We start from the raw sequence: 131493 nt of genomic DNA on the forward strand, positions 1-131493 counted from the left end.
ATAGATTTTATTAAGGCTGGAAGTCAGGATTCTAAATAGCACATTCAATGATAATAATGGCATTATTATTATTATTATTATTATTATTGTTGTTGTTGTTGTAATAATAATAATAATAATAATAATAATAATAATAATAATCATAACTAATCTCAATCTGCAATTCTAAGCCACTAAATGATCTCCATCTGTGTATCTGTGTTACAATCACTGCAGGCACATTCAATAGGATTATGGCAGAAAGGAAAAACCCAAAGAAATTACTCAAATCCTCACAGAAGGGTCTGTAGGAACAAGATTCCACATAATGATTTTATAGGCACCCTCATGTCCCTGTGCTGTGTCCTCGATTACTCTACTTCAATGTGATTACACAGCCAGCACATAGAGAGCATCCAGCTTGGTGACATCATCACTTTTTGTTGAAAGCGATGTATTGCTTCCATGAAGAGCAAACGAGCTGCAGAAAAGTCTCGTCTATGCCATGCCCACAATGGCAGAAGGTGACTGACAATTTGTCATGTTGCAAAGCCTTGGCCAATGCGGATTAAATTGATTCCATTCGTCTCGGTCTCCATTCACCGGAAACTAAATTGTCCTACCACTGTGACACTGCTATTTATATTTCCACTGCCCAGTTGGTAATCAAATGACATATGAGCTCCTTGCTTTGGCAGCCCTTTCATTTGCTGTGTGTTTTTCCATATCCGCTCACTTATCAGTGCATTTGATATCAGGTGGTCTGCTGAAAATGAAATATTCTCTATATAAATATGGAGCATTTGCAGTAAGTGGGATTAAGTGAAATAATTGTAGAAATTTCATCTAAGTGTTAGTAATGACACATGGGGCAAGAGTGTGCATTTTTTGTAATACTGAGCTTTTGTCCTTATTTGGCATGAAAGATTAGCAATGATATAACATAATTAGTTCCACCCACCGACATCTTTGGCCACACCCACTTACTTTTGTCACACCCTTCTTGGGCACAGCCCCCCCTCCACTGGCCACACCTACCTGCAATTTTGCCACGCCTTTTTTTATTGAAGCACCACACCTACACCTTTTTGTCACACCTTTTTTGGTCACTCCTATCCTCTTTTGGCCACATAGACGACCTTCTCTCGCCGGAGCTCCTCTTTGGCCACTTTCTTCCATTTTACCCTTTTGGTGACTATCCCTCCTTTGTTAGCCTCACCGAGTAGCTTACTTTAAAAAAAAATTGTACTTAAATGTGTTTTTTGACAGTTTTACCTAGATGTTAACTTTCCGTTGCTTTCCCTCTTTTTCATTCTTTATATGGCAATACTTCCTGGGATTCACTGACAGGTGTCTTGAAGAAACTTCCTATGTTTTGTTGTACAGTAGAAAACATTTTAATATCCATTGTGAATGTGTGCGTTTGTGTCTCTCCTAGTTGACAACCATGTCCATTCCAGTTGGCAAGTTTCTCAAAGTTCAGCATATAGATTTAGTGATTTAAACATTAATTTTAAGATGTAACAATAACAAATATAATACATACACATTTTAAAAGTAAACAACTGCTATGTATGAACCAGCAAGAGAGACAGACCGAAATTTCAAAGAGAGAAATTTCAAAAAGTAGTCCATACATTGTTATTCTTTACACGTTTACCAAGTGTGTTTTGGATAAATGAAGTAAAAAAAAACAGGATTGAGAAGGGGGGCAGATGAATAATCAGACTAATTCCTTCCTCTCGCTTTATAGCTCATTCCAAACCGAGCACTTAGTGTGCCTTAATGAATGAGCCATCAACGTGAATCGACAGCTGAAAGTGAAGAAAGACCACAATTTGCCGTCAGCTGAAGTTGTTTCAGGAAACAAATAAAAGGGGAAGAACGAATGGCAATCCACATCACAGAGAATTACCGTGATGAAGTAACAAATGCAAGGAAACTCTCCTGCCAACTGGATTTGAGCCCTGGATATGAGTCTCCACGTCTTAAAAAGCACATTCAGGGGTAAGCCACAGTGTGACATTAGAAATTATACAACAGTTTCAACTGAATAATCTGGACAAAAAGAATTCCATAAATGGTGATGATAGAGCATTACAGCACTGGGACGTTTAACTGTATGGATCAATCTATGTGTCCTAACAATTGCTAATTACACTAACTGTCAGTCGGTGAAAAATCATACAGTACTGGAAAGATGAGAAGAGCAGCTGCCTGACAAAACCTACAAGCCTGAAGCACTTTCAGCAAGAAAACACATCTGATAACCTTGTCATCTTAAACTTTACTTTGTTTTCTTAGTAATTGCTTCTTTTTTGTTGGAAGCATGGTGGTGCTTTTACTCATGGCTTCATGGCTAACACAATCTACAATGCTAACTAGTTTCTAACACAAGGCTGAATCCCATGTCCAAAAATGTTGGTCGGCAGCTCAGCCAGTCACGGTTAGTTAGTTCCACCTAAAAGACGGGTTTCTGTCGGCAGGGGAAAATAACTACGTAAACACACAAGTCATGCTCTGCCAATGATAAATAGAATTTGTGAAATTGTGTTATGAAAGCAATGTCACACTCAAGGTCGAGCTGTGGTATTGAACGTCAGCATGGCTGTGATGCACCCTCATGCCTACAGCCTGGTGGGTTCAATACAACAACTACATTCCCGTTCATGTAATATTGCTTAATTAGATATTAGATTTGATCTTATATCTTTTATCTAATATCAACCATCAGCCATCACTTCCTCCATACCTAACATGTTCCTTACCTAGGCAGTTCATTTTAAAGGCAGAACCCCAGATTATATAAATGACTGGACTGGAATAGTGCTTTAAGTACAATGTGAAAAAAAGAAAAATAGTAATATAATAATAACAACCCCACATTGCAAAATCTTTTTTGGCTATATAGCTCTACAACAACAAGGAAATATTTTCCAGTCTTGGGTTAATGAAAACCTTAAAGGTTTAAAACATTATCAGCATTTTTGTGAGGTCTATTTCATATCCCCTGTTCTGCGTGTTAAATCAAAAGACTTTTTGTCAGCCTCAGCATATGATGACTCTGGCACAAGTATTGACAGGCACCCTGGGTCTGTGACAAAATTTTTATTTTAACTCGGTAGCCTTGGGGAGGATAGAACGTACACACTGATGCTTAGACAGAAGTATACCAAACCCAGATGTCAGAGTGGTTTCAACAAGCTGTGTTCTCCTTTATTTTTAAGGGATTACCTTGATGCACATGTCCATAATGTCTTGCTAGTGTACATGAAATTTAATCAGTCACACCATTAACAAAGTTCATCAGCGTTGCCACTCATGTTTTTTTTTCTGGTTATTAATTCAGCTACTGGATTCCAGCATGTGCGTAAACAAAACAACCACAAAAACCTCACTGCTGCATCTAATGGAGACATCCACACAGCAGCAATATGACACTCCAGAGCTGGAAAACAATATTAAAACACTATAAACTATATTAAAACACCCACAGAGCATGTTGTGTTTGTGCAACAAAAAAAAAAAGCTAAAGCACTCAAGTTTCCACACTCTGCATGCTTACTATTTATAAATCTTACTCTGAAGGGTGGGAGAAACATGACTGGCCCTATATTACTATAGGGTCTTTGCTTCACCCCCTAATTGAATGGGTAAGTCTACTATTATTCTCGTAAGGATATAATTCAATACTGCATCTTTGGAGCTTGCATGCTTAGTGCTTTTTCCACAAAACTTCTTTGGTACTAGATTTCCAAATAGGACAGAGTCATGCTCCTGGCCCATAGCCATGTCCTAGGGGACGCTTTTAGGGGAAAATATGTCATTGCATGTACACTGAGTTGACCAAAACGTCATCCATTTCAGATTTCATTCAGTCATCTGTAGCTTTGAGTACAGCACACAATGTGGTGCCCAGTTTATGACCTGACCAACTGATGCATCCCCAAAGCATAACACTAACAGCTAAATAATTTGACTGTCCAGGGTGTACCCCGGATCATGCTGTAAGTCTCCTGGGATAAGCTCCAGGCCCCCTGCAACCCTGAATACACATAAAGCGGTATAGACGATGAGTGAGAGAGTGACTAAAAAATAAAATGTAATTTATAGGATGTTTTAAAGAGAAAAATATGATGCTGCCAATGTATTAATTATATAATTCCTGTAATTCAACATAAAAGATTTTTATTTTGCATGAAGGGGATCAGAGTAGACAAAATTAAACCATTTTAATAGTAGAAGCTATGGATTTAAAAGTGCATGAAGTGTAATGACAAATTATTTGACCTAAAATGATGTAGCCTGAGACCTCCAGTGGTCTTATGCTCTGTTTAGGGTAAGTACAGTGCCCCGATTGTCATTTCACTCTCTTCTTTCATTTAAATAATAACAAGAAGAGAGTTAGAGTGTAGAGTTGTGCAGGAACAAACCAACTGAAACTAAAAATGTACTTTCATTTATATTCAATTTTATTTCCTTGTCCCATAGACCACAACATTGATAAAGCATTTTTACTAATGCTACGTTTTATTCGAAAAAATTACATGGGAGCAGCCACATTGGTTGCTATTTAATATCCTTCCTTCCCCCGATTGCCACCCATTTTAGTCACTGGGTCTAACGTGGCCATTTAATCATTAAAGGTCTGGCTACAACTTTTCAAGTGTTTTGCATGGCTTTTGCTTACCCCTTATGACCGTATGACAATTTTGCAATATAAGAGCAGAAATCTTTGGAACGAATCATACAACATGTACAGAAAGTGATTGGCATTGACCTTTTTGTGCTTGTTCAAATAGATTTTATGAAGGCTCCTTTAAGCTGTCGATGTTGTTAGCGATCCTTGAGGCTACCTGGGCATTGGCATTTTCAGCTTGTTCTTGTCAGGCAACATAACCATGCTATTAAATGCTCAATGAGCCGCTTTAGCTGAAGTTCCTTTCCAACTGCCGAACACCTTAAAAATAACATCAGAGTTATGATGCGTGCTTGTATATTTTTAAACAGAGCTACCATTTTATTTCAGTGGCTTATCTTTCTAATGGCATGTACCTTTTTTCTTTGTGATTCTGGGATTATAAACTATTTCTTAATAAATATTTCTTTGTGTTGCATGAGGGTTTTTGACAAAAAAGATATAAATTCTTTTCATTCCAGCCCTTATTTAATCACAATTTATGTTATTTTATACATATTAGCCATCACTGCTTTATGCAAATCATTAATTTTTTGCATATACCCTGCCGTGGTCCTTGTTGAAAGCATGGTTGCACAGAAAAAATAAATTATTTTAATCTTTATAAGCCTTAAGAGTTTAATCAATCAATGGTCAGTGTATGATGCCATACAAATGTGTGTTGTGGTTAAGGCTTCTTTTTTTACTAATTAATCCACAGATGTTAATTAGTTCCTGGTCAAAAACAAAGGTGGCAGCTTTAACTGATTTATTGGAACTACAGTAGTAACAAACTACTCAGTATAACTTAAACATACGTGATATGTTTAGGCATCAACGTTATTTACTGTAAAATCACCTGCGATAACTGCCATCACATGTTACACTTTTATTTTTAGATAAAGCAAGTTATATTGCAAACTGATGAAAAATATTTTGTGCAAATGACACAATATTATGCCAAAATTAGCTTAATATTTTGGCATTTGTGTGATTTTTCTAAACCTCCTCTTACAGTGATAAATCAGCCTGCAGTTGGTTTGTTGTAATTTTAAAATCATTGTAATGTGTTGCAAATTAATGCTTTGAAGGATTGTGATTTTTGTAGTGAATAATCCTACTATTTAGTTTGCATGTCTTTAGTTTCACTTCGGAAGCTGATAACAGCAAGTTATTAAAGTACAGGTATGCTGTTTAGCATTCGCACATTCGTAAAGTTAAGCAAAGTACTGCTGGGGGACTGCAGTGGCAGTATAAGAGCGTAAAAATCTCCAACATTCTCCATTTAGTTTACTCATGTTAGCCATAGCTTTTCATTTTGCTAATCATGTGACAGAAAAAGCAATGCAAATGGCTAGTTGGGCCATGTCGACTTTTGATCAAAAGATATGTTTTCTCTAAAGCGGGAAAGTTCAAAGCTTCTAAAAGTAGGTTATGTAGTGATTTTCATATTAATAGAGAACACTGAGTGCAAGAGAAAAAAATGAGCAAAAAATTGTCCAAAACGGTTGTTTATTGGATTTTTTATTTTTTTTTATTGGGCTGTTGGATTGTTCATCTGTATCTGAAGTTAAGCCCAATTTTTTTACCCCTATTGCACAGTTTTTATTATCATCTAAACCTACACCAACTTAGTTGGTTTTGGTTACCAAAAAATACAAGTAGCTACCTAAATTAAATCACTGTGACACTGACCAGGTTACTAAGAGTGAAATAATTAAAGTTGTACAGTAAATGCATTGTATAATAATAATCTCTCTCTAATGAATAGAATCTCTTTTCATTGCATTGGATCTCATATACACCTCTAGTCTCAACCAAAACCAGATACTGTGTTCCTCTCATTTGTATCTGGACGCATGTCTGTTTGTGCTGAATAGTATTTTCAAATATGTTACATACTGTAGATTCAAAAGATTGAATAGATTACATTTCTTTAACACCACTGAACATATCCTGGTCTGCTACAGTGTTTACTGGATCCAGATTGTGATCCAGATTGATTTAAGATTTAAAATCCGCTTATAATGAGATCTTTTAAGTAGGACAATCAACCGATGCATTCCTTAAAAGCCCAACATGAACCAGATTACTTGTTTTAGACACAATTCATTACCAAAAAAAAAATTTCTAACCTTGGTAAGTTGTGTGCCCTTTAAAGTGGTTGATGACAACATGTTTTCCCTTTAACAATGTACGATAACTTTAACAAAACAAAGCAAGGAAACGAGTAGGCTTGAAAACAAACACATTGGTCATGATTGACGACAGTCTCACGCAAATCCTGCGGATTAGCTGTCAGTTTATATGTAACCCTGAGGCTTTTTTCCATTTCAAAATTACATTAGCACTAATGATAATGATACAACTGTGTACACTGTGCTTATTCGCTGCACTGCGATTTTTACAAAAAGCAACACCTAACCATTAGAAACACACTCCATTAGAAAAGCAAACAGATTTTTTAGTCGCTTTGCAGTGGTAAAGTGTGTAGTACCCTGTTTGTTTGATCAGTTCTTACAAGCATGTCCAGATGGATAAATGTAAAAGGGGAAATGAATTAATGCGATGACTTATATCAATCATTTTTAAAATGTTTTTCAAAGGTAAACAATATAATATAAGAAGTAATAATTTACATATATACATTATAATGCTTGAGAACTGTTGTCATATACACTGCCTGGGCAAAAAAATGACAGCATGCATTCACTGCGGCAAGGTTTTCTTTAGCTTATGTATTATCACAACACTTATTTCCATACAAAGCCGCATTAATTTCTCTCTAAGACCCTGTATTAATGATGTGAGAGTCGGGGCCCTGCGTAAAAAGACTTTTCCAGCACTTCTCAAAGATTCTCGGTGGGGTTAAGGTTTGGACTCTGTGGTGGCCAATCCATTAATAATGTCTCATGCTCTCTTGGAATATGTGTCATCAGGGAAAAAAGTAAATAAATGGAAAAACCTGGTCATTCAGTATATGTAGGTAGTCCATTGACCTCATTTTACAGGCACATAACATTGCTGAACCTGGACCTGACCAACTTAAGCAACCCCACATAATACCAATGTATTGTATTGTATGGTAGACACTAGGTATGATTTTCCACTGCTCCTCGGTCAATTCTTTAATCTCCCCAGCAAACCAATAATTAGACTCTTCCGAAACAGAGGAACATCCACAGCCACAGGATATGTCTTCTGACATGTTTGTTAATAAAAAAAAGAAGCTACTCACTGCATCAGTTAGGCTTAAATAACTTGTTTCCACTATATTACATCACTGCAGTAATTATCCCTATGTTATATTGTGGAAGACTCTTATCTGTTGGCTTAATTAATCTAGGTGGTGATTTTTCTTCTTTTCTTTTTCGAACAGTGTATTTTGGTTTATGGAAAGCTTTTAGTGATCCTAACCTTTAACACTGCATACTGTATATGCAGTATATACTATATAAAGTGTATATAAATATGATGACATTCATATATTAAATGACATCTATGTTTTGTTTTTCTAGGATGTGTGCCATTTTCTAAAATAACATACAGTGGATACTTCTGACTTTAGATACATGGCTCTGGAAGCAACAGTAATTCTACATCCATCTGATACCAAAAAGACCTCTTAACAGAGAGTTGTGAAACTGACAAAATGATCTTTGACAGATTAATAGTCTCCTGCCTTTGCATGCTGGTTTTGACTTAGTAGAAAATGAAAATAGCTTTAAATTTGACTTGTGAAGTGTTTCATAAAACATGGATCAGGTTGGTTTAGTTTATTACATGCAGGTAATACTTTACCAGGTGACACTATTGAGATTAGTAATTGGCTGCTGATATTTGCACTCCTTAATAGTACTTCAATTGTGAATGAGGACCTGATTAACCAAATGACCGAATTAACTTTTTTGTTAAAAATGTAAAAAATAAATAAATAAATAAATAAATAAATAAATGCCCTGTGCTAGTTAACATGAGTAGGTGGTTTTCATTCATATTTTTGCTTATAAAAAAAAAATTTGCTTCCCCAATGGATTTACTATTACTAATGATTTTTTTTTTTTTTTAAGAAAAACAATTTGCCAGGCTTTTGGTGCATTATGTCCCATGTGTATTGATACAGGTATTAAAATGAGAAAAGAGAGCCATGAAGGATGAGTAGCTGAAAATCTAATTTCCACTGATTCAAAACGCTGTTTGCTCCCCTAGGGGTCGATAATAAGAGAGCATGGTTCAATAATCTCCTTAGACCATTTCCTTAATCAAACAGACCTTCAATAAACTAAAGCCCCAAAGGTTTTCATTTCAGTCCAAAATAAGCAGTGTTAGTCACTGAATGAATGACGAAAACAGCCCGGACTTCTGATTTAAAATTGTTCTCTTCTACAAAAGGATATGTGCAAAGGTCAATCAATAAAAATGCTATTAAGCTTAACAAACCTGACTAATCCATCAATTGCATGCTGACTTTGTAAATAAATAATAGAATAACCCAAGCATAAGAAAGACTGTTTGCTTGTATACATGACTGTCATTGTATGCGCTTGTGTGTGTGTGTGTGTGTGTGTGTGTGTAGGTGTGTGTGTGTGTGTAAGTGTGTAAGTGAGTGTGTGTGTGTGTGTGTGTGTGTGTAAGTGAGTGTGTGTGTGTGTGTGTGTGTGTGTGTGTGCTAATAAATGTTACATTTCAGCTCTAAGATCAAATTTACAGTTCATAACCTTTTACCATGTAACTGAAGACGTGTTCATGGTGCTTTGCTAAGCTTTCAGACTAAATAGTTTGTTTTTTCTTCACGGATCACTATGACAGTAATACATCACTCGGCGACAGGTGTGTGAGCTTCATTCATCTTAAGGTGTGAAATTTACTCAATTTTTCCAGTGGGCCTTTTTGCTCTAATTACTTCTCTCCAAGCAAGCAACAAAAAAAAATTCATATTACCCCATGAAGACACAATTTCTTCCAAGTCGCTTACTTGCTTCACTTAACCTTCACTTATCTTGCTATGGGTAATTGGTTGTCATGACAAACATACATTCAGCAAAGTCTAAGTGAAACCGAAGAAGACACCGAGGCAAAAAAAGGGATATAGATGACAGCAATTGAGCAACCCCACACATATGGCGATCCTCATGCTATATATATGTTTTTCTACCATGACATGTGGTGTAGTTCCATGTTACCATGTACAGCAGCACTGAGCTTGGGTACTGATGGAAATGAAAATCATAGCGTGTCACAACTGTGAATAATGTAATGTTAATGTAATACAGGTTTGCACTGCAATATCGAGACATTATTACATTTCAAAACTTTAAAAATGCACTGCTTCAGGCAATACAATTAATAGCTGCCAGGTGTATATTTGATATCTTGATGTCATTTTAATGCTAAGTTGCCAATCAAAGAGCAATGGTTAATTGTAGGTTTGCGAAATTAAGCCCTTAACTCAAAAACAAATTGATCACAACCATCCTATCAATGTTAAGAACGTAAATAAAATGCTAAAAGTTTGTAAATTAGGGTGAATAGTGGTAAAGTGGGACAATGGGTAAAGTGGGACAGTTAAGCTTAATAATTTATATCTTTGCATGGATATGTTTTTATTACCAAAAATCAACAATGAGTCATCATTAGCAAGTATGTGATAAAAAAAAAAAAATCTGTGGCTATGACATCACTTCCGGGGTGTGGCACATCATATTTAACAACCATTTTCAGAAAGTGTCCCACTTTACCACTATTCACCCTATATGGTATCCTTTCAACATACTGCAGCTACCTATGCATACACAGTGGGACAAAAAAGTATTTAGTCAGCCATCAGTTGTGCAACTTCTCCCAACATACCTCAACTATGAGAGACAAAATAAGAACAAAAATCCAGAAAATCACATTGTAGGATTTTTTTATAATTTATTTGCAAATTATGGTGGAAAATAAGTATTTGGTCACCTACAAACAAGTAAGATTTCTGGCTCTCACAGACTGTAACTTCCTTCTTCAAGAGGCCTCCACTCGTTACCTGTATTAATGGCATCTGTTATCAGTATAAAAGACACCTGTCCACAACAGCTTGGCTCAAACAGTCACACTCTAAACTCCACTATGGCCAAGAGCTGTCAAAGGACACCTGGAAGGAAGACTGAATCTGCAATAGGTGAGCAGCTTGGTGTGAAGAAATCAACTGTGGGAGCAATTATTAGAAAATGGAAGACATACAAGACCACTGATAATCTCCCTCGATCTGGGGCTCCATGCAAGATGATGATCACAAAAATCCCAGAACCACATGGGGGAACTTGTAAATGACCTGCAGAGAGCTGGGACCAAAGTAACAAAGGCTACCATCAGTAACACACTGCGTCGCCAGAGACTCAAATCCTGCAGTGCCAGACGTGTCCTCCTGCTTAAGCCAGTACATGTCCAGGCCCGTAAAGAGCATTTGGATGATTCCATCAGCAAAGGCATTTGCAGGTCCTGGAGTGGCCTAGCCAGTCTCCAAATCTTGACCCCATAGAAAATTTTTGAAAGTCTGTGTTGCCCAGCGACAGCCCCAAAACATCACTGCTCTAGAGGAGATCTGCATGGAGGAATGGGCAAAAATACCAACAACAGTGTGTGAAAACCTCGTGAAGACTTCTGTCATTGCCAACAAAGGGTTTATAAACAAAGTATTGAGATGAAATTTTGTTATTGACCAAATACTTATTTTCCACCATAATTTGGAAATAAATACTTAAAAAATCCTACAATGTGATTTTCTGGTCAGGTATACCTATACTGTAAACCCTAATGCTCAAAGTAAATAAACATATTGAGTACTGTTGACTTAAATAATTACAATTAGTTTAAAGTAATAGACCTAGACGAGTATTCAGCTAACTTGAAAAGTGTCTTTTCCACAAACTCATAAATACCAAAAAGTTCTAAATACTCATCTTAAAATCTTTCAGACTAGTGACATCATCAGGGCAATAGGGCACTGGTGGCTCAGTGGTAGGTGTTTCACCTGCCATGTGAAAGGCCCGGGTTCGATTCCCGACAACTGGATAAAGTGCCTCTCCCCAGCCCAGATAAAATGGGAGGGTTGTGTCACTAAGGGTATCTGGCGTAAAACCTGTGCCAAGTTTGTGTGTGGACCGGATAGAGACCCATTGCTGGGAGCTGCTGAAAGACTAACAACAATTTATTTGATTTACACACATTATATCAGTTCATACATTATATATAGATATCTCTTCATTCTTGCAATGTTTACCTACTCTGTATTTACTCAGAAAAATTATAATACTTTTGAAGATTGCATTAGTAAAAACCAATAATTTTTTGCCCTGCTGATGAACCTTATTCTAATAAGCTAATATCACATGGAGCTTAATGTGATGACTCTTCAAGGTATTATATAAGCATTGACAGCTTGTGAGATATTCTCCTGTGTGCTGAAACGGGAGTCCACTTTGTGTTTGGTAATGTCCCTTGCATATCTCTTGTCTCATGTATCATTTTAAATTCATTAATATTTTTAACCCTAATATTTATAATTTAAACCCTGTAAAATGGAAAGTAGGGCAAGATAAAATTTTTTTTAAAAAAAGCGTGTTATTTCTGTGTAAATCCAAATAAGAGCTAACCATTTATTTACAGGTACATTTATGTGGTTTGCAGACACTGTTATCCAGAGCAACTTGCATTTACTTCACTATACACCTGAGCAATTGAAGGTTAAGGGCCTTGCATAAGAGCCCACTTAATGGCAGGGCTGGGGTTTGCACCAGTGACCTTCTGATCACTATTACAACATCTTAGCTACTGAGCTACCTGTTTATGATATTGTCGCACTGTTATTTGATCAGAAATATCAGTTGAGCTTTAAATTGTTTGAATATTGTTCTGTACAGCAATAAGTCTCAAAAAATATTGGAAAGATTTCCAGTCATAATATTTTAAGAATTGCGACAGGATCTGTGCATATAATCAAGAATTTGAGGATAATACGGTGTATCTAAAGGTATTTGTTCAGATAAATCTGGTGAATCGTCATCTTGGCTGAATTTTCACCTCTAACTCCAGTAAAGCATTTGAGATTATATATGTCTAACGCTCTCTAGTTAGCTGTGAAAATTTCCCATCTAATAATTTCTTCGCTGAAAATGATTTATCTGCAGCAATGGGCTAATTAAATAGCTAATCCTGAGCTAAAGGTTGACAGAAGAGACCTGAGCATCGAGACGTAGACCTTCTTTAACGGCCCATGTAGCCAGTCTGGCAGAAAGCACCCCGCTGTTGAACACTCTGGTGGAAAAGGCTGCGTGACCTTGCTCAACATGACCATGTCATCATTAGCGCAGCGGACAGCAGTTTTCAGAGCAGCCATTACCAAGCTAGAGTGCTGTTCAGAACCTCTACCGCTGCTCGACATCCTGCCGGAGCCGGAGGAGAGCTCGGCCTGAATCGTGAACTGCTGTAGACTCACTGATAGGATTCAGCTTCTATTTGTCCTATTTTCTAATATGACTTCAGCTGTTATTACATGAGAAATGAGTGGCTCACTTAAAAATGGACGTTTATGATGAGAGTTTTATGCGTACAATATAAAATCTTAGCTCCGAATGAGTACACTCAAATGAGTCACCAGCAACATCCATTAGTTTTAAGAGATATTAGGTCATACAATCTTAAAAGAAATAATAATATTTGAGTAAAAATACTTTTTTTGTTTTGTTCTGGTCTAATGCTTTGACATAAGGCTTATATAGGAATCAAACAAATGAATAACCAGGACAAGCAATACATAGATCGTTACAGATGTGGGGATTTTGTGTTTTTACTCTAACTTACAAATAAAATTAAATGCTCGTCATCACACATACATGATATAACTAAGTGTTATCATTCAATGTGGATGCGTAACCTTTTATTATAGTAATATAACTGCTATAGTAATAGCCCTTTGTAAAAAGCATTTTAAAGATTTCATAGATATCGCCTTAATCAAGTGCAGACACGTAATCATTGCTTTAGTCAGTCCCCTATTTGGTTCTCCCAATGACAAACATTAAACACAAGTTCAATTCTTTTTATAACTGAGGCTGCTACAGAAAATCAAGTGGGGAAAAAACAAGCACCTTAGAATTGAATTGAACAAAACCTCACTGGACTGGTGAGCCAAGTGCTTTGAAAGGTGTCGCCTTAATCGAATTGCAGTGGTGTAGCCGGTCACTGGTACACTGCCATGACTTACAAAATCCACACAGTTCCAACCTAAAATGTTGTTTCAACATTTAAAATGATTACCGTGTTCGGGGAAAGTAGCATGATGACAGAGAATATAACACTTCATCATGTCCAGAAAAAGGACCATGGCTTTGACGCATAATCCATGACATAAAGAGGGAGGGAGCAATATTGTTAAGTATAGAAGACAACACTGAATGACAAACAAAACACTGTGTTCCCTCAACTCTCGCAGCACCACACACACACACACACACACTCACACACACATACACTTCACACCTAAACACTTGCTACTGTATCTCTCCTTCTGGCTCCCTTTGATTTTCCTGCAGTATACTCCAAATCCACACAGGACGCAGATTCTGTGCACTGAACCTGGCAAAGTTTGCACCTAGAGGCGTTTGTGAAAACTAACAACCCTCCCTTGACAACAGCTGTGTTTCGTGGTCCTGCGTGTGTGGGTAGTGTGGGTCCTCCATTACCTGTTTCTGCCCCATTTCACTGAAGAGAGAAAAGCAAAGCATTTAGGTCATGATGCCCGGTTTCTGTTATGTGAAGGTAACAACAGTGATGACCATAATACAAAGAAGGAGATTAGCTTTTTTTTAAAAAAAAGATTGGAGTATATGGATAAATGTTTCCTCCTACAACACAGTACTATTAGTGGATGTTGCTAAATGAACTTAACATATGGTCAGGGTTATATATATATATATATATATATATATATATATATATATATATATATATATATATATACAGTTTTACTATTAAATCAATAATTCTCTCTTCTATAGCTTTTGCCGCAGTAGTAATAGGTTTGTGTGATTCACTTTTGGCAAAATGTTCGAAAATAAAGCAAACTCTGAATGTCTTTCTTTCCAAGACAGGCAGTAATATCAATTTTTAAACGAAAAAGACCCAAGGTCTGTTATATAATAATGCGCGAACAGCTTAATAAATAGAAAGTGAATAGCTGCATCCCCTTTTTAGTTTCTTTCAAGGTTTCATCCCTAAGCCATCTCAAGGAAGTTTACTTAACACTGTCTCTTTTAAAATGCTCAATAGCCGTCTAAACTTCTGTAAAGCTGCTTGAGAAATTGTATAAGGCTATTTATGGTTACTGTTGTTAAAAGCATTATAAAAATTGATTAGGACTGCATTGAATTGACATAATGCTGTATTGTTTAAATTCTAACCACAGTTTCATATTTCACTGTTTAGCATGCTAAACTATCAACCCTTGCTCCAGACTTTCTCTAAATATGCCTGAGAGCAAATGAATTTGTATTTAAAGCTTGGATGCCACTTGATTCTGTTTACTTAGGCAAGAAACGATGTAATGAAGCATAGAAAAGGTTGGGTAAGGAATCATATAATCAGTTCTTTTTTTGGTGTTTGAGAGGTACAGAATTTGTGTGTGTGTGTGTGTGTGTGCACGTGCATGTAGCTAAACAATAGGAAATCCAATATGTGGCAAGCCTCTATCTATTGATCTGTTGGCTGGAGTATTAGCGTGACCATGTTTGCTGTGGCCGCAGCTAGAATAAAGAACAGTGCCTTTTCTGACCACTGCGGTAGGACTCATCACACAGATTCCAGATAGTGATCACTGTTGTGAACAAGGTCTCCACAATAGGACCAGAGACACTATTCGCAGCGCTTCACTGAACTGGGCTTTATTTATTTATTTAGTTAGTTATTTATAACCTGAAATAATTGAGACGTTCCAAAGAAATCAATACGAGGCTATTTTTTCGTACAGTATTTATGTAATTATGGACAGCTATTTATATAACGTTTGTCCTTTAATAAATAAATAAATAAATTATTCCACCCTGGTTCATAAAAAATGTAAAATAAATTAGCCCGTAAATATATTTGCATGTATTTGTGTACATTTGCATATGTTTGCATATTTGGGCTGGATTGTAGGGTTCCTGTAAAAGCAGTTGCATGACTTGAATATGTCCAAGTAATGGCAGGAAATATAAATTAAAGAGCGAAGAAGATGGAAACACAGTAGATGCACTACTAGAGTTCTGCTTCTAATGCATGTAGGTCAATAGCCAATTTAGACTGGAAAATTGTAAACGCCATGCTCGTAGCCCCAAGTAGAAAGTAGTTGAGGCAATAACTGAGAAGCCGAGTCTATCTATAGTACTATAGGAATATATATGATACAAGATGATTGCCTTTAATATTTCTTGTCAGTCTTGAACTCCTAAATCAAACATGACGGTCAATGATGATCAGCTAAAAATCTGATGGATAGGTTCTCATTAGGCCAGAATTGATTTTATTTGTGTTCCTCTCAGTTGGGAACTCCAAAGGCCAGAGGGCCACAGCTGTGCTCGCTCTGTCTCTCCCTCTCTCTGTACACACACACACATTACAGAAGGACACACTGCAGTCTAGCCCTTTCCCTCAGTCACTCTGCTGCACACAACAGCCCCCTCAGTATCCATAGCAACGGTGAATAGCAATGCTGATGCTGTCTGTGTGGTGATCAACTTCGGGTCCAGGGAGCCGAAGCGTGCTGCGAACGGATATTGGAGAAATAAAGTATGAAACACACACACACACACACACACACAGACATCTAGTTCCAGCTCTTGTGTTGAAAGAAAGATTATTTAAAATGCATAGAGGAGAAAAAACCTAATTTGTGTGGCGATAAGAATTTCACTTTATGAAGGTTTATTGCTAACTGGTGGAGAGAAGTGACAAAACTGTATGCTTATGAAAATAATAGATGTGCAAGTCAATGACTTCATTACATAAAATGTCGGCTTTATGTCAGATCTCCAGTACAAAATTAACCCACTACCTCCCTCCAGAGGCCACTGCACATAAATCCTAACTGCTCCAAAATAAAGTAGGGTTGAATGAACTCTTATGCAACACTTCTGTATCGAAAAACCACCACACCCCAACAATCACCAAATAAAATGCATGTATTATATTACCACATTGTGTAACCTTTATGAATTTAAAAAAAAATTTTATCAAGACACTTAATGAGGGTTTACGGTTATCTGTGTTTTTTATTCTCTTATCAAGAGCCTACACTTCTATGCAGAATACTCTTATCCAGTAATATTTTAAATAATGCAGTAAAATGCAGTTGACAGTTGAGAACATCATAAAGTCTATTCTTAAGTCTATCAGCTTGACACGGGTGGACATTTTTCTAAATGTGTATTTTGATACAGCTGGTGGACTTGCTAGGTTTCAGCAAAACTTACAACCCAACTACTTCCCAACAATCACACAAAAGTCCTGAAAAAAGCCTGAAAAATGTATGCAGTGGAAAATGAAAATCGATTTTTGGTTTGTTTTATTTTCTTAGCCTAGGTGTGAGAAATAAGGTCGATGTTCTCCACTCCAACATCTTCATTTCTCTCTCCCAGCATTTTAAATATAGCTTACAACAAAATGACCCTTTACAATATAGATAACATGTTGCCTTCGTTTGCGGGAATTTTTTAGATTTAATTCCCGGGAGCCCAATTTTACAAACCTGTTATTAACTGGCTTGTTTTTCTCCTCTGAAAATGATAATAGAATGAGCATGGTGCAGTGTGATTCCTGTCCCAATAGATCCTCTATAATGCAGGTTTTATCCTCTAAGTTGCTGTTCATATTTTTGACCACTAGGAGGAATAATCCTCACAGCATTTACAGTAAATGGAAAAGTTCTTTTGCACTTTGAAAGCCAAAAAAATCAATAGAATGAAAACTTATCTCACTCACCCACTGTCTATACCACATTATCCTGTATTAATCTGCAAGTTTTTGGACTGTGCGAGAAAAACGAAGTACCAACCCCATGTTCTCCCTGTGCATTGAGAATACCATGCAAACCTCATGCACACAGACCCTATGGCAGGAATCGAACCCGCACCCTGAAGGCGCAAGGTGACAGTGCTAACCATTGAGACACCGAATGCTTGAAATATTTTTTAAGTGCTACCCACACAAATGGGAAAATGTTTATTTTAGTGTAATTTACATGTCTTTACTAAGCTCTTATCAAATTCAGATCTGACCTTCAGCAACATTTCTGAATATAGATAGATGATAGATAGATGGATGGATGGATGGATGGATGGATAGATAGATAGATAGATAGATAGATAGATAGATAGATAGATAGATAGATAGATAGATAGATAGATAGATAGATAGATAATAATATGATTTAGAAAAAATGTTTGAAGAATAATTTAAGACTGCATGTGTGTGTGTGTGTGTGTGTGTGTGTGTGTGTGTGTGTGTGTGTGAGAAGAGAGAGATCTGTCACGTAATAACAAAATAATATAAAGGTATGTTACTAGAGCTGACTGTAATATTGATCATTAAGTTCATTTAAATGTGTTTTAATGTTATCGGTGAATGCTTAACATAATTTAAAGCTAATTAAAATGATTATAAAATGTTATTTTGCAAAAAGAATTAAAGAAATGTTGATATATTTAAGTTTAACATTCATAGAGGAGCCATTTAAAAATGTGTGTGTGTGTGTGTGTGTGTGTTATTAGATTCGAGAGAAATAAAAAGCCTGATAAGGGAGAGTAATCCCATTTTTAATCAAATGTTTCATCAGGTTTGACTTATTGCCTGACTTCAGGATAAGGCACTTATTCCACTGGGATTTTTAAATGAAGTACAACCAGACTCTATCTTCCATGGCATATTTACACACTCTTTTTTTGCTCTTCATGCATCAAGATCAAAGAGACAGTCATGTTTAGAAACTGTTCCCTATTTTCTTACAGTATATGAATATTTGCAAAAATTTCAACTGTTATCTTGCAGCTCCAGGGATCAGGTTCAAATCTCGCCTCCAGTCCAGCATGTGATATGCAACCGTACTGACATATTGTCTAGATTGACTGGTGTTTTTTTGCCTGTAGTGTATGAGGACAGCTTGTGTCCAGCAAAGGTTGGCAGCTCATCATATGCCACTTTGGATAAGGATAAGTGACATAAATAATGGATGGATTTTACAACATGAACTTCAGAATTTTTGGGGGCTTGTTTATCGGAGGTACTTTATCAATACCTTTTCCATTAAAATAAACTTTTTTGTAGAGCAGCATGTTTCCCTGTGCAACAATTTCTAGCGTTACTAACACTCTCAAATGTCTTCTGTAACTTCACTGTTTGTGATCTCCATAAGTACTTAGTATTCCTTGAATCCAAGGTCAGTCCTAGGTGCCAGATGGTGCATTAACACACTTCTGACAGCTCTCCTCCCTCACTATATAGGACATGATCTCCTGCCAGACCTGCAGCTCCATTTAACCCCTCCCCTTCTCTCTCTCTCTCTCTCTCTCTCTCTCTCTCCTTTCAACCAACAGTTTCTCCAACAATAACTCCTCATTTCTGGAGTTATTGTCATTTTATAATCAATTTATGTCAGTCATCATGTAACGGCATATATTACAACCCATTTAAACACATTCTAAATTTAGATTGTATTTCAATTTAGATTGTGTTTAAATGGGTTCTAATGATTTTCATTGCTTCTGATTATAGTCTATTTCATTGTTTTGAAAGGGTAATTATAGCAGGCTTCAAGGTTATGATAGAACTGTACTGGTATACTAGGATCTCTCTAAGTCTCTTTAGCTATGTTTTCATAGACAATATTTCTACATTCCATCTGAAATAATTCTCACTAGAGATTCCAACTTAATTGTTAACCTGGCTGCTAAGATTTTACATCCATTTACATGATCAAAGCTTTTTTAACACCAAGTGGTTTTGCCTGCTGGGAAGCATTTAGTCTGCTTGGAATGTAACAGAAAAAGAAAAAGAAGGATTTTTTCCTTCAAATTTAATGTTATGTTAGGCTTCCCATGGCTTCTCTAAATAGATGGTTCTCTAAACATGAAATACGAAACAATCAGTGCTCTTCCTCTGTTAAATACCAGAAGCCAGTTAATAAAAGTCCAAAGCAAAGGCCGATAGAGAGAGTTTACTGATCATTAATGGAAGCAAAATGTCCTTTCTGGAAACTCATCACATCACTTAAAATGATCCCCACATGGGGCAAATGTGCTAAAAGAAAACATATTTATTCCAGTCCTAGTGAAACTATCAGATGAGTGTTTTCATGGCTACAGGTTTGCACCACACCTCTTATCACTACTAATATTTCATTCCAATTAGGTTAGATCATTGTTCCAATTGACGTGTTACATGATGCATTTTTACTCTGATTGGGCTATTATTACAATTACTAGTGTATTATTAGGGTCCATTTAAACACAGATTTTTATGCAGTATAAGCAGTAGGAATGCAACCAAATAGGAATAATGTATTGTGAACAGATAACTATTGTTCACAATACCTGATTCTAAATGGAAAAAAATACAGATGTGAATTGGAGATGCAACATATAGTCAACCAATTATTAGCTGAGGTTGTGGAACTGTCAGAGCCAGAATTTATACCCCACACTAAGAGTTTGCAATTGTTACCTGGGGCATAAGTGCCAGGTTCTTAAAATAAATAAATGAAAACAGATAAAAATAAAAGATATGTGGAGAACATGATTTAATAGGAGAACAATATTTTAATGATGTTAAGATCCACTGTACACTCTACACATATAAAATTACTTCTTTTATTCAACTGGGTCCAGGTCAATTTATAACCACTGAGTTTTTTGATCATTTTCTCTGCTCTGTAGCATCCACTCTGTGCTGCTGACATTTCATGTTCTCCAAATACAAAACGATTTCAAAATAAGGTCAGGCATTTCCCTGTGGTAATAACCAATTAATAGCTTGACACTAGGAAACAAAAGCTCCATTCATGAAGGAAAATTGAATTCAGTAATATTCACTAATAGTCCTGGAGAGAGAGAGAGAGAGAGAGAGAGAGAGAGAGAGAGAGAGAGTTTCAAGGTAATTCCTTCAATTCAGCTTCCCCACATCACTGAATAGTGTTGGACAGCAGCCCACTAGCCGTAGAAATAAATGTTAGCATGGCAGCTTCATAACCACAATCACCTTTACTTGACCATTTCAAAACCATATGGTCTAATCTCACTTTTAATTAAGACAGATAACAGATAACTTTTTTTCTTTCTTTTTTTTAAACTAAAATAGTGTACAGTATGTTGCAAAATTGTATTATGTTGTATTTGCAATAAGGTTGCTATAAGATTTCTATATTGCTTGATGATTGGTTGGAATGTTAAACCCTGTGCTGGGTTTTATAGCACATGGTCTCATTGTATACAGGCACAAAACTATTTCACACTCAATGAAAGAGACATAACCAACACCTTTTGTGCTTTCTAATTTTATAGTGTTGTTTAATGCAGAATAGACCTACTTATGGTAAAGATTTTGATTACAGAGTTTAATTAGCTTTCAATTACATTTTGAAGAGAAGAAAAGTATATAATTAAGATTTTTTTTAAATCAGTGAGTTAGTATGATTTATGCAGGAAATTAGAATGTTTAAAAAAAAAATCCGCATCCAGCATTTTATCACATGTAGTCTTTCCTTATTAATTGCAGAAGAAATCCATCGCCTATATGAACACATAGAATGAAAGGTCAATATAATACAAAGGTCATTATGACACAACCTAAATATACTTATGTTTTGCTATAGCACAGATACAGTATACTCACTTTTGTGGCCACTTCAATGGTTCTCTTTGTGAAAATCTGTGTCTCATTGACATGGTTACTGGGGAAGTAGCCAATGATACCCATCTGGTCAACATAGCGATCACCATAGACCTGCAAGACAGAATTGTTAGAATATATTAAAATGATGATAGAACTGTGAATGTGTTGTTTTTTTTGCTCATGGGTGTTAACCTATACATTATACTATATGAAACTTAACTCAAAATCAAATACCTGCAATAAGAGCACTTAGTGATCCACTGAGTGAAGCTACATAAATACACTCACCATCCATTTTATTACAGTATGAACATCTGTGCACCTGCACATTTGTCAGACAATCATGTGGCAGCTGTGAAATGCTGTGGCAATGTTGTTGGTGTCAGACAGTCTTGCAAGTAAGAAATGAAATACAGCAGTATACTGCAGAGAACTGTGGCAGTCTGGGTATATTGACTGTGTTTAGAATATGCATTACTCTTTACTGCTTTAAATATAGAATTTTTTTTTTAAGAACAAATGTTTAACTGTCTTATTGTTGTAGGCATCTTTTACTTTACAGCTTTTGCTTGCATGTGCCTTTTGCACAGTACTGCGCTTCTGCGGATGAAAGTGCCAGAGGATGTCAGGGAGAGCTGGCCATACTGGTTCAAGCTGACTGGAGGCTAAGGTCACTGTTTATAACAGGCATTTGCACATCTTGGACACTGGTCTCACTAAATGTCTTGGTCACATCTGAGAGTTTGTAAAACTATATAAAAACCATATAGTGACACTAGGTTTTTCCACATATGTGTCTATTGAGGTGTGACTTTCCCCATGCTGTTCCCTGCCCATGATTGATGGTACGCTAATGTGGTTATGTCTTTATCCTCTGCTTTATTCATTACTTGCCATGAGTACTACCACATGCTCCTACATTAATTTTTCTTTGTATCTTAAAGCTGTTTTGTGGTCTTTTATTATACCTGTTTTGTACATGCTTCTGTTAAAACTGTATTGTCTTACTATTATTACTATTATATGTATCTTAAAACATTGTATTACATTGTATCAAAGGCAATATAGTACAGACAGTATGCAGTGTTTTTCTGTACGTTTGTCATTTTAAATAAAACCAGTGCCAATATGTAGACAAAGGAAAATTAAAACTTATTTATCTTTCAGGGAAGAAGACACATTTATAGATATATCAAAACAGATAATAAAGTGGAGCCTGATACCAGGAATGAAATAAACCAGAATTGCCATCTAGGACAGATACAGTTCAGAGATACTCACACTCCCAGACCAGAAGACTCCGGCACCATCTGCTGGCTTCAGTTTAGAATAAACATATATCATCTGGCCTTTCTTCAGGTTGATGAATCGACAGTCAGAAGCAACGTAGTCCTCAAGAGCTTGGGCTGCTGAGATCGCATCTATATATACATAGCTAAGGTCAATTAAATCACATTTAGATGATATTTAAACATTTCTTTGCTTTTACCCCCATTGCATAAGACGTTACACTTACATATGCAGTTCTTATCTGCACATATTTTGCGGTCAGCCAGCTTTTCCATTAAGACAGCATTTGCAGAGTGAAACAGATATCCAAATGAAAGCATAAGCAAAATGAAGCAGTGTAATTTCTCCATTTTTAGGTCAGGTATGACTAGAAATGACTTCTCACTGCACCGAATTTCTTCTCATGAAGAGACCAGAACAAACTTCCTCAGATCAGAAAACAGGCTGGGAGATTTGGAATTTTTAGGAAGAGGGGGGTGGCAGTGCTCTGTTTGCTGAGCTAATATTTTTCTCATCTTTATGAAATGCTCTCTTGTTCTTAGTGAATTCTTATATGGATACCAGTTGTGTTTTTTTTTTTTTTTTTTACGCCAGCTTGACCTGTGTAAACTTTTACCTTATTGTGAATATGGGTCAAATTTTCCAAACAACTTAGTGATCTGTTTAGCATATATATTTTTACATAATCCTAAAGTTTAAAGATACAATGGACTCAGGGTGTATTGACACTACTTTATAAGGGTTGTTTAAAAAGTGGCAAATTTTTCAAAACTTTGAAATAATCATTGATAAAGAAACTTTTTTGGGAAACTACTTTTATCTTCATCTTTAGGTTCCCTTCGAATGCAAACTAACCAAACCAGACCAGATGTATAATTATTCTAAACTTTTTTTCTAAACCCAGTGTAATCTTGTTTTAGTACTTTATAAAGTGCGGTGGGAAACTGGCAAAGTTTTCCACAAACTTTTTAATGTATTGTTAACAGTTAGCAATGTCATATAATTCCACGTATATGAAAAATAAAGTGTAATGACTACTTAAAATGTGCATAGTCAAACACAACCTCAGAAGAACAACATATAATCAAGTATGCCAATGATTCAATAGCTTGTAAATTCACCTTAAGCAGTAATAACTTGTAGTAATTGTTTTCTGTATGACTATATAAGTCTCTCACATTGTTTTTGGTCCATTCTACTCTACAACATGTCTTTCGTTCATTTAGGTTTTTGGGCATACACTTACCCACAGTTCACAGCATACACTTACCCACAGTTCTGTTAAGATCCCTCCACAGTCTTTCAATAGGGTTAAGGTCTGAACTTTGACTAGGCCATTCCAAAATCTTTTATTTTCCTGACATTCTGATTTAGATTTACTGTCCTGTTGCATGACTAAATTTCAACCAAGTTTTAACTGTCAGCCAGATGGTCTCACATTTGACTCTAGACTATTCTGGCATACAGAGAAGCTCATGCTTAACTCACCAACTGCAAGGTGCCCAGGTCCTGGCTGCAAAAACAAGTACAAATCATCCATCGCTGTGCTTGACATGATGTGCTTCTTCTGAAATGCTGTTTGGCACTGGTTTGTTCAGATGCGATTTTTGCAAATGTCAGTTGTGCTCCCATGTATTTTTTGGGGCTCGGGGGTGGTCCCTTTCCAACAAACCGAACTTGTTCAGTCTTCCTTTAACTGTGCTGTCATGGATGTAACGTTTAACATGATCACTGAGGCCTGTAGGGTCTGAAGTGCACAGTTTTTTTTTCACAGTAGCTACATTTGCAATATCTCATTACAATGGTGGCTGGGGATGAGGGGGATATATTAGGCAGTAAGTGAACCTGCGTTTTTCCTGAATGTGTTGGAAGCAGAAAAATGGGAAAGCATAAGGATTTAAGTGACTTTGTTAAGTAGCCAAACTGTAATGGCTAGAAGTTTTGGGCCAGGACAACTTTAAAACTCCAGCTTTTGTGACATTCCTGGTCTGAAGTGGTCAGGACTAAACAAAAGTGATCCAAGGAAAGAAAAACCGGTGACCTGGCGACAGGGTCTTGGTGGCAAAGGCTTACTGATGCTGCACATTGAGTGATGGCTGGCCTGTGCAGTCTGATCCAATATATATGCTAGCAGTAATCAAATTGATGAAAAGGTTAATGCTAGTTGTAGTAGTAATATAACGGTGTCAGAACACACAGTGCATTACTGTTATGGCTGTGTGAGTGTGTGCGTTGTGTATATGCTTTAAAGGGAAAGAGAAAGGAAAAAGAGAAAAAGGATAAAGAGTGAGAGAGAGAGAGAGAGAGACACTACACATATTAACACTAATTCCACATCTTAATTGTAACCTGTTAAACTGGGAAACTCTACTGCATTCATTTTCATTAAAATAAATTATTTAAAAAATGTAAAACTCAACATATAAAAATGAAAGGTATGAAAGGTGACTCTACTATGTGCTTTCACTAGTGTACAAGTATGCCATGTATGCAGCGATAATTTGTTCTTTTGGAAAGGGTGGGGCTGTTACCTAGACACACAGGTGCAGTCCTATTGTGTATGTACTGTAGGTTCACGCTGATAATGATGGGCTGTACTTGGTAGTTATATAAATGCTGTGACCAGGAACAATAAATAAATATTACACAGAATAAAATAGAACAGAATTAACTTTTATAGACATGAGCGCTTTAACCCTCAGTGAGAAACCCGAAAGTGAGAGCAGCCACCAGTATCTTGGGAGAAACCAAGACTCGGTAGGGGGAGCTCATTCTCTTCAGACTTGATAACAGGTACTTTAGCTATGCCTACATGCAATTTAAGTTAATCATTAGCAAGTAGCATACCAGTAACGTAGTTATAAATGAAGTCCATCTGCTCTTCTTGTCTAAATCATTCTGTACTGGAGACAGGTTGATTAAAACTTGCAGTTAATCAATGGAGCAGAAGGCTTCTTTTCCTTGGGATCTTAGCAGGAGCTTGTGGGCATCAGGATAACAGCTGCCCCAATAGAAATGTAAACAAACTGACAAACCGACAGGCAGACAGACAATAAAAGGGTGGAACATGTGAAACTCTATAAAGTTAATAACTGATCTATTTCATACACAGTGGTGCAACTGTATTGATATATTATGTGGACTATATGGACAAACACATTGTCAGTGCTCAATGACTCATATATGAGCTTACATGTATATACAGTATACTGTACACTGCCTGACCAAAAATGTGGTAAACTCTAATATTTCATTGAACCACCGTTTGCTTTGACTATGGTCGTGGCATGATTTCAATAAGCTTATACAATGTCACAACATTTATGTTAAATTCAATTCTCTTAAAGACCTTGTATTTATGATGGGAGAGTAGGATCGCTGCATAAAGTCTTCTCCAGCACATCCCGAAGATTTTTAATGGGGTTAAGGTCTGGTGTTGGCCATGTCTCATGTGCCCTGAACCACCCTTTTAGAATTTCCTGGCATTGTCATCTTGCACATAACATTGCTGAACCCAGACTTAACAAGCAAAAGCTCCCACAGGCTTGTAAAGTAGGCACTAGGCATGATGGGTGCATCACTTCATCTGCCCCTCTCATTATCCTGACGATCGAATACTCTGCAACAGGGGATATCTGGACTCATCAGACCACATAAGCTTTTTTCAGCGCTCCACACTCCATTCTTTATGCTCTCAAGCATTTTGAAGCATTTTTTTTACAGATCAGTAAAAGATAAGTTGTTTTCCTAAGGGTACATAGCTATTCAGTCCCAATCCCTTAGCTATTCAGTCTTAATCCCTCGAGTTCTTGTTTATTACAATTTGATTTCACTAAGTATTTAAGTGATCTCTTTTTGGTGAGTTAATCCTTATCTTGTCACATATACCTTACTGCACAGTGAAATTCTTTCTTTGCATATCCCAGCATAACTGGGTCAGAACACAGGGTCAGCCATGATACAGCACCCCTGAAACAGAGGGGGTTAAGGGCCTTGCTCAAGAGCCCAACAATGGCAACTCGGTGGGCCCAGTGCTCAAACAACCGACCTTCAGATCAGTAACTGAGTGCCTTAGCCCTTTGAGCTATCACTGCCTCAAATCTTATCACACTCATTCAGGTTGTTTTCCCAACCATAATCCTTCCTTAAAAATGATGGTTCATCACTATCCTTCTAGGTTTTACAGTCCCAATTTAAAAAGCCAATTTCAGCAATCTCCTTAATTGTTTTCTTTGCTTGATGCAGGCGATTAATTTGACACTTCTGACACAGAGTAACATCTTTGCCACGACTACAGGATATGTCTTCTGACATGAATGTTCAAGAAATGAGACGCTACTCATTGCATCGATTAGTGTTAAATAATTTGGTGCCACTATATTACATCACTACAGTAAACATTCAGTAGAAGGCCCTTAAATATTTGTTTAGTTAAATCCAGGTGGTAATGTTTTGATTTGGCATTCTACGATTTTTACCAATTGGATTGTTATGTTTTTCCATTAACACGTTTTTTTACATATTTTGTGATGCAAATTACAGAACTCCAACTAGATGCGGAGTGGTACTAAGAGGAAATGTCGAGAGGGAATGTGTGGAAGCGCCAGATAAAGCAGACGAAGAGCTCAAGACACAGAACAAGTCAAGACAAGATCAGGAAAGGAAGCATTAGACGTTCTTAATGAAGCCTGGGAGGACGAGTAAGAATGAGACCTAGAGTTCCCGTAAACTACCTACTGGTTTTTAACCAACGTTAAACAACAAAGAAGAAGAAGACCCTGGAAACTTAGTGTTAACAACACAGTCTCCCCTCAACAACCCGCCCTTTTTTTTAGGTGTATTCCAGCCTTGTACCCAGTGTTCCTGGGATAGGCTTTGGCTTTACAGCAACCCTGATTTGTATAAAACAGTTAATGAAAACAAACAAACTGTATTTTATATTATATAGTATGTTTTAGATCTATAGATTTTGCTCTTGATAAGAAATTAGCTGATCTTGTTTTCCATCAGCAGAAATGAGCTGAGGTGAACTACTGTTAAAAAGGTATTTGTGAGTGAAATAAATGACGCAGTGTTTACGTCAAAAGCAAGATTGCAGGGCAGTTACAACATGCGAAACTCATGGATATTCAAAATGCTCGTTTGACCTCGTGTCCTTTTGCTCGTCCAATCACACACGCCGCATCATGAATATTAATTGTATGACGCAACAGCCTGCCGTAAACTTAGCCGTGTTGTTTTCGTTTTTGTTTTCCTGTCAGCTGTGTGTGTGTTTGTGTGTGCGTGTGTGTGTGTGTGTGTTGGGGGGGGGTTATGTCTCCGCCCGCTCGGCCGGTGCTCTTTATTATGCCTTTCTTCTTCTTTTCATTCGTTTATTTCTAGTTGCAGTAGGGAAAGTTTCAGGAATGTCGTTAAATTATTTCCGTTAATTAAGGTTGAACGCTAGCATAGCTCAGTAATTAGCTCTTGTTCGGGGTCCGAACAGAAATGGAGACGCGGGTATCGGACCTTTTCGGCGCAGGTTCCGCTTTTAAACCAGGAACCGGATCAGCTGCTGCCGCGCTCCCGAAAAAGGCGAGTTCAAAAAACGGCAAAAAGGCGAAGAGCCGGTCTGCACGCTATCCTAAATCTAACATCAGCCCGCCGTATCTACCTCCGGAGGTAAGTAAGAGTCTCCTCTTGTCCTTACATGATTATTACGCCGGGGTCAGCTAGCATAACAAAGCCTAATGATAGGCTATTAGCACTAGCTAGCTAAGTACTACACCACACACCCCTTCTGTCTGCTGGGAATAACTACAAGTAGGAAATGTTATTCGTGCTTTAAAAAGGAATTTGTTGAAAAATATAACTTAGAAGTGGAAAAAATCCAAATATGTTTTAAAAGCTGTGTATAGGTATTTGTGTGTGTGTGTGTGTGTGTGTGTGTGTAAGTAACTATGGACACGTAGACAATCTTCCATTGGTTTTCATTGTTATGAATGCAGTAGAGAAAGTGGGTTAAAAACACTGTAATGCCCTAAATATTACGAGTAGTAACTTGTATTTTAGGTACATAATTGTATTAATTATGTTGCTTACAGAGGTTTATACATCGATAAGCCATAACATTATGACCAATTTTGACCTGCCTAATTTTGAGGAGGTCTACCTTCGTCAGTTCATCAGTTTTCTTTCTTGGATCATTTCTTGGAATATCCCACAAGAGCTGCATTTTTGGAGTTGCTCCGATTCAGTTTTCTAGCAATCATAATGCGTCCCTTGTCAAGTCACTCAAATCCTTATTCTTGCTAATTTTTTCTGCTTCTGACACATCTAATTTGAGCAGCAAGCGAACCTTTGTTCGAGATCTATTCCATTGTAATGAGATATAGAAAATGTAGCTACTGTGAGAAGGGCCAAATTATGATGACTAGAATACTGGGTCAAAGAAACTCCAAAACAGCATGTCCTGTGAGATGTTCCCAGGATGAAGTGGTCAGGACATATTAAAAGTGATTTAAGTAGGCAAAAATTAGTGAACTGGCAACAGGGTAATTGGTGGCCAAGGCTCACTAATGCACATGTGGAGAGAAGCCTGGCCTGTGTAATCTGATCCAATAGAAGACCTACTGTAACTCACACTACATTACATTTAGGCATTTGGCAGACATTCTTATTTAGAGCACAAAATTTCTTAAGCTTAAGTTTACATTCATCTATGAACCTCTGTAGTCAAACTGGGGGCCATGTAGGCCAATTGTGACCATTGTATTTATTCTTATTTTGTACGACCATGGTAGGACCTTTGCGCAACATTCACACACTACAGGCAATTTGGGAATGCAAATGAGCCTAATCTGCATGTCTATGGAATGTGAGAGGAAACCGGAAAAAAAAAACACCAAGCATGGGGAGAACATGCAAACCCCATGCACAGACACAACGTGGGAATCAAACCCAAGACCTGGAGGTGCAAGGCGACAGCGCTAACCACTAAGCCACTGCGCCATTTTACACTAGGTTACTGGGTTTCTAACTAAGTACCATCAGCCAAACACTTTTGGAATTTTTTTTTTATTATGTGAGTGGTCATAATGATATTGCTGATCAGTGTAAATATCCCATGTCAGGGATACGTGTGCTCAGAGAAGGAAGAGGAAAAAGCAACTGCAAGGCAAAAATGTGTCTACGTGCATGTAAACCACTAGAAGAACCCTTTGCTAACTTTATGTAACAACTTTTTTTGAAAACAATCATTGGAGAAGCAAAAGATCACCTCCAAGGTAAACCGATACGACTAACCTCCAGCTATTTAAAAAACGCAGCCGTGGAGCTCATTGATTCGTCTTCAGCAAGCGTGTCATCACCCTTACCTTAACCTGTGGTGTGAGGCGGGAAAACAGGAATGAAATATCATCCGCAACCATGAGGCTATGTACAGAAGCTGTTGCTTCTACTGGCATGTTTTAGGACAGTCGGAGGAGAACACGGAAGAGCACCACACAGACATGGGGAGAACCACTGTGTCAAATTCGGGAATGAATCATGGAGCTGTGAATCACTGATACCAACTAGCGCTAACTGATTTAGGGTCACTTATATTGTATATCTTTATTATCTGCTTAATTTTTTAGCTAGATATAAATACAAGGGGTGTTCAAGTCAAACCAGGACTTGTGACCAGTTGACATTTCCAGGAGCACAGTGCGCAGATGAGACTCAGTAAAACATTTAAATTGTATTAAAGAAGGCCATAAGTCCATGTATGATGATCCCGACTGAGGTGGCGCCCACTGCCATCAGTCCTGTGAACAATCAGCGAGTGAGCACCTGATTTTTTAAAAAAATTGTTGGCTAGGAGTTAATGCTACATCTCCCATACAGTCTCAATCTCGCTCAAAGACATTTCCAAGGAGTTTCAGAAATGGAGCAGGCAGTCTGATCATAACTCCGGTGTACTGATAAAACCTCAAGCGAAACGCTGGGATAAGTGCATTAGTGTAGCAGGGGAATTTATAGGGACATAAAGAGAGTTTTTACTCTCTGTATTCTATTATTCTTCACAATCAACTGACTTGGATGTCATTAGTTATTATAGTTAATGTGTATATTTTTTACTGTAATCTATGTAAACTATAACCTATAACGCACTTTGCATAACCCAGATTAAACATTGCTCATACCTTACTGAACTGATTTACTAGCCAATTATTCGATTTTATGTCATTTAGTTTCTTAGAGCTCAGGGTAATGTGACCACTCGGGTGTTTCTCTTTAGATGTGAAATCCTTTGTGTCCTGTCCAATAGAATGCTGGTCGTAGGCAGGTCCGTGCTTTGTGACCTGGAAAACTGTACTGTACTGGGCATTGTTTCACTCGTATTCATTAAAGACTCTGGTCTTTTCTTTTGTTCCAGGCTGAAGAGGGAAATATAGAGTACAAGGTAAGCTTAAATGGTGATTTACTTCTTCTTTCATAATTCCCCATTAGTCATCTTGGGGGTGTGAAATCAGTTATTTGAAATGTAAAGCGATTTTTGATTAGCTGAGGGAGATTTTGGCAATTCTTTTAGAAAACAGATTTATGGAGCTGGAAAAGTATTTCTGATCTTTATAAGAACATAAAAACTTTATGATTAGGTTTTTATGGTGGTAAATTTAACTGACCTGTTCATTTAATCAAACAATCCAGGTGATATAAAGTTGTAACAGTTTATTGTTTTTCAAACCACGCAAGATTTATAATATAAACGTCACAGTTTATTACCTCAACTCACATAGTTGTATATTGTAAATCTATCAATTTGTCATTAAAGCACACAGACTCTGGAATCTTAACAACCAAATGTGTGCTGGTATAATAAATGTTGCATGTTTGAGAGTTTTCTAATGTCCAGCTTTTATGGCTCAGTTGAAGCTGGTGAACCCCACGCAGTATCGCTTCGAACACCTGGCCACACAGATGAAATGGAGGCTGCAGGAAGGCAGGGGAGAGGCCGTGTATCAAATCGGAGTGGAAGACAATGGCTTGTTGGTCGGATTATCCGAAGCAGATATGAGAGCCTCGCTCCGGACCCTTCACATGATGGCTGAGAAGTACGTCTTGATCACTGTTTACTCGTTGTCCCATGCTCTGCTGTTTCATATTTGAACTGTTGCACAGTTAGGAAAAGGTCATCTTGACAATGTGTATGTTAAGGTTGTTTTTAGACCACACACAGTACTGATAGATAACGATTGGGCAGTGTAGAGTACTGGAAAGTACCTTTAATAGGTTTGTGCCCATACAGTGCTACAAAGCACTACTATTAGCCCACAATGCACCACTAAGTTAACATAATTGTCCGCGTCTTTGTGGTGGTCTCTCAGGGTGGGTGCTGACATTACAGTTCTCAGAGAGAGGGAGGTGGATTATGACTCGGAGGAGCCACGAAAAATTGCAGAAGTCCTTGTGAGGAAAGTGCCGGATGACCAGCAGGTGATGATGTATAATATAAGGAGAGTTTGAGGATTAGTGTGATGATACAATAAGAAAATCTTTTTCTTAAAAGAAACATTAATTCGGTTATGTTTATAGTTCCTGGACCTACGGGTAGCTGTGCTGGGTAACGTGGACTCGGGGAAGTCGACACTCCTTGGCGTGCTAACTCAAGGGGAACTGGACAATGGCAGGGGTAGAGCACGGTTAAATCTCTTCAGGCATCTCCATGAGATTCAGACAGGCAGGACCTCCAGTATCAGCTTTGAGATCCTGGGCTTTAACAGCAAAGGAGAGGTGAGGAGTCTGGGATTACATTTGAGGCTAAGAATGACTAATTTATTTCAAGTCCAGAGATGCTCTCTTCCTTGTGGATTTAAGCAGATTAAGTTGTTAAGGTCATGTTGTTATATTGCCTCCTAAGTGTCAGTAATATAATGATTGTCCATTCCTTAGGTGGTGAATTATAGCGAGTCACGGACGGCAGAGGAAATTTGTGAAAGCGCCTCAAAAATGATAACCTTCATAGACTTGGCTGGCCATCATAAATACCTGAAGACTACCATCTTTGGCCTTACCAGTTATTGCCCTGACTTTGCCATGCTAGTCGTCAGCGCAAACACTGGCATCGGTAAGTATGTTTAAAAGAAAGTAGTTTAGACTGCAAGTCTTTTCGCCTTCTACAGATAAATGTGGGTTAAGGTGACTTGATTAGCAAAGCACATACTAATGAATGTTTGACCAGAGGGCAAAGTAACACAGCACAGCCTCGCAATATATACTTGCACTGCAGCCTTATCACACTCCGCCAGCATTCAGGCAGCTTCTCAAATAACCTATGTAGCTTATGTAATATTCTTATGTAATAAGGAATGTTGACCTCTGTTCCCCTGGTACATGAATATTTCTCCTAATATATCCCAGGCTACCCTGGTGAGAGCACAAGGCAGGATCTAGGAAGATGGAGCAGTCTGAAATGAAGAAATGGATAGCACTCTGTAATTGAAACCTTCTTAGTCTAATGCTGACTCTTCACACTAGTTAAGGAACCCTCATCAGGATTTTAGCTCAGCACAAATAACGTATCATCTCTGAAAATTCAGAAACAACATTTGTGAAAATTCTTAACAGTTTAGTTGCATCAATATAACAATGTTAAGAAGGTGGGTCAGAAAGAGGATCTGTAACAAAGAATCTTACTTAGAGTACTCGCAGTCCTAGACTGGAAAAGTCACGCTATACATAATGTAATGAGCTTTGTGGTGTCTGAGACTCTGCCCTGTCTGCATTAAGACAATGTTTTTTCCGACTCGCAAAGCCCGGGAACCATTACTGTAGCCCTCTGACATTTCATGAATGCTTGCTTTTACAAGCCACACTTATCTCATGACCTGTCTGTTGGAGATGACCTGCTATGTTTGTTTTCAAGCTGTCAGTGCAGGGATCTAGTCAGGTCAAGTGGAGGTGGGCTGGTGAAATATAAACATAGTGGTGTTCCAAATGTCTGTATTTGGATTAATGCTGCTTTTACATTGTCTTGGACAGGGGGCCATGGACTAGTCTATGATTATCCTTTCTTAGCAACAATTTAACTCCCTTACTGTTATAAATAATGTTTATTTACCCTCTCACAACTGCAAACCATATATAAGGGATAATATCTACTATATATACTATAATATATATACTATTAGTAATATGTACTATTAGGGATAATGTGTATACTATACATCTCTACTATATAATCTGATTTGTAAATCGTCAATAACTCACATGCCTTTGTTGATCAATCTAACAACCTTTACTCCATGGACCTTGTCTCTTACTGTAAATACTTCCTACAGGAACACACATTCCCATTAATATACACTTCCTTTGTCCTGCCATCTTCATTTTTAAAATCTCACTTTCACTTACATGAAAGAAAAAAACTCAAGATACGATGTACACCTCTAGTCTCAATCATGTTCAAACATTTATGATTAGAACACATTTATCTGCTCGATCACACATTTACAATAGTAATAGTTTTTTTAATTTTATTTTAGGACTTATAAAAAAAATCTGATTTTCAAACATTTTGATTGCAACACTAAATTTAATGTTACAGAAAAAAAAGTAGCACATTATATAACCAAAAAAGGAAGCTGCTGGGTTTCACAACACTCAGATTCCTCAGAACAACCGTAGATGGTTCTGCTCAGTAAAAACTAGTAGCTTATTTCCTTAGGTCGTTGTGTTCAGACTGCAGTATCTTCACAACCTTCAAAAATTCATATAAAATGTTGGAAACGGTGTAGTAGTAACTTCTAAAAAGGCATTAACAAAGATGTCAGTTTATTCTGTTCTTCTTTATATACTCACTTTAGGTTTAGACAAATATGGTTTGCAGTATGGTTTTCCTCGATACTATTTTGTTTGACTAGGTGTATTTAGGTGTGTTCTTTTCTGATGCAAGTATATTTGTGAAGCCTCTCTGCTCTCACAGCTGCTGTTCAGACTCGAGTCAGACTGAATAGCTCGCATGCGTAATAACCTGTCTCGTGAAATGAAACACAGATATGCAATACCTGTTCTATTGTTCCTGGATCAGTGTGGCTTTTGTTATCGATTATGGGTTAAAATCTGAAGTGTTTGCATTTGTATATTTGGGTCACATCTTTTGTTTTTGCCAAAGACTGCAGAAAAGCACCTAAAATATGTTACTCTTAAAAGCATAAAGATCTAGGTTCTAGATTATTTTGGGTTTTTTTTTTCCAATGAAGTGTAAAAGAAAAACATAATGTTTACTGATGTATAAATGTCATGTCCATGACAAATATATTGATTTGGATTTCAGTGGGTACCACGCGAGAGCACCTTGGCCTGGCCCTTGCTTTAAAGGTGCCGATCTTCATCGTGGTCAGTAAGGTGGATCTGTGCACTAAAGCCACAGTGGAAAGGACTGTACGGCAGCTGGAGCGCGTCCTCAAGCAGCCTGGCTGCAACAAAGTTCCACTGGTGGTGAGCACGGAGGATGACGCAGTCACCGCTGCCCAGCAGTTCACACAGTCCCCCAGGTACCGGGAACCTCCAAAAAAAAAAACTACTGTACTTACTTTGTTAGAATAGATTCACTGTCATGGTACTTTATAAGGAAGAAGTCTGATGATTGCTCTGGATCTCATCAATTTCATCTTTACACTGTTGATCTCTTTAGCATCACGCCGATCTTCACACTATCCAGCGTAACCGGAGAGAACCTGGAGCTGCTCAAGGTGTTCTTTAACATCCTGCCTCCCCTAAGCAACAGCAAAGAGCAGGAGGAGCTCATGCAGCAACTCACCGAGTTCCAGGTTCATATGATGGACTATACTGTATATTACAGCTGAGAATTTACAAAGCAAATACAGCACATAGAGGGAATATTTTACTCAAAATTTAGATACTTTTTTTTGTGTGTTGCAGGTTGATGAGATTTATACAGTGCCAGATGTTGGGACTGTAGTGGGTGGAACTCTTTACAGGTAATAACATGCACCACATTTCGAGTTTTAGTGCTTTTAAATAAGTGCTTTTATTGAATCGTGTCCTTTCTGTGGTGCAGCGGTATCTGTCGAGAAGGGGAGCAGTTAGCGGTAGGTCCGATGGACGACGGCCAGTTCTGCAATCTCACCGTGTGTAGCATCCAGAGAAACCGATCCGCATGCAGGGTGCTCCGAGCAGGACAGGCAGCTACACTAGCTCTGGGCGAGTTCGACCGCTCGTTATTACGAAAGGTTTGTAATGTTTGATTGCAGGATATGATTTTTTTTTTTTTTTTACTGGCTTTTTTGTTTTTTTATGGATGTCTTATTTTTACTTCCTGCTCAAGGGAATGGTGATGGTGAGTCCAGAGATGAATCCCACTATCTGTTGGATGTTTGAAGCTGAGATTGTCCTGCTCTTCCACGCTAAGACTTTCCACAAGGGCTTTCAGGTGACGGTACACGTGGGCAATGTAAGACAGACGGCCACAGTGGAGGCTCTGCAAGGGAAGGTGAGATTATCTGATTGTTTTTGCTATCTTACTGAGATAAATACATCCTCTGCTCACATTTTTGTTTCATGGCTGCATACATTTTGGATTCGCGCAAAGTTTTAGATTAAGTGTGGGTTTCCTCCCACTGTCCAAAGACAAGCAGACATTTCCAAATTGCTTGTAGTGTGTGAGCATGTGCATGCCTGTGCACTGTTCTGAGTTGGCATCCCATTTAGGGTGTACCCCACCTCATGTCCTGAGTCTCCTGCAATAGGCTCTAGGCCCCCTGTGACCCTGTACAGGATATGTTGTCTATGACTACTAAAATAAAATATGTAACCCAAAGAATTCTATCCATCTGTTGTTCTTTCTCTTTCAGGAGGAGCTACGCACAGGAGAGAAAGCAGTGGCGCGATTCAAGTTTCTCAAGCATCCGGAATACCTCAAAGTAGGCGCCAAGCTGCTCTTCAGACATGGAGTTACCAAAGGCATTGGACAAGTCACCAAACTCCAGCCCTTGTCCCAATACCAACACCAAGCATAGTCTCATTCTTAATCATGCTTGTCTTTCTCTCTCGCTCTCTCTCTCTCCAAACTCAGAGGATACAAGCACAGCCTACCAGAATACACCAGTCTTTTAAGCATCCTCTGAGGTTCTTTTTGTTGTACCCCCAACCACAATATCATTTACACATTACCCTTTTCTTTTACCAAAGCCTTTTCTACACCGACCTCAAGCCTTTTTTAAAGAACCGTTTTCCTTAAAAACTTTAAAGTGTTTTAATTGTGGCAATAGGAACACAGGCAGTGAGCTGTTCTTGTTAAGTGTGAATGCACTGGTATCATGGTTGGATTTGAAGTAGAACCCTAGTCGCTGTTCTTGTTACTAGGAGTGAACATGTAGCCATTTGGATTGTTTCAGTAGAAGGTAAAGTCAAATCAACTAACTGGCTCAAAGGTAAATGGTACCCTAAAGCTGCCAGGTACAGAATATTACCTTATCAGTATGGTTTGTTTGACTTTTCTATTTTCAAGACTTCCAATGAGCTTATTGCACAAACAGTTCACAAGTGTAAATAATATAACGGTGCTTCAAGATCTTTTCAGAATCTAGTCCCAGGCTTAATCAGTAGAACAAGGTGTTGTTGGATCTAAACTTTGCTGCTTGGTAGATGCCTAGTAAAGCAATTTATATTAATAATTGAAGGCAGCAGACTTTCAGATCTTGAATGAGAGTTCATCTGGAGCCAGTGTATTGACAAGCATACTGAAGTGTAAGACGTTAAGGATTAAAATGGCAGCTACAATGGTGACTGATTTTTAATACCAACTTTTCAACCTAAATGCCAGCACTGTTAGCTTAAAGCTTTCTAATCTCAACCTGCTAACAGTCTCTCTTGTCTTCTGTAAAAGGATGACGGATATGAAACGAGGCACTTTAATGTAGTGGCAGGCTCAGGCTTTACAGCGTTGAATGTTTCAGTTCAATTGAGGCACCTTGACGGTGTCTCACACTGCTTTAACATCATGTTGTTTCCGTGCTTTACTGTTGCCGAACCACTTCGTATGTCAATATCAGAGTCATCCTGTTTGTAGTAACGTTGATTAAGTTTTTGCTTAACCCACAAGTGCTTTAGTTGCTCAGGAACTTTCACCTCGACCCTAGACCAAGAGACGTAGGCGTACGGATGGAAAAGCATCTCCCTCTAAGCATCTCGGCTGCTCTTTTACAGATTATGCAAATTGTTTGTACTGCAGGCCTCAGGCATTTCTTTTTCTTGATCTATTGTATTACTGATTTATATTATTATCTCTCTACTTTTTTTTTTAGGTTACTGATATAAAATCAAGGTGCTCTATCGTAGTGCCTTGTGTCCGACGACTCCTCCTCAAAGCTTGATGTCGAACCCCACACAATTTTGTAGCTTTTAGAACCTGGTGCTAAACCTTTACTATTTAGAACATAGAGGGGTGATACATTAGTTTCCAAACCCTGATAGTGTGTCTTGTCTACGACAACCAGTTTACGCATGCCAAGTGTTCTTCCTTTCCACATGAAGGCACGTGTTAACGCCTTTATTAAAATGTTGTTCACTGTTCCTTGTGCAATTTTAAAACTAAGAAGAATAAATGGAAAATGGAATGGAAAAGTGGAACAAGAATATATTTATCTTGCATTTAATCCAGATGTCTATTATGGACACCCTGGATGGGTTTGCTGTGCAAAACAGACGCTGGAAAAAAATTGTCTTAGGATTTTTCCATCTTATTTTTTAAACTATTTTAGACTTTAAGCTTTACGTTTTAGTGACTTGATGTAAAAAATTTTTTTGTATATTTATGACATGTACTGTATATAGATTAAAATGTTCATCATGACTGATTTCATGAGTGTTTTGTTCTTTAATTGTTGTATGGTATATAAAGAACAGATTTTTCCTCTCTAGTACTAAAGACAGATTCACAAGTAATCTGCCGTATCTGTCACAATTTCTTATTTGGCCACCTAATTGCAGACAATCTAGATGAAGTGACTAACAGCATGGGCACTATTTTTACCAGTACATTACACACTGTTGCTCCCATCAGAATAAAAAAAAAAGTCAGAGATAAAACACTTGCACCATGGTACAATAGTCATACTCACGACCTAAAGAGAGTAACTCGTAACCTCGAGCGAAAGTGGAGAAAAACTAAATTAGAAGTTTTTCATATTGGTATAAAGACAGGCACTACTGATAGCAAGAAACCAAAGCAATCCCAGGTTCTTATTTAGTACAGTGGCTCGCCTAACAAAACCCCTAAAAGCATGATCCAGTCTAAAGCTTCACATTTAGATTTTCAATGCTTTACAGGTATAGGACAGGAAGAGCTAGGTCACGTCCCTAAACCTTTCAAGTTGGCAGTTACTAAACCTCTTCTTAAAAAATCTAATTTAGACCCGAATAAAATAAATTACAGACCGATTTTAAACCTTTTATATTAAAAATATTAGAAAAGGTCTTGTCAGCTTAAATATGCACATTCTTGCAGGAAAACAATATCCTCAAAGAATTTCAGTCAGGTTTCAGGCCCCATCATAGTACAGAAAGTGCACTAGTTAAAATTGCAAATGACTTGTTTTTAGCTTCGGACCAAGGCTGCATCTCAATACTAGTCTTACTTGTTCTAAGTGCTGCATTCGACACTATAGATCATAATATTCTCATAGATCGCTTACAAAATCACATAGGTATTGAGGAACAGGCATTAAAATGGTTTAGATCCTGCTTGTCTGATCGATACAATTTTGTTAATCTAAATGGAGAACTGTCTGGTGTAATGCAAGTAAAATATGGGATCCCAAAAGGGTCAGCTTTAGGACCTCTGCTGTTCTCAATATACATGCTTCCCTTGAGAAACATCATTAGAAGACATGGGATTAGTTTCCATTGTTATACTGATGATACCCAATTATATACCTCAACAAAACCAGACGAAATACCTAAGTTGTCCAGACTAACTGAGTGTGTCCAGGACATAAAAGATTGGATGATCAATAACTTTCTTTTACTAAATTCAGATAAGACAGAGATATTACTTATTGGCCCAAAAACCAGCACACAACAGCTCTCACAATTCAGACTGAGTTTAGAAGGATGTACAGTTACTACCAGCTCAACAGTGAAAGACCTGGGCGTAATATTAGACAGTAACTTGTCCTTTGAAAATCACATTTCAAATATCACAAAAACAGCCTTTTTCCATCTTAGGAATATTGCCAAACTTAGGAGCATCTTATCCGTATCTGATGCAGAGAAGCTGGTTTATGCATTCATGACCTCCAGACTGGACTATTGTAATGCATTACTAGGTGGTTGTCCTGCATCCTCAATAAACAAGCTTCAGTAAGTCCTAAATACAGCCGCCAGGGTTCTCACTAGATCAAGAAAATATGATCATATCACCCCAATATTATCATCCTTGCACTAGCTACCTGTTCAGTTTAGAATTAATTACAAAATAGTATTACTTACATACAAGGCCTTAAATGGTTTAGCTCCCTCATACCTAACCAGTCTTCTGATACTCTACAATCCTCCACGTTCCTTAAGATCACAAAACTCTGGACTTCTGGTAATTCCCAGAATTTCAAAATCTACAGTAGGGCTTTTTCATATTTAGCTCCAAAACTTTGGAATAGCCTTCCAGACAGTGTTCAGGGCTCAGACAGTTTCTATTTCTATTATTCTGCCTGAGTTTCAACTCAAGACGCATCTCTTTAATCTGGCATACAGTACGCGTAACTCATCCCATAACCTCATACTCCAGTACATCTATCCTGAATAGCAACACCACTAATTCTTTCCATCTGTTCTGTACTTTTTTACCCATCCCGAGGCATCTGGAGATTGTGCCAGCTTCAGTAGACAAAGGCCAACCCTGCGAGGTTCCTGAGGCATCCAGAGAAGGACCAGCTCCAGCTGGATTCTGCTTTATGATGGTTGGAGCTACACATCCTGCTCCGGTGCTCCCAGTGATCCAGATCCCATCTGTCTTTTGCATCTGCTGACTGAACTGGACTTCATGTTAATTTAAAGAACTTCTGTTATATTAAACTTTCAGCTGCATAAGACACATGATGTTATATAATTTCTATCCGTTATCACCCAGATGAGGATGGGTTCCCTGATTGAGTCTGGTTCCTCTCAAGGTTTCTTCCTATTGCTATCTCAGGGAGTTTTTTCTTGCCACTGTCGCCGTCACCCTTGGCTTGTTCATCAGAGACATTTCATTCATCATTCATTCATCTTATTATTATCTAGACACATTTTTCTCACACATACACACTTCCATAAATTTTCTTTTCATTTTTTCAAAGCTGCTTTGAGACAATGACCATCTGTTTATATAAATAAAATTGAATTGAATACTTTGTTGCCACAAAGATGGAAGCACACAAATTAAACAGGATATTTCTGCTTGAACTGGAATAATTTTTGCTGAAGCAATTTCCTTTTGCTAGAACTAAGACATGACGATTAATCCTACAGTATGCACACAAAGATCCATAAAGACCTGGGTCTTTGTTGGCATAGGAGAACTCGATCATCTTGCACAAAACCCTGACCTCAACCCCACTTTGGGATAAACTGGAACGCTGACTGCACGCCAGGTTTCCTCGCTTCTGACCTCGTCCAGACACCCATCCTCCAAAATATAACGGCCTTTCCCAGATAAATGGAGGCAATTATGACAGCAAAGTAGAAATAAGTCTGCAATTGGAAATTCAGAAACTTTTTACAAACTTTAAGCCAGATGGTGTTTAAAAGGTGTGCATGATGAAATAAGCTGTCATGCTTGCTCACTGAGACTGAAAGCTGATGTAAGACGCTGCAACCACAGTTCACCATCATAAACGCCAACAGTGACGACATACAGTGTGCTGTGATTTGTCATGCAAACGCAAAACAAATATGTCTGTGCTTACACAACTCATGAAAGAAGACAAATATGTAGTGGTATAATTGCTAACCATTATTCATCTACACTGGGGATTTACAGTCACCTAATGTAGCTGTTTTTTAAGTTTGGAGAAAATTTAATTCAAACACAAATATAGATAACAAAAATCTAGTAGCCGAATGTAACCAAGGCAACCTTTCTGGAAGCATCCAAAAAGAAAAACATCAACAGACATATATATATATATATATATGATTCAGACCATCAAACTCATTTTAATATCACACAGTAATACAAAATGCTTTAAATGATATCATTTATTAAGGGGAAAAAAGCTGTTCAAACTTGCCTGACCCCATGTGAAAAAGTTAGACTTTGGGGAAAATATTGAGACAAAGGTTAAACTTTTTGGAAGGTGTGCATCCTGTTACCTCTGGTGTAAAACTATCAGGGCATTTTATAAAAAGAACATCGTAGCAACAGTCAACACGGTGGTAGTAACGTGATGGTCTGGGGCTGCTTTGGCTGCTTCAGGAACTGGATGAATTTCTCTACCAGAAAATCCTGAAGGAGAATGTCCGTCCATCAGGCAGCACAGCAAACACCCCAGCAAGTCCAACTCCGAATTATTTTTTTTATTTATTTGAGTGGTATAATTATAATTAATGTTCGGATTTAAATCTGATTGGGGGGGGATTCCTCCCTAGCAATGTGAAAGACTTATTGTCAGTTAGTGAAAACACAGAAAATACTTTATGGTAATCAGTTTTTAAAAATAATTGGTGTGAAGTAGCATCAGGTACTGTGCTGCCCTCTTGTGGGATCCTGAGCATCACACTACTTATCTACTCTACAAAGAACACAAAAAAGAAACATGATAAAACAATATTTATTACAAATTAAAGTAACAACGAATAAATCTGAAAGCAGACTTATTCAAATTATTAAGTTTTCTACATATTTTTGTACTATTTTTATACAGTATAATACTTATATTTGCAAGCTGGACAAAAACATGATTTGGTATGTGTAGATTTTTTATGCATGTTTTTTTTTTTTTTTTGACATAATGACCTTATGAAAGGAAATACCAAGATCATTAAACAATAATGTAACATGGTGAAACAATATGTTATTTTAAAAAAATATTAAGCTTTCTTGAAGAAAGAATGCAGAGTGGTGGTGTTGTCTATGGGTCGTGCTCTCTTTGCCTGAGGTCCTGCCTGGGATTTGGCTCTGCTCTTTCCACGTGATGATGAGGACATTGTTTCAGCCATGACTGGGGCAGAAAGTGGTGGTGGTGGTGATGATGATGATAGGGACTTCTGCAGGTCAAGAGCATAGTGGTAGTCAGCGTGTTCTGGTACTTCCCACATCAACACTTCCTGTCCGCAGCGTTCGCAGGTGTGAAAGTCCTCTTTGCTGTCGGTAAAGTCGACATTCTGCGTGAGGATGTCTGCGCACGTCTGCTCCTCGACACCAGATAAAGTGCACGGAGAACCCTGTAGAGTGTGTTTGGTCTGAGATTTGTCCTCTGTACTTTCATTCACAAGGTTCTCGCTATGAAAGGTTTTATCCAATGTCTTTTTTTGGAAAAAAGAGGAAAGTGACGCATTTGAAAGTGCTGGTGCTTTCTGAGGTGTACCATGTGGAATGTTCCCACAGGAAGACAAGGCGAAGACATCCTTTTCTACGGCGCTTTCGTCTGCTTCTCTCTTTTTCTTTTCAGCAGCTTTTTGGAAGAGGGCTTGAATACCGCCCGGTTTCTTGGGGCTTGTTTCTGTTTTCGAAGCAGCTTCTTTTGGTTTTAGATGTGACTGGGTTGATGCTATGCCACTGCTGAGGAAACTAGTGATTTCTCCTGATGAATTCTCACTGAACTTACTGGCGGATAAATGGAGACAGGTGAGGGGAGGAGACCTAGAAGACAAGGAACACCAGTAATGATAATAATGTTCATTCCTAGGGCTGTATTCAGAGACAGATTACACATAAGCTCTACTCTGGGCACTGCGTACACACAAGTGCTTTTTGTTAAAATCCAGAAAAACAAAGCAACAGAAAAGCAAAAGACAGCCTCCAAATGAACATGGGGTACACAGCCATCAACAGGTCTACTCTAAACTAAGAATACATTATGAATATAAAGGGAGACATTAAAGAAACTACGAGGGTCATTCAAGTCAATACGGGACTTAAATTTATAATGATTTAAGGCATAAAACTGATTGAGATTTACCGGAGACTTCAAGCACAGTCTGATGATGATGAGTCCCTTTGCTGCCGTAAAAAACATTTGAATGTAAATCTGTAAATGACTGAGCATGATCCCGATCGAGTTGGCTCAGATCCCACTGCAGTCGTTTCGTGAACATTCAGTGAGTAGAACGCCTGATCCTTACAAAACTAATAACTTGTCGCCAACTTGAAGAAGAGACATCTGTCCATGTGAACTGTACACACAATCATTTAGCAACACCACTTGCACATTACAGGAACTCGGCTAGGAGTTACTGTTAAGTTATTACTTTAACTTTAAGCCATTCGGGCCATTAAAGGAGTTCCTGGGAGGTCAGAGTTTCAGATGTGAAACAAGTCATGAACTTTCTACTTTGATTTTATCTAAGCACTGGAAAATGTGCATTAGCATATAGATTAGATTTTATACAGAAATAAAGGTGGTTTTTACTTTTTTATTTTTGTTATTTTGCTCAATCAAATGTCCCAGCTTGACGTAAATACTCCAGGTATATTTAACCTTGATCCAGTAAAAATCTAAATCAGTTCATAAGCTGATTACGATAATAATTCCATTTGAATCTTATCGACATCAGGCACTTGCTCACAAGATAACATGCAAATGAAAATCTCTGACATATTAATGACCCAAAACATACAAATCTCGATGGCAGAGATTACTACACGAAATGACTTAGCAAAAGCCAAGCTCTGAAATAAATATCTTATAGGAGTCTGGCATATTGCTGCATGAATTATCTTAGCCGTAATGGCATTTTTGTGGAGAGTCTAACTCCACTCACCACTCCATTCATTATTTGTCAGCCTAGAAAGTAGTGCTCGTGAGAAGAAACCATGACCATTTACAGGCCATTTAAACTCATTTTACTCATCGTAAATAAATAACACAGAACCCTACAGGAACAAATCCCGAAATATTGTAATGACAGCAGGATTACTCTAGCTGTCTTGGAAAAGTGCTCGAGGTCCCATGTTGTTAAGTGGTCTAATGCGTGGAAGAGTCTAAAACAACATTAAACATGACTCACCAGGCTTCCTGGTGGCTGCCAGCAGCGTTGAGGCTCTTAATGATGGCAAAGCTGTCAGAGGAAATCTTTGAGGCTTCATAGCGTGCGAGAGCAAAGCAGCGAGAAAAACTGTTGGGCTTTTTATCTCCGGCCTGGCGAACGGCCACAGTCAGCTGCTTAGCGACTCGGCCATTCTGAAGTCAAAAAATTTATATACGTCATCACGAGAAGGGGGGGCAGCCAACACGGTCACACAGGACAGCATGACGAGCATTGAACACTCACCATTTCTTTGTCCTTATTAAGTCTCTCCTCCAGCTCAAGGGCCAGCTGGTGCAGCCAGTGCTGAACCTAAAGACCAAACAAAAAAAAAAAAAAACTGCAAAAACTACAGCACGCAATCCTTCCAGCAGACAACTCAAACATTAATATTACCTGTGTTTTTGTAGCCAGAGCCGACTTTCCTTGAAAGTTTTTGCTACAGCCGATGGATTTGGGAAGCTGCCTGGGTTTCACTGGCTCGAACTCGATGCCTCTGCACAAGTCATACAGCCACTGCCTAAACAAAAAAATTCAACACTTTATTCAGATGGCCCTAAATGACCACAGGTTTTGTTTAAAACAGACAAAGACTAATCCTAGTAAAACATAAGTGTTTTTTTTCTACAATATTAAGTGATCTCTTTTACTCAGTGTAACATTTGTGTGGTTTTCCCTTAATAACGAACACATCAGTAAAATCTGTAATCAGCTCAAATCCAAAACACCTTGTTTTACAGAAAATCTATAAAGCTATATCCCGCAAAGATGTTTACAGGAAAAAAAATAAAAACTATTATAAAGGTCATAATGTTACTGTAATAATTTTGTTGTCTTAAAAAAAATTTAAACATCTGTGAACCCCTTTATTTTAACTAGGGACCATAGTAACCAAGTAATTGTATTTATTACCACTTTTTACAACCGTGCTTGAACCTCCGGTAAACATTCAAACACACATTCACACACTATGGGCAATTTGGGAACGCCAATTAGCCTAATCTGCATGTCTTTGGACTGTGTGAGAAAACCGGTCTCATCGGAGGAATCCCAGCAAGCACGGAGAGTGCATGCAAACTCCATACGCCCAGAGGTTAGAATTAAACCCGGACCTTGGAGGTACAAGGCGACAGTGCTAACTACTAAGCCACTGTGCTTAGCTGTAGAAAATAAAAGATGCCAACTTGAAGGTAACTTTCCTATTCAAATAGCTTGTGCTTTAAACAAGGTGTAATATAATATATCATATCAGTAAATATTAAAACACAGGCTTATTTACATACAGGCACACTTGTTGTGTTTGAATTTTTTTGTACTTCTGCATATCACTAGTCACCTCCGAAGAAATGTATACAGTTATGTGATAGAAATGACACTCAACCCGCGAGTCAGACTTCTTCTCCTGATCTGTGTCACACCGCAGCATTTAGAGTCTTAGAGCACATAGAGTCTTACCCAGTCTTTTCTCCATAGTGTTCCTCCAGCTGCGCCCTTGTAAACTGAGTCAGCTCACCCATCTTCTCCACCCCCAGGGTCTCTGTGATTGAGACACCCAGTTTCCCTCCTAGATTGCGACTGAAACCCGGCCAATAAGAACATTGTTCACTGTATTGAATAATAAAACAATACATTTAAGCTTATGCCTTAATTGGGAATATACTTACATTTTACTGATGGGCAAAGTCATGAAGAGTTCAGACACTGATCCGAGAGGAAGCACAGTTTGCCGATTTGGTTTGTTGAGACCGCAGGCTAGCTTGGCCAATACCTGCACGAGCGATATTAAAAACTATTTAATGGCATGGCTAAAATTGAGTTTAGAGCTGGTCACATGATTATACATTGGGTGTTTAAGACTAAAACTAAAGTAATCACACATCCACTGCTAAATAGTGAGATCTTCAGCTCTGCTGCTAGCAAGAATGATCCGTTTAAAAAATAATAATTCAAAAATCACCTTGTTATGAGAAATCCCTGCAGAGCAGCGGAACCCAGTGTGCTCCTCCACGGCGGCCCTCATTTCCTCAACAATGATCGCTCCAACGGCCAAACACACCTCGGGGTAGCCCACACAGCCCGGTTCAAAACAGGCAGGCAATGTGTCGAGCCACTGCTGCAGACCGTTTGACCTCCGCTCCTCTATGTGCACACACAAATAAGTAAACTACTGTCGGTCCAGGCTTTACAGGAAGCATAGTTATGTTTTTGGCCACTTTTATTACCTTTATCCACCGGCGCATCTTCCTCTGAGCCAGGAACGGGGAAGCCTTGGACATAAGTGTTCCTCAGAAGTTTAGGGTCAATCCGTGATAGCTCTAGATCCCTCAGTCTCTTCTGGACGCTGCTGGTGAGGTCCATGTAGGCTTCGTCGATGCTAGCTCTCTCAATGACTGCAAATCGGGACATGACCTCAATAACTTCCACACTGGCCTCTCTGTAACTGGTCACAGGAAAAAAAAGAAACACATTCCAAATGTTTAGCATCTCAGAAAGACACAAAGAAAAAGAAAAAAACCTTAAAACTATGTTTTTACAGATTGAAGCAAGCAAATGCTTACCAGGTTAGATCAGCTTTGCCGTGTGACTCTCGGACTCTGGCCACTTGAAGATCTGGACACAGTTTCTTGGCATCATCTGCCCACATGTTTCTGGTCACACCATGGGCTCGGGCCTCATAACTGACAGCTATAATACTGATCAAGAGACGAGATTTGAAGACAAATGTAGCTTAATGACTGGAATCAGAATCTATATCAGTCTGAAACAGTTTGTTTCTGCTCACCCTCCTCCTTTCCATGTTTTGTACTGAGCCACGACGCAGGGTTTGTTCTTTAGCTGGGGATTAAACTTCTGCTCGACCTGCACGTAAAAGCAGTCCATGTCCACCAGAGCCACCACTCTGTCCTTCCCCACCTCCATCATCACACTGCAGCCTCAGCTGGAGCACCGAGCAGAGCTTACTCTGAAATGTTAGAAGCAAAACACTAATTCAAGCTAATTAGCCGTTTGAAAATATCTAAACATTCACACAGCCATCGAACAACAGATTAATGGTGCTGACCTGCGCGGAAATCCGATCAAAATTGATAACTAGCTTGCTAGCAACGTAAACTTCCCGCCTTAGCTATAAACTTCCGCACTGCGTGTTCTTCTTCTTCCTTGAACTCCAGTGTGTAAAATATCGCCACCTACTGGATTGGAGAGATGCAGGTCGTATTGAATCATTTTGAATCATTTTAGTGACTCGGTTCTCGGTACCAAAACTTCTCATTGGTCAGGACTCACGACCCTCAGCAACATTTTGCTGGAGCTGCACTGAGCGAATGAAGATAACGTAAAAGTTTGAAAATAGTTATAACAGTTAGGCGATTGGTTTCCTGACACAGATCTACCTCTTCGGTTCCGTCAAAAAGTATTTGCCCCTTTCCTGAATTTATTTATTTATTTATTTTGCCTATTTGTCACACTTAAATGATTGAGATCATCAAACTCATTTCAATATTACACAACCAGAGTAAAAGCAAAGTTCAGTTTTTACATGATGATTTCATTAGTTTAGGGAAAAAGCTGTCCAAACCTGCCTGGCCCTACGTGAAAAGACAATTTCCCCTAAACCTAATAATTTTTGTGGCAACAACTGCAATCAATTCTTTGCAGAATTACTTTTATTTAGCCACATTGGAGGATTTTCCAGCATGAATGGTCTGTTTAAGGTCTAGCACAGCACCTCAAACTCCAAAATCTTAATAAAATTTTTTGAGCCTTTTAGAGGTGGACTTGCTGGTGTGTCTGGGATCATTGCCCTGCTACATAACCCAAGAGGGCTTGAGCATGAGGTCACAAACATATGGTCGGACCATCATACTACCACCACCATGTTTGACTGTTGGTATGATGTTCTTTTTATGAATTGCTGTGTTAGTTTTTACGCCAGATGTAACAGGACACACACCTTCTCACACCTTGTCTCATTGATCCACAGAATATTTGCCCAAAAGTCTAGGGGATGATCAAGATATTTTTGGTCAGCAGTGGCAACTCTTGGAATTTGGAACCAACCTTGGAACTCCATGACTGCCATAGATGCCATTTTTGCCCCAGTCTCTTTTTTATTATTGAATCATGAACACTGACCTTAACTGAGGGAAGTGAGGCCTGCAGTTCTTAAGATGTTGTTCTTGGTAGTTTTATGAGCTCATGAGTTGTTGTTGTGCTTTTTGAGTAATTTTGATAGACTGGACACTCCAGGGAAGGAGTTATCCATTTTATCCATTTTTGAATGGCTCTCACCATGGTTCTCTGGAACAAAGTTTTAAATTTTTTATTTCTCAAACAGGTCAGCTGTAAAATGCCCTAAACATATGCTGAAAAGTGGTTAATAACTTTCTGCGTGGCATTATATTAAGTGAGGCGGTCAGAGAAATCACGTTCAGTGACATCACGTTAAGTCATCATAGTGACTTCATAGTGTGATGCCTTTTTTTTAGCATCTGCGGCCTATTCTACACACGTACTCATTACAAATGTTAACACTCACAAACTTACATCTCTCTTTCACACGCACGCAGAAAGACACACATACATCGCACACATACACCCACACCCACTAACAGATGTCTTACACACATATCACAAATCTTAACACACAGACTCACACCACACACACAAACATGCACAAACACATTTACTCGTCACTCTCGTCACACCCAAACGCCTCTCTCTCTCTCTCTCTCTCTCTCTCTCTCTCTCTCACACACACACACACACACACACTAATGCACTCAACAAATATTTAGGGCCCAAACTGACTTCAGCCCTATATAGTGTGTGAAGTGTGCCTGTTGTGCGGTGCACCTGGGCGATGATGGCTGTTTGGAGGTCTTAACACACTCAAATAACACACAGGTGGTGCGGTGCACCGCCTTTTCTAAAATTATGCCATAATGGTATTGGTATATCCTCTTTAAATGCATGTGCCCAATGTGCCCACTGTCTTTTTGGTGTGGCGCAGGGTGCTTGGACCTGCTTATTGTTGCTTGCAACTATATTTCTTCTTCCTCTTTTTATTATTATTGTTATTATTATTATTAAAGATTCTATTTACAGTACCAACACTGTATGTTGGTGTTTTGCTTATGTTTTGTGTTTGCTCCTAAATAAGCAAAATCACTGTAGTGCTAATAGTTACCTCGCCAAAGTAGCTGTTCCATCCCTCAATCTATAGTATATTTATTTGCTGATAATAAACAGAGATTTTCAGACTTCGTGCAATCGGGCCTGGCCGGTAAGTGTATGAAGGTGCGGAAGACACAACAACACAATAATTCTTTTAATTCCTCTTAAAACGTAACAATTCGGACACTCTTCTTAAACCCAACAGTAACTCTTACTCATTCACTCACTAATTGTCATCTATACCGCTTTATCCTGTATTTAGGGAGGGCCTGGAGCCTATCCCAGAAGACTTAGGGCACGGGGGCACACACACATACACACACTCACACATTTATTCACGTTTGTCATAGTAGCATGGCAAGCTTCTACTAAGTTGGAGCCAAAAGAAAAATAATGAGAAGAAGAAAATCAAATTTTGAAGATCATGTAATGTGCTACGTTGTTCTAATATCATTCTGTTTCTTTGTTTATTTGCTTTTAATTTATTTGCTTAGCATTAAGTTAAGAAGTTTAAAAACAAAAGTAAAAAAGGAAGGCAGACTGCCACGTGCAGCGCCTCACTTGGATGTGTCTAAGTCGCGAAGCTTGACTACCCTACGTTCTCCTACAAATGGACCTTGAGAGCTTGTTTGGAGGTTCTAGCAGGGTAGCAGCTACTTCTATACCAACGATGCTCGTCCATCTAGGATGTCCTCTTCGACCGAGCGCGCAGCTTCGGGAGGGACGCACATGGAGCGGTGAGGGAGGAAGGGGACACCCGCCTAGCCAGCCAGATCAGCCGAATCAACCCTAGCGATCAATGGGGTGACAGATGTCGCAGCCAGATCGCCCTCACATCCGAAAAGCTAATGTGGCGGCCTACATTTATATACGCGGATACACTGACTGTCGACTCGAAGTTGGTGAGTACTGAATGCGCACTGAAGGGGAACTGAATTAGAATTCTTTAACTATAAACATATAAGCTACAATAGATGTTAGAAATGCATGTACGTATAATATTTTTGTATGATTATTATTAAATTATATGTAGTAAATAAAGCCGAATTTAAGTCTCCCAGCAGGCTTTGTGGTTTATGCAAATATATGGTTCAGCTATTGGCTAGAGTCTCACTGAGGACTGCCTACAAAAACAGCAGCGTGGGGTGGCGCTAATGGGCGCTGGAATGTGTACAAAGGCATATAGGGGGTTTAATGTGTGATAAATAAAACTAGATATTATTTCCGTTTGTGTACCATAAGCTCTATTCTGTATACAGTCCTTAAACTATTTGTGCATAAAAAAATATTTGAATGATTTATTTATTATAACCACATGCAATGAAGCAGCAGTTACATTCTCCCGCCTCCAGATGGCGCGTCAAACGCACACTCATAGAACAGAATCACGCGGGTTCTATGAGATTTGGCGGTTAATTTTTTATTTTATTTTTTTTTTTATAAAAGCACGGCATATAAGATAAATATAAAAGGAACGTGCTTTGCTGTGCGACAGGGACATTTTACATAAGGTGGTCCATACTCTGAGTTACTGATTAGGCATTCATTAATATAGAAGAAATGAAAAAGCAATAATAGTTGTAAGACGTTCTAAAAAGAACAGTATCTTATGTAAAAGGAGCAAAGATAATTCGAATAATTCCCAAATTCGAATTGGTGGATTAAACATCAGACGCAAGCAGACTACTCTAGGCAACACGTTTTGTTTTTCTTTACTCTTTAAATATACGCAGATGAAATATTAGTAAACATTGTTTATTATGTTATTATGCCGTTTTTAAGACTACTGTTGGGCAATTATTACATTTATTAAATGCCACTGAAAACATAAAACAGTGACCTTGTGCCTCTTTTCTGAAGTAACACACCCACGCGCCTTATATTTCACACCGCGCCCCAAGTTATTTATCTGCCAGGTATCAGTCACGTGAACATTTCCCCCAGCCATGCTATTGGTCTATTGGCGTTTGATTGCGCAACCTCTTTATACAGAAGGACTTTCACGCAATGCGAAAACTTCCACCAGGACAGTTCTGAGAGTTTCTATCTCGGCGAAATATTTGTTCGTGCAAAAATGTCCGGAAAGGTTGTACTGCATTACTTTAACGGGAGAGGGAAGATGGAGTCGATCCGGTGGCTCCTGGCTGTTGCTGGTGTTGAGGTTTGTGCAGACACACTTTTAACTCCTGTTCTCCTTCAGGTTAAAGTTCTGTCATGTAATGAAAACTTGACTCATTTACAGTTCGAGGAGGTTCATCTAACAACCAATGAGCAATACCAGAAACTTGTGGACGGTATGTATACTGCACTGATTAACATTCCCTCAAACAGTCTCTTTCATGCAGCTACTTTAAATGTAACTGCAATTAGAAAATTAATTTTTTTTTTTTTTTTAATTTTTATTAAATACTTTATTTATTGCATTGAAATGTTTGTTACAGGTTGACATAATTAAGTGGCTTAACAGATATTTAAATATAAATAAGTATTTCATTTGATCATTACTGACGTGATTAGCCTATTTGTTATGAAAGGACTGCACTATTGGCTTGTATTAAACAAATAAAACAACTAGGAAGATTGCTGAAATGATACTGCAGCGCATGAGTACAAAATGAAAGGACGGTAAGAGCTGTCAACTTTATAGGGAAAAATGTGTTCTGAGGAAAATCATGAGTCACTGCCCCAATCACACACCACACCAACCAAGACTTGCATCATAAATAAAAAATATAGCAATGTTTAATTGTGAAAGTACTAGCATTTTTATATACACAATGTGACATGCACTCACAGGATCAGTATTATACTAATTAGTAAGGTTTAGGAGGAAAATAATTGTCATGGAGCATAAAGATTGGAGTTTGGATCAAAGAAAGTAGGTCCTGTGGTCAGATGAGTCTACATTTACCTTATTCCAGGGTGATGTGAATGACCTGATTAGGGTCAGGTCTGTCCTGGGATTGCTTCAGTTGGTCAGATCTGGGCTCAGAAACATTATGTGGCAATAAAATCAAGTCAATGACCAGTTTATCCCAGCAGTGGATTTTTCCCCCTAATAGCACAACAATACTGGCAAGATTTATTAGGCTTAAATTGTGAAATAGTGGTTCTAGGAGTATAAGGAATCATTTTCACACATGAATTAAAAATCTTTGGGACGAGCAGGAGAAGACATAACAAATTGGTTTGCCTTGGGTTTGTTTTGTTTTGGTTTCAGTCCAGGCAGTCTTTTATCAACTTACAGTTATTGGCCGCTTTCACTGGTCATATAGATTTTTTTGGTTCAATTAAAATTTGAATAACAACAGCCTATAAATAATATTTAGTTGAAGCTAATATGATCTGTAAGTAGAACATTCAGTTATGAAATAGTGTGTGGTTGCAGTAAATATTCATAAATATTATTGTCCATTATGAGCTTTAAATTTGTATAGTAGGAAATATTTTCAAAGAAATGCATCAATAAGGCCTGTGGAAGTTACTTCACATCAAGTAGTTTGACTGCAAAAAAAAGACCTTATGCACAGCAACTTATAGAAACCAACAGTTAGGGGTTCTCCAGTCAACTGGCTGCCAATCAGAACTGGTAGATAAGCACTTAATTTTTACTGATGGCTTGTCTCTCAACTGCCACATTGGGATTATTACCAAGTATCTGTAAAATATGTAAAAAAAAATCTTTTTTTTTTTCTAAACCAAAACCTTGGTATTGGCTGTTTCTGATTTCTGTGATCGGCCACAAAAACCCCGATTGTAGCACTACTATCAGCAGTAATAACTCTTTCCTGATGTTCAGATGGAGTGCTGACGTTTCATCAAGTCCCCCTGGTTGAAATAGACGGCATGAAGCTTATTCAGACCAAGGCCATCCTGAACTACATTGCCGGAAAATACAATCTCTATGGAAAGGATATTAAGGAGCGTGTTATGTGAGTGCAAGTCTTTAATAGAAGTCAGCGTACATTGTATATATGATGTACATATGTTATCAAGTTTACCAGAAACCATACTAAAATGCAGTCTTATTCTTCTTTTTTAAAGGATTGATATTTACTCTGAGGGTCTTAGAGACTGCATGGAAATGATCATGATTCTGCCTTTTACACCTGCTGACCAAAAACAGAAACAATTGGATAAAATACAGGGCAAAGCCAAGGGTTGTTATCTTCCAGCATTTGAAAAGGTATGCTTCTTAAGCTTTAGTTAAACTACATTCTTATGTGCATTATATGTAGAAATTGTATCTTCATCCGTGTGTGTTCCATGGCTCTCAGGCTCTTGCTCATTCCAAATACCTTGTGGGAGCCCAGCTGAGTTGTGCAGATGTGCACCTCCTTGAGACCACTCTCATGCTGGAGGAGTTGTTCCCGACAATACTCTCCACTTTTCCCAAAATTCAGGTCAGTGTTACAATCCGCTCCAGAATTATTAGCACACTTGGTGAAGGAAAAGGGTTATAAAAATATGTCTTTAAAGCAAACTCAAATGGAAGTAAATGTATTTTGGAAGCCCATTATCACTATTGTCAAAGTTTACAAATGCTTAAATTAAATATTATCTATTATAAATAATATGTCATGATTGCACAATATAATTTTAGAAATTTTCTTTTCTTTCAGGAATTTCAGAAGAGAATGAAAGCGATTCCAGCCATCAGTAAGTTCTTGCAGCCCGGCAGTCAGAGGAAGCCCCCACCCGATGAAGTTTATGCTAATACTGTCAAGACTGTACTGAGCCATCTTTTCAAGTAGAAGATTGACAGATCTTTAAGCACTTATAAGCTTTCTTGTGCCTTGTACAGAAGAGGGCTTATGTAAGGCATCATAAATTCTCTTTCAACGTTTAATACTGTGCCCTTTAGATTCAAGAAAGCAGAGCGAAGGGCTTCTGTTCAGTTCAATGTAATATATGATATCAGGCTAGATAAGGAGTTAGATAAATGTCTAATAGATTAGCCTAATGGATTTATGTGCATACTTTTGAGCATTGTGATGTAAATCCTAGTAACAACAATATAAAGAGGGGATGTTTTGTGGCCCGAGGGTTACTTACATTACTATGCAGAAAAATACTATGCACTAATAGTAGCCTGATAATCGTATTTTACACATTGGGCAAGGCTGCTGCTACTGTAAAAAAAAAAAAAAAAAAAAAAGGGCTTTTAAAACAATAAATGATTCAATGTTGAAACTAAGTGTCTTTTATTATTTAGATAATTCAGGTGATACTGATACATTTTCTAGATTTTATTTGCTCCACATCAATGCACTATAAAATGAATGACTTGATATAAAAAACATTAAAAAATAGGCTTTATTTGGAATGTACAAGATAAACATTCAGAAAGACTGACATGATCGCATAACTGTGAGGATTCTATCAGTGCATAATTATTGAAGGGTTGATGCACTGTAATGCATAATGTAAAACAACAGTGTCAGTAGCTGAATAAGCTGCAGGTCTATGCCTTGTTCAGAGGATCAGCAGTCGCCCAACCATCATGAGGCTAAAATCAGGACACAGAATGAACTTTGATAGACTGCTGTTGCAATCATGTAGGTTATACAGGTTACCTGATGTTTGCAGCAGGTAATCCAAAGCAGCTTATTAACAGATTTCTTATTAACACCAACTTGATAAAAATTCAGGTTATTAATATTTAAAATAACCAACAAAGCTTACAGGTTTAAAATTTCACAAAAATAAATAAATAAATAGGTTAACAAGTAAACATCTATGGAAAATGTTTAAGTGACTATTGTTGAACGGTGTTTGTCCATCAGTAACCTCTGGGTAGACTCAATGCTAGGGCACTCTAGCTGTTCTGGTGGCTCACAACACCTTACTTGCCCATTTTTTCCCCCTTTAAATTAGTCACCCATTTGTATTTACTCTTGACAGAATACCTCATTTCAACTTTGTTCTACGCACAATACAGAATTTAGGTGATAGTAATATTTAAGTAAACCTCACCTTAACATGGCCATAATACCTGCAGGCATTAATTTTCCAGATTTCTTGAATCTTATTCCCATCACAACTGCTAGAGCAGCTGAAGCAACTAGAGAAAAGGGAAAAATGATAAAAGGATAACATTCAGAATAAAGATGTAACTGCTAGAAAAAAGTAGTATTTCCACAAGAATATCTTTTTAACCAAATACAATATAATCTGCATACTCACAAAACAAAGTCCATTTGTCCTGTGGGTCCATAGATACCCTAAAGGCCCCATATGCAGATATGCCGCCAAAAAATAATCCTGCAATCAGTGATACCAAGCTTCCTGGCGCAGCAAATAAGAAAATATAGAAATAACAAGGATAAATTAAATGTCCTGAATGAATAGTAAATAGTTAGTGTAGATGTTGTAAAAAGAATTATATGTATGGAATCACACATTTGGTTTAGTGCATTTTCAGAAATCTGCAAAAATAAAAAATAAAAATAAAATAATAGGTATGTGTACACACACACATACACAGGTGCATCACAATAAATCATTCCGTAATTCAATTCAAAAAGTTTAATTTCCGTAATTCAATTCAAAAAGTGAAACTCATAGATTCACTACACACAGGATTATATATTTTAAGTGTTTATTTCTTTTAATTTTAAAATAAATTTAAAATAAATCCTAATCTCTTAACAGCTAATGAAAATCCAACAATCAATATTTCAGGAAGTTAGAATATTGTGAAAAAGTTCAATGTTGGAGACTCATGGTGTCGCACTTTAATTTTCCAGGCATTAATTTTCCAGATTTCTTGAATCTTATTCCCATCACTATTGCCAGAGCAGCTGAAGAAACTAGGGAAAAGTTCAATATTATAGCTGATAGTTAATTAACTCAAAACACCTGCAAAATGTTTCCTGTGCCGTTAAATAGTCTCTCGGTCTGGTTCAGTAGGCCACCAAACGTCATTGCTAAAGAAGCTGGCTGTTTACAGAGCGCTGTATCCAAGCATATTAATGAAGAGTTGAATGAAAGGAAAAATGGTAGAAAAAGGTTCACAAGCAACAGGGATAACTACAGCCTGAAATGGATCGTGAAAATAAGCCCATTTAAGAATTTGGGGGAGATTCAATAGGAATAGATGGCAGCTGGAGTCAGTGCTTCAGGAGCCACCTGAAGAGGAAGAAAAAACACGGCACAGAATCCAAGTTGCTTAAATACCTATTTAAAGTTTGCAGTCGGTGGTGGTTTGGGGAACCCTGTTATCTGCTGGTGTTGGTGCACTGTGTTTTATCAGGTCCAAGGTCAGTGCGGCCATCTATCAGAAAGTTTTAGAATACTTCATGCTTCCTTATGCTGACCAGCATTATGGAGATGCTGATTTCCTTTTCCAGCAGGATTTGGGACCTGCCCACACTGCCAAGAGTACTAATACCTGGTTTAAGTACCATGGTGTTCCTGTGATTGATGGACCGGCATACACTCCTGACCTAAACCCCATAAACAATCTATGGTGTACCGTGATGAGAGAGATGCGAGACACCAGACACGACAATGCAGAAAAGCTGAAGGCCTGTATCAGAGCAACCTGGGCTTCCATAACATGTCAGCAGTGCCAAAGACCGATTGCCTACATGCCACACCGCTGCAGTAATTTATTTAAAGTGAGCCCCGATCAAGTATTGAGACCTGTATAAGTTCATTCTTTTCAGTAGTCCAACATTTTTTTTTAAATATATTTTTTTAATTTGTCTAAACTAATATTCTAATTTTTGAGATACTGAATTTTGGGTTTTCATTAGCTGAAAGCTATAATCATGAAAATGAAAGAAAATAAACACTTGAGATATTTTAGTCTGTGAGTAATGAATCTGTATGAGTTTTACTTTTAAAATAGAAATATGGAAATAAACTTCCTGATGATATTCTAATTTAGTAAAATGCATGTGTGTACACATTTTATTTTATTTCCACTCTGTGGACAACTGTAGTTTCGCCTTTTTTTTAACAGCGTATTCCTTTTAAAGGTTGTCCCATTTCATATACTCTGACTTGACAGCAAATTATTAGTTAGTGTAAAAATACAGATTTTGTCAGAATAGACTCATTTAACACATCTGTACATATAATAAAACTGTAAAGTTGGCTTGTCTGTACATTGGAGATATTTGCAAAAAAAAATAATAATAATATAGGGGACCTAACCCCAACCCTAACCCTTGAGGTAACATAGGTTTTGTTTTATCAGCTCATAGACAGAGACGCTACTTTGAAGTTTCATTTTTAAAAAAAAAATCCACCTAGAAAAAAAGAATCATTAGTTAATCTCAAAATTCTCTAGATGGCGCTGTTCATTTTTTATACTCGTAAGGATGAGTGTGCAATTTAAATCTGGCTAATTCACTTATTTTCACCATAGCACCCTCTTGCTAAACTGATCTGGATATAATCTACGTCATGTTTGGAAATCTTCGCAAGAGAAATTTTAAAAAATGTTACGTCACAAACACACAAGTACGTGCGTGCCCTGTGTTTGATCTGAACATAACCTTTGTGGTCTGTGGAAATCTTTGACAGATAACCACTAACTAAGCCCCTGAACGGCACAACAATAAAGTAGTGAACTATTAATCAGAAGGGCATGGGTTCAACCCCTGTTGGGCAAGGCCCTTCTCCCCCAACTGCTCAGACGTATAATGAGAGAAATGCAAGTCACTATGGATAAAGGGCGTCTACCAACTGCCGTGTAAATATAAGAATGTAAAGACAGAGGTGACAATCCCGATTTAAAAAAAATCCCTAAATGGTAGTTTAATTGTTTTCGGGTTATTTTTTTCTTTTCTGCAGCTCTTAAGTTTGAATGCTATCACAACCACCACACCTTATAACATCACATGTGAGTGCACAGATTAAGCTGTAGTTTTAATTTAGCATGTTTTCTAAGAATAACTGAATGTGACACCACGCCTATATGTGCAGACATGACAGTGTTAACCAAAAGGTAAAGCTCTCCTCCACCTTTTCTCTTATATCCCATAAAGCCTCCTAATAAAATAGTAGCTGCATAGCCAAACCCGAGCCAGTCAAACGCCATGCTGTCCTGAAACAGAAAAAAAAACATATCACAGTAATACATTAACACAAAAATGAGTGGGTTTAAACACATAGTGAGTTTAATTTGAACTTACCAGATATCTTCAGTTACGTCTGTAAAAAAGTGCAACAGACACAGCTCTCTTGCGCAATTTTTTTTCCCTCCTCGGTATTTCCGGTATCAGCGCGCGTTGAACGTGTTACGTCACTAGAACGTAGCCACGCACCAAAAACAAAAATATCGATCATTTAAATGGGTTATATGAAAAGAATACGAGCCAGATATATAGTTAGACAGCTCAGCAGTATGGGTTGTAAAAGCTAGCACAATGCATGGAAAAACAATAAAATAATAAAATAAATAAAACATGCAGTACCCACACCTGGCTAAAGTTCCTGTCGGCGCCTCCGCCATATTAGGAAGGTCAAGAACACATGAATACTGGGGCTAAACTTTATACAGAGGTTACAATGGTATTAGATTTAATTTCATATCAAGTGTTTTGTCGCTTTAAAAAAGGTTAATAAAAGAGCACTTTTTATTATGTTTACCAATTCATAACTGCATAAGTTTTGTAAACTCCATTTATCGATCTGGGAACCGCTTTCGTCCGACTAGGGACCGAGGAGGCCAGTGGTAAAGACCATTGTAAAGACCTCCAGTCAATATTCACATGATCACACTACAGGCAATTTGGGAACGCCAATAAGTCTAATCTGCATGTCTTTTGACTGTGGGAGGAAACCAGAGCACCCAGAGGAAACCCACAGGGAGCACAGGGAAAACATGCATATAGACCCCGAGGACAAAAAATCCAACCCTTGACCCTTAAAGTGCAAAGGCGACAGTGCTAACTACTAAGCCACCATGCCGCCTTTGAAAACCTTACCATAGTCAACATAGTTTTCCTGACTCAGCACAGTTCTTACCATAGCACAGGTTTGGTAAAATAATCTAAAGTCAATAAATAATTTTTGTTGGAATTTGTTGGAGACTTTATGGAAGTTTATAAAGCAGAATGAAAAATATTTGCAATAACATATGATATTATTAATAATAGAAAAAGGTGTAAATCAAAGCAGTTACCACGGCAGAGCACCAGGTCTTTTGATTTGGCACAGGTTTGACACCAGATGCTTTTCCTAATGCAACCCTCGCCATTTTATTCAGTCCTTATTTAGGGACTGGTACTAAGGATGCACTGCCTCATGCACACCTGGGGCTGGAGTTCCCCAACAGTCTTCTGTGAGAAAGATGGATATACTCCTAGCATAATAACTGCATAATAAAAGTGTGGTTATGTTCTTGTACCCACAGTTACACTATAGTGACCATGGTGTCAAAACCGTGTGTACTCATAGGCCATGTCTATTAAATGATACATTATTTGTCTAATCTTTACAGTATTTATTTATTTATTATCTTAAGACAATAAATATTTCTTTAAAAAAATATTTATAATATTTATTTTATAAGTTTAAATTTAAAGTATTAAATATTTGTGCAGAGCAGTAGTGCTACAGTAGATAAGACAGCTTTGTTTCCAATATACCTTTATATAAGAAGGAACAGATCTTAAAGAGGGCAAAAAGTAATTTAAAATATGCAATATATGGTTAGAAAATCGTATGTGGTGTAATCTTATACGTGTCCTGAACTTGCAAGGCAGCTGGCCTCAGGGGTTTCAAATATTTATCTATAGACAAAAGTTAAAATTTTTTCCTCCAACCTTACTTGTTTATTAAGTCTGTAAGTAATATTATAGTTTCTTCTTTAGCCATATGGATAAGATTAGGTGAGATCAACAAAATATTTTTTTTTATAATGTATGTTCACTCTGTTTAATAAGTCATACCTGTGGCATTTCAGGTAGATCCAGTTGTAGTTCTGCCCTGACTCAGTTTTACCTGTCATGGTATTCACACTTTGTCACAGAACCATTATGTATCCAAGTTTACTTTTAGGATTTGTATTTTGCATAAAATAAAAAATAAAAACAATTAGTGAATAGTGAATTCATTCTCAAGTGAATTGTGAACCTCTGTGGTAAATTTCTGGATCTTCAAGGAACAATTAAGCATTGTTAAGCATTGATTGAGCTAGTGACACCAGAGTACTGTACACGTTTTTTGACTCTATGTCCAGCCAGATACAGCAGGTTTTGAAGAATGAGGAACTTTGTACTATGGAGAGAATGTCATATAGCAATTTCATTGCATAAAATACCAAGTTTGGTTCTATCAATGTTTGTTATCAGAAAATATTCGAATTTTGTTCGCACAGACTGATTTAGTGTTTGGTTTATGACCATATGAACATCAAGTTCGGTTCCTATTTTGTTTTAAGAATAAATTATAAAAAAAGAATGTTACTTGTATAACTTTTCAGCAGAACCTTCTAAGCACCTAATGAGAACATTAATGAGTGTTCTGGAACCATTCCCTGTTAGCTGGGTCTATCAGGTTAGTCATGGCTGAACTGAATAGTGGAACTATTTTTTTTTAATCCTATGTAATTGTATATAAATGTTTTGTGTCCCTAAAGTGAAATGTGAGATTTCGTTAACCTAACATCAGTGATATGATATCAATGGCCACAAGGAGGGATAAAAGACTTTGTGCTTACCTCTCGAAAATGCAGGACTTAAGGATTAGAACAATTGTAATGTTAAGCTTAACAGCTTTTAGAATGCATTTGTAAACATAAGTATGTAAACACAGAACCATTATAAGATATACCTTAAGATAAGATATACAGTACGTTTATTCATCCCACAGTGGGGAGGGTACATACATTATATATAGTGCATGAGGGTGACATCTGCTGGTGAACCATATTCATCTAGGATTCCTGTATATGTGCTTGACAGTTCTTTAGACATAACATTTTTGTTAACATTTTGGCATTTACGGTGTCATTAGTTTCTCAGCATCACTATTAAGATGTTTCCACAGGTAAATTTCTCCAACATTTAACAGAGCCTCATCAGTTCTTTAGAGAGGACATTAGTATAGGCTGTTACCTTGACCAGGTTGTATAACAGGATTTAGGTTAGCGTTTTAAATAGTGTGGCTCTCTGGTTTGAGTCTTCTTTTTGCCAAAAAAAAACAAAAACAAAACAAAACTGAAAAGCAAGTCCACATATGTCCAGAGTCAGACTCGCATCATCTGCCCTTTCTTACTCACCCATGGCCTTCACCAATTATTCAGCATAGGATATATTTGGCATGGCTTTAATGACCTGAGAGTATGGAGGAGTAGGATGGGATTTCCCCATAACTCTTTAAAGGCTTTCTAATAAAACAATATTGGCATCATTTAGTTTGCATTTTATGTCCTGGAAAGGACAGTAATTTAATCGAGTTGGCTGTGCAGCAGATGTTTAATCAAAATGTAGTCAAATTGATTGCATGCAGTTAAATGGTTTACAGCCTAAATAAGTCTAAGTCTGCCCTGTTTGTTCACTTTGTCCTGCTTTGAACTAACAACTACAATGCATTGCCTCAGCAGAAAGGATTAATATTATAAAAGGTATATATTGTATATCGGCTGCTGAGGGAAGATCAGGTCTTGAAGCTGGACACCACTCAATTTACAATGCTGAAGGTGTTTTGTACTATTTAAAATTACTTATATTTTTATCATGTATGCGATAACAATTCAATTTTGGATGTAGATATTGCATACATTTTCTTTCACTGGTATGAATTTAAAAATTGCCCCACTTTGGATGTCTTACTACAGGATTTTATCAATAAACTATAGGCAATTATAGGGTGTGCACTCCGCTGCCAAAAAGGGTCAAGCAAAGAACACAACTAAAAAGATACATTTCTAAAACTGAATTAGGAATTGGTCAACACATTGTTAAAACCTAAAAGGATAGTGTTAAACCATTAAAGAAGAAATCAGGTCAGAACTAAATCATGAATGCCCATGGTCAGAGATCACTAAAACACTGCATCATAAAAAATGATCTACTGTGTAGTAGAAGTTTAATAAAGAAAGTAAGAGCTTTACTTACTTATTAGTGAGACTAATCAGAAAAAGGGCTTCAGTTTGTTAGAGAGCAAAAAAGTTGGATTTTAATGCAACAGAAAAATGTCATATAATTTATTGAGTTCAGACTGACCATATTCCAGAGCAATGGTGCATCAGGGTAAGAAGGGAAGCACCCATCATGCATAGTAGCCACCGTACAAGACTCTGGTGGCAGTGTTATGATCAGAGGTTACTTCACTTGGTCAGGTCTAGGCTTAGCAATGTTACTGTATGTGGCAATAACATTAAGTCAGCTGACTTACATAAATGTACTGAATGACAAGACTATCACATAAGTGAGTTTCAATAGTGTGAGTTTGTAAATATTAATGTCATTTTTTTATTGACTGGGCAGTTTATATAAAAAATGCCCAGCATAATTTTTTTGGTTGCATATGCATTAATTCTGGGTGGGTACTTTGTACAACCCACATCACATATAATTACAGGTAGGATATTTATTTTTAGCATCTCCCCTTTTTATTTCAATATTTTTCACATTCCTCTTGGCAAAATTGCCAAAATTTGCACAAGTTTGAAAGAAGACAATTAATAATCAATTCTATGAACCATTCAATCAAATGAACCTTACTAAAACATTAAGGCTCTTAGTTTTGAACCACTGCAGTCTAGCTTTGGCATTATGCGGGTATCATACTGTTAGAATGTGACTGTTTAGCCCTGTTCCCAGTTTACGGAAGAATCAAACAGCTTTCCTTTGAAATCATGGCTCTTCACTTATCGGTAACCAGTTTCCCAGGCCTTGATGATGAAAAGCATGTAACAACACGAGGCTACCACAACCATGCTCCACTGCCCTTTGCAGAAAAACAAGCAGATTTATACAGATTATAGAGTATTCACTATGAATCTCTCTCTCTCTCTCTCTATATATATATATATATATATATATATATATTTTTTTTTTTTTTTTACACTTTAAGCTTTTCATTACATGTGGCAGATCTGCATAGTCCCTGGTCTTTGTAGAAAAAGAAAGGTTAAAGAAGTCATATGACACAAAAAAAAAAAAAAAAACAGAAGATGGCATTAGAAATTCCATTTATTGCATGTTTTTATTATTTCAAAAGCTATGACAAAATGTCATACATTTCAGATATGGCCTTTAGCCACCGCTACAATTGTGTCTTGAAGAAAATCAGTTACATTAATATGGCTATTGCAGTAATACTGCTGCAACAAGTATTTAAAGATTAGGCATAAAAGCAGCACCAATTTCTGTCATGTTCAATTCACTGTATGAGTTTATACTGTAGTTCAACAATAACATTGAAAGAGATGAAAAGAGGCAGAGGTGCAGTTATGAGTAATATACAGATCTCTAATGTTAAAAAACAGGTAATGTTTGCTTTCTTATACATAAAATGAGTACTACAATGTTATACAGATGGTACAAAAAGAAACAGATTTAGAACAGCATTTAGTAATTGTGTACTTTGTAAGCCCTAGGGAGTAGCAGTGTCGACTGATCAGTGAAAGTTTTGTTTGCCCTCGTATCTATTTGGTTAAATATTTTACAGAAGTCACAGTGAGAATACAACCTTCGTTTCTGATCCCCAGCATGTCACGAAAAGGAACTTCCTCTAAAACTCGTCTGTTTATACTTTCCTGATTGTTACTGGAAATGAATCTGTTATTTACTGGTTTACATCAGGAGACGATATTACCCTCTGCTTGCTAATGACCAATGACTTAATCCGGTTCCTCTGCAGGAATCTAAGAACATCAAACAAAATCCACATTAACTGAATCATTTGCTCACACCGGTCTCTGGTTAACATTCACACTTTTCCTGTTGTCGTCCTAATTCCTTTTCCTGTTATTGTTTTTCCATTTGTTTATTGTTGGTATTTATGTTTTCCCATCAGTACACATTAAACATCGAATCATCACTTAGATCATCAGCAGTTCTGCGTTCTGAGTTTTTTGTTGATTTAATCTCAACCAACCAGACATTCCTCCAAGAATATCGTAAAACGATACTGAATAATGATGGTCAAGTAATATTTAAAAATCTGAGAACAATTGAACCAGTGAATTGAATACAACTTTGATTTAGAGTACTCCAAGGAAATTATTTAATAAATCAAAATAAATTTTCTAATTAACATACCAAGCCCACCCGAAACCTCACCGATCAGTCATCAATCACAGAAAAACCAACAAATTAAACAAAACACTCTTGCAGCTCAGGTAAAAAAAAGAAAAAAGGCAAATGCATGTACAAGAATAAAATAGTGCAATTTATCACTATAATAATAATAAATCTACAAGTCATTTATTAGCATTAGGTATTTCATGGGGCTTTTTAAAACCAGTTCTTTAAAGAATAAATGGATGAAAATTTGGAAGATTTTTATCTGACTTGAGCAATAGTTTTTTTTCTCATAAAAATGAAGCATCCATACTGCACACCATTACAAATGACACAATCTGTGAATAGACATTTAGAGGTAGAGTTTTCTTCTTTTTTTTTTGCTATATAGAGTAATACATTGGCTACAGGTTGTGGACTAAACTCTCTAACAAAATAATTGAACAAACGTATGACAAATCTATCTAAGTGATTTCGAAGCACACACGGTGCAAATCTATTGTCATATATCTGAGCACAACTTTTCAGGTAGAATATTGTTTAAACTAATTATTCATGGATGAAAATGGTTCCTTAAAGCATTTTCCCCACAGACATATTAACAATGTATAATCATTAACTAAGTAGAAACTATAATATGCACACAACAAAGAATTAATGGCTTTACTTTTGGCTGCATTCTGGGGGAACAAACTGTTTTTGTATAGTGATATAATAATTAGGTTTAAATTACTGTAGATGAAGAAGGGTGGCGGGTCAGTAATCGGTCATGGATGAAACATTTTCTGGCTAAGCAGCAGAGTGTTTAAAGATCCATGTCATAGAGCCTTGTCCTTCATAAACATGGTGTTATTGCTGACTGTTCCGCTTTTTAAAGAAATTGATTTATTTTTTATTTAGAAACTGGCAGTAGTTTAATTGAAGACATACTCCACTGACCACTTCAATCAGCCAGGCATGTGGAAGCAGTATCAATCTTACAGGTCAAGAGCTTTACAATTAATGATCACACAAAACATCAGACTGTGGAATAAATGTGAACTTGGTTAGTGTGGTATAATTGTTAAGAGCTGGTTTCAATCACTAGTCTCTCAAGATTACACAGAATGGTGTGGGGAAAAAAAAATCCAGTAAGCAATAGTTGCATGCATGTATGGAAATGATTTGTTAATGAAAGACCTCTGAGGACAATAGCCAATCCGGTTCAAGCCCAAAGTAGGGCTATAATAAATCAAATAATCACTCTTTATAATGAGGGTGAGCATAAATGCATTTCAGAACAAACAACATGCCGAACCATGAGGCTACAAGAGCAGAAGGCCACACCAGGTTGAATTTTAGCATGAACAGAAATCTGATACTACAATAAGCACATCCTCGGCAAAAAAAAAAAAAAGTGTACATTTTATACACACACAAGTTTAAAATCACCGATTTTTTTTTCTCCTCCATTCTGACATTGGGTGTGAACATGAACTCTTGATCTACAGGATTTTATGCATTGATCTGCTGACACACGATTGACTGACTGAATACTTGCATGCTTTAAAACCATTCCAGGTGCATAGATTTATCCTTAAGTGATCCATCAATATTTCTCAATATTTTTCCCTTAGAACACGGTCCTCAAATGCCCGGTATAGATACACAGAATAGTATATCTTTTGAACTTTTTCACCTAATACTGCATAATAGCATAAATACTCAATCCTTCCCTCACACCTACATATCAACCAGTTGAGCAATCATAAGCAAGCATTGTGGTATTACTCACTCTCATTAACTCATTCTCTATATCGCTTATCTTGTACAGGGTCACAGGAGGACCTAGGTGGGGTACATTCTGGAACTGTGCCAATCCATTGGAAGTCACACAGTATGGGCAATTTAGAAACGCCAGTTAGCTTAATCTGCATGCTATCAGACTGGGAAACCCACCAAGGAAAAGGGAGAACATTCAAACCCCACGTACAAAACCTTCTACCCTGGAGGTGGGACGACAAAAGCTAACCACCACGCCACCATGACGCCTGCATTGTGGATTTGTAGTTACCAGCAAAACGTATGCACACAATGTACATAAATCGGTTTTGTACATTATTACAATGTACATTATTAATTGGTGAATAATGGAAAAGCGACTGAGGTAACAGGGTTCATCTTGCATGTTAAAGGCAGAGTTGCATTTTACTGCGTATATATTTATTAGATAAGTATTTAATGACAAGATATTGCTCCTGCATCCTGAAGTTTGGCAATATGAGACAATTAATTGTGCAAAGAAAAAAGGGGAGGGAGAAAAAAACAACAACAAATAAACCAATTTACTAATTAAATGAAAGAAAGAGCACACTTCATGTGTAAACAAAGCAAAAACAACAAAATTAAATGATCTCAACCATCTTGCACCCAATCACAAATTAATACAAGTTTAACAAAATCAGAACCAACCAAAAACACCAATAATAATAATAATAATAAGATTATGAATACTTATGTGGAAAATTGAACACAGTAAAAAATATCTTCGGCATAAACTTTTGCATAAACGTATCAACCCCATTTAAAATACTGCCCTTTTTTTATTTCCAGCAAAAAATAATAAAATAACCAAAGTAATGGACATGACACTAAGAATGTTAAACCAAGCAAAGCTTTCGAGACAAAAGATGAAGGGAAGAATAAAGAGAGCTATGGCCATCCTCCAGCAAACACCTCTCAGACATAACACGGGGTGGGGTGTGAGGGAACAGATCACTCCGAGATGTCACAGCATGGCTGGCTGAAAACACAAGCGTTTAACCAGCACCGGTCTCCTCATGCTGATGCTCGCTGGCAGGGTGTCAGTGGTTTCTTTTACCTCATGGTTGTATATGAACCCACAGCCATCCCAAGAGAGTCCCACAGATCCATGTTTTCACATAGAGTTTTCTACCTGACTCGGTTAGCAGCACTGGCAAAGTGAGGCCGCTTAAAATCAGCAGTGAAGGCAGCGTCTTTTTAAGGCCGAGTTCCGACCTTCGACCTTCTCCTGGAAACTTGCACTTTTCATCAGGCTTCTCAGACTCATAAAAAGAAGTCAGCAACCTGAAAAAAAATGTATATTAAGGAGAATGCATTTGCAGCTTTGTTTGGATCTCATTTTACAAACCAAAAGTAGGTACTGTATAAACAAAGGCTGTAATATGCGATGAGGCTGAGCACAGAAAATAAAATATGAAATACTTACTTATCCTTAATCTCAAATCTGTCATGAAGCCATCTGCGGAAATAGCTCGGCTCTGGAGGAATCTCCCTCATGTCCAGCCGCTCAAAGTAGATGTGCACTCTGGGACACTCTTTACAAAGGAACTCTGTTAACAAAAAACAAGATAAAGTTGAAGTGCACCTGATATAAACACAGCAAACAAGGAAATAACTCTTTGGGCTTGTGCAATATAGATTTTTCCCTGATTTACCATTTTCAAAAAAAAATCTTGAATTATTACCAAAAAAAAACCCAAACAAACAAAACAAAACCTTAAAGCCATGGAGTGGCGCTGTTGAATGTCATAAGGTCTCAATGTGAACTCCCTGCTTTTAAAACAGGAAGTTTGGCGTCTCATCACCTCAGGCTGCTTCCATCTTATTTCTTGGATGTAAGGAACATTGTTGGCAGTGGCGATAATGCAAATCTCACCTTGATGGAATTTTAGGCGATTCTAAAGATTCCAAAGAACTTTTTTCAAGGAGTTGACTGTTACCACTACCACCAAGTTTCTAAAAGTCAAAGGCACTAAATTTTATATGCAGCTTGATTTATTTAGGGTTTCCTGGCTAGATTACTGGACAATGTTTGAGCACACCTGACTGTCTAACGCCCATACTATGGTTCTTTCCCAAACTGTTGCAACAAATGTCTTTGTATTCTGTAATATAAAAATTTTCTTTAATTTAAACTAAGACACTCAAACATGTTTCAGGCAGTAATGATGCCACTGTGTACAAAGCGAGACATGTCTCTGCAAAGACATGGTTTACCAAAGTAGGAGTGGAAGAACTTGAATGTCCTGGCACACAGCCCTGACCTCAACTCTACTGTACATCTTAAGGATAAACTGACCACTCCCCATGACCTGGGAGCAAAGCAGCAAAGAGAGGACAAACTGTGGAATGGGATGTTCAATAAACACTTATGATTGTAATGAAGATGAAGATGAAGATTGGAATAATCTACTCCACAAATGTATATGCATTAAAAAGTGCAAAAAAAGGGAACGAAAAATCAAAAAATCAAAATTCAAATATAACAAAAATGCATGGTTGGTACATGTGCAAAAGATTTATAAAAACCAGCACGAACAAAATCTAAACATACAGTTACACTTAAAATTATTCACCCCCATTGAAAATGATGATTTTTTGGCCAGAATTACTCAATTGCAGCTGGTTGTAATAAATCAATGCAAAAACAAGAGCAATTTAAATAGCTTCACACACCTAATATAACAAGTTGTTTCTCCAAATGCAACAAAAATGGCCCCTTTAATGATTACTGCAGTCTCAAAATTATTCGACCCCCTGAATAAAATCCCATACTACTAATTTTGTAAAATCAGGTGTTGTCTCAAGCATACCTGATGCAACTAATTAGATGCCTCGGGGGTACTTGATTTAGAACTCAGCAAATACCTGAACTTTCTATAACATTTTTGATAGCGATGTTTGACTGCATGTCAGAAATGAACCAAGTTAAGAGAGTTGTCCATAAAGTCAAGAAAAAAGTTCATTGCCTTGAATGAACAAAATCAAGGAGATAAAAAAAAAAGAAAAAAAAAAGCGGATGTACTTTGCAAGTACTAGATGTTGTAAATACAGTAGTAAGCCTATTTCGCAAGTTTACTGTTAAAGGAACAGTGGCTACCCTTCCCGGACATGGCAAAAAGAGGAAGCTATTATCTGCTGCTACCAGATTCCTGAGGAGGCAAGTGCTGGAGAACTCTCGAATGACTGCAAAGGATCTACAGAAAGATTTGGTGGCAGCAGGAACTGAAGTTTCCCTCTACACTACAAGATGCATACTGAAGCCTGAATGTCACCCCAAGATGTACCCTGTTACTGACCCTAAAACATAGGCTTTAATATGCAAAAAGCCATATAAAAAGACACAGAAGTTTTTGATTTCTGTTCTATGGACTGATGAAACCTGAACTTTTTGAGCCTATGCAGTATGTTTGGAGGAGACAGAATAAGGTATATGCAGCAAAGTGCACCCTGCCTACAGTGAAGCATGGTGGTGGCCCGGTGATGCTCTGGGGCTCCTTTGTTTCTTTAGGCACTGGAAACACCTTTAGAGGGCGTGTAGAGGGCAAGATTAATTTAATCAAGTATCTTTGAAGAAAACCTCATGCCATTTGTGAAGAAACTGAAACTTTGGCATCATTGGGCCTTCCAACAGGACAATAATCCCAAGCATACCTCAAAGCCCACCACGGCTTAGTTTCAGGTGAAGTCCTGGAGGGTTCTACGGTGGCCATCACAGTCGCCTGACTTATACTTAATATCTTTGGTGGTACTTGAAAAAAAGCCGTTGCAACAGGCAAACCCGCAAATGTTATTGAACTGGAGTCCATTGCCCAAGATAAATGTGCGAAGATCACTCAGAAACACTGTCAGAAGCTAGTGCCTGGCTATACATCTCGTTTGCAGCAGGTCATTATAGCTAAAGTCGAAACTTTTGCGTTAGAATCCATCAGTTCAGCCTGCTCCTGAGATCAGCCAAGAAAACTCAGCTTAGAAAAACTATTACATAAAAACTGATGAATTATTTCAGTTATGCCCCCTTTTTAGTGCTATTTAAAAACATCAAGAATGAACCTGGACAGATTTTCTTTTTCATGAGATAAAATTATCAGGAACGAACTGTACACGTTTATACATTATAGTCCTATCCTCCATGACTGGTGTCTTTAAACAACAAGAAACTCACCTGATGAGGATCAAAGGAAATCATCACTGATATCATCATTGACAAAATACACTGAAAGAATAATCTGACTCACTCTCTGGCAATTCCTTAAGCACTTGATTAACAATCAAGAATGTTATTGGCATGTTAAGAATGTAGGTCATATCAATAACATTACTTAGATGCCATTGCTGTTTATTCCTGTCCAAAAACAGGATGTTTTTTCGCATAACAAGTGATGGCTTCAATGTTTTTGGGAACACCGAAGCACGGGAACCTAGCACGCCAAAACTTCCTGTTTATAGGAAGCAACAGGAAATCCACATTTATGCATTCTAGGAACCTGACTGTTCTTGGACAACAATCACTGATGGGCAAGCAACCCTTTATCAGATCCAGCTGAATTACGTTCATTATCAATGCAATTTTAAATTAAAAGTTTCCTGGCTGTGAAGAGCGTCTCTGTACCTGGCATTGACGGAGCAGGGTGTCTTTTCCCGTCTGCACTCAGTGTGCCTTCGTAAGCCACGGTGACATCGTAAACAGCATCCAGGTGGTTCTTCATGGAATCTATTGCTACATGTGCTGCTTTCATTCTTGGCGTCAAGATGTGTTTTAGTACAGAAAGCCCTATAAGAGACATAAAAAATTAATAGAAACTTGATATGATGCTGATATTTGAATTAACCAATATAAATACTCATATTAATCAAAACTAAATCTGAATACGACCCACTTTATCAAGTCACTACATTAAATTTAATTAAAAGTATGCTGCAAAAGTGATCATTATAGAATAGTATTAATAAATGTATCCTATATTCACATCAATTAATAAGAATATCACTCTGAAAACGCAGGTCAGAAACAAGATTTTAATTCAAATAGTTTCTAGCGCACACCAATATTGCACACCACATAATTCACTTAGCCGTTCAAGTCAAACCAGGACTTTTGATCAGGCAGAATAACTGAACACGGTTATGAGAGTTAAAACGACCTTAATTTCTCTATATAATCCCTTGCAACACTAATGCACGTTTTACTAGTGCTTGGATACCATCATGGTAGAAAGTTTTCTCAGTACGCCAAACCCATGATCACGTCAAAAGTGCTGGCCTCCAAGGAACTCCTTTAAAGATGTGGAAATCCCTTAAAGTGATATCAGGACTGTATGGGGGATGTGGCAATAACTCCCAGCCAAGTTCCGGTAATGTGCAAGGCATGTTTGTGAACGATAGTGTGCACAGTTCCCACAGACAGATGCATCTCATCCTCAAGTTGGCAAAAAGTTATCTGTCGATTTTCAAGGACCAGACGTTCCCCTCGCTAAATGCTCAAGGGAACGACAGTCAACTCGGCCACGATCGTCATTCAAATGTTTAACTGCGGCTAAGAATCTCGTCATTATACAAAAGTCTTTTGTGAATGTCAACTAGTTTTACTCCTTCATTCACAAACATTTTAATTAGAATTTCCAGTTTGACTTAAAAGCCCTTTATACTTAAATCCTACTGTGGCTCACCACATCAAAACAAAACCTTATGTCCTGTGCAACATCTAAATTTACTCTGCCAATAATGTTTTGCCCAAAGAAATACTGAATAAGCCTAAAGATAAAATGATGTGGAATAAATATGTAGCACAGAAAGACCAGTACCTTCTTTTGCAGCAAAAGCCTGACTGGCCTTAATCACATCCTTAAATTCTGGGTTGTAGCGCGTTCCCTCAGGGAATATGACAAGATACATCTGTGGAGAAAATAGTCAACCAGCACAGCACACAAATATTAGGGATGTTTACATGTTTTTTTTTTCTAAAGATTTTTTTATAGAACGTGTTTTTTTAGGGCAGAATAAATCAAAGCCTCTGAGGAATTAAAGGCAACACTCGGAAATGCCCCAACATTATAGTGAAAGAAGACTTAAAACTTAAAAAGCTTCGCTCCACCACATAAACTGTCACGGGATCACAAATAGTGTCATGGGAAAAAGTTATTTGGCAGTAAAACCAATTTTTCCCCCCAGTCAGTCACAGAAACTTTAGAGAATTCATATTAAATATCCAGAACATTTCACAGAGTGAAGGAAAACTTAGATTAATAAAGTGCCAGAATTAATCAACTGTGTAAGCTTAGAGATTTCTACATTGGGTTTATTCAAAATAAGCAAATCAAAAAGACAAGTTGTTGTTGTACATTTCGTACAAAAGCAGGTTGTCCAAATCTTTTTGGCTCAGTTACCTGAGAAATCGAGAAAAACAAGTATTGCCTAAATATGTGATTAAGTTTCTGATTCCTACTGATTTAAACACTTAAAGTTATAAAAGTGCACCTGTTGAAACTTCAGCCAGACTCAAGAACAAGCAGAATAAAACAAACCACAAGGTGTGCATTGGAATCCAACATAAAACGAAACATCAACGCTCTGGTCAGGCTTTCACTGACATGCAGGGTTGCCAGTTCTCAGAAAAATGTGAATCCCAACCACATCTGAGAAACCACATAAACAGACCCAAAACTAGAAAAGTAAGCGTTTACTTAGGTAACTTAAAATGTGTATGTAGTATGTTTACCCAGGAGTATTTGTATGTCAGCTTACAAAACATGCAGGGTCCTGCATAATTATTGGCACCCCTTTTAAAGATTAGTTAAAACTTTAAGATAAAAAAATTTATTTAAAGTAAAATAAAAACCACTCATCAAAAAATAGTTTTGTTTATATATATATATATATATATATATATATATATATATAGTCCTGGTTTTAATCTGTGAAAACTGCACAATCCTGCATACTCACTGGTGCTCCTAAGTCCGCCTGAGAGCGGAGTTTCCTTCTCATGGCATTTTCGTTAAACTTGGCGCTTCGTTTGACGTATACCCCGCCGTGCTTTAAAAGATAAATAAAATGTCAATTATCCCAATAACTCTCAACTAAAATTTTAAGAATTTAAAGAAGATAAAATATCAAAAGTTAGAACACCATACCTGGGAGAAATACCAGCCGTACAACGGGAGCCACTTCAGACCATCTTTTAACACGTATCTCACATGGCCGAGCGCATTTTGGCGAATTGCTAGCATGTCAGCGATGATCCAATCAGCTATGGAACAGAAAATAATTAAATAGTTCAATCCGTATTAGAATGTTATAGACAGGATTTACACTGCTGTTAATATAAATATTATTAATGGCTCATGTAGTCCTGATGACTACTATTACTATTACTATATTATACCACATATATGGCCCTGCACCAAGCTTTACCTGTGGATTGATGGTTGGAGAGATAGACGACATTCTCCTTCTCCTTTGGTATGTCTCCATAAATAATAATCTGCAGGATTAATAAATAATACATGAAAATGCAGGGGGGAAAAATGTATATATAATAATGTAATAATATAATATAATAATAATGTAATATAATATAATAATATAATGTTATATATATATATATATATATATATATATATATATATATATACACACACACACACACACACAAGGAAGACAATAACATCAGCATTAGAAACCTTTCGCTTCCATATAAGCATATAATTGACATCAGCATCTGCTTATTAAAGTCCTAAAGAATCTTCAGAGTACAATCTAGTTCATATCTACCTTTCCTAGGCTGTAAACACTTCAGGTGGGACATTCATTACCTGCTCATTATATGCACAGTTTACTAGAGCACAGTGATTTCCTGAAGCTTGTGTAAAGTATTATTAGTACCAATCTAAACCTCTGCCTGTGATATTAAACTACATAATGGCTCAACCATATGTGGTCTCTTAATTCATGGCATGGAAGGCCATCCTGCAATAAACTGACCGAGAAGCAGCGGAGTTCTTAAATAAATGTCATGTAAAGTTGAAAGCATGTCTAAAAATCACATCAAATGTTTTCCCGTGGTAAGAATTAAAACATTAAATTATTTGGTTAAATTATTTTTGTCATGGGATGTAGGCAAATGGTTCTTCAGGAGTCAGATGTTTTAACTAGTGGGCCGCCTCTGCACTAAATCACACCCAAGTGTCGAAGCATGTCAACGTGTGAACAGCATGTTGAGATTTAATTTAAGTCAAACGGATTGGACAGATGGTCAATAAACACTAACGCCACACTGATATCTAGTGTGTATTCTGAATCCACAGTTTTCTCACAGAGCATTGTCTATGATGTATGTCTAAATAACGTCACATAGATAGTTTTCTCACAGAGCATTGTCTATGATGTATGTCTAAATAACGTCACATAGATAGATTGAAATTAACCTAACTGACATGTCATGTAAAATGGTCATGTAAAAAGTTTATGCTGAAATGCAACTGCTGAAAAAGCAAATCAAAATTGTGTCATCTTGTTTTCTACATGCCCCCATTTGCAACGGTAATAAAACCAGGAAGTGTATTTAAATGAGTGTAAAATTCAAGAATAAATAAAAGCTCCAATTGTCAGACTTACTAAATGTGGCAGTGCCCATCTGCCCTGTTTTATTATTTTTTTTATAAAATCAGTACTGTGGTCCTTGAAAATACTTTTACTCTAAAAAACTCCAGTGTGTACTGTATAAAGGTCTTTTATTCACAAGTTATTATAGTCATTTTATATTTTATTGATATTTAGTCTATGGGCCACGCCTTGACACCGGAACACTGGAATAAATGCTTGCCACTGATAAAATGTTATTCTCTACTGGATATAAATTACATATCAAACTTCTAATTAAATATTTTTAAAAAAGGCCAAACATGTGGCTTGATGAATGAATCACAGCTGATCATTTTCAGCCGTGACATATCAGAGTCCGTGGTTCGGCGCAATCAATAATTTCTTCTGCACATTTCCTTTATTTCGGCTTTGATTTGTTTACTCTAGTCTACTTTATACATGTACACAAAGCTTTTAAATTTCAATTACAGCTTGCATTTCTGGTTATTATAAACCGCCCACAGTAGGATTTTCTGAATTCCTGCTTCATCGCAACCGACTCAACACACAAACTAAGAAGCTGTTCTTGAGGTTGAAGTGGGTTAGAGGACAGAAAGCACGTTATTGCACCACCCACCTGCTACACACTCCAGCCCTAGCTCTAAATTGCTAGTTGATTGCACAACAAAACATACCCCATGCACATGCGGTTGATATTTGCCAAAAAATGTTACCCAATTTATAAACTAACAAAAAAAATTATAATTTAAACCCATGTTGTCCACTTTCACTAGGAGATGGAATAAAACTAAACCAGGTGAACAAACTTTGAACATCCTGCTCCGATTTGTTTTATAGACCTAAACTTATAACTGATAAGATAAAAAGAGAATCATATCTCTTGAAACTTACATTTGGTATCTAAAAACCCTGTCAGAGTGGCGGTTTGTTTCTATATGGGAATGCTTAAGTATGTTGCAAGACAACGAAACTTGTTCCGCAGGTCAGTCAGTCTAACTCACATTACAGCCAGAGAGGCAGGTATATTCCCAACAGACAGATGGCCCACAGATTTTGGTCTTGCAAGTTTTTCTGCTACAACGCTGTTGAATTCTCATATCTGATTTTTTAGTAAGGAGCTTAAATTATTTACTTTAACAGCACAGCGTGTATAATTTCTTTAGTAACAGCTCATTCAGTGACGTGCTATAAAATCTAAGCATAACGATTAACAGATCTAGGAAAAAATGCTGCTGTTTAACAAGACGTTTAACAAGAATTGTTGCTATAGTGAAGCATTCAGCATTATGTTTGTACAGCCTCTAGTGTCAGCCCTTTCCAACCATCAATAGGCTGAAGTTGTTTCTTTTTTCATGTCTTAGTAACTGAAAGAATGACTGTTTATAGCTACTATAACATAAAAAGTAAATTGAGAAAAGAAAATATGGTTATGGTTGCATTCCTAGACTCTGAAGTATTCGCATTAGCGTGAAGATGTGTTATTGATGGAGTGCAACCAAGTAAGTGCTGATACTGGAGACGACTCCTATAAGTGTCATATAGACTAAAAGTCTCCTTTCAGAAAACTAAACCATATTAGATCATGTTTTTTTTTTGTTGTTTCATTATTAGCCTTAGATTACAGCAGAACATACTGTTCACCATACAAGTCCCTGTGAATGAGCTGCTATTACCAAGAATTATTATAATCTGGTCACTACGGTCAGAGCTGCAGTTATAGGAAATGAATCACCTGTCACCTTCCAATGAGCTATGTTATCAGTTATCGCAGATAACATTGATGCTTTGACACACGTATGTGGAACAATTGGGGTTTTACACAAAAACTATATCAGGTTTTGGTTAATTGAATTAATGTTAATATTGACCCTTGTCAATGCTCATGTATAGTGCAGCTAATATACAAAACTCAAGAGTTATAAACAGTTGTTGTGTTCAAAACAAGAAGAAATATGTTGCAATATGCATCAAAGTGGCTTAATTAGCACATGAGTGGAAGGACAAATGGACGCGTGGTAGACGAATGTACAGGGGACGGATGGACGCGTGGACGAATGTACAGGGGACGGATGGACGCGTGGACGAATGTACAGGGGACGGATGGACGTGTATAGGCAGAAGGACGGAGGGATGCGTGGATGGACGGAGGGATGCGTGGATGGACGGAGGGATGCGTGGATGGACGGAGGGATGTGTGGGTGCAGGGATAGAGGGATGGGTGGATGGACTGAGGGATGTATGGGTGCAGGGATAGAGGGATGGATGGACAGATAGAGAAATGCATGAATGCTCGGATAGAAGGATGGATGCGAGCAAGCACAGAGAGACAGATGCACGGATAGATATGGAAATGGAGGGAGTTGCAATATTTAATTAAGTGAGATCAAGTGCTTTATTTGTGTAAACTCACCTCCACCCCGGTGTAGTTCTCGAAGAAGAACAGTACCATGCTCTGGTAGACTGTGTACAGGTGATCGTCCACGGTGTGGTAGAGTCTGGAGGGCAGTCCAGCGGACAGGAAGCGCCACACGCCCCAGGAGAGCAGGTACATGGGCGCAGTGCCGAGCATGACCGCGGCAGGGATGCAGTAGCGCAGAGAGTACGTGTGCATAATCAGCGACAGCAGCATGTTTAATATGGCACGTACACAGAAAAAACAACTAAAACACTACACTACTCGTAACGAACTTAGCACGTTGTTTGAAAAGGCGCTCGGCGGGTTTACACAGTGTGCGGAAGCGCGATCTTTCCGCTGCTAGCGTTGCATACAGCACATGGGCTAAAACAGAGCTGCTCAGAAATATGCAAAGTTTTAGCTTAACACCATCATCGTGCAGAATATAAAAATGTACTGATAAACTATATTAAACCATCAAATCCCTGCCGGACACATGACTTTACATGCGTGTACTTGCCAGGCGCTCAGTGCAAAGGCATGCTCCTGTCAAAACCGCGTCATTGCGACAATCTACCAAGGTTTACGGTAATCACCAATAATGCGTTTATTTAAAATAAAAAAATAATAAACGCGCCCACTTTGTTAATAATATCTAACCAATTATATAATTATTTTCCTTTAAGAACTGCTTGTTTTTACGTTTGTTTAAAGAAAATCAGTTTAACCTACAAACAAATGACCGTCTCGACTGTGGTTTACCGTGAAACAGGATATAGACACGCACTAAATTCCTAGTTTATAGCGTGGTTTATCAGGCTAACGTTAATGCTCCGGAGTTGAGCTGCAAATTCAAACGGCAACGTGTCTCTAAACACCACCAACGTGTCCCACCTTTACAGGTCGATCTACTCAAGAAGATCCAGTTGCGCAAATTAGTTTTAAAAAGTCTCGCAAATCTACTGTGCGTTCACCAAAGTCACGCTACGCTCACAGCACGGACCCCATATTGCACACAGTGACGTCACGGAGCCCGTAGTATCGCGCTCGTTCATTGGTGGAAGCTCCTGCACTTTCTCGGCGTAGCAGTTGTTGCTACGTTAAGGGCTGCGTCTCAAACACTTCCCGGCTGTGAGGTCAGGGTGCACAACGCTGTCTCTTTATACGCTGGAATGAAGCAATACACGTTACACATTCTGGAGGAAAAATGCACACTTTTCTCTAGACTTGCACGTTGTTGTACAGTAATGAAGACAATATGGAACAACTCATTTTCAACGTTATATGTAGTGCACTTGTATACAAAGCAGGGAGGCATTTGGGATGCGACCAAAAAGACGCGTCTCTTTTTCGAATCCTACATCTAACACGTGAAAGGAAACCACTGGAAGTTTCGGGATGCGTTTGGAACCACACTAATGTAAACTAGTACGTCAGTGCAGGGGGCGAGAAGGTGAAGGTCGTCCATCTATTCATTCAACGCACTTTTATTCAGCTGAAGTGGACTTGCAATAGCACGGTTTAATAAGACCGCGCGCGCACACACATACATATATACACTCACCTAAGGGATTATTAGGAACACCATACTAATACGGTGTTTGACCCCCTTTCGCCTTCAGAACTGCCTTAATTCTACGTGGCATTGATTCAATAAGATGCTGAAGGCATTCTTTGGAAATGTTGGCCCATACTGATAGGATAGCATCTTGCAGTTGATGGAGATTTGTGGGATGCACATCCAGGGCACGAAGCTCCCGTTCCACCACATCCCAAAGATGCTCTATTGGGTTGAGATCTGGTGACTGTGGGGGCCATTTTAGTACAGTGAACTTATTGTCATGTTCAAGAAACCAATTTGAAATGATTCAAGCTTTGTGACATGGTGCATTATCCTGCTGGAAGTAGCCATCAGAGGATGGGTACATGGTGGTCATAAAGGGATGGACATGGTCAGAAACAATGCTTAGGTAGGCCGTGGTATTTAAACGATGCCTATTTGGCACTAAGGGGACTAAAGTATGCCAAGAAAGCATCCCCCACACCACCACCACCAGCCTGCACAGTGGTAACAAGGCATGATGGATCCATGTTCTCATTTTGTTTACGCCAAATTCTGAATCTAACATTTAAATGTCTCAACAGAAATCGAGACTCATCAGACCAGGCAACATTCTTCCAGTCTTCAACTGTCCAATTTTGGTGAGCTTGTGCAAATTGTAGCCTCTTTTTCCCATTTGTAAGGAAGATGAGTGGTACCCGGTGGGGTCTTCTGGTTTTGTAGCCCATCCGCCTCAAGATTGTGCGTGTTGTGGCTTCACAAATGCTTTGCTGCATACCTCGGTTGTAACGAGTGTTTTTTCCAGTCAAAGTTGCTCTTCTATCAGCTTGAATCAGTCGGCCCATTCTCCTCTGACCTCTAGCATCAACAAGGCATTTTTGCCCACAGGACTGCCGCATACTGGATGTCTTTCCCTTTTTACACCATTCTTTGTAAACCCTAGAAATGATTGTGCGTGAAAATCTAAGTAACTAGCCAGATTGTGAAATACTCAGACCGGCCCGTCTGGCACCAACAACCATGCCACGCTCAAAATTGCTTAAATCACCTTTTTTCCCATTCTGACATTCAGTTTAGAGTTCAGGAGATTGTCTTGACCAGGACCACACCCCTAAATGCATTGAAGCAACTGCCATGGAATTGGTTGATTAGATAATTGCATTAATGAGAAGTTAAACAGGTGTTCCTAATAATCCTTTAGGTGAGTACACACACATATATATATATAAACCAAATGACACCCACACACACCGATCACCCATATACAGTATGCCATTATGACCACTCGCGGATCACTGAGTAAGTTCCCATTTTTAACACCAAAGCAGTAATGTCCTGTGTGTACTGGCAGGCTTCTATTGGAACCAGCAAAAACTTTTTCCTCAATTTGAACTGTACTGAGCTACAGTAACTCTTCTTTTGGCCCGAACTACACGCTTGATGCTCAGTGACTAACTGACTGACTGGCTTTGTTGTTGGTGCCAGACAGGTTTGAGTGTTTTTAAAAAAATATTTCAACCTATAATAGTTCAATATTTCAATGAAAAAAACAGATATTTGCAACTTACCTGTGGTAATCAGTATCACAGTATTGGATAAAATATTGGATAAAATGACAAGGTTGTGCCAGGAAGGCAATTCGGAGTAAAACCCGTGTCAAGCTTGTATGTGTGGACCAGATGGTCCGCTGAAAAATACCAACAACACCTGTAGTAACAGTATCATAAACTAAACAAATCTATGACAAATACAATGCAATATAAATGTATACATTAGAATAAATACAAGTAGATATCTGCGGGAATGCACCAGTTATTCCCATGTACATCAGTGATCCTTGGATCCTTGGCCACCCATGACAGCATTCCCAGAACATTCCCTGTTAAAGCTACAAAGGATGGGCCAACATACGTATGTATGTTATATACTGTATATATATGATGTGTGTGTGTGTGTGTGTGTATATATATATATATATATATATATATATATATATATATATATATATATATATATATATATATCCTTCTGAGACCCGACTTTACTGTTGTGTACTTGCAGTTTCTACTGACTGTTTCTCTTTATTCATGCTGCCAACTATAAACTTAATCAGTGTCTTCAACCAGAAGGTTGAAGTTTGTCAAAAAAAGTATACCCAACAGTCTGCATATAAGGATGCTACAAGGAGACATATATAGACAATGAAGTTGTCTGTCCTGAAATGTTCAGTATGTACTGAAATGTCATGATTTCATACAAGGACATTCAGGTCTCTCTCTCTCTCATAGTAACTGTTTTGATACTGATGCCTGTATCCTGTATCAAAACAGTCATCATATACCTGTCCAAAAAAAACACCACTTCAGAAGAGTCAAATTACTGGCCTACATCAAGTTATGGAAACAATTAATGTTTAGCACATTATCAAAACATGTAAGGTCTGTGCTGAACCTTCAACTTCGTGGAAGAAATGTGGTCAAAGGAAAAATCATGAATAGAGATCACTTAAACGCTTAATAAAGATGCATAATAAAAAAATGACAGTAGAAATCACAGCTGTATGTTTAATAGTGAATGTAACACTATTTCTATATGCACACAATGTGACGAGAACTTGGATTAAGACTAAACAGCAGTGCGGACATAAAAAAAAAAAAAAAAACACTTGATAGTGAGACCAATATGGTGTAAGAAAAAAAAAAACATTTCTTAGGGAGCATAAAGATTTGCACATCGGGGCAATGGAACAGGGCATGAAGCAATGCACCCATCATGCATAGTGTCCACTGTATAAGCATTTGGAGGCAGGGTAATGATCTGGGGTTGTTTCAGTTGGTCAGGTTTAGGCTCAGCAAGGTTATGGGGCAAAGTCAGCTGATGACCCAAATGTACTGAATGACCAGGTTATCACATCTATGCAGTTTTTTTCTTCCTTGATGGTACAAGTACATTCCAGGACTCAAATTGTGAATGTGTGGTTTTGAGAACAAGAGGAATTATTTATATATATGAACTGGCCAACACAGTGTGCTATAATCAAAGCACAAGTTGGTCAATGAAAGGTTGGAGTGTGTGCCTTTTTTGACCAGGCAGTGCATAAAGAAAAGAATTAAATGTACAGTACAGTACAGTACAGTACAGTACAGTACAGCCAAATGATGCAACAAACTAGAGGATTTTGAGTATGTGCAGGTTCTGGCTAGTTAAAATTAGCATATTTTGCATTAAAGTAGTGAAACATGACAAGTTTTATTAACAGTATAACATACAACAAAAACATCAGACATCAATATTAATAAAAGAAAACATCAAATTACCAAAAACACACATTTACAGGAAAATATCACCATCACACAGTGTCTCTTTACTCCAGAACATAGTTGTCATATGGAAGCAGGACATGATGAGTCACGCAATCTGGCCAAGAATGGGAGAATCATTTTTTAACATACTACCAGAAATACACTCTAAGGTAACTTTTTATAATGCATTTATTTAATGCTTTTTTTTATATTTATCAAATTTGTATTTCATATGTCTTACCTAAAATCCACTGTTCTGATAGGCACTTGGCCCCTTCAGGCTTTTTGCCCTTGTATTCCCCGATGCAGATGCCGGCCTGCCGAACGCTTCTGCACACAGAGCCTCCACACAGCTGGATGAGTTCAGTGAGACTGTGGCAGGGTGGCTGTGACAGCGACGACACGAATATGAGTGGCTCCTCCCTGAACAGATCCTGCTGATGCTCTCCCGCCGAAAGATGCTGCTGCAACCGGCAGATCTGTGAGAAACAAGACAGAGAACTTGCTATTTGTGCAATACTAACAACAACTGAATCAAATGATCGCATCTGATGCAATTTGGCAATTTAATCTCTAGAAAAAAAAACTCTTTGAAAGATTGCTTTACTCCTAGTCTTTGGCGCTACATAGGATCTTATATCTTAGACACTTTTTGGGCCTTAAACTTTAGGATGTTGAAGGTTATGATATGATAGTTTAGCTTGTATTTAAAAATTTAGGACTATATCCCAGCTTCTTAGTGATTCTGATAGTGTTTATGCAGTTTGTATTTTCTAGCAAAAACTGTAAATTTTTGAAAATTTAACATTAATAAGTTTACCTAAATAATTTTATATGTTGGAATTGATGCTAAATTAAAAACTAGCCAATTCAATCGCGCGGCTGTATTTTACATACATATGTGCTTCTTGAACACGTTTAGCACTATATTGCTGCCAACCTGGTCCTGTCTTTTTTGCTATAACGGCCTCCGTTCTTTGGGCACAGCTTTCCAGGGTGGTCAGGATTTCTACCCATTCTGCACCAATACGAGCATTAGTGACTTTAGATGCAGACCTTGATGATTAAGAAGGCTGTACAGTCAGATTTTTCATTTAATCCCAAGCATTTTAGTGAGTTTAAGGTTAGGGCTTTTTACTGGACGCTTAACCTTAACAAATAATGTATTAATCAATATGTGCATTTAGGTTTTAAGCTATGATCTTTAGTTCCGGTGAAGAAAAATCTGGCTTTGTGGCAGCAGCATGGGTAGGATGCACATATGAAACATGCATAGAAAATGTAGTAGGAATTAAGGGAATGGACCACTCCTGGCTCAGATTCTATTTGACTGTTCGTTATCAGTAGATTTAAATGGTGACTATTCTGCATGTTCTCAAATGGAGTTTGGTGTTCCACAGGGTTCAGTTTTAGGCCCACTGCTTTTTTCTCTTTACATGCCTTCTCTGGGCAACATAATTCGTAAGCATGGTATTATTTTTCATTGATATGCTCATGACACACGGTTATATGTCTCAGCAAAACCAGATGAGAAAAACAGCTTACTAAAGTTGAGCAATGTGTGCAGGACTTAAGAGACTGGATGTTAATTAACTTCCTTCTGCTTAATCCTGATAAGACAGAAGTTCTAGTCATAGGATCCCAAGCAGCTAGGACCACAAGCTTTTTGATCACACTGTAACTTTAAATGACCTTCCTGTTCCATCAAGTGCAACAGTGAAAGACCTCGGTGTAATTATAGATGCCAGCCTTTCATTTGAAGCATATGTGAATAATTTTACCAGGATAGCATTTTTTTCACCTTAGAAATATTGCCAAGATAATGAATATACAGTATTGTCACTAAATGATGCAGAAAAACAAATTTATGCTTTTATCACCTCTAGGTTGGACTATTGTATCGCCTTACTGTCTGGTTGTTCAACTAGGTGCATAAACAACCTTCAGCTAGTCCAGAATGCAGCAGCGAGAATCCTCACTAGAACAAGAGGATACGAGCACATCACCCCTATCTTATCAACACTGAACTGGCTCCCTGTGAAATTTCTTTAGGTGTATTTTCTTCTGGCTCTCCCTTTTAGTTATGCTGTCATAAATAGTCCAGCCGGAGTCCCTGCTTGCACTAAATATATTTACTTTATACGTGACTGTGACTGTGACCATACCTAACTGCCATCTCTCCTCCTCTCTCTCTTTTCCTCTCCTTGTCTCTCGTCAAGCTATACATGTAGCTCCTGAGCTGCCAGTGATCCAGACCCTCTCTGCCCTTTGGACCTGTCTGACTCGTCCTGGTGTCCTGCTTCTGGTTGGAGACCTTGTCGCATGGATGCCCTATGTGGTCTGTCTGCGATACGTGTGGTGACTGGGGATGATTCCACTTTTGCACAAAGACGGTCCTGGCCTCAGCTGATGCAGACAGCAGTTCTCTGAGGACTCATTTCCTGCAGTCTACCTGAGCCTCCAATAATGAACTGGACTCTTAAATGCATCTCCTGTTACACTGAACTTCCAGTCTCACACAGTATGACTGCAGATCAATCCCCTGCTATCCATTATCACCCAAATGAGAATGGGTTTTCTGTTGAGCCAGGTTCCTCTTAGGGTTTCTTCCTACTGCCATCTCAGGGAGTTTTTCCTTGCCACTGTCTCCGTTGGCCTTGGTTTGCTTATTAGGGACAATCACATTTCATACAAACTCAAATAATTACTTTGATTGTGTAAAGCTGCTTTGCGACAATGTCAAAATGAAAAAAAAAATCCCGAAAATCACATTGTAGGATTTTTTAAAAATGTATTTGCAAATTATGGTGGAAAATAAGTATTTGGTCAACAACAAAATTTTATCTCAATACTTTGTTATATACCTTTTGTTGGCAATGACCGAGGTCAAACGTTTTCTGTAAATCTTCACGAGGTTTTCACACACTGTTGCTGGTATTTTGGCCCATTCCTCCATGCAGATCTCCCCTAGAGCAGTGATGTTTTGGGGCTGTCGCTGGGCAACACAGACTTTCAACTCCCTCCAAAGATTTTCCATGGGGTTGAGATCTGGAGACTGGCTAGGCCTCCCCAGGACCTTGAAATGCTTTTTATGAAGCCAGTCCTTTGTTGCCCGGACGGCATTTTTGGGATCATTGTCATGAAAGACCCAGCCACATTTTATTTTCAATGCCCTTGCTGATGGGAGGTTTCCACTCAAAATCTTACGATACATGGCGCCATTCATTCTTTACACGGATCAGTCGTCCTGGGCCCGTTGCAGAAAAACAGCCCCAAAGCATGATGTTTCCACCCCCATGCTTCACAGTAGGTATGGTGTTCTTTGGATGCAACTCAGTATTCTTTCTCCTCCAAGTTGAGTTTTTACCAAAAAGTTCTATTTTGGTTTCATCTGACCGTATGACATTCTCCCAATCCTCTTCTGGATCATTCAAATGCTCTCTAGCAAACTTCAGACGGGCCTGGACATGTACTGGCTTAAGTAGGGGGACATGTCTGGCACTGCAGGATTTGAGTCCCTAGCGCAGTGCGTTACTGATGGTAGCCTTTGTTACTTTCGTCCCAGCTCTCTGCAGGTCATTCACTAGGTCCCTGCTGTGTCGTTCTGGGGTTTTTGCTCTCAGTTCTTGTGATAATTTTGAGGTGAGATCTTGCATAGAGACCCAGATCGAGGGAGATTATCAGTGGTCTTGTATGTCTTCCATTTTCTAATAATTGCTCCCACAGTTGATTTCTTCACACCAAGCTGTTTACCTATTGCAGATTCAGTCTTCCCAGCCTGGTGCAGGTCTACAATTTTGTTTCTGGTGTCCTTTGACAGCTCTTTGATCTCGGCCATAGTGGAGTTTAGAGTAGGACTGTTTGAGGTTGTGGACAGGTGTCTTTTATACTGATAACGAGTTCAAACAGATGCCATTATTACAGGTAACAGGTGGAAGACAGAGGAGCCTCTTAAAGAAGAAATTACAGGTCTGTGAGAGCCAGAAATCTTGCTTGTTTGTAGATTTAGGTGACCAGATACTTATTTTACAGAATTTACCAATCAATTCATTCAAAATCCTACAATCTGATTTTCTAGATTTTTTTTCTTATTTTGTCTCTCATAGTTTAAGTGATGAAAATTACAGGCCTCTCTCATCTTTTTAAGTGGGAGAACTTGCACAATTGGTGGCTGACTAAATACTTTTTGCCCAATTGTATCTGTGGGAACTGTATACACGATCATTCACCAACACTACTTGCACATTACAAGAACTCGGCTAAGAGTTTCTGCTACATCCCCCATACAGTCCTGACCTCGCACCAAGCCATTTCCACATCTTTAAGCCAAATAAAGGAATTCATTGAAAACCAGCATTTCAGACATGAGACAGGCAATATAGATCCAGCGTACTAAGAAAACTTTTTTACCTTAATAGTATCTAAGCCCTAGTAAAGGGCTGGGATAAGTATATAAGTGTAGTATGGGATTAGAGAGAGAGATAAAGTTAGTTTTTAATTCTCATTACAGTGTTCTGTTACTCTGTGCAAAAAGTAAAAAAAAAAAAAAAAACGGTTTGACCCGGTTGACCGAAGGTTCCATCGGATATTTGAAGAGTTTATTATTTGTAGCTTTAGTGATGTATCTAAAGTTAAGGATTCGTAGTAGTTCAAGAATTATTTATTGTTATGTGACCTTTTCAGTGTTTCTAGCTACATAATGGTAGACTCCAAAACAAACACCATTTCCAGTCTAGACCATGTCCAGGTTAAGTCCTAAATACAGATACACCTCTATTACTAATTTGTGCTTAAATGAAAACGAAAATGTTTAGTAACTGGTCATCTGCCATGCTAGTGAAACGTATCAATTAACTAAAGGTTGCATTTACTCAAGAGTAAATAAATCTGAACACAGCTTTAAAGCAAACCTACAGAGTACAGCAGCACCACTAATGAAGTCCAAGCATGCATAAACACAGACTGTCATAATATTTGTTCAGGTGTGCCAACAGTCACAGATGATAAGAGCTTAGTGCAAGTTTGTCAGTACTTCTGCATTCTGGAAAATACTAACGCGATAATGAGCTCACGGGGCGTCCAGTGTTGTTTCATCTGAAGCACATTACAAAAGCCGCTGTTTGAAAATAAAATAGTTCGACGTGAGCACAGAGCCGTTTATTCTTTGAAACAAAACAGATTTTGCACATCGCACTTTGAATGATGGGAACAGCATTGTGCTGCGTGTGAGTGTAGAACAGAGGTCTTATGACACAGGCAACCAAAGCTCCCTGTTGGCAACTGATGGGGGTAATACATCAAAGATCGGGCACAATGGCGTCGTCTGCACCTCGTTTGAGCTCCTTTGGCTCCAGTTCGAGGGCTGTGAATGGTAGCAGGCAGCTTGAGCTGGCATTTATGCCGCTGCCGAGTGCGCTCAGGACATGCTCCGTGACCATCATGGGTCAGTGGCATGCCTGAAAGGGACAATCTGCTCCGCTTAGCAAAGACACCAGCGCCATTTTAAATGCTCTGGAATTTAGGCCTGGCGGAGTGCTATTTATAAACCTGAGTTTAAAAGAGTTTCAAATGATCAGCAATCCAGTGCTGTGCAGTTAATAACTTTAGAAATGTTTAAAATGTTTATATATATATATATATATATATATATATATATATATATATATATATATATATATATATATATATATATATATATATCAACCAGTTACAGTGATAATTAGTATCTGGTAGAGCTAATATTTCCTATAAATGTAAAAACATTACTAAGTTCTCGCTATTCTGTTCAGTTTTTAGCTCAGTCAAATCGTTAATTAAGAAAAAAACGACATTAATTAAGGAATAAGGCCAGATGAATGAATGAGCTTGGTTGTTTTAGTGAAATCACAGCCTCCGGTCAAACAACAGGAAAAAATAATTCCTGACCCCGGCAATCATGAATTCCCACATCCGGATAAAATGGACAGAAATTCAAACTCTTTAAGAAAAAGGAGGACATTGGATCACTTCCTTCCTTATCCAACTTCCATTCAACATGAAACAACTAAGGCAAACACTGGCCTCCCACGCACGGGTCGGAGGAAGATGATTCAGAGCAAGCACCTGAGCTCCAACATGTGCGCCTCTGTGACATCGGCATTCTTTCAGCGCACTTCCAGTCCGGCAAAAAACTTTTCAATTCCAGCAAATGCTTGCTTTCATTACTGTTTTGCTATGGGCTGGTATAACCTTTGCATTCCCAGGGGAAAAAATTAATAAAAAAATAACGACATGAGCACAAAAAGTACTTGTAAACAAACGTCCTGATGCTGATCAAATGGAAAAAGTGTCCATGTTGATTACAAATGTCCCCTCATGTTCGTGGAAGTGACGGCTAAAGCCACAGGCGCACTGCGCTGATGTCTGTTCTGACGAGACCCCCACGAGGTTAAGGACAAAACATCCTCTGAGCGGAACGATTTCCTCCCTGCGACACCTGCTTTCCGCATCCGACATCACTGGCTTCATAGGTGACGTGCTAACACTGGGAATAGAAAGGAACTATCTATTGGACTGTAACCCTTGACTCACATTTACACTTTAAAATAAACTTTTAAATGCATGAAGCATCTATAAAGATACGCATGTTTATTACCATGAACAAACCTGCATCATTAAACAATTCTGTAAAGGAATTAGTTATAAGAAAGTGTTGATTTATGCGGAGACAGAAATGTTATACCCCATTTGAGGGAACTTAAAACTTATGAAAAAAACCCCCAAAAGAACATGATGCTAATCAGAGAAGTTTAAAGCTGCTATAACATAACCGACTTGTTTTACAGATGTTCCGCAACATTAAATGTAATCAGAAATAAAAAAAAAATTACAACAGTGTTCTTGAGAAAACAGTGTAATCGTTGCCAAATCAGCATGCTTTACTATGAAATAAAAATTTTTATAGAAAAATTATCAACTTCAAGGTGGTAAATGTGACTATGCATGACATCAGTCTATAAACACGCTATCCGGCTGTTGATTATTTTCCTAAATCTACACAACCCTGTGGTCCAGATCAGAGTTGATCCATGATCCTTAAATATTGCCGACTATGGTTGATTAATGATCATTGCATTAATTAATTGTTTATTTGTTAATTGTTTCGCTTAAACACTCCTTCCTGCTCACAGGGTTGCCAGATCATAAATACAAATCCTCCAATACAGTGCTGAACGTCCTTCTACCAAGATAAAAAAACAAACAGTCCAAATAACATCTGTATAGCCCAATTTTATATGCACATAAATTGTTTAATTAAAATTAAGCCATTTTTTTATTATCGAGATAATTAAAAAAAAAAATTCTCTCATTCACTGTGGTTCAAAGAAAAGAGACACTGAGCCGTCTACTTCTACAATTATTAAAACGGCTTGCAGTATTTGCCTCATTTCCTTTTATTTACTCATTGGTGAGCCAAAAAACATGCATATAATGCAATAATTAGAATCCACTGTAACATAATAGACTCCAATAACTTGGGATGAATTTTTGAGTTCTGGCATTAATAGAGATCAGGAATTTTAAGATGACACAGGTTTTTTATTAATGACTCCTGAACCGATGCCACATACTTGCTTGTATTCTGCTTTTTAGCTTTTTTCTTTTAACAACTTCCAGATAGGGCAGACCAGACAGGAAATGGTGGTGCGTGTTTTTTTTTTTAGATTAAAAAAAGAACAACCTACAGTTAAGATGATGTGACAAGTCATGCATGTCTTTTATAAACTAATTCATTCTCCACATTTATTACTGTGGCTTTAAGCAGCGGTTAGGGGGTGTGGAGGGTATCTTAAGAAAAAAAAAAAAAATACAACAACATGGGTTGAAGCTAAATGGTTTGAGAAACCCAGCTGCATCCTGAAGGGCTTTTTTAGGACAGCCGTCTCGAAGAAAAACACTAATCCCGCCATTGTCGTCCTGTCCTCTCCCGCCAGTCTGCACAGACTTTCTCTGGAGCAAAGGAGGCAGCTAAGAGGGACCATCTGATGGGAAGTGTTTAATTAGCGTCCCCGGGCCTGTGTAAGAAGGAGGGGTCTTGTTCTCAAGTCCTACAGTTAGAGGAGCGCTTCGGCTCACGCAGGACACAGAGAAGACAGCTGAAGAGTGCTGCTGTATGACGCTTTTACTACTGCATGCTGGTATTTGTCTCCACCTCCTGCCTTTCATTATAAATGAAGCTGAGAAGAAGTGCTGGGAGAATTCTGAACAGGGGCACTGGTGCAGCAGCATTCAAACTCGGGAGAACCTGACAAGTGGGGACGTGCAAGGCAACTTACTTAAACATTAAATTAAACAAGGACCAAAAAAAAAAAAGAGACAAGATGATGAATGCTGGAATCTTTATTTTAAGCTTTTGTTTCACTGTTGGAAAAGGGTATGCAGTCGACAAGAAGCAGTATCAGATTCAGAACGGACCTTGCAGCTACACATTCCTTCTACCCGAGCCGGAGGCATGCCCCCCGAGTAACTACGGCAACCAGGTGCAGAAGGATGATCCGGCTGAATACGAGGAGTCACAACAGAGGCTGGAACAGTTGGAGACTAAGATGGAGAACAACACTGTGTGGCTGCTTAAGGTACTGTTTCATCCATTACTTATTCATCCATAGGTGTTTTCAGTTAAAGTTCGAAAGACCAAGACAGAGAGCACACTTCATCTGTCTTGGCTATAAAATAATTTATAGAATAAAAAAAACACACACACAGCTCTTTAAACAGCTCGTCCACAGCTCGTGTATATGATTCTCCTATATGAACCAACAGGTGCATGTGGAAATCATCTCGTGGAAATTATGGCTGAAATAACAGTTAATTTTCTCCCCCTTTCTATATATTTTCAAACAAAACACAGACCGGCAATAGTGTAATGAAACCAAGAAATACGGGTAATGTGGGGGGAAAAAAAAACATCACAGACCTGACTACTCAAGTTTCAAACCTATTTAGTTTTCTGTATGTTAAACCAAACATGTATTTGAATGATCGATGGCATAAAAAACCTTACCCTATAAATGGATGATGTCAATCATCCTAAATGCTTACAATTACTGGAAATTTAGATGATTGAGCAGTCTTTTGCTATTGCATGTCTTAATGGTACCATGAACATTTTCTGCTACTAGAACAAACATGTTGGGTTTGGCAGAACACAACACTTTAACTGAGAATCTCTTCTTAATATATTTAAACTATTCAGACACTAGGCTCATTGTGTAAACATGCAACAAAAAAAATAATCATCTGAATGTGAAGTCATTATAAAAGAAAAAAAAATGCAGAAAGCAACAAATCTTGAACCAAGAAAATACAAAAGGAGGAAAAAGTGTATTGTGTACAGTGCAAAGCTGCTTTTATGGTAATACACAGGATGTTCTGAAAATACACCGTGAGTCAGGTGTATAAACCCCGCGCAACAAAACTGACCCAGAATCCGTGCTTGCCAAAAAGTACTCGTCTACCCTTTTTCTTGAACATCATTCAAGTGTTACATTCTAGCACACCACCATTGTGCAAAGGTCGGGATGGGTCAAAAAACTAAGTAAACATGTTTTATTGCATGGTTTCCTTTCTGACTGTAAAAATCGGACATTATATGGCATTGTCAGTACACTCAGAGGAAAGGCTCTTCCTCTAAGTGGCACTTTCGAGGTCTATAAGCCAAGGTCAGAGGAAAGCATCAGACCCCGGCATGTCCTAGGGTCATACTACAGAATCTCACATGTTTGGCATATTTGCTTCATTAGCAGCCAGGACATGAGTCTGTGCCATGACGCTAAAATGACCCGCCAGACACCGTCTGAAGTCTTAAGTAGATAGAGAACTAAAAAAATTAAATAAAAAAAAATCTTTTCCTAAAGGAAATTATACAGCTGATTGGACAATTAGCTGTCAGCAAAACGTCCTGTCCGCAGTTCCGATAGCACATCAAACACTCTACGCAAGATGGAAGTGCTGAGAGGAAATAAAACAAAATTAGCTGATTATCAAAGTTGGCACATTTAGAATTCATCAGTGAGGAAAAGTTAAATATATCCTAACTGCAGTAGTACAAGACTTCCGGAGTAGCATTAAAGCGAATAAACTACAGGAAAACATTTCCAGTACGTGGTCAAAAGCCACGCTCATGTTTTCCTCCCCTGTCATGTTATAGAAATGTTTTCATTGAGGACGCAACTCGTCACTCATGGCCCATCCTGTTTGTTTGACGGTCTGCTGTTCAGGAACTTCATGCAGGAAAGACCACAAGGACTGGATGAGTGCTAGACACACATCACTTCCATTGGGATGCAAACTCACTCTGTTTTTTTTTCAGTTCATTTGCTTTTATTGCTCAGGAAACACTAACCTGAAGTGAATAAATAGAAATTTCTCAAGATGCAGGGAATTTTCTTTTGGTGTTATTCAAAACATTTCCCTGCTGCAAGGTGATAAAATACATCGCTTCCCCTTCCCCCAAAAAAGTTCCTTGCAACTTCAGAAATTTCTATTTATCCGTTAGGGGTAAAATGCCTTTTCACCATCTTTATCAGTTTAGTGCGTGGTATGAACAGGTGTTTATATATATATATTTTTTATCCTTCAACTCCCCCACATGTCATTCAATATTTGTAGTGTTATTAACACTCTACCACATTACATGACCTCTTAGAAGTAACTCGTGACTACTGGCTAGTGCCTCTGTGATAGACAATGCATCTGTCCCACACTGACAGCACATTTTTTGCTGTCTTGGCTCCAGGCCATGGACAGATGTTGCTGGGAATCAAACTTGTAAACACTTTTTGTTACTACAGTTGTATTAGTGCGTAGCCGTGTTGTCTCACACCTGCAGGGTTGGAGGTTCAGATCTTGCCTCTGTTTGCATGTTCTGCCAGTGCTTGGTGGGTGTCCTCTGAGACACTGGACGTAGGCTAATTGGTGTTTCAAAGATGTAGAACAAGACGGTGTGTAAATGTGAGTGTATACGCCAACATAACTTCCCTTACAACAATGACTATTGGAGTGAAGTCATACTTCACTGTGAACAACCATAGCTTAGTCGAACACACATCTTGAAAGTATTGATTTAGATTACATTACATTACAATACAATCTGAACTCCGATCGGTTGGATAAGTAGATTATTGGCTTTTAGATTTACCACTCAACTAATGTTCTAATGTGTTCACACAATGTGTTGTATTTCCTTATTAAAACCTAAAATCTAAATGACAGCGCTTATCATAACATATACACAATAAGAGGCTGAATTTCAGTACAGTTTCCTTAAAGCGATCCAGCAACATTTTGAATATTTATGGTTAACCAGAACCTTAGATGTTCATGCGCTCGTGTTACCAAGACCACCTGTGCGAACAGCGACGGCTTATGAAGTTTACAGCAAAAGCTTTAACAAGCAAAGAAAGTTGGCTTCCACAAGGCAAAAGCCTGCCAAGAGTACATACTTCTGTAAGACTTAGACTATTATGCATTCTCAATGTCTAGATACATGTAGCCCTTTTGGGTCTCCTTGAAAGGGGTTATGACCTTGTTATGACAAGTTTCATTTACAACTCATCAATGAGCTCTAAGTCTGTAATGTAGCTATAGATCATCCGACCAGACATAATCCTCAGTATGTCTGGCTCTTATGGAGCACAAAATATCCAATTCGATCATCCTGATATTACTATTTACAACATTATTTAAGGGAAGATATGTAATAGAAAAATTTTCTGATCCATAAATAAATGGAACTTTCGTGTAGTGTAAATATGGCATTAAAATAAATCAGTCACAAGAGGGCATTACAATGATCATCAATGTTTTCAGTCAGAATTACAGGAAGTGCTCTACACATGTCCAATGTTCAACTAATGCTTGTATTTACTACATACAGTACCAATTTTAATTCAATGGTTTTTGTTTCATGATTTATTTTCTACATTTTACCACAGTAAAACGTTCAAAACCAAACCCGCAAATAATCCGGCAAACATACACAGCTAGCTTGTTGTAAAATTGACCCAAATTTACATCTTCTACCTTCCACAGCTGGAGAGCTACATCCAGGAGAATCTGAGGCAAGACATGATGCAACTTCAGCAAGACACAGTGCACAACCACACAGCAGCTATGATCGAGATTGGCACCAACCTCCTGATTCACACGGCTGAGCAGACACGAAAGCTCACCAGCGTTGAAGCACAGGTAAGTGAGTGATGTATACTGTTGTGGTCCTAAGACTACACACACTCATCCTAAACATGAACATCATGGCAATTGCTTATAAATCTAAAAAAAAAAAAAGAAAAATGACTGTAGTGTAATAAGAATGTTTTTACTTCGAAATTAAATAAAAAAAAAAGTTTTGCTGAAAAAAAATTCACAGAGGTATGCTAAAGATTTTAAGTAGATTACAGTAAAACATTACTTTTAAAAATTTAAATTTTTACAATGAGCTTTTAAATCCAACGCAGAGTTTTTTTTGTTGTTGTTGTTGGTTAAGTAAGAATTTTAAAAACTAAAATATAAAGATTTTTAAAGCATATGTTTTGGCTTAAACCTTTTAGCAAACGTTTAAAATGTTTTATAAGATTGTTTAATAAAAAGATCTATGTTAATTATTATTACATTTTTTTGTAAAATGTTTTGAATCTTAAAAATTCAAGATAAATACTAAAAAAAAACTTAATTATTATTGAAATTGTAAAAAATTATAATAGAAAAAAGATGAAAAAGAAAAAAAAAGCTTGGTTATTTCTTCTCCAAATTAAGTATTAATTGTTAGGCATTAAATAAAAGTTTTAACTCAGTTTTATTAATAAAAAGATATTGGCCTTGCAATAATTTGTTTTTTTAGCTGGTCTTTTTGCTGGGGCAGAATGACTGCACAACTCATCTTTAATAGAACAATCATTCTGGACAAGGAAAAAAGTTCAAAGAAATCACTGAAAGCCCAGTATTACCATGATGTTTATATTCATGATGACTGAATGTAAACGTCTGACCGCAACTGTATGTGAAAGCCTGAATCTCATTCGTCATTCTAATTAGACTGAGCATTGTGTTGAGTTCTCAAAACTCAAATATCAATCTCTCAGCTTGAGAATTCAGTAATGAGGTTATTGTTCAGTCCCTCCAGTCCCCATGTCCCTTTCCCTTTATTAAAAATTTGACTGTCCCTTGTATAGACTTTTTTGTTTTTTCCTCCGCTCATCAAATGCTGGACTTGTGCTGTAATTCCAAGTGATGTGTGAAAACCCTTTACATGCAATTAAGGCCTTCACATGCCCACATGCTCATCCCTATCCAATGAATGTCCAAACCCATAGCGTGGCATGCAAGATCAACAACAGCCCATGTGAGAGCCGCAAGAATTGGTTTTGACAGATTATTCTAGGGGAAAAGTGCAATTGTCAAAATTCATTACGCTATTATGGCACAGGATTTTGTCAAATGAGGACACCTGCAGATTCGTATGTATTCAGTTCATATCATCCACAAGAACACTCAAGACGGAATCTTTGAAAAACGTGAACTGAAGTGGAAAAAAAAATTAGTGGAGCTCTAAAGGATTTAATTATGCAAACTTGCAAGCTTTGTTAAACAGTTCAATTAACATAAGGCATGGAAAGTGAAAGCTTCCCTGAAATAACTCTGAAAAGTTTTTATTGTATGATTCCTTTTTATTTTAGGTTATAAACCAAACAACCCGACTTGAACGGCAGCTTCTTGAGAACTCAATCTCGACAAATAAACTGGAAAAGGATATGATCATGCAGACGAATGAAATAAGTAAACTCAGCGATAAAAACAGGTGAGATTTTTTTTTACAATTACTTTGTTTTTTTTTTATTATTAATTCAATAAATTGCATTACATTGCATTTTTATATGATGATAGATAACTTTTCAAGAAACCTTTCCTAATTACTGCAGGTATCTTGCAAAAAATTTATAGCAACTGTCTTTGTTTAATTATTAATTATTAAGTTAATGATTACGAACAGCTGATAAGTGTTAGCTTTGTAAGACTTGAAACTTTAACAGCTTTCAAATCTTAAACATTGTCAAGTTCTTGAATTTATGTAAAAAAACAACAACTTGTAGTTAAAAAAAGTTCCGTTAATTTTTTTTTTTTAAAAGGCAAACTTTAAAAAGTTTGCTCCGCTTAATTTTTCATGAAGCTAAGTGATGAATAAGTCATTTCAAATCCTCACATGATAATAAGTTTTTTTTTTGTTTTGTTTTTAGCATCCTGGAAAAGCGGATGGAGGACATGGAGGGCCAAAGGCAGGCAGAGCTGAAGAGTCTGCAGGAGGAGAAGGACCAGCTGAAGAAGCTGGTGGAGAAGCAGTCAGGCATCATTGAGGACCTAAAGCAGCAACTGCAGCGTGCCTCAGACGAGAACGGGGTCCTGCAGCAACAGCAACATGAGCTGTCGGAGACGGTCAACAACCTCATCCAAAGCATCAACATCCCCACCTGTGAGTGAGCACCACTGCATCGCAGCCAAACATCACACAGGGGAATGTGGGAGGAAAACAAAGTGGCCAGAATATTATGGAATCCCTTGGGTGACAAGTGTTCAGAGAGCAGATGCTGCAAACTTTCTCTTCGTCATTTATGACACAAAATAAGAGGAAATTTCCTTTGGTTTTTGACAAAGAGCAGCCAAGACAGTGTAAAAGGCCCTTTTAAGTGGACGATTATCACATGCAATTAGTGACATTACATTCCTCAGTCCACTGTTCTTTTTTCTTCTAGCAGATAAAACTGCGATGATGCAGGATACACCCTCACAGTACAAAGACTGCGCTGCCATCTTTAAGTCCGGAAACAAAGAAAGTGGAGTCTACACACTAACAATCCCAGACACCAAAGAACAAATAAAGGTATAAAGGATTTCTGTTTCCTGTTAGCCATTTCCAAAGTAAATACAGAGAGATGGAAAAAAAAGTGTAAGAAGGAAAGAGAGAGGTGAGAAGTAGAAAAGAGAAATAAAGTAACAGAGAAAAAAAGGGAAAAATGGACATGGAAAAACGGGATAGAGAAAGAAATTTACGGACAGTGTGGGTGTGTATAAAAGCAATAAAGAGTGTGTGAAAGGTAAAGGAAGATGACAGAATTAAATGAAATAAAGAGAGATGAACTAATGCAAAAGAAAGAAAAAGAAAAAGGGAAAACAACAGGAGGAAGCTAGAAAAACAAACCAAGGAAAAGAAAGGGAATAAAAGATAAAAAAAAAGAAAAAAGAAAATGAAGGGAATAATAGAGGAAAAGAATGATGGTGAATAAAAAAAAGATAGCAAAAAGGAAAGAGACCAAGAAAAAGAAGAAAATAATCTATGTTCAGTCAAATCTTTCAGTAAAAAGGAACATGGAGACAGACAGACAGACCAGACAGATAGACAGATAGATACTATTTCACTGTTTGAGACTTGAGTAACATCAACAACAGGAGGAACTTCCAGTCACTTTCCGGGAAATACTGCATTCCATGAAAGAAAGTCTTTTTTTTTTTTGAAGGTAGTTAGTTTACACATGCCTGTGCAGAGTCAGCTCTCTCCTAAGAAACTTTTCACAGGGAGTTATTTATGGTTAGCAGATTAACAGCGGTTTAACAGAGCCTTTACTGCTCTGAAGTAAAGATAAGTGAAGTGAAAGTAAGTTAGTTAGTTCAGTGTGACAGGAACTATGAGATGCACAAGCAAAATGTTTCAGGACAACACTGTTTCTTTTTCCAGGCATACTGTGACATGGAAACAGAGGCAGGTGGATGGACAATAGTGCAGAAGCGATTCAGTGGCCTTGTTGACTTTGATCAGACGTGGAAGGAATACAAAATGGTGAGCACTGAAAGAGAGACGCTTTCTCAGTACAAAAAAGGGGAGGAGAGATTCCGATACTGGTCACAATGGCCGAGTGATGAAGTTTGTGCTTAAAGAAACAAGCATATTTGTATATCTGTATAAAACATATTTATTCTTGTCTTAATTCTAAGGGTTTCGGAGACGCTTCAGGTGAACACTGGCTGGGCAATGAGTACATCTCCAAGCTGACGAATGAGCAGCAGTATGTTCTGCGCATAGAGCTAACGGACTGGGAGGGGAACACGGCTTTCTCTCAGTATGATGAATTCTCCCTGAGCGGTGAAGAGCAGAAGTACAGGTGAGAAGTCATCACCGGCTGTACACTCTAGGCTCTAGAGATAAAATGATGATTTGAGGAGTGTGAGCTATGAAAAAAACATTATCTGAGAGATATTTCAGCTGGAACATTATCACAGACTTTGGGGAACCCATGAGACCTTTAATAAGTTATTAAATAAATGGTAAAATATGGGATCTTCACATCCTTTAAAAAAAAAAAATCAGTAATTCTACAAAGAAGTGTTGAATCTGACACTTAATAAAGAATGTTAATAGTGATGAGTTAAAATCCGAAAAGACAGTTTATACCCATAGTTTATGATCCTTTAAAATAGAATCACAAAAAAATAAAATAGCAACCAAAACTATGTTTAATACTGGAATACATGTGATTATATAATAACATGCTTGTCTATGCTCTTTAAAAAACTCTTTATTGCTTAGATGGACCTAAAGAGTTATGTCTGGAATCTTGACATTTTAAATCGGACAAATCAATATCACACAAACCTGGGGTGCACTGTATGGTATTGATCGCATTTACAGTACTTTACTGCAAACACTTTACTGCAAACACTATATGTCATAGAGCCTATCTTTTGTCCTTACTATGGACATGGCTTTTCAGAAAGGGTCACATGACATCTGGCTAAGACTATAGATATGCATTGGAACCCCACACCCCTACCCCTCGAGTGAATGAATATATGAGGCTCATGGGACAGAGAGACCATTTTCATAAATGTAAAAAGGATCCCCTTCATCCTTAGTAACTGGTCATGGTTGTGGTGTTTTAAATGAGCTGATAGTTTTGTTATATCCTGGGAAATAAAACCAATTAAATTAGCTTTTTCAAAAAAAAAAAAAAAAAAAACTCCTGGTTTAAATTCTAATACATTTAGGGATATATCAAGCTCTAAAAAGATACAGTATGTATTGTGGTATGCGTGTGTATGGATACCATATTAGTATCATGATCTGTAATATGAACAAAAAATATTATTTTAGTGCCATGATTAATTAGATAAATAAGAATAAATACGCAGTACTTTTGTACTCACACTGCCACAAAATCTCACGAGTGGTGCCACACACTTGTCGTCATTCCAAAGTAAATGTTTTGTCATCTGGAAATGGTTATAGCCTATGAGATACAGAAACAGGACGACAATATCCCAGAGCTGTCTCTGAACTCTTATCATGCTCCCTAGAAATCAACGCCAACTATCTTAACCCTTGCTGCTTGACCCCACCACAATAATAAGCTGAAGGCAAACACTGCCCAAGTTTCTGTACAATAACAATGCTGGAAAGCCGGACAAACTGGACAACAGCATGGGTTTCCTGTTGTCCATTTCACACACTGAAAACAGACGGAAGTTGGTAGAGCCAGAGAGAGAGATAGAAAAAGAAAGAAAAAAAGTCAGAAAATATGTTTTTGTGTAAAAGATAGAAGAAGAAAGATAGAAAGTGATTCGCAGATTGTGTGTTTAAAAGAGCGAGATAAGCAGTGTGTGTGTGTGTTTGTGTGTGTGTGAGTGAGAGATTCCATTACGTCTTATCAAAATGAAAGAAAATACTGTTTTAATCCAAAACAGCAAGATATAAATAAAAGAGAGATCTGGAGAAAGATAAAGAAAGTAAGACAGTGTGAGTTTGTGTGGAAAAAAGAGAGAAGAATATTATGAAATTTAAGGAGTAAGACTGATTGATAGATAGACAGATAGATAGATAGAGCGAGAAAATGACAGGGTGTAGATATACTGTATAGAGACATGTATAAACAGAAATACAGGGGGTGTATTGGTCAGTCCCAGTATAGAAGCTGGTTTCATACTTTAACTGCTGTACTCTGTCACTTTTCCATCCAACAAGTGACATTGTGTATTTCTGCATTTCCAATTGTACAGGATACACCTTAAAGGCTACACTGGAACTGCGGGTAAAATCAGCAGCCTTGCCCAGCCAGGAAGTGATTTTAGCACAAAGGATGCAGACAATGACAAATGTGTTTGCAAGTGTTCACAGCTAACTACAGGAGGTAAGCAGGTTGTTTTCCTTCATTTCAGTTCAAATACGAATATCCACACGCACGTACACGCACACGCCTATCCACCCCGGCTCACTGCCCCGAGCGCTTTTGAACGTCCCCCTCTTCTTGCATTTTCCGTGTTTGGGGTCATGACTCTAGAGTGAAATAAGCTGGAAGCTAATCACTGTTCAGCTCATTTGGGAATTGGGCTCTTGTGAAAGTTGACATTAATAGTCTGGGAACTGCAGACTTGCAAAGCTTTCTATCTTGCGGGTGTTTACAACAAAACTGCTAACTCAGCTTTGCTCTTGCGACGAGGTCTGATCAAGATTTACAGTTTATCTTTGGTACATTTGCTCTGATTCTCACAGACAAGCATGTTTGTTAATTACTGAAATCTGCAGAGATTAAAACATTACATGTAAGACTATACATGCTGCATCAACAGACAGCAATTAACACTCTAGTTAAAATGTATGCATGGACTGTTACTGCAATGAAATATACAAAATGTTATGACAAGTTGGGTTTCCAGAGTTTCCACTAAACAAAAATGGGTGTGCACTCTGGGTTGAGGGTCTGGCTGTGTCTATCTTCCCTGCCAATTACAGTAATATGCGGTAATCCTTAGCCTCAACAAGCTTATGCATGAAGAAGAGCGTTAGTGGTACTCAGAAACATTATTGGTTATTTTCATGCATCCAAGCACAAACTAGCCTTCATCCTCCCCAGTAGGTGGAAAGAGCTGACAAAACCAACGTATAGTGTTTAAATTGTGTGTCTAAGAAAGCTGTTTGGTTTATTTTCACAGGCTGGTGGTTCGACGCCTGCGGCCCTTCCAACCTCAACGGCGTCTACTATCAGCAAGGGCAGCACTCCAATCGCTTCAATGGTATCAAATGGTACTACTGGAAAGGCTCTGGATATTCACTTAAAGCGACAACAATGATGATAAGACCTGTGGGTTTCTGAGGAGTGAATAGGGCAGTCGTGAGGCAACAGCGGTTTCAAAACTAAAATGGAACATTTTGAGGGGAGGACATGCTTGGCCTTTAGCTACGTGTTGAGCATGCAAAACTGCAAAAAAAAAAAAAGAAAGCACTTGAAAGAAACTTACAGATTTTAAAGGAGTATTAAATCACTAAGAGCATGTCACGAACATGTAAAATATTAAGTCTGAGTATGAGGACATGGCACGAAGACTGTTAACGAAGGCCTTACGTTGGATGTGCACCGATGGAGTGAGCGGTTAAGAGCGTCACCATTATTCTTCACGCAAACAACCTAATGGGTTCTGTAATATTTGTTTAGTGAGTTTATATTTCTGAACTTGTTTATAAATGTACAACAGTTTGATGAGGTTTGATATAGAAAATGCAACTATGGTACAAAGGTAAAGGAGAGTGACTGATGTGGAAGGGTCCTTACACTAACCAAAGCAAATGAAAAAGATATCCGTTTGTTTACAGTGATTTAGTGATTTACATATACATTTCTTTGTAATTTTAGCACAATTTGTAATGTTTAATATATTTCTGAAAAAAAAATCCCAGACTTCAAAAAAAAAAAAAAAAAAAAAAAAGAAAGAAACTACAATATTTTGCACAGATTTGCCTCATTGTAGTTAAATACAAGTGACAGCTAAAAGAGAAAAAGGTTCATGACATTTTTTTTTTTTTTTACATAACAAATCTATGGTTGGATTCACCTGTGAGCAGTTTTAATAAATTGTCAAAATTTTACAAGTTTACACAATTCTCAGAGTAATGGGTTTTTTTGATGTTAGTTTTGAAATTCTGATACATATTTTGTCTTTTTTTTGGTCAAAGAAAACTTACCATCTCCAGCTAAAGTGCCAAAAGGACTGCATTTATCACTACTAGGATTTTTCTACACTTTACATTGCTGAGGCAAGACTTTCTATTTATTTATTTTTTTATTACACATTTTATTATTAGGGAAAATTGGTTTTTATTTTAAACTTTAATAAAAAATGTTCTTGTGTTTTTTTCCAAGCAAATCTTAAACCAATTTTTTATTAAAGGCATCATGGATATCATCACACCATGAAAAAAATCCTAATTTCATCTCAAAGTAATTTCAAATCATTTAACAAGTTGAACTTACTAAAACTGATGGAGGGGTTAGGAGATATTTATTTGTTTGTATTATACCTACTTAAGAGTGTCCTTTAAAATGTATATATTTGTTTGTCTAAATGTCATAAAAAAATTAAATACTGTTCAACCTTATTGTTTTGGTGAGTTACTGATCATTCTGTGCTTTAAAATTTAATTGGAATGATAAACACTGCCTGGTCAAAAAAAAAAAAAGTCGCACTTGCTAAGATTTTATTTGATCACCTTTAGCATTGATCACAGCATGCAGTCTGGTGCCCAGTTTGTGTTTGAAAATTACTCCTCATGCTCCCAGAACTGCAATTTGAGTTCTGGAACATCAAAAAAGGAACATGCAGAGATATGATAACCTGGTTGTACATCCAGGTCGTTAGCTTTCTTTATTTTATTGGCCCATAACATTGGGAAGCCCAGACCTAACCAAATGAAGCAACCCCAGTTCACAGCGGCATGATGGGCGCATGTCTTCATGCACGTCCCTTCTTACACTGCCATGCCCATTGCTCTGGTATAGGGTTAATCTGGACATTTTCTGATTATCCTCACTAGAGTTCTCTTCACATTATGCATGTGGAAATGCTCTTACTTAGCTATTAAACATAGCTGTGATTTCAAATGCATTTTATTTATTTATATATATATTTTTTTAATTATGCAACTTTACCAATGATACCCATTTTTTTCTGTTGATGGTTCAAGTCTATCCTTCCAGGTTTTAATAATGTTTTGCACAGTTCTTAACCCAATTCCAGAAATAAAAAAATTTCATTGTTTGCTTTGCTTGATGCATGTCCATTATTCAACCTTTTTGGGCCAGACAGACAACTATATTGGTTCTATTGTGTAAATTCAATATGTGTATTAAATAATCCATATTCAAAACTTTTAATACATGGTGCAAGAAACTGTGGCTTTTGTAGCCCACCTACACATTGCAATGGAAACAAGAATTCATAAAGGTATTTGTTTTTGAAAGTGTTTAATTGTTAACGTGTACCAGAGTGAAAAAAATAATAAAAGATGACCAAAACTGATCTTATACAAATATGACCTCACTTCAAACATGGTTGCATGAGCATGCAGAGTTGCCATTAAAACTGAATTACTGAAGCCATTACACCCTTTTAGAATTCGGTCAGGCATGAATTTTCTTAATGACAACACACAGGCGATTCACGGAAATAAATTATCAATTTTCATATATTTGACTAGAGCTCAAATTGTTCACTTGGAGTTTCAAACTCCCGAGTCATTAATGCATTTGAAAACCACTCTAATGAAAAATGGAATTCATATAGTCCAGTCTGTAACACTACAAGAGTGATTTTGCATGGCTTCATGGTTTAGGCCTCTGACACAAGGGCCGTTTTGGCATAGCTCACAGAAACTAATCAAAGTGGAATCCAGAACACGAACATGTGTATCTCTCTTACAAAAGCCAATTTCAGGGCGAGCAAAGACAAACAGGAACCCTACTGCATCTATTTTCTAACCTTTTACTTTCCTCCATGCAGGATGTCTACATTTCAGCCAAGTGGTCTTTGAAAACAATCAGCTTTTATTCACATTGCTTCATACATGACCCTTTTCAAGCTGTGCCAGGGGAAAATAAAAACAAATCCTATTTTTTAGGCTTCCATTGGGAAGGGATGCTCTAAATGTTTAGCAGCACACGATATATTTACAACTAAATACATTACACTATCCCACACTGTTTAGAATTTAATCTTCACTACCTGAAAGGGGGTCAATTAAGATTCCAATTTTCCACATTATTAGGAACACCTGTACATGTGCTTCATGCAGTTTAACAATTAGGCAATCCTCTGGCAGCAGCTTGGTGCATACATGGCATGCATACATTTGCGCAGATACAGGTCAAGAAATTCAGTTAACGCCCATATTTACCATCAAAAACGAGAAAATTTTAATACAAGCCCATAGCTTGACAAATGGTGCTAGATGGCCTTGTTTTCAGAAAGGGTTGATCTCCTGAGATTTTCACACACAACAGTCTCTACTTGGAGACATTTCTGGGGCGAACATCCCTCGGATAAGAGAGGTCAGAGGTTAATGCACAGACATGTATGAGCTGACAGGAAGCCTATGGTAACTCAAACGCACCACTCTTTAAAACCAGGCTATGTAGAAAAGCTTTTCGGAATAGATGCTCAGTTTTACTCGTCCAAAAGACATCAGAAACTCTCAGAAAAATGTTATCTGGTCTCTTTTCACTATTCAACTCTCCAGTTTCTATGAGCCTTTGTTTTGGATGTGAAAAACGAACTAGAGCTCTTGACTTCTATCTGCATGACTTGCTCCTATGCTCTCTGCTCTAACGTTATGAGCTGGTGTATGGGCTTCCCTAACAACTCTTATAATACCAATTGAGTGTATACGTCATAGGTTTACACTAACATTGCAAGTCGTGCTAATAGCAGACTAATGTGTGTGACTAATACATAGTAAATAAGCTACACGTTATATATATATATATATATATATATATATTTTTTTTTTTTTTTTCAGCAGTGTGTAATTAAATATACTATATGTGAGCACCATAAATACATACATTTGATGACAGTTTGATTCAGCTTACCGGCGCAGCAGGAAAGTGATCTGATAGTTCATAGGGCTCCTCTGGAACCCACTGCCGGTGCTCTAGACACCATAAGATCTAAAAGAAATTCCACATTTTTTCATCTTAAACTTGAACAAAAAAATAAAACCAAAAAGCTTATTTATTATTATTAATTCATTTGTGTATTCCAGAATTGATCATGTAAATATGAACATTTGGAACACAAAGTAAAACAAACAAGCAGCACACACCCATTCAAAGGAGAGAATCCAGCACCCTCGTGCGATGCCCAGGAGGATATTGAGCGTGCGTCGTGGACTCCCCGATACAACATGTGTCGTACTCTCGCACACCGCGTCAACCACGGTGAAGCCACCCAGACAGTTCACCACCTGTAAGACCGTCTGCTGTTTCCTAAAAAGACAAACATAATGCTCGTGTGTTAGTGTGGTGAAAGAATGCAACTTGCTCTACTATTCTACACACATGACTTATAGGAATTTATTTTTTTTCCTATAACAGCATCTCATGAAGCATGTCGTTTTCGTTCTTTTGTTCCATCTGCCAAAGACTACAACATTTTATTTATTCAAATCAAGGACATCATGCTGACGAACCATTTATCGTTAATGTCGTGGAACGTCCGCAAACTTAAGAGAGTCAGTTGATTTACTAATTAGGTTTTAAGACAAACTCACAATCTCTTTTTTTTTCTTTGACTCATTATTATTTTTTTCTAATCTTGCTATTAAGTCAGATTTTACTGTAAGTCAGATCTAGATAAGCCACATTTACTGGAGTGTGCATGCCATTTTTGTCTTAGGCACATTTCTTAGAACATCTGTCCAAAAAAAGTCTGATGTTTAAAAAAAAGTCAAATTAGACCCACAGAAGGCAAGAATTTTTTTTTTTGGGGGGTGGGGACTTTTACTAAATATGGCTTACAAGATGACCTGGTATAAAGAATAACTATTTAGATGAGCTGACATTGGAGACTCCTTCCATAAATGCTTAATTTATTAATCATTATTTCTTTATTGTTTTTTATTTTTTTTTTATTTGTTATACTATGGAAACAAATAAGAATAACTACATTAACATAAAGCTAACATTTGACAGATAAACTGCCAGAGCTGCTGGTATTAAATTTTATTTTATTTTTTTAAAATCAAGAACTGAATAATACTGTGATACAAGAGTTATCAATAAATCCAATCATTCAGGCAATATTTAAAATACACTAGTTATTGAACGTACTGTACTTACTCAGTTGGCATGCTAGTCATTACTAATGTTCTATTTTTCTGAAAAGGAAAAAACAACAACAACAAGACATTAAAATTAGGGTTAGATAAACATCGACCTGCAGTCAATTCAGTGCATGAATGACCTGAATAATATAACAACAAGCCCGCCTTCAGATTAGAGGTACACTGGTAAACAACACAGCAGATCACACACTTGCACGAGAAACACATTCCGGATGTGTCTGCGTATTTGGTGAGTGGAGAGGAAACACAAGTCCAAGGCCATGAAGGAGGGGAAAAAGCAGTTAGTGTGTTGTTTAAGGGACGGCAGCGTGTCCCTCGGCTTTATCCGCCCCCCTGTACTCGGGCCCCACGATGGCAGGTCCTCGGTGCGAGCACAAGAGTGAGAGGCATGCGTATACACACACACACACACACAGCACAGCACTTCCTCTCTGCTCCCACCACAGGAAGTTGGGGGTTCAGCTCCATCAGCACACAGAGAAGCCAAAACATTTCCATAACACATAACATGTTTATAGATATACTTATTGACATCTCTGCAGCCAGGTGCGCTGACATTGCTCCTGAAGGAACTGCATGCAAAACATGACTTCAGCAATCATGACTGGTGTTTGATTAACCCATTTAGAAATCTCTTCAAATTCCAAAACAACCTACCTCTTAATGTAAACCAGGTATCAGTCAAATAAATTGGTTCGGGGTTACAAAAAGAAAACCTCAGCGCCATCAGAGCTACAGCAAGAACCCAAGACCTTGAAACGCTAACGTTTTTTTTTTATTATTATTGTTTTTGGCCCACTCTTTAGTCATCATCTGACCTAGAAAGACTTTGCTAACGAAAACACAGCATGTTATTGAATGCTGGTATATTGTTCTACTTTTAGTGATATGACTAAGCACTCCTTTCACTCTTGGGTCATTGCTTATATGCTCACCAGCATTCAGAGGATGTTCAGTTCACAGTGAAATATTCCTTTCTTTTTTTCCCTTCATGGATGCTGAGTCCAAGAAAAAAAAAAAAAAAAAAAAAAAAGCTTCGACAAGCCCTGCAAGAATTCTTGTTTAAACATCACCTTTACTTACAATCATAATCTATCCCACTCTTGCCGCTGATGCTTCATGATAACGCTGGAACAATTTATGGGGTGTTAATGGTTTTATTTAACGTTTCTGAAGGCCCTCGAGACGAGTTAGTTCCTGTTATCGCCTACATTACAGCAGATATAAGCAGTCATTCCTTCACAAGGCTCTTTTTAGTTTCTCTTCTTTATCTTGAAGCAGAGGAAAACAAATGTTACCAAGAAACAGGAAATTAAAATTCCCCCATGGCAGAAAACTTAATGATTGGTACAAATTTGTTCTAATGCTGTCCATAAATGGTAAACAAACATCTCCTTACAATAAATGTCTCCACATTAATGATTATATGCTGGGTGTTAAAGTCAATTCAGGACTTTTGATTGTGCAGAACAAAATGACAATTATAAAAGTAAAATTACCTTTATTTCTCTATATAATCCACTGCTACACTAATGTGGTTAACTAGTGCTTGGACAAGATAAAAAGTAAAAACGTTTTCTCAGCACACTGAAGCCATGATTGGTCTGCTTGCTTTATGTCTAAAATGCTGGCCTCCCAAGAACTCCCATAAGGGGGATGTGGCAATAACTTCCAGCCAAATTCCAGTAATGTGCAGGTGGTGTTTCCACAGATAGATGCATGAGTGTTCCACTCGCTGAATGTTGATGATGAATGTTGAGCGACTGCAAAGGGCTCCGAGCCACCTTGGCCGGGATCGTCACTCATGAACGTACAGCCAGAATCGCAAAACACTGTACAGCGCTTGAATAATTCTGTAAATGTCAAATCGGCTTTAAAGGTTCATTTCTGATAAAGTTCTTCCAAGTTGACTTGAACGCTCCTCATACATTTTGTTTTGTTAACTAAAAACTTTGCATTTATCCAACAAATTTGTTGTTACTTTGGAAAAGATACCGAAGTAGTAGAAGCATACCGGAATACGAATTCACATAAGATTTATCATACTCTGTCAGGTCCTATCCTGTTTGTGCTCGATTTACTCTTAAAGCCAAAACACACTTTCTAAAACAGGAAGAATGGCAGTGGACTTCAGTCAACGTTCATTAAGACTATGTGTTTTCTGTAAATTGCTCTGCTGAAAACAAGCGTCAAAACGACCACCTTTAAAACAATTCCTGTGTATGGAAAAAGTCCAGAATGGCTCTTAGGATGTTCGATTAACATATTCCTTGACATGTTTTATAACAGGAGATAGATCATGCACCAGCATTACAGTGCAAAAGAACATGAACCCAAGCGTTGGTGTGAACTCCTTTAAAAGCGTGTTTCCAATACGCCCGAGCACAAATGAAGGAAATACTTTCGGGTATGACACAACGAGCATGGTGGCCAGTTCATGCACTCTGATATGATTGAGGCCCCTATTTAAAGAGAAAGGCCGCTCAAACTCTATATGCACTCAGGGAGCAGCCACACGCTACATAAAACTCTTTGTGCCACTTGTCTCTTTTCAAGAGTTCCCTTTAGTGCGACATACAATGATGTCATGTTTGGGCTTGGTGTCTTCTCTGATTTAATTTTGCACTTCATGCAGCTACAGGTCATACATATTACACTTGTCACAACTGCGTTTCAATTCCAACACCAGTCACTGACTCAGCTATGAAGTCATATAAGAGCTGTCAGGATGAGTCTGATCACAAGCACCTGTGCTATAGCGGTCAGAGGACAATCTAAAAGTTAAAAAGTCTGTTTATCAAGAATGAAAAGGGTTGTGGTGCTAGGATCCAGGTTAATAATGATGCAAGAAAGTAAGCAAACAATCCTGAATCTTTTGATTCAATCCAAACCCTTGGTCTCAAAGCAGTACTGATAAGTTACCGCTGCAAATAGGCCAATTATAATTACTCCTAAAAAACTGTTGACATGAACAAACAAGAACAGCTTAGAGTTCAATTTGTTTCAGTTTACTTTTTATGGAACTTTTACCAACAGACAAATAGATTTATGGATCTATAGCAACATGTTTCTTGGCAAATAATAATTATTTTATGCAGTTTACATGTTGCAGTGTTACAACAAAGAACTGGAATAGACTATACGTTATGGATCCATACAAACGATTTCACAGTTTTGAAACGGGTAGATGAAAATCTGTATAGTTTGCAAAACAAGTATGATGAAGACCAAAAGAGCAATCCATACACATTCTAAAAAAAAAACAAAAATACAAAATATCCTAAATTCTGTACATGTTCCTGAGTTATCCGCATGACGTAACTTTTAAAACTACTAAAAGGTACAACCATGACACTTCCCAGAGGAGACTGTAGACCAAAAGGTCAGTGACTGGATAAGGAGGGCATTAATCATAAAAGCAACAAAAAGGGCCAAGGGGAACTCTGATAACGACAGAGGGATCCGCAGGTCAAGTGGGAGGAGTTTTACACAGGGCGACCCTAGTTCACAAACTATGTATCTACATATCACTTATGCTTTTATACTGGAATGGTAAGAAGATCTGCCATGTTGGAGAGACTGCATATTTGCAGAAAGGATTTTCTGGTCTGAAGAAACCAGAAGGCACAATGGTCTATGTTTAGTAGAAACCCAATGCCATGTGAACACCATGTCTAGAGTTAAGCCATGGGGTAGTAGGAACATTAACTTTTGTTTGGGAGGCTTTTCTTCAGCACAACCTGGAAGACAGAGAAACAAGTCAGCGTTGAGGGATGTAGGTGGATCAAGCCAAATACAAGGCAACATTAGGAGAAACTTGAGACTTGGGGTCATCTAATGACCCAAATACTGCCATAGTTCTACTGGACTGCCGCAAAACCAAGAACCTTAACGTATTACAGTGGCTCAAAGCACATACCCCAATTAAACTGAAATGCTTGAAAGCTGCTGTTCATAAACAGTATCCAGACAGAGCCCAGGCAATTTTGTTGTTCTTTTGGCTGCTCCAATTAGGGGTCACCACAGAGGATTTCCGATCTGATTTGCACGGGCTGATTTTTGCACAGGTTTTACACAGCGTGCCCTTCCTGATGCGTATTTTTTTTTAAATCGAGGATTCTGACCAGCACAAGGAATGCCCTGCAGCCCCAATGACTTGAGTTGGGCATCAGCTGGGCCATGAACCTGAGCCTACCAACCAACCTGCTAGCAATTTAGCCAAGGAGAATGGGCAAAAATATCAAGATGCACATGTGCAAACCTGGTGGCATGGTGCCTTACTGGTTAGTATGATCACCTCATACCTTCAGGGCGGAGTGTGTGGAGTCTGTGTGCCTGCTCTTCCCACACTTGGTGGGTTTCCTTGGGGTGCTCAGGTTCCCTTCCTATGCCGTTCTTAGACAATGTAGGTTGATTGGTGTTTCCACATTGCCTGTAGACTATAATTGGGTGTGTGCTTGTACCCTGCGATGTCTTGCTCCACCCCGGTAGTGACCTTAAACAGGATAGGAAGTGTGGATAATGGAGGGGTGGATATGCAAGGCTGGCTGGGTAATATTTTAGGAGTTAGAATATGGGCATGATACTTAAGTAACCAACAAATATTTAAAATGCCAGTTAATTTTAAACCCTTGTTGTAACAAACAATAAAAGAATGTGGATAGGTTTAAAGACATTATTAGCAAAAGTTAAACTGCAAGAGTGCATGATGTTTCATTATTCATTTACTGAGCTTTTTAAAAAAAGTAATAAATAAATAAATAAATAAAGGATTTAAAGTTTTTGTATTTTACTATTTCTTTAACACAGGTCTTGGAGGTCCTCGAAATGCACAAGTTAAAGCTCATGAATGAAATACACCTCAGACAAAAGAAGCGAGGTTTTATTCTCTGAGGAACAAGTTTAAACCCTTGCATCACTTATCATAGCCAACATCAGGCTCCCAAATTAGGTCAGCCAGGCCTTCCCTTTGATCTCTGTTGATACAAGCCAACAAAATAGCTGCTAGTGCACTTCATTTAACACTAGTCTTCTGGAGGTGAGGTGAAGCGGTCTTGTCTGAAAACCTCTGCAGAATGGAACTCACTGGAACAATCGAGCTTCTCACCTGCCTACATGACTGAATGTGCTCTTGGACACAGGTCAGATATAAGTAAAATCAAATAAAGATCACAGAGAGATGAAAACCCCTTGTAGCACTCGGCAAACAAGAGCGAGTCTCTTCAAGGCTGAAGGAGCGCGAAAGGAGGACTCAACCAGGTGCAACGTCCCAAAAGCAAAGACAACACACACACAGGAAGTCAAAAAAGGCAACAAAAGCACAAGGGAAAACGGTCACGTCGTCAAAGCTACTTATTACGCTCCATTTCTGAAGCAGGCTGCAATGGTCTACAGAGACGGAAGGGCAAATTCTCAAAAGCCCTCTCGAGTCAGACTTATGTGGAAGCCCTATTCCAAGTTCCACTGTAGTATAAAATGAATAAATAAATAAATAATTAACTAAATATATAAATGCACTTCTGGGTGTTGGTCAGGAAACTAGAGGTAACAAAGCACACGCTTACAATCTCTCATTTCCCATGATTACATTCACAAACATATGGAGCTTTGCCAAAGTGCAACCTCCCTCCCTGACCATTTCAGATAAACTACCCTTTCAGTTGTTCATTGCTCAGATATCGCATGTCAAACAATTTGTGAACAATTCTGTGAACGCATGCATGAATGAAAAAAATGAATGAATAAATAAATAAATGAGAAACTAAACTACACTTTGTTTTTTGTTTTTAAAAGGTTGTAGCTCAAGTTACTTTACCTTCATGTACTTATCCATTTGCACAATCCGTTTTGTGTTCATGTTGCTAGACAATTCAGTACAGCTGTCAGTGAGCCCATCTGAAGTGCTTTTACTGTGTGTGCCTACAAATGAAAATACGCAAAAAAAACAAAAAAAGACCTCTTTAGACTAAAGCAGCACACCACAGGTGCATCTGTGCAGTCGAGTGCTTTCATAAAGCTCTCTTAAACATTGCTTTAGGCTTTCATAGTGATATAGGACACGCAAGCTTAATTAAATGTTTTATTAGAAACTAGTAATTAAGCTAAACAATGCACAAAAGATCTCATCATTGTGCACCAACATGCATTAGATTTAAACAGATAAAAAAACAAAAAACAGCTAGAACAAAGATCAAAATAGATTAATAAAAAAATATTGTCAGGTCATTTATATCATGCTTGTATGGTTAATAATACTATGTTCTTGTGTTACATTCATAGACATCTTCTTTTTAACTGCAAGCAAGTTCAGGAATGTTTGGACATCTCCCAATCATCCTTACTTTCTGTAAGTGTAACCAAGTTCTGCTTGGTTCTCCTCCTCTGTTTCTTTGCCATAGGCTCTTGATCTGGCTTCTCACATTTGGATTCTTTAGGGCCTGGGAGAGACGCACCCAAACACGCGGCCAGCATCTCTTCCTCTGGCGGGCACGATGCCTCCATGACTCCTCTATCATTTAAGGTTTTGGATTTTCTGTTTCTGCTGCAGTTTTCCTGTGAATGGCTCTTACGTCTAGTTTTGTTCAGAGGCTCCAGGTCAAAAGACGGCAAACGCTCCGTTTCAGAAGTCGAGTGAACCACCAGGACTTTTCGCTTTGGCACGTCATTCGCAGAGGTGAAATAGTCCTCAAACACGCTGTCATCGTCGTTATTGTTACGAGCGTCAAAACAGACACGGGATCCTGACATGTCTGCTTGCTTTTGTTTCCGAACTTTCAGGTCACTGCTTTTAGGTGAACAAGCGATTTTCGGCAAACGTGTGCGGTCACAATCGCCTGAGTCAGTGTTCATCTTTATTTCTTTTGTGCTTTGTGGAATTCGGCTTAGTATAGTTTCCATACTGCTTAAAGAAGACCTGATTTGAGATTTTCTCCTATTGTCTAAAGACTTTCTAGGTTCCTTAGCTGCAGTTTTAGGCTCAGATAAAAGAGGTGAGGCTGATTTTTGCGATGATGCTGTACGCATGTAAGAATCTAAAGAAGACTGTTTTGTCACTCCAGAAGAGGATCTGCCTCGCCTTTTACGACGTAGCGATGGGCCTTCTAGTTCTTTAACCCCTGAAGAGCTGAAGCTCACATTGCCGTCTGGGTCAGGGGGCGACTTCTCAACACAGCTTACAGATGTCTTAGTCGATATTTTTTTGTGGTGCTCTTTCACTCCTTTCTCACTGCTGGAGCAGTAGTTGGTGTGTGACAAGCAATCTGAAACTCCTTCGTCTTCCTCTGTATGAAATTAAATCTAATTAAATTGAGCCAGACTGGACACATAACCATACACAGTACGACATACAGGGATAAACAAAGTACAATGAATATGTACGTAAATCAGATTTTACTCATTGAGCAATACAAAAGGAAAAGTGTAATATGGTTACTGCTCTTATCTTGTCTTACTCATAATGCCATTGTACATTCATGTTAACATCATTCACAGTAACAAAACAGATATACAGTCTTACCCAGTAGCAGCAAGTTTAAGTCTGTGGGCGTGTCCCCAAGCGATGGCCTTATAGAGTCATCTGTTTGCGAGCCCTGAATTTGGGAAGCTGATAAAAAGAAAAGCCGTATGATACATTCTCTACACTCAAACAATCAAAAAAGATAGAAAAAAAAACATAGCATAAAAACTTCTAAAGGCATTCAAAAGAAAAAAGAAAAAAAAGAAAAAAAAAGTGTAAGCATACCAGTTGGAGAGAGATTCTCCCGCTGTTTTCTCATTTCCCTTAACCGCTGCGCCATGGTGTCAGCCCTTCTAGATGAGGGACTGTATACTATCCCGTTCTCCTCATCAATAATAAATGGAGATGTGTCTGTATCTGTAACTGTACAAGCACACATCTCATGTCAAGTCCTACCCAGGCAGATCTGCCAACGCTGAAGAGGAATAACATCTAGTCAAATCGTTTGACTGCAGCAGTGATGATTGATAAAAGACCGTAAAAGATTTGCTTGCACACATTAAGAGAACTGGTTTAAAAATGATTAAGGAAAGATATTGGATAAAAATGTAAGTCGCTCTGGATAAGGGCGTCTGCCAAATGCTTAAATGTAAATGTAACTTTGGAAACGAGGGCGAGGCGTCCGCAAAATCAGAGAGGTTAAGATGCTTGTGCAGGTGTCAATCATTCCAGACTCATTCTATGCCCACTGGCTGATCTGTTTTCATCCAAGATAACATGAAACTGTTGTAAAAGGTAAAATCCAGAGTGCTGTAAAACTTGTTTGTAGGATGAGAGACAGGACATTTGACAAAACATTTGTTTTCTTGCCTATGGGGGGAGAGCGACCTAGTTCTTCCATCATCTTGTCCAACTTTCTCTTCAGCCTTTTAGGGGTGCTGACAGGCATGTCTCTGGGCTGCATACAACGGTGCTAAAAAAAAAAAAAAGGACATGCATTATGTTAAATAATTTATGGTTTCATAGTACCTTTGCATATCCAATCTGCTAGACAATGAACACTTTACGCCAAAGCAGACAAAGAAAATGACTGCACTAATAGACTTACTGTTCTCTTTTTCAAGAGATTAAGTTGGGACTCCTCATTGTGGGCAGGAAAAAGGTCTTCATCAGCGTGTTCGTTGTTCTCTTTACACCTGCACGGAACAGAATATGTAGTGGTCTTACGTCTAATTATCAATACCTACGTTTACATGGACCAAATTTCTTCATGAAAACACTCTGATTAGAGATTCTAACTTAAAATGTTTTCATGATCTCTGATTCGATAAGTGGGTTTGCATGTTGAAAGCATTTAATCAAAATACAACTTTACAGAATACAACGGCTCTACTCGCTGTGAAGCATTCAATCTGCCAGAAACATTGACCTTTTGCAGATGAGGTCACGACATCTGTCTGACATGGTCCTTTCTTTGCATATCCCAGCTAACTAGCTAAATCCAAAGGGGAATCACGTATTTATACACCGCCTGAGGTAACGTTAATGGTGTTATTATAACAAATCACACAAATCATCAGCTGATCTTTATTTTATTTTTAGGCTGCGAAATATACCTCAAACGTAATTATTAACAGAAAAACATTGTTGTTGATGCCATGGTAGTCACGTGTCTGCAGAGGATCAAATAAAATAAAATCGGGTTAGACAACTCCGTCTGCTGCATGAAGTACTTATATTTTAAACGCCGACTCAAGACGTATCTGTTTTTTCAATACTTGGACTAAACCCCCCTGAGAATATTTTTACATTTATTTAAAGTATTAAAGTAGCAAAAAAAGAAACGTCCTCTGACTTACAACTGTTTTTACTTTCAATAAACTTAATGTGTAAATATTTGTATGAACACTAAAAGAGTCAACACCATAAGACATAAACTAAAACTGTTTCACAATGTGTCCCTAAATGAAGGGAGGCTCAAAATCAAAAGTACCAGTCAGTATCTGGTGTGGCCACCAGCTGCTTGAAGTACTGCAGTGCATCTCCTCCTCATGGACTGTCTATTGCGGACAGTCTGAGCACTGATGGAGGGATTGTGTGTTCCTGTTGTGACTCGGGCAGTTGTTGTGGCCATCCTGTACCTGTCACGCAGGTGTGATATTCGGATGTACCGATCCTGTGCAGGTGTTGTTACACGTGGTCTTCCACTGCGAGGATGACCAGCTGTCCATCCTGTCTCCCTGTAGCGCTGTCTTAGGCATCTCACAGTGCGGACATGGCGATTTATTGCCCTAGCCACATCAGCAGTCCTCATGTCTCCCTGCAGCATGCCTAATGCATGTTCACGCAGATGAGCATTGACCCTGGGCATCTTTCTTTGGGCGTTTTTTCACAGTCGGTAGACAAGTCTCTTTAGTGTCCTGTGTTTTTAGAACTGTGACCTTAAATGCCTACTCTCTGTAAGCTGTTAAGGTCTTAACGACCATTCCACAGGTGCATGTTAATTAATTGATTATGGTTAATTGAACATGCACGGAAAACATTGTTTAAACCCTTTACAATGAAGATCTGTAAAGTTATTTGGATTTTTACAACATTATTGTTGAAATACACAGTCCTAAAAAAGGGACGTTTCTTTTTTTGCTGAGTATATTTGTATGTACATCATCGCTTGGGTGCGACTCTCAACCCTGCTTTTAACATCTGAAAGCGGTGTTTATTCAAGCCATTAACTACTATTAAACTGCTTAATGAAACCAAATATTTTAATTAAACATAGGTTCATTGATTATCTGCATTAAAATTGGAACACCGAACATCCTCTCCAGTCCATGTTTCTAAAAGTCTGTACATATATGACAGCTTGTGGGTTTTTAAGCTTACCTGGCCACCCAGTGGACAGACACCATCTTTACACCCATTTTCTTCGCTTTGTTCCATGTGGCTTGATGGCCATGTTTAAACACTACGTGTGTTACTTGTTTGTTAAAGGTTTTACACACCTGGAATTGTGCAAAAAAAAAAAAGATCAATTAATGATTTAAAAACTATGAAAGCATGTGTGAAAAAACATTCAGCAAGCTCTCTCACTTGAGCTCCCATATCGCGAAGTTGTTGAATAAAGGGATCTGAGTAATTCTCCGTCTTACTCGCAGACCACACATCCACATATGCCACAACATCTGGATGATGGAAGAGAAAATGAGCAAAAAAATTTGAAAATGAGCAATGAAGGCTTAAACAAGCGAAAACATCCTCTATACATAGATAAAAAAAAATTTCACAACCAATCGCTCATATAGCAATGCTTTTTCTGTTTAGTACCTTTAAGTACAGCTGCAGGAACCTTTTTTGATGTCATGCTCGTATCAAGGAGGCTGCAACTCTGCAATACATCACAAAAAAACAACATTAAAATCAACCAGAACATACACTTTCTTCTTTTAGCAGTTTATACAAGGAGGTTTCACCATAGTGGTCAGTACTTATTAGACAACAGGAAAGTCATTGGGATTTTGTCTCTATTCACCTTCAAGATTTTTTATGAAACCTTTCAGTTCTTTCTTTTTTGTTTTAGGCTGTTAATTCTATGCTTTCAATACGCACTTGTACCTCTAAACTTTTACCTTTTCCTTGGCACTGCAGTCAGGTTCCTTTAGGAAACTTCAAATCCTGAGCGGTTTTGCTTCTACATCACCACCCTAAATGTTTATAAGGTCAGTTGCCTCACTAACCCACCACTGAAATGCTTCTTCACCATCATCCTATATTTCTGTTTATTTATTTTTTTTAATCTGTCTTAAATCAATGTGCTGCACAGTTCACATCAGTTCACATGCACAGGCCCCGATTACGTGCACTGAACTTCAATTCAATTCAATTTCATTTGTGTAGCGCTTTTAACAATTGTCATTGTCGCAAAGCAGCTTTACACAATCAAAATAATTATTTGAGTCTGTATGGAATGTAAGATGAGCAGATTGTCCCTGGTGAGCAAGATGCGGGCGACAGTGGCAAGGAAACCTTGAGAACTTAAGGGTGAACTTAACAGCCAGTGAGCAAAAAAAAAAAAAACATTTTTTAATGACCAAGACTTAATGTAATGTACTTAATTTTTCCCCCATTCACCTTCTATACAAGGAGCCTTCGGGCATGGGATAAGGTACCCTGAACAGGTTGCCAATTCATCGTGCGCACGCACGGGCGCACACACAGACACACTATGGGCAATTTGGGAACCCCAATTAACCTATTCTGCATGTCTTTGGACTGTGGAAGGAAACTGAAACACCTGGAGGAAACAAACCAAACCAATGGGGAGAACATGCTCTAAACAGACACACACACAAACCCCAGGTAGGAATCAAACCCTCGACCCTGGAAGTGCGAGGCGCCAGTGCTAAACACTACACCACCGTGCCACCCACAATATACTTAAATGCACCTCAATTTTAATTTAAGACAGACTTGAAAAACATGAACTACCCCTTTTAGTAAGTGTGAACTGGAACTTGTTTAACTATAAACAGTTTAAAAGTCTGATGAATAGTTTGTATTTGCAGTTTGGCTGATTGATTCCATGTGGTTTGTTCTGTTCACTGCATACACTGGTACAGGGAAGAAAAAATCCAAGATCTTATTCAGAATTAAACCACTTTTTGTCCTGCAGTGTGAACATAATCTTTGCCAATTGCTTGTTTTATTTATTTATTTAAACTTTATTTTAACAGAATTAAGAGATTCTGGTAATTTAGTAATCCGTTTCAGTAAGTTTCAACAGAAAGCTGTTTACCTGAAGTTATACAAGGATTAAAAATCTAATCTGGTGAGTAACCAAAATGCATCCTTTAGCTGATTGCTAGCTAATAATAGAGAATAAATAAATAAACAAGTCGAGACATTCTGTTATAAGGACAATAATACTACAATGCTAATTCTTCTGTTGTGGATTATTTTCCTGTAAAAGCACACCCTGCTGTTGTGTGCTGTGTATTCTTACTTGTACTTAAGCACTTCTGAATTCCTGACTCTTATAACATCAGGTGGTTGTTACCAGGTTTACATGATTAATGTGTAATTTACACTTATTGGGCGGGTATCATGCTGTAAACAAGACTTTAGCACAGTTAGCCAGTATTAGCGCTGCGAGCTACAGTACATGCTTCACTGCTCTACCACATCACACTAACTCTTTCTACTCGGAAAAAAAAAATCGAAATCACAAGCATTTCGCAGGATTGTTGATCTTGATTTTCGATGATAAACGGCTAAACAAGCTGACATTTAAATCCAATCTACTCTCAAGGATCAGAAACGTTATTGATCCAGACTTACCGTAACAGTATCGTATCTGATCGCTTCAGAGAGAGAAGTCTGCTCTGTCAATGCTGTCTACAGCACCGGGAAGCAGCCATGATGAGTCACTGTCTCTCCTGTACACACATCCAGAGCTGTTATAAACTCTCTATAATCTCATCCTAAAAACTTTATTATTTCACCCACAGCACGTTTTCGCGGTTGAGTTTGCATCTGTCCTTCTTCGTCGCGTTTCAGGAAGGAGGGAAACAGCAGGGCTTATTACTGCCACCTACTGGCAGTGTTGTAGATGTGTGGAGGAAAGCCAGAGAAAGGAACGGGAGTAAAAAATGGCTCATGAAAAAAAAATTTAAACACGTATATAAGTGACTGGAACAGACCACTGGTTAAAGGACTGCTCCCTTTCTTTGTTTCTTAATTATAGAGCCTCTCTTGTGACATTGTGACTTACTATGTGTGGAAATAATAAAGTATAGTATAGGCCATGACTTAATAAGGTGTGGGAATAAGATAGTATGTTAACTAAAGTGTGAGAATAAGATAGTATGTTGTGGCCATGACTTACTAAGGTGTGGGAATGAGATGGGATAGGGTTACTCTATCCATCTTTATTTCATAATTATGGAGCTTCTCTTTTGACATTTGGGGGGGCAGGGAGAATATTCTGTAAATATAAGGTTTAGGAATTAATAAATTAATATTAATTAGTAATCATTCTTTCTTTCTTCCTTTATTAATTATTGAGACCCTCTGGGGGAAAATATTGTTTGGCCATGACTTATTAAGGGTTGGGAACAAAATAGTACGTTGTAGCCACGACTTACTAAGGAGTGAAAGAGAGATAGTATGTTGTAGCCATGACTTACTAAGACATGGGAACGGGATAGTACTGTACAGTATGTTGTGGACATGACCTACTAAGGTGTGGGAATGATATGCATGTGCATCTCAATAAATTAGAATATCATCAAAAAGTTGATTTATTTTCATAATTTTATTTAAAAAAGTGAAACTTGTATACAGATTCATTACATACAGACTAATATATTTCAAATGTTTATTTCCTTTTAATTTTGATGATTATGGCTAACAAAAACCCAAAATTCAGTATCAATTTTATTTTTCAAAATATACTTTAATCTATTATACAGATGGTATGTTGTATCCATGACTTACTCAGGAATCGCAACGAGATAGTATGTTGAGGCTACGATTAATTAAGGTTTGAGTATGAGATAACGAGATCATTCAAGTCCCAGATGTGACAGGATGATTGTTGTTTTGGAGTTATGCTGTGGGTCAGTGAGTAAATGAAGATAATCATCCATTTATACTAACAGATGGATACTAATAACCAAAGACAATTTAAAAATTGTCTGTACCTGAAACCTAAATGAGGTTATAAAGTTGTAACCCTGCATTACAAGTCGTTTGTTCCAATGCCTTAGTAAGTTGTTGGTCACAGAACATTTTCCCCCAACGTTACCAGTGGAGGTCCATAATTAATTACATCCAATCCAAATAGTTTCCTCTTCTTCTTAAAAAACAAACTTAGAAGCAAGCAACAACAATAATAAAAATAACACTCAGTAGTTGTTCTGCTTAAAGACAGAACTAAAACAATTTTTTCTTCATAAAAAGATTTTTATCCAAACCATATTCCAGCTCTTGTTTTGGGTCTCTAATGTTTTCTCAGCGTGTTCTCTCTGTGCTCAGCGTCAAACTGTTAATTGGCTAATTACTGATTAGTGGGTGCACGTGCGCTCAGAGTACAGAGAGGGGAGAAACAAACCGAAAACTCTAGAAGATTCCTAACGTCGGCTGTGTTGTTAGACTTTAACACATAAAAAGGTAAGACATGTTTAAACAAAAACTGACTTTATGTTAGTCGTGTAAAAAATTTAAATCATGCTATGTGTGAGACTTATTTAAAAGGAATAATCATCTGTGAGACAACAAAAAGAAGTCCTTGTTCAGCGTTGCTAATGTTAATTAGCACAAAGTATTCAAGCAATGGAATAAATAAATAAATAAATAATATATATATATGAGGCTATTAAAACTGACCCCCCCCCCCCCCCTCTCAGTTAACTTGGAGGATATATAGACTATAATAAACAAATAATAATTAATAAAAACCTAAATTTATGCTGTGGGTAAAAGTATAAAAGTATCCTGTTTGTCAAGTTTTATATTTTTATATGATCTATTAATTTTTTTTTAAAAATCCAATTATTTGTACTTTCTAAAAATGTCATTTCCCACACTGCACAAAATAACAGCCATGGAAAATTTCTTGCATTTAGTCAAAATAATTTAAAAACAAACAAACAAAAAAAGAATAAACCAAATACTAGTCTTATTTTTGACATGCTAACTTTTAAGCATAAATGTATTGCTCTGTTGGAAGATAATTAAGCATATTTTTTAGAAAAATAATACCTAAAATTGGCAAAATATGCCTTAAGTGCTTAACATGTCTATGTCTAGAAATATAGATTAAATCTTAATAATCTATAATCTTATACGAGGGGGTATCAAAACATTTGAGATTTTGGTTGCTTTCGCACTACATCCTTCCTCAGACACTAGACTTTCCTCACCGTTTTCGGTTGTGGAGATGCTGAGTTCTACCACTGTAAAGATTGAAGAAGTTTTCCTTCATCTCTGGGTCGTGCTCAGAAACCCAAGTCTCGTCACCGTTAGTGATCCTCGGACATAAAGGATGGATCGTCCATGGCACGCTGAGTTCTTGGCAGACATTGATGTGATGTTCCTTCTGCTCCTGGGTCAGCAGCCTGGGGACGAACTTGGCAGCAATACGGTGCATGTTCAAATCACAGGTGAGGGAAGCCTGAAATGTTCATGACAAAGCCACACTGACAATGTCAGCAACATTGTGGATTGTTCTCCAACGATCATCAGGCACAAGTTGATGAATGGTTTCAACATTTTTCTGTGGTTAAGCTTGTTTGAAGGTCTTCCTAATCTCTCGTCGTCTTTTAGTGATGTTCTTCAGCTCTTGAAGCATGCGTGCCACTTAAAACAACTCGAACATCACATTGTAGCATCACCATAAACTTCCCCAATTATTTAAAACGTCTATTTGGCTAATTTACACAGAATTTTATGTTTGCTTTTTGTTCTAACAAGCTGACCATAATGAAATTGCAGACGTTGCAACACACATGGTCAGAATAGCATAAGTTGCACAGCTCCAGGATGATGTCTTCTGGCACACTAAGTTAGTGCTCCATGTGTGACTGTGCGTGCATCCTTGTGCTGCCATCTGTTGTCATATCAATCTTTTTGATGCCACCTCGTATTAAGAAATTGTAGATAAATTTGAAAAGATTAAAGATTTTAACTTGCTAGAATATAATAATTTGCAGGACACCTCAGCACTTTTACAATGTGTGGAAGGAAAAGAGAAAATGATGGATGCCTCCATATATCATGTTTTTTCTTTGCTTTATCATTAGAAACTTCTTAAAATGTTTGTTACAAAGGACAACCTTAGTATGAAAAAGATGTCTATTGAAGACCCAATGATTCCAGGGTCACCTTGTGGATCCCATCATCTGAAATTTCCTTTTGTAAAACTACACCTTATAATTTATTTTATGTTCGGCGAGCATTAAGAATCGCTCCATGCGAAAGCGGCACACCTGAAATAATGCTCCATGCGAAAGCGGCACACCTGAAATAATGCTCCATGCGAAAGCGGCACACCTGAAATAATGCTCCATGCGAAAGCGGCACACCTGAAATAATGCTCCATGCGAAAGCGGCACTAGAAATGGCTAGAACTTAACTTGGGTTTTTAACTTGGTAGAGATGTACCACTTAATAAAATGGGCAAAACATTACTTATTTATGTAAGCTGAATAGACATTGTTTCTTTGCAGGTTTTATTTGACCTACTGTATGTTGGGTGATTCTATTTCAAATCAACCACATGATCACAGATTTTGCAGATTTTTTTCACCAATTGTTGGTATTGATGGTGGAAAATTTCTCTTCCACTGGTTGATTTGTGATGGAATTATTCATATATATACACTCACCTAAAGGATTATTAGGAACACCTGTTGATCAACCAATCACATGGCAGTTGCTTCAATGCATTTAGGGGTGTGGTCCTGGTTAATACAATCTCCTGAACTCCAAACTGAATGTAAGGAATAGGAAAGAAAGGTAATTTAAGCAATTTTGAGCGTAGCATGGTTGTTGGTGCCAGACGGGCCGGTCTGAATATTTCACAATCTGCTTAGTTACTACTCTGTATTTAGGTTCTATATGATGTGTTCAAACTACAGGTTTACTTGAGTCTCTAAGTTCTAAAAAAAACAAAACAAAAAAAAAAACAGCTCCATGAGGTAACTGATGCTAATTATATAACTTATAATGGTAAATGTTTAATGTTACATTCTGTGTATAAACAAGGTTGGCTTAGTGGTTAACACTGTTGCTTTACACCTCCAGGGTCCGGGTTGGATTCCCGGTTGTGTGCCTGGAGTTTGCATGTTCTCGCCGTGCTTGGTGGGTTTCCTCCGGATACACCAGTTTCCTCCCACAGTACAAAGGCATGCAGTTTAGATTGACTGGCGTTTCCAAAATTATATGCAGTGTGTGAATGTGCATTTGAATGCTGAGCGGCGATCCACAGCCGTAAAATGGAAATAAATACACAATGGTAATTACCTCCACAGTCCTTGGTTAGACTACACAGGTTCCTAGATGGATGGATTGATGTACCCAAGAATTAGTTAAAGACAATATAAGGATACACCATGTTTTTATTTCATTTGGGACCACAAAATATTAGGCATGTCAATCACAGGGGAGTCTGCTCAGGTATTTAACATTCTTTTCAGCACAGTTTTACAGCGGTCATGGGGACTGAGATGTTCTTTACATTTAGTGTCGAGCCCAGCCTGCCATTCCAGGTGTGCAGGCACTCAGGCAACTACAGTATGGTTATCGATAACTATGGATAAGGATTTCTGATTTCATGTGATCTCCCTGCCCCAGGATCCTCGTAGGCTTTACCTCTCTGTACCAGAGCTGGCACAATCTCCAAAAGCATCAGTATGGGTATAAAAAGAAAAAAAAAAAATTTTTGTATTTATGTACAATTATTAGGCAAGTTGTATTTTTTAAGGATTAATTTAATTATTGATCAATTAGTCAATAATTATTGAAAATACAGTTAATCCAAAATGTTAATAAACCTCAAACCTAAATATTTAAGAAAGTAAATGTGAGGTTTTGGCTTTCTTAGGAGAATATCTGTATGCAGAATTATTATGCAACTAAATGAAAATTTTCTCACTTTCATCTCACTTTTTTTTCATCTGTTAAAGTGATACTAAATTAAAAAAAAACTATTCAAAATTTACAAATAAACATTTGACATAAAAAAAAAATCAGTTACCAATATAGCTACCCTTCCTTTCAATAAGTCATAAGCCTTCCATTCATAAAGTCTGTCAGTTTCTTGAGGTATTGATGATTAACTTTTAGTGCAGTAGCAACCACTGACTTCCAGACACTGTTAAGAAATGTGTACATTTTTCCTTTACTGTAAATCACCTGTTTAAGAAGAGCCCACAAGTTCAATAGGGTTCAGGTCAGGTGAGGAAGCGGGCCATGGCATTATTCTTTCATCTTTAAGGCTTTTACTGGCTAGCCATGCAGTGGAGTACTTTGATGCATGAGATGGAGCATTGTCCTGCATAAATATCATTGTCTTCTTGAAAGATGCTCCATTGCTTGAAGAAGGTGTCTTCTAAAAAATGGCAGTAGGTGTGAGAGTTGATTTTGAGTCCATTTTCAACCCGAAAAGGTCCAACTAGCTCATCTCTTAAATGATACCAGCCCATATCAGTACCCCACCTCCACCTTGCTGGTGTCTAAGTCTCTGTGAGTCAATCTCATCAGTCCATAGAACTTAAAAATCTGTCTTCAGATATTTCTTGACGTTTCACTTGTCATGCTGCTTTTTTTAGTCTTACAAAAAGCAGATGATGGTATGATGCTCCATTAATATGGAGAATACTCTATGGCTTATGTTCTACAGTGATTTAACTTTGATATGAAAAATAATCAAGGATTTGAATGGTGACTGGGTCATAAAGAAGTATAGTTCTGTTTAACTGCTTTTTATTTTATACGGATGCCGAGATTGTGTTGCACAGTAGTGCAACCACGTCTAAGCCATAACTTGGAGTCATGGTTGCCATTGGAGAAAACCTACAGTATATAAAAAAAGCCTTTTACAGGCTCATTGTTTTATTGAACCCTTAATCATCAAACTTTTAAGAATTACCTCTAAAAAATAAGACATCTTGAAGCATGACACAAGCGCTATTGATGCCATTCACATATCAATGTTCTTTATTTTTTTATCTCAAGTGATTTAACTTTTCTTTAATCGACAGGCAGAATAATAGATTGGTTATAATAAATAGCTTGTATTTTTACAGTGTAAATGCTAAGGACTTGACACTGTATCTTGCACCACTAGAGGTCTCTGTTGCACTGCAAGTCTCATGTTACTTTGTTTACAGTGATGGAATCAGAGTAATTTTGTAGTATTTAGCTCAAATTCATCTAGATTTAAAACATATTTGTATGAGATTAAATGTCATTTAAAAAGAAATTATGGCTATAACAATTTTTTTTTTTTTTTTAAATAAATCTGTGTATGAATCATCCCATGTCTAAGTCTGATCTAATGAATGTAACTCTTGTTGATGGATTCATTTTGTATCTTACGCTATGCAGTGAATAAATGTGGATTCTACAAAGATTTTGCGATAGTTTGTCACCTATTTATTTAAATTCTGCATATATATAATATATATAATATATATATATATAGTGCAGTGTATAAGTGCACACAAATACATAAGATTCACTAGATTAATAGAATATAAATCATTGTATTCACTGGATAATTTCAATTTTTAGATTAATATCAGACATCAGAAGAATGTGCAGGGCCTGAATGAAAACATGCCCAGCTGAAAGTAGTGGCTTGAGCAAGAAAACAATATTATCAAAGTAATCAGTCTCCCACTCGAATTTCTGCTTTCATTTTCTTTGCACGCTGGAACAATGCAGTGTACACCATGATGTGAAGGAGGAAAAAGATATAGTATGTAGCCTTCATCATTTCCCACAGAGTTTGACACTTTGATTATTGATGCCTTTGATTGTAGTGCAAAAAAGTCTTAAAGAGCTGGCAGATGCTTCCCTGCCTGTATCAACATGTGCAGGAGTCTACCTATGATCCAATAAACCTGGCGAAAAGGTGGACTTGAGAAATGAAAGGGGGGCCAGATGCTCCAAGATGCCTTTACACGAGTGTTACTTATGTGCACGACACAAGTATCTGACAGTAGGGCCATCTTTATTGGTGCATTTTTGGCCCCACTCTGCTGCAGTTGTGGGAGGGGAGGGGGTTTGTGTGACTGAACAAAGCAACCTGTGAAAGCTCTCACCATCTGCCCCAAGCTCTCCTGCACAGCTGCGGAACAACCTGTATTTGTGAAATAGCCACTTTGTCATTGTTTTTGAGAAGAGCGAGTACAGGACTAGAATTTCAAAATCGACAAGCTCCAGATTTCATTATAGAAAAGTACTTAAGGGAGAGGTAAAAAGGGCCTAGCGTATGTGGCGTGGGTGTTAATTTATTTATTTTTATTTTCCTTTTTGGGAAGGGGGTGGATGTGAGATTTAAAAGTGCAACACGCTCTTCTGTAAGTCACTTGGGGTTATAGGGCATCTGCTAAATGCTTTTAAATGCTTTAAATATAAATGATCATGAATAATTACAAAAACACCAGAAGTTAAGGTTCACTTCGGTTCTGCCCACTGCTTCCAAGTGCAAATCCCTGCCAGTGCTTAAACGAGGCATGAATGCTGATTAAAAATTGTAGCAGAGTGCTTTTGAATTCTTAAATGATAAGTTGTTGATTAATTTTCTATAACAGCATGGCTCTGACAGCATGTAAAGCTGTAATATAAATAATACATTTCTACAAATGTGCTCGTGTAATACATTGTCGTTTCTATAGTAACGGCTCTTTCACAGGGATGTGCATGGCAGACAGGCTAATCTAAGGCTAATCATAAAGAGATTAAAAACACACTGCTATTTATCATTTATATGAGAAGGAAGGAGTCTCTGGTGACTGTCAGTAAGTTTTCCACCACAGGACATCCTTTACAATGGATGAGTTTGTGCTGGATAATTTGTAGGGGGATTTTTGGTCATGATGATTTAAGGGGCTGGTGAGAGAATTATAATTCATAGCTGCTACAATGTATGGGTTGGAAGTGGTTTGCTTTTTTCAGATGTATAAATAGTGGCACAAGAGGGGAAAATGCTTTGTGCTTTGCTGTCACTGTAAAATATTCACTTTGTGGTAGTAAGTCCTCTTGATGTGCACTATTTTTACTGAGCCACTTATGCCGTAGTAGTAAAAAACATTATTGGAAAATAATCCACCTATGTATTAAAAAAAATCAATATGTAAAACCATAGACCCAAGACACCTGATTTTTAATGGATTAATATTATAAATTAATTCCCGATGGTTTAAAATGAATTAAGTTCAACAAAGTGGTATTAGTTTTTACTTGTTCTGCATCTAACATACGTCATGTTGTGTGAAAAAGAGCCGATTTGATCAGGTGGTCTGTTGGCATTCAGCTTGAGACTGCAGGTGCTTTACGATTAATTTTGACCTACAGCTCCGAGCCCTCCAGCATGAATCAGCCAGAGAAATGACACGGATGATCTCGAGTAACCCTCAAGATGCATCTCTAACATTTTTACACTAACCTCAAATCAGCTGCCATTTTCTAAGGGATGGATGAAGGATTACCCAAGTAGTGATGCAGACACGGAGGGCAGTAGGGCTATACCCAGCCGGAGCGGCAGATGATCACCCCCCCCCTTCTTTTTTTTTTTTTTTTTTTCCCCCTTGCTCAGACTCTGTGTACTGTCCCTGTGCAGCTGTCCAGAATTCTTTCGCTGAATATGCATGCCAATTAATTATTGATATGCCGGACCACTGACTGTCCAAGCCTCTGACTTAATGAGGGAGAAGGGAGGAGGTCAGACTTCACCGCAAGTCACACTTTGGTTCCTCACATGTCAAGGTGAATCAGTTCACTGGGCACTTAAAAAAAAAAAAAAAAAAAAAAAAAAAGGATTTTTTTTTTGCCGAAGTTTTCTCTGTTGACTTGCACTATTATGATGGAAATGTGTTGCTGCAGCAAACATATTTTAATATTGAAACATGTTTAATAACAGAACGTGGGTATGGGTAATGAGGTGCAGTTATGTTTGTGTGCGACACAAGAAATAAATGCTCTCATCAGCATGCAGAGATCACATCACAATAAAATATAATAAAGAAAACACAAAGTTCCAAGACCAATAACTGAACATCAAAAAGAATAAAACAAGTCGCGGGCTTTTGAGGTATCCTAATGTGCAATGTTAAATTTAATTAAAAAGACATTTTTACTATGAGTGGGAAGAAGAACAAATTATCAACCAGTCCAGGATTGGAGTTGCTTAAGAAGGTACACTGTTCAATGAATAGCTACAGTATATGAAACAGATGAGAGGTTCCTGTTTTAAAGATCAAAACAGTGTGATATACTGTGGGTCTTTCCTCAGCGCATATGCAAATGCAAAATATGTGATTTGTGCTGTGTACTCAACATTAGATCTTGCCATTATTTTTTTTTAAATAAATTATGTAGATCTGTACAAGGTGTATGGATGGATGAAAACAGACCAACAAAAAGAGTTTGCTATTATCAGTTTGTCTGTTCCTAATGTGTTGTCACCTGGATGCATGTCTTTGGCTGGACGGACAGTTAGAAAAACAGACGGACAGAAAACATGTCTAAAGATCGATGGAAGGAATCAAGGAATGCTGACTGGGTTTGAGTGAAAAAAACATAGATTACCATTATGCTACTATTTTTTTCTTTTCTTTTTGCATATATTTATAAATGGATAGATATGTAGAATGATAGATAAATTGGTGAACAGAGTCAGACAAATAGCTACAGTATAAGGATGGTTGGAAAAATTGCTAGACATACAGTGGAAATTAAGTTTGTGAACCCTTAATATACTAATATACTACTACTGTTTGCATAAACACACTATTTTATTATATATATATATATATTTAAAGTCCCTAAAAGTAGACAAAGAGAACACAACTAAACCAGCAAAATAATTATATTACAATTAGTCATTTACGTGTTGAGAAAAATGAACCAGGAACCAGTGTGGCAAAAGTATGTGAATCTTTGCTTTCTGTATGTGGTGTGATTATTAAAAATGGCTAATAATTGTTAATTAGACTGTATGTCGGCTTGGAGGAATCGTAGGCCGTTCCTCCATACAAAGCAGTCTTGACCCTAGGTTTTTGGTAGGTTAACTGGCATGAACTGCTCTCATCAGGTCCTTCCACATTTCAATAGGATTATGGTCTTTGATATGACCACTAGAAAACTTTAATTACATTTTTTTAAACCATTCTTTTATGGAACAATGTACGTATCGGTTAGTCTGAAAGTTTGTTGTCTTTGAGATTCAGTTTATAAACAGATATTTTCCTTTAGAAATTCACTCGTATCATTCAGAATTGCTAGTTATGACTGCAACCTGACACAACCACCACCATGTTTCACAGGGGCATTAGGGTGAAAAGTTCTAGTTTAATTTCAGGTGTTCTCAAAACACACTTCCAATATCCTTCTGGCTTCTCCATGTGATCTTTAGCAAACCTTAGATCGGCAAAAATATCTCCTTGACTCATCTGTTTAACTGGATTGCTGCATTCGAAAATCTTTAGAGATGGTTTTATAACACTTCTTGTGAGGTATGAAACATCATTTGTTCAAGGCATGATGTACATCACAATCGTGTTGAAGATCAGACTTTGACAGCCCTGTCAGGCTAGAGCTTCACATACATTTGCCACCCAGATTGTAACTGGATCATTTTTCTTTAATAAATAAGTGTAACAAAATTTGTATTCTTCTGTGTTACCTTTGCCTAATTTTAAATGCAGATATTTTAGGTCAAATCTATGAAAAAACCTAGATTTTTTTTTTTTGGAAAAGTTCACAGACTTTCAATTATCATTATGAATGAATTGACAGTTATTAATGGATAAATGGATTGATATAAAGATGGTTAATGAGCTAATGTATGAATGGCAGTGAATAGGCAGGCAGAGATGGATGGACAGATCTACTGATGAATGAGTTTATGGACAGAAACAGTTTTTTGGATAGATGGAAAGAAGGGCTATGTGCGTGTTCTAGATTCATACACTGAATAGACAGTCTGACAGTAAACTGTGGATGGACAGAGAC

General features: G+C 37.7%; 8 protein-coding genes across 11 annotated transcripts; 3 read left to right on the forward strand and 5 right to left on the reverse strand.

The window, feature by feature from the left end:
* Positions 1-21016: 21016 nt before the first annotated feature.
* LOC128529350 (otoraplin-like) lies at positions 21017-25845 on the reverse strand. 3 transcript variants are annotated; one of them, XM_053502811.1, is made up of 4 exons: positions 25694-25845; positions 22838-22977; positions 21557-21667; positions 21017-21453 (listed from the first exon to the last, which is right to left on the reverse strand). In XM_053502811.1, the coding sequence occupies exons 1-4, from the start codon at positions 25719-25721 to the stop codon at positions 21430-21432; spliced, it is 303 nt and encodes a 100-aa protein (XP_053358786.1). In that variant the 5' UTR covers positions 25722-25845; the 3' UTR covers positions 21017-21429. The 3 variants fall into 3 exon arrangements, with proteins under 3 accessions (XP_053358786.1, XP_053358785.1, XP_053358783.1); XM_053502810.1 differs by lacking the exon at positions 25694-25845 and adding an exon at positions 24335-24394; XM_053502808.1 differs by lacking the exon at positions 25694-25845 and adding an exon at positions 23073-23308.
* A 2287-nt stretch (positions 25846-28132) lies between these two features.
* gtpbp2a (GTP binding protein 2a) lies at positions 28133-37914 on the forward strand. The gene is made up of 12 exons (XM_053502575.1): positions 28133-28507; positions 31245-31271; positions 31739-31923; positions 32197-32305; positions 32405-32602; positions 32762-32936; positions 35145-35364; positions 35505-35640; positions 35753-35811; positions 35892-36063; positions 36159-36323; positions 36685-37914. Exons 1-12 carry the CDS (start codon positions 28334-28336, stop codon positions 36847-36849), a joined length of 1785 nt encoding a protein of 594 aa, XP_053358550.1. The 5' UTR covers positions 28133-28333; the 3' UTR covers positions 36850-37914.
* Positions 37915-42621: 4707 nt separating this feature from the next.
* Positions 42622-48145, reverse strand: polh (polymerase (DNA directed), eta). The gene is made up of 11 exons (XM_053501393.1): positions 48117-48145; positions 47838-48017; positions 47614-47748; positions 47278-47495; positions 47013-47194; positions 46720-46823; positions 46511-46630; positions 45452-45575; positions 45302-45367; positions 45038-45210; positions 42622-43670 (listed from the first exon to the last, which is right to left on the reverse strand). Exons 2-11 carry the CDS (start codon positions 47975-47977, stop codon positions 42899-42901), a joined length of 2034 nt encoding a protein of 677 aa, XP_053357368.1. The 5' UTR covers positions 47978-48017; positions 48117-48145; the 3' UTR covers positions 42622-42898.
* Positions 48146-52213: 4068 nt separating this feature from the next.
* gsta.1 (glutathione S-transferase, alpha tandem duplicate 1) lies at positions 52214-55398 on the forward strand. Its single transcript, XM_053502631.1, has 6 exons — positions 52214-52391; positions 52473-52524; positions 54030-54162; positions 54275-54416; positions 54508-54633; positions 54853-55398. Exons 1-6 carry the CDS (start codon positions 52305-52307, stop codon positions 54982-54984), a joined length of 672 nt encoding a protein of 223 aa, XP_053358606.1. The 5' UTR covers positions 52214-52304; the 3' UTR covers positions 54985-55398.
* Positions 55399-55525: 127 nt separating this feature from the next.
* tmem14a (transmembrane protein 14A) lies at positions 55526-59484 on the reverse strand. The gene is made up of 5 exons (XM_053502633.1): positions 59377-59484; positions 59207-59288; positions 56417-56518; positions 56207-56294; positions 55526-55739 (listed from the first exon to the last, which is right to left on the reverse strand). The coding sequence occupies exons 2-5, from the start codon at positions 59280-59282 to the stop codon at positions 55706-55708; spliced, it is 300 nt and encodes a 99-aa protein (XP_053358608.1). The 5' UTR covers positions 59283-59288; positions 59377-59484; the 3' UTR covers positions 55526-55705.
* A 4884-nt stretch (positions 59485-64368) lies between these two features.
* On the reverse strand, positions 64369-79259 carry agpat5 (1-acylglycerol-3-phosphate O-acyltransferase 5 (lysophosphatidic acid acyltransferase, epsilon)). Its single transcript, XM_053502595.1, has 8 exons — positions 78257-79259; positions 74656-74725; positions 74376-74491; positions 74188-74277; positions 73047-73137; positions 71855-72016; positions 68669-68792; positions 64369-68526 (listed from the first exon to the last, which is right to left on the reverse strand). The coding sequence occupies exons 1-8, from the start codon at positions 78473-78475 to the stop codon at positions 68301-68303; spliced, it is 1098 nt and encodes a 365-aa protein (XP_053358570.1). The 5' UTR covers positions 78476-79259; the 3' UTR covers positions 64369-68300.
* A 3773-nt stretch (positions 79260-83032) lies between these two features.
* Positions 83033-120291, reverse strand: mcph1 (microcephalin 1). The gene is made up of 15 exons (XM_053501969.1): positions 120091-120291; positions 118081-118141; positions 117847-117938; positions 117640-117758; positions 115865-115952; positions 115627-115729; positions 115042-115179; positions 114817-114903; positions 113642-114580; positions 113116-113219; positions 107296-107333; positions 106281-106443; positions 106048-106125; positions 83346-83583; positions 83033-83219 (listed from the first exon to the last, which is right to left on the reverse strand). The coding sequence occupies exons 2-15, from the start codon at positions 118115-118117 to the stop codon at positions 83167-83169; spliced, it is 2277 nt and encodes a 758-aa protein (XP_053357944.1). The 5' UTR covers positions 118118-118141; positions 120091-120291; the 3' UTR covers positions 83033-83166.
* On the forward strand, positions 91030-103559 carry angpt2a (angiopoietin 2a). Of its 2 annotated transcripts, none has more exons than XM_053501970.1 (9): positions 91030-91719; positions 95177-95332; positions 96820-96941; positions 97378-97610; positions 97891-98018; positions 98871-98972; positions 99128-99294; positions 101186-101316; positions 102119-103559. In XM_053501970.1, exons 1-9 carry the CDS (start codon positions 91465-91467, stop codon positions 102277-102279), a joined length of 1455 nt encoding a protein of 484 aa, XP_053357945.1. In that variant the 5' UTR covers positions 91030-91464; the 3' UTR covers positions 102280-103559. The 2 variants fall into 2 exon arrangements, with proteins under 2 accessions (XP_053357945.1, XP_053357946.1); XM_053501971.1 differs by having other exon boundaries at positions 91031-91719; positions 97894-98018.
* Positions 120292-131493: the final 11202 nt, after the last annotated feature.

Source organism: Clarias gariepinus, chromosome 8, assembly GCF_024256425.1.
Source record: "Clarias gariepinus isolate MV-2021 ecotype Netherlands chromosome 8, CGAR_prim_01v2, whole genome shotgun sequence".
In the NCBI taxonomy this organism is placed as follows: Eukaryota; Metazoa; Chordata; class Actinopteri; order Siluriformes; family Clariidae; genus Clarias; species Clarias gariepinus.

Excerpts from the sequence above, each read along its gene's own strand:
- polh (XM_053501393.1), bottom strand. The coding sequence starts at position 47,977 with ATGATGGAGGTGGGGAAGGACAGAGTGGTGGCTCTGGTGGACATGGAC. Across the intron at positions 47,749-47,837 it reads AAAACATGGAAAGGAGGAGG|TATTATAGCTGTCAGTTATG; the intron begins GTGAGCAGAAAC and ends TCTCTTGATCAG. Across the intron at positions 45,211-45,301 it reads TTAATAAGGACAAAGAAATG|AATGGCCGAGTCGCTAAGCA; the intron begins GTGAGTGTTCAA and ends TTTTGACTTCAG.
- gsta.1 (XM_053502631.1), top strand. The coding sequence starts at position 52,305 with ATGTCCGGAAAGGTTGTACTGCATTACTTTAACGGGAGAGGGAAGATG. Across the intron at positions 52,392-52,472 it reads TGGCTGTTGCTGGTGTTGAG|TTCGAGGAGGTTCATCTAAC; the intron begins GTTTGTGCAGAC and ends ACTCATTTACAG. Across the intron at positions 54,634-54,852 it reads CCACTTTTCCCAAAATTCAG|GAATTTCAGAAGAGAATGAA; the intron begins GTCAGTGTTACA and ends CTTTTCTTTCAG.
- tmem14a (XM_053502633.1), bottom strand. The coding sequence starts at position 59,282 with ATGGCGTTTGACTGGCTCGGGTTTGGCTATGCAGCTACTATTTTATTA. Across the intron at positions 56,519-59,206 it reads TATGGGATATAAGAGAAAAG|GAAGCTTGGTATCACTGATT; the intron begins GTGGAGGAGAGC and ends TTGCTGCGCCAG. Across the intron at positions 55,740-56,206 it reads GGTATTATGGCCATGTTAAG|CCTCATGATGGTTGGGCGAC; the intron begins GTGAGGTTTACT and ends TCCTGATTTTAG.
- angpt2a (XM_053501970.1), top strand. The coding sequence starts at position 91,465 with ATGATGAATGCTGGAATCTTTATTTTAAGCTTTTGTTTCACTGTTGGA. Across the intron at positions 96,942-97,377 it reads AAACTCAGCGATAAAAACAG|CATCCTGGAAAAGCGGATGG; the intron begins GTGAGATTTTTT and ends TTTTGTTTTTAG. Across the intron at positions 99,295-101,185 it reads GGTGAAGAGCAGAAGTACAG|GATACACCTTAAAGGCTACA; the intron begins GTGAGAAGTCAT and ends CCAATTGTACAG.
- mcph1 (XM_053501969.1), bottom strand. The coding sequence starts at position 118,117 with ATGACATCAAAAAAGGTTCCTGCAGCTGTACTTAAAG. Across the intron at positions 115,953-117,639 it reads TCTGTCCACTGGGTGGCCAG|GTGTAAAGAGAACAACGAAC; the intron begins GTAAGCTTAAAA and ends TGTTCCGTGCAG. Across the intron at positions 107,334-113,115 it reads AAATGGATAAGTACATGAAG|AAAAATAGAACATTAGTAAT; the intron begins GTAAAGTAACTT and ends TTTCCTTTTCAG.
- agpat5 (XM_053502595.1), bottom strand. The coding sequence starts at position 78,475 with ATGCTGCTGTCGCTGATTATGCACACGTACTCTCTGCGCTACTGCATC. Across the intron at positions 74,492-74,655 it reads CTCCAACCATCAATCCACAG|CTGATTGGATCATCGCTGAC; the intron begins GTAAAGCTTGGT and ends TCTGTTCCATAG. Across the intron at positions 74,278-74,375 it reads ACGGCTGGTATTTCTCCCAG|CACGGCGGGGTATACGTCAA; the intron begins GTATGGTGTTCT and ends TATCTTTTAAAG.
- gtpbp2a (XM_053502575.1), top strand. The coding sequence starts at position 28,334 with ATGGAGACGCGGGTATCGGACCTTTTCGGCGCAGGTTCCGCTTTTAAA. Across the intron at positions 31,272-31,738 it reads AGGGAAATATAGAGTACAAG|TTGAAGCTGGTGAACCCCAC; the intron begins GTAAGCTTAAAT and ends TTTATGGCTCAG. Across the intron at positions 36,064-36,158 it reads ACCGCTCGTTATTACGAAAG|GGAATGGTGATGGTGAGTCC; the intron begins GTTTGTAATGTT and ends TTCCTGCTCAAG.
- LOC128529350 (XM_053502808.1), bottom strand. The coding sequence starts at position 23,196 with ATGGAGAAATTACACTGCTTCATTTTGCTTATGCTTTCATTTGGATAT. Across the intron at positions 22,978-23,072 it reads TGCAGATAAGAACTGCATAT|ATGCGATCTCAGCAGCCCAA; the intron begins GTAAGTGTAACG and ends ATGTATATATAG. Across the intron at positions 21,454-21,556 it reads CCATTGAAGTGGCCACAAAA|GCGATGGATTTCTTCTGCAA; the intron begins GTGAGTATACTG and ends GTGTTCATATAG.